Consider the following 144,179-nt stretch of genomic DNA (forward strand, 5'->3'; position numbering starts at 1 on the left):
ATTGGGTTCTTACGATCAATTTTTTTTCCCCCCACACCAGGTGTTGCTCAGGACTTGTGGCTCAGGAACCTCTCCTGGCAGGCTCTGGGGCTTTATGGAGTTTCAGGGATTGGATCCGTGTGTCGGCCACGTGCAAGGCATACGCCCTATAGCTATATTATATCTTTGGTCCCTCCATTGAATTCTTGGGAGCACCGGAGGAGATAAGAGAAAGTAACTGGGGGGGGGGGCAAAGCAGGAAGGTTGCTTGACCTGCATGCAGTACACCGGGGTTGGATCCTTGGCATCCCCCTCCCGTCCAATCAGGAGTGATTCCCGAGTGCAAAGCTAGCAGTAAGCTCGAGCACTGCTGGGTGTGACCCCATCCGGGCACAAAAGGTGTTCTGCGTTCTCCTGGCACCTCCTAGCTCTGGACACAGACTTCCTCCTCTCCCTCCTGAGCGACGCGAATACTAGATGCTCAGTGAAAGTGGCTCGACAGCTGGAGGGCGCTTGCCTCCCACAGGGACCCCGGCCCGGGTTCATTCAGTCCCTGGCATGCCTGGCCTATGACGGAGGGGTACGTCCCGTGTGGTCCCCCCAACCTGCCAGGACTAATTCCTGAGTGCAGAGCCTCGAGTAAGCCCGACCCAAAGGAATACCAAGTGGCTGGCGCAGTCGGGGTAACACGTGGTGTAGGGCAGAGGGTCTGGGGCGCCCTCGAGGCGGGGCGCCCGGGCGCCGGGCAGGCAGCCACGTCGCCGTCTACCGGGCACGGCAGCGAGCGTGCGAGCGAGCGAGCGAGCCAGCGAAACCCAGGCACCGGCCCGCGGCCGCCCCGCCCCGCCCGTCACGTGGCCCGCGCGCGCCGCCCCTCCCGCCCCCGAGCGGCGCGGTGCATTGTGGGCGGAGGGGCGGGGGTTGGAAGATGGCGGCTCCCAGCCTCCTCCACTGGAGGCGGGTTTCCTCCTTCACGGGGCCGGTGCCCCGCGCGCGGCACGGACACCGCGCCGTGGCCATCCGGGAGCTGATGATCATCTTCGGCGGGGGCAACGAGGGCATCGCGGACGAGCTGCACGTCTACAACACGGGTGAGCGCGGGGCCCGGCGGCTCCTCGGCCGCGCCTGCGGGCGCGCAGGGGGAGGGGAGCGAGCGGGCGAGGCGGCGGCGGCGGCGGCCTGACAGCTGTCACGGCCCGGCCACGGCCGAGGGCGAGGGCCGGCGGGAGCGCGACTCGGCCGCAGGCGGCTCCTTTCCCGGAGCCGGAGTCGGCGGGGCGGACCCGAGCCCGAGCCCGAGCGCGTCGCCCCGCCCCGCCGGCAAACGGTCCCGGACGCCGGCCCTTCCCTCCGCCCCAGCCCCGCGGGGAGCCTGGGCCGGGCCGTTCGCCGTTCGCCCCCGCCTGGCCCCTCCGCGCCGCGCCCCTCGGGCTCCCAGGCCCGTCCCTGTCGCACCCGGCGCCGAGCCCACGGCCAAGCGGCTCCGGTCCTTCCCGGCCAGTGCCCGCGTCCGGAACCCCAGGGCTGGAGGAGGGAAAGGAAAAGCCGAGGAGGCGGCGCGGCGCCGCACACTGGCACCCGCAGCGGGTCGGTGGCGCGGGACGGACCCTGCCCAGGACGTGAGCGTGTGCATGCTCGCGTGTGTGTGTTTCGGTGCCCCGCGCCCACAAAGAGGACTGTCCGCCTGCCCGAGCCCGAGGTCGGGAGGCGCCTCTATCATCTTTCCCACGTGCACACGAGCAGCCTGTTCCCACATTGCTGGGAACTAGTTGCTGGATTTTGAGTCCCTCTTATGGTCGCAACTTTTCTTTTGACCGGACAACACGGCCAGAGTAGTGACTAGGTAGTCTAAAACAGCTGGGTCTAAACTAGATAGGACAGCGAGCGGGTAGGCACATGTCTTCTGCACTGGTTCAATCTCCTGTTCCCCATAGGGTTCCAGAACCCTGCCAGGAGCTACCTTAGCCAAAGATAGGATTCAACTTTGAGGAACGCCAGGTAGGACCCAGAAACCAACAAATAAACACAAAATAGTGAAGAAGGGAAATTAGTTTTCTCCCCTTCTCCACCTCCTGGTACCTCCACTTTCAAGTGAAGTTTTTTTTTTTTTAAACTGTGGAGGATATGCTCAGAGGACTTGAGCTGATGTGGGAGCCTTGGGTTCCATTCTCCATGGGTCTCCCCAATTCCCAGCAGTAACCCTCAGCGTACGGGGTGATAAAGGTTGTTTGGAAAAAAAAAACTTCCTAAAATAAGTTAGCATTGGCTTGAATTTGGTACTACCTGTTGCATGGGTGCAGACTTAAAGTTCTTTTTTTGGGGGGGGCTTTTTGGGCCACACCCGGTGACGCTCAGGGGTTACTCCTGGCTATGCGCTCAGAAGTCGCTCCTGGCTTCGGGGACCATATGGGATGCCGGGGGATTGAACCGTTGTCCCTCCTAGGCTAGCGCTGGCAAGGCAGACACCTTACCTCTAGCGCCACCACACCAGCCCCCATCAGACTTAAAGTTCTTAAGCCATTCTCAGAGGCCAGCTCTTTAGTTTGTGAAAATAGATACTCAGCAAGCAAGGTTCTCATGAGAATTGAGTGATAGAGGCCAGAGAGATAGTACAGCAGGTAGGATGTTTGCCTTTCCTGGGGCTTACTTGAGTTTTGATATCCAATGCCTCATTTGGTCCCTAGAACACTATCAGCAGTAATTCCTGAGTACAGAGCCAGGAGTTATGCCTGAGCATAACTGGTGTGCCTCCAAAACAAAACAAGCAGCAACAAAAGATAATTGAATTAACTGGATCTGGATTTTACAGCAGCTGAGTTTTTACTGTGAGACGTTTGACAGTCGGTATGTCACTAGCATTCCTTTTTCTAGTGGGACAAATGAAAATTTTAGTTTACCGCTGAGTGGTCAGAGACATCACTAGTTGAGAGTTGCTGAGATACATGATACAAATAAATACACATTCATTCATAGTCTGTGATACTTGTTTAATATCTGATCTTATTTTTATTTTGGCAACCAGTCACAAATCAATGGTTCCTCCCAGCTGTTAGAGGAGACATCCCTCCTGGCTGTGCTGCCCATGGATTCGTCTGTGATGGTACCAGAATATTGGTATTTGGAGGAATGGTTGAATATGGTAGATACAGCAATGAGCTATATGAATTACAGGTAAGTAAGTACACTGCATTTTTATTCTCTATTTGAAATTCTTTTTTTTTTTTTTTTTTTGTTTTTGGGCCACACCCAGCAGTGCTCAGGGGTCACTCCTGGCTGTCTGCTCAGAAACAGCTCCTGGCAAGCACGGGGGACCATATGGGACACCGAGATTCGAACCAACCACCTTTGGTCCTGGATTGGCTGCTTGCAAGGGAAACGCAGCTGTGCTATCTCTCCGGGCCCTCTATTTGAAATTCTAATAATAGTATTTCTAACTCTGAGAGATTTCAGGTAATTCATTTTGTAGCTTCAAAGACCAGTGTTTAAGTGTGTCTACTACTGGGGACAGAGGCATACAGCAATTAGGGCACTTGTCTTGTACATGCCCAACCCCAGATTCAATCCCTGATATCACAAATAGTTCCCTAAACTCCACCAGGAATGGTCCCTAAACCCTGAGCACCACAGAGTGTGTGTGACCTGTAAAATCACCCCACACGCTGTATCTCCAACTCCAGATGGAGTCTGAATCAGGGTCACACATGAAATAATCCAAACCAGGCTGAAGGTGAAACAGTATCATCTGGCAGTCTTCTCCAACAAGCTGCCTGACAGAGCTGCCATTTTTATTGAGTACAGAGACCACCTGTAGGTGGGGCAGTAAGGACTATGTAGGACAGATGGCTCAGGCTATCCCACTGCTATTGCTCTGGCTCTCGAGCCTATCATTTTTTGTTTGTTTTTGTTTTTGGGCCACACCCGGCAGTGCTCAGGAGTTACTCCTGGCTGTCTGCTCAGAAATAGCTCCTGGCAGGCACCGGGGACCATATGGGACACCGGGATTCGAACCAACCACCTTTGCTCCTGGATCAGCTGCTTGCAAGGCAAACGCTGCTGTGCTATCTCTCTGGGCCTCAAGCCTATCATTTATTGTTTTTGGTTTTTAGGCCATACCAAAAGCAGCAGCATTCAGGTTACTTCTGACATTTCATTCAGAAATTATTCCTGGCAGGCTCAGGGGACTATATGGCATGCCCAGAATTGAACCTGGGTCAGCTTCATGAAAGGCTCTACGCGCTGTCACTCTGTCCCCAAGCCTATTAATTCTGAGTCAACACCCAATACAGGGTCACATATTTTAAAAATGTTTTAAAACAAAATTTATTATCATAAGTAAATGTTTTTTATACCTAGTTTATAGACCTATATACGTGAGATCACATACAATTTTCTCAGGTGAAAAGAATTCCTGTTTTTGAGCAGTAATTCAACTTCTGTCTACTGTGCAGTGGTTGTGAGCTAACCCTGCCTCAGGTGCCTGCCTGCTGCAGTGTTCCCTACAATGGGGGCTTGATATATGGGTTTTGGAGGGTTTGTTTTGGGCCACACTCAGCAGTGCTCAGGGTGCACTCAGGGATCACTCCTGGCAATACTTGGGGGTATCTTATGTAATTTCAGGGGTAGAACCCTGGTCATTCATCAGCAAGGCAAGTGCTCTCCCCACTGTACTGTCTCTCCAGCCCAGGGTCTGAGTATTTATGTTCCTAGCAAGTTCCTGCCTAGAATGTGCTTTGAAAATGTCCGCTTTAGTTATAGGAATTGTTACCTTCACATTAATAATCAGTTTTTCTTCTTGGAATGACATATAGAAATGAGTAGTAATGGGACTAGAGCTCATGAGTGTAGGAGGCCCATCCTGGAACTGCATGATGCCCTGAAAACTATAAGGTGTGGCTCCCAAACAAAACCTATACAAAGTTCCTTTGTATAGTTCCTTCCTTCCTTCCTTCCTTCCTTCCTTCCTTCCTTCCTTCCTTCCTTCCTTCCTTCCTTCCTTCCTTCCTTCCTTCCTTCCTTCCTTCCTTCCTTCCTTCCTTCCTTCCTTCCTCCCTTCCTTCCTTCCTTCCTCCCTTTCTCCCTCCCTCCTTCCCTCCCTTCCTTCCTTCCTTCCTTCCTTCCTTCCTTCCTTCCTTCCTTCCTTCCTTCCTTCCTTCCTTCCTTCCTTCCTTCCTTCCTTCCTTCCTTCCTTCCTCCCTTTCTCCCTCCCTTCCTCCCTCCCTCCCTTCCTTCCTTCCTTCCTTCCTTCCTTCCTTCCTTCCTTCCTTCCTTCCTTCCTTCCTTCCTTCCTTCCTTCCTTCCTCCCTTCCTTCCTTCCTTCTCTTGGGGACACACCGGCAATGCTCAGGCATTACTCCCGGCTCTGCACTCAGAAATTGCCCCTGCCAGGCTCGGGACCATGTGGGATGCCGGGGAATTGAACCCGTGTCCATGTTCCAGGTTGGCCATGTGCAAAGCAAACATCCTATCCGCTGTGCTATTGCTCCAGGGCCCTGTCTACATACTATCTAAATCTGACTCTCGGAAACCCAAACTCAGAGGCCTCTGTGGCAGCCTTTGCTGACTTTCTTCTTTTTTTTTTTTTTTTGGTTTTTGGGCCACACCCGTTTGACGCTCAGGGGTTACTCCTGGCTGTGAGCTCAGAAATCGCCCCTGGCTTGGGGAGACCATATGGGACGCCGGGGGATCGAACCGCAGTCCGTCCTACGCTAGCGCTTGTAAGGCAGACACCTTACCTCTAGCGCCACCTTCCCGGCCCCTGACTTTCTTCCTAAACTCCCATTTTCCCAAGTCTTTAATTATGTGGACATTTGTTAATTGGCATATGGGGTTTATATCTGTTTATAAGTAACTCATTCAAATATAGTTTAGAGGGGCTGGAGCTATAGCACAGTGATAGGGCATTTGCCTTGGTTTGATCCCTCAGCGTCCCATATGGTCCCCCAGGCCAGAAGCGATTTCTGAGTGCATAGCCAGGAGTAATCCCTGAGCATCACCAGTTGTGGCCCCAAAACATAAACAAACACTATATATATATATAACATATATCTATCTATCTATCTATCTATCTATATAGTTTAGATAAGGAAGTACCCATCTGAGTTTGATTTGTTGAATTATTATTAGGTTTATATTAAAGGTTAAAGTATATGCTATTAATGAGTTGATGTCAGAAAGCTAGGTAACATAAGTTAAATTTACTTTTACAGCTATATACAATACTGGGCCAGAGCAAAATCATAGCAAGTTGGGCATTTGCCTTGCATGCAGCCAACCTGCTTATGATCCCCGGCATCCCATACGGTCCTCTGAACCTGCCAAGAGTGATACCTGAGTGCAAAGCCTGAGCCTGGGTGGGTCTGATCCAAAAATCATGACAAAAAAAAAAAAAATAAAGCTATATACAGTGCTGAATTTTTCATTTGTAAAATATTTCAGTACAGTTAATGTTATTGTAAACTTAGTTTGCTATTGTGAAAATCTCTATGTATAGAAGACCTGACTGCATTTTTTTGTTGTTAGTTTGGGCCCATCTAGCCAAGCTCAGTGTTTACTCCTGGTACTCCTGAATTCTGAGTTCACTCCTGGTGAGCTAAGGGGACCATTATGCAGTGCTGGGTATTGAACCCCAGTCATGTGCAAGGCAGGCTCCCTGCCAGTTGTACTCTCTCTCTCTCTCTCTGACCCCATATTGGCCTGGTTTTACACCATTGACAGTATGGGAATTATGATTGTATGTGTTTATGCCCCTCATTTTTTAGGCAAGTCGTTGGTTATGGAAAAAAGTGAAGCCCCACCCCCCAGCTTCTGGCTTGCCTCCTTGTCCTCGGCTTGGACATAGCTTCTCTTTATATGGTAACAAATGTTTTTTGTTTGGTGGACTTGCAAATGAAAGTGAAGACTCAAACAACAATGTTCCCAGGTATGTGACTCTTTTTCAGACCAAATGCTCATTTTCTGGGTTGAGCTGAGCTCCTAAACTAATTTGGCTATGCCTCCTTTTCAGAAAAGGCAGCACCTCCTTTCCCCTTCCCATTGCCTACAAAAATGGATGTTTAAAGCAAACAAATAATAGCATATCCCCCCTCACAACTAAGTCTATTACTGTCCCTGGATCATTTGCTTCGTGGGTTGGGGGGTGAGGTTAGGGGATGATGTCATGTATCACCCACTTTGGGAAGTACTGGTTTAGATTAAGAGCATTCAATTTCTTTTTTTTTTTTTTTTATAAATTATCTTTATTTAAACACCGTGATTACAAATACAATTGTAGTTGTATGATTACAGTCATGTAAAGAACACCCCCCTTCACCAGTGCAGGATTCCCACTACTAATTTCCCAGATCTATCTACTCCCCAACCCACCCACACCTGTACTCGCGACAGGCTTTCTTTTTCCCTCATTCATTCACATTGTTATGATAGTTTTCAGTGTAGTTATTTCCTTAACTGCACTCATCACTCTATGTGGTGAGCTTCATGTCATGAGCTGCATCTACTGAGAAGATAGGGGGAAATAAGGGTTGGGACTGAGGCAGTAAAATATTAGAAATGAGATTTGTAGGGCAGTATCAAGGTCACAATACAAGATGGATGTTATGGATATATAAAATATATGCATACAATACTATCAATAAGAAAACAAGGAGAAAAAAATTCCAGTGACTATCCCAACATAAAGCAGTACTAAAACGGCCCGCCCTCCTCCCAAAGTGCATTTCCATTAGTGTAGGAAGCCTGAGGACCACTAAGAGTCCACCTGAACCCACTTCTGGCCATCTGAGCTGGCACCCAGGGAAGGCCTGGAGTCAGGGGAAAAAGACAAGGATGACTGGGGGTCTGCCAAACCTCCCAGCACACCCCAGGCCAGGGAGAAGGGCTCCGGTATGGGGCCTCCCCAAACCCCATACCTGGCAAGAACTGGTCTCCAGAATCAAAGAGGAAACCGGAGGCCAGAAGCATTCAATTTCTTAGACCTTAATTGAGCTTTTTTTTTTTTGAGGGGGGCGGTTGGGTCACAGCCAGCTGCACTCAGGAGTTACTCCTGGCTCTGCTCTCCTGCCAGGCTGGGGGACCATATAGGATGCCAGGAATCGAACCTGGGTCCATCCCAGGTTGGCTGAATGCAAAGCAAATGCCCTACTGCTATGCTATCTTTTTGGCCCCCACCTTTTTTTTTTTTTTTTTTTTTTGGTTTTTGGGCCACACCCAGTAACGCTCAGGGGTTACTCCTGGCTATGTGCTCAGAAGTTACTCCTGGCTTGGGGGACCATATGGGACGCCAGGGGATCGAACCGCGGTCCGTCCAAGGCTAGCGCAGGCAAGACAGGCACCTTACCTTTAGCGCCACCGCCCGGCCCCATTGGCCCCCACCTTTATTAGCTTTTATTTTTTTACACTTAAACCTAAAACTGTTGTGAGTAAATTCATTTTTAAAAGTTTTTTAAATTCTTAACATTTCTTGTTATTTAACTTTATCATATGTAATTACCATTGATAGTACTTCTTTTTTTGTTTGTTTTTGTTTTTTGGGGGGGGGCACACCTGTTTGATGCTCAGGGGTTACTCCTGGCTAAGAGCTCAGAAATTTCCCCTGGCTTGGGGGGACTATATGGGACGCCGGGGGGATCGAACCGCAGTCCTTCCTTGGCTAGCACTTGCAAGGCAGACACCTTCTAGCGCCACCTCACTGGCCCCGATAGTAGTACTTCTTTTAACAATTTTTTTTTTGGTTTTTGGGTCATAACCGGCAGCACTTGGGTTATTCTTTTTTTTTGGTTTTTGGTTTTTGGGCCACACCCGTCAGTGCTCAGGGGTTACTCCTGGCTGTCTGCTCAGAAATAGCTCCTGACAGGCACGGGGGACCATATGGGACACTGGGATTCGAACCAACCACCTTTGGTCCTGGATCGGCAGCTTGCAAGGCAAACGCCACTGTGCTATCTCTCCCGGCCCCCAGGGTTATTCTTTTTTTTGGGGGGGGGGGCTCGTCCGGGATATGAACCCGAGGGTTATTCTTGACTCTGCGTTCAAAAGTCATTCTTGGCAGTTTCAGGGGACCATATGAGATGCCGGTAATCAAGCCTGTGTTCATCCAGGGTTGGCTGTATACAAGGCAAATGCTCTATTGCTGTGCTATTGCTTTGTCCCTTAGCAATATATATATATAATTTTTTTTTTTTTGCCTTTTGGGCCACACCTGGTGACGCTCAGGGGTTACTTTTGGCTAGGTGCTCAAAAATCTCTCTTGGCTTTGGGGACCATGTGGGATGCCTGGGATTAAACCGAGGTCTGTCCTAGGTCCGACCCCAGCAATATTTTTTTTTTTTATATATTGAGCCATCAAGTATTTTATTTAGGTGGTAAATGATAGCAAAATGTAACACATGCGGGGCCGGGCGGTGGCGCTAAAGGTAAGGTGCCTGCCTTGCCTGCGCTAGCCTTGGACGGACCGCGGTTCGATCCCCCGGTGTCCCATATGGTCCCCCAAGCCAGGAGCAACTCCTGAGCACATAGCCAGGAGTAACCCTGAGCGTTACCGGGTGTGGCCCAAAAACCAAAAAAAAAAAAAAAAAAAAGTAACACATGGGCCCCGGAGAGATAGCACAGCGGTGTTTGCCTTGCAAGCAGCTGATCCAGGACCAAAGGTGGTTGGTTCGAATCCCTGTGTCCCATATGGTCCCCCGTGCCTGCCAGGAGCTATTTGTGAGCAGACAGCCAGGAGTAACCCCTGAGCACCGCCGGGTGTGGCCCAAAAACCAAAAAAAAAAAAAAGTAACACATGCCTGCTGTATTTATTTAATTAATTTATTTTTTGGTGGGCCACACCCGACAGTGCTCCTGGATTACTCCTAGCTTACTACTGGCTCTGTACTCAAGAATCACTCCTGGTGTGCTTGAGGGACAATAATTGGTACCAGGGATTGAACCCAGATCACTCACATGCAAAGCAAGCAACTTACCTGCTGTACTGTTGCTCCAGCCCTTCACATGATTATTTTATTTACTTCTTTTTGTTCTTGTTGTTTTGTTTTGTTTTTGGGCCACACCTGTCGGCACTCAGAGATTATTCCTAGCTCTGCACTTGGAAATCACTCCTGGCAGGGTTGGGGTACCATATGGGATGGTGGGAATAAAACCCGGATCTGTCTCAGGTCGGCTGCATGTAAGGCAAATGCCCTACTGCTGTGCTATCTCTCCAGCTTATTTACTTCTTTTTTTGGGGGGGAGGGGTCACACCCAGCAGTGCTCAGGGATTACTCCTGGCTCCACACTCAGAAATTGCTTCTGGCAGGCTCAGGGGACCATATGGGATGCCGGAATTTGAACCACTGTTCTTCTGCATGCAAGGCAAACACCCTAAAACCATGCTATCTCTCTGGCCCCTTATTTATTTCTTATTGGGGCATATACAGTAGTTTTCAGGGGCAACTCCTGGCTTACACTCAGAGTTTACTCCTTCTCTGTACTCAGAAATCACTCCTGATGGTACTCAGGGGGATGCTGGGTATTGAACTTGGGTTGGTTGTATGCAAATCCCTGTCCACTGTACTATCTCTCCAGCTTCCTCCTCCATCATATTTTTTTTAAAGCCAATCAAATTGAGCAGTGGAGGGGTTATATACCAACTTTTGTGATACTAACATTAATAAGTTCTGATAAACCACTGTCATTGGACCAGCCCCTCCATCATATTTTTAGTATTCATGTAAATGGGCTAGCCTGATGGGGTCTGTGTCACCTCCCCTTAGTTGTGGGCATAGTTTGACTAACAGGGTATGGTGAAAAAGACATTACGTAATCTGTGAGGCAGAATATAGGAAGTCAATACAGCTTCAGCTTCATTGTAGGACACTGCTGTTGAAATCATGAATGGCCATATGAATCCAGCTGCCCCAGGACCTCTATCTGGAGAAATCTTATTTTGGTGTATTAGGCTAACAATCCCAGAGAAGTCTTTCTTTTATCACTGGTGAGGCTCAGACAAGGGAATAAACATTGGAGTCTTTCATTTATGGATTCAGCCATCAATGCTCTACCCTTTTAGTTGCTTATGGATAGATGCACTAGCTAGGGGTCTCAAACACAATTTACCTGGGGGCCTCAGGAGGCAAAGTCGGTGTGATCCGTGAGTGCAAAGTCAGTAGTAAGCCTTGAACATTGGGGGGTGTGACCCAAACAACTAAAACAAAACAAAACAAAAAAAAAAGATTCCTCTAGGGCAGGGCCACTAAATGTTGTATGGAGGGCCGAGTTTGAGACCCCTACTAGCCTAATAAAGTGTTTGCTGTTTTAGGTCATTAACTTTGTTTGGCACTTGGTTCAGTGACTTTAGTTGGCAAATTGTCAGAGCCCCAGCCCCAGGCTCTTTACAGAAGTCCATCTATGCATAATAGAAGCATGCTACAGTGCTAGAGAGAGCACGGTGGTAGGCCAACCCTTGATGGACCCCGGTTATATTCCCAGTATCCTATGTGGTCCCCGGAGCCTGCCAGAAGCATTTTTTTTTTTTTGGTTTTTGGGTAACACCCAGCAGTGCTCAGGGGTTACTCCTGGCTCTATGCTCTCAGGGGACTATATGAGTTGCCGAGATTCAAACCACTGTCTTTCTGCTTGCAAGGCAAACGTTCTACCTTCATGTTATCTCTCCGGCCCCAACCAGGAGTAATTTCTGAGCTCAGAGCCAAGAGTAACCCCTGAGCGCCGCTGGGTGTGGCCCAAAAATCTGGGGGAAAAAAAAAGCATGCTACAAATTCTGTTTTGCTACCTTTTCACCTTTTTCAAAAGTCACATCATGTCTTTTTCTCCATATTCTGTTAGTCACAAGTCTATCCAAAATCAAGGGAAGAAGTAGAGTATAAAAATTGGCAGCTATCTTTTTGTCTTTTTATAATTTTTTGTTTGTTTGGTTTGGGTTTTGGGACACATCCAGCAGTGTTTAGGGGTTACTACTGACTCTGCATTCAGGAATCACTCCTCATGAACTCAGGGGAACATATGGGATGCCAGGTATTAAAACTGGGTTGGCCACATGCAAGGCAAGTTTCTTACTTGGTATACTATTGCTCTGGTTCCTGCAGCTATATTTTGAAACTACCACTTTTGTTATGAACAAAAGTGTTAGCTAAAGAATGGTAGATTTTTTTTAAAGTCTCTTATGTTCTCCTGAAAAGCATCAGTATATACTAAAATTCAATAAATATGGATGAGGACCTCTCTTAATCTTTCTGTAGTATGTGACTTTTCAAAGAAAAGGTCTTTGAGGGGTTAGCACAGCAGTAAGGTATTTACCTTGCATTTGGGCAACACAGGGCAGACCCCGATTCGAATTCCAGCATCCCATATGGGTTACTCCTGGCTTTGTGTTCAGAAATCGCTCCTGGCAGGCTCGGGGGACCATCTGGAATGCCGCAGATAGAACCTAGGTCTGTCCCAGCTCAGCAGTGTGCAAGGCAAACACCCTACTGCTGTACTATCACTTCAGCTCTATATTAACATTTTAATTTTTAATTTGGACAGTGGTAGGGTGTTTGCCTTGCACATGGCCAACCTGGGACTGACCCTGGTTCTATTCTCGTCATCCACATGGTCCCCCTTCCCCAGTCTGCCAGGAGTGATTTCTGAGTGCAGAGCCAGTAGTAACCCCTGAGACACCGAGTGTGGCCCAAAAACCAAAAAAAAAAAATTTTTTTTAATTTAAACGTTTTTTATTTATTTAACTTTTGGGGGGTCACACCCGGTGGTGCTTAAGGGTTGATTCTGGCTCTATGCTCAGAAATCACTCCTGGCAGGCTCGGGGACTATATGGGATGCTGGGATTTGAACCACTGACCTTCTGCATGCAAGGCAAACACTGTACTTTCATGCTATCTCTCTGGCCCCTAATTTAAACTTTTATTTAAAACTTTTGCTTTCCTAGATATTTAAATGATTTTTATGAGTTGGAACTACAGCATGGTTCTGGTGTTGTTGGTTGGAATATTCCAGTGATGAAAGGGATTGTGCCTTCTCCAAGAGAATCCCACACAGCTATTATATATTGCAAAAAAGATTCTGGACGCCCTAAAATGTATGTCTTTGGTGGAATGTGTGGTGCTCGCCTAGATGATCTTTGGCAGCTTGACATAGGTAAGTTGAATTTGGGTCAGGCCCAGGAATTGGCTAAGGCTGATAATGACATATGAAAACTCACCTCGAAAAATATTTCTGATTGACTATTGAGTTGTACTAGATTTATAAACAGCACCTGTAGCGAGCCCCAGTGGCAGCATAGCAGAAGGTGAATGGTTGAACCACATTGGACACATTTGATTTATGATAGTAAATCTTCCATGCTCCCTCAACATCAGTTCCCCGTATGTTCTGGTTTGCTTTACTTTATCTTGGTGTGTGCTTTCATACATACTTATTCCCTTTTGCCCTGGAAAGTGTCCTAGATGGACCTGCTTACATTTATATGGTTAGAAGACGAAGCAATCAATGTTGCTGCTGGTTAGTAAAAAAAACCCTGTAGTAGCTCTTTGAAGGGATCTTAGGAATGATTGAATGGCTTGACTATATGTTTGTTTGTTTGCTTGCTTTTGGGCCACACCCAGCAGCACTCAGGGGTTACTTCTGGCTCTGAGCTCAGGAATCACTCCTGGTAGGCTCGGGGACTATGTGGAATGCCGGGAATTGAATCCCGGTCCTTCCTGGGTCAGTTGCGTTCAAGGCAAACGTGCTGTTTGCCTTTGGGCTATCAATCCAGCTCATGGCTTGACTATTTTGCCTTTGACACAACATGCTCTTACAATGTCAAAATCATTTTCTGGCCTTCAAAGTTGATGGCAACCCTAAATACCACTCCCTTTCACAAATAGCAACGTGTAAATGTAAGCATGTATTTGTGATTGGCGATGGATATCAGCTAGGAACACTGATCTTAAAAGAAAACTGTTTTACAAGATTCTGGTGTCATTTTTATAAGCTTCTATAATTTCCAGCTTTTTCTTAGTTGAGGTGATTTGCTGTTACTAGTTCAAGCTGTTCATGTACTTACTTTTATTTTTAGAAACTATGTCCTGGTCAAAACCAGAAACCAAAGGGACAGTGCCGCTTCCACGAAGCCTTCACACAGCCAGTGTGATTGGAAATAAGTAAGGAATTTCTCTGTAGTCTTTTTCTTTTTAAGAAAAAAATAAGTATATCAACAGAAGAATGATACTAACAGTTTTTAGAAGTAGGTTATAGAACTCAGTGTTTGATTATCCTTATTGGAGCTAAAGTAATTGGCCTGGGCCAGAGAAGTAGTACAGGGTTTAAGGCACTTGCCTTGCATGTAGCTGACCTTGGTGCCATACCCACCCAGTCATCTTGGGGGACCATGTGATTGGTGCTAGGGACTGAACAGAGTCTCCCATATGCGAAGTATGTGCTCTAGTGTTTTTAGCTATTCCCTGACCTTGAAATAGCCCTGACTTCAACTTGTCAGAACATTTTGATTCCATATAACTTCATAAAATTATAAACTCTTGTCTTCTTTGTTTTTTTTTTTTTGGGGGGGGCACATTCAGCGATGCTCAGGAATTATTCCTGATTCTGCACTCAGAAATTACTAACTAGCATTGCTCTGGGGATTATATGAGATGCTAGGGATACGAGGGATGGAACCTGGTTGTCTGCAAGTGCTCTTACACACTGTACTTTCATTCTAGTCCAAAATTATTAACATTGGGGACGGAGAGATAGTACATGGGTTGGACTTGTACCAGACAACTAGGTTTGAATGAAGTGTGTTTGCTCCCCCAAAGCATTCTGGCCAAAATTGATCCCAAAGCACAGAGCCAGAACACTGCTAAAAGCATGGCCCTAAAACTAAAATATAAACATACTTTTAAAACAAGATAAAAAAAAGACAATAAAATTAGTTTATTACTAATTATTTTTTGCAATTTCAATTTTTTTATAATTATCTTTATTTAAACACCGTGATTACAAATATGATTATAGTTGTATGATTACAGTCATGTAAAGAACACCCCCCTTCACCAGTGCAACATTCCCACCACCAATTTCCCAGATCTCCCTCCTCCCCACCCCCCCATACCTGTACTCGAGACAGGCTTTCTACTTCCCTCATTCATTCACATTGTTATGATAGTTTTCAGTGTAGTCATCTCTCCAACTTCACTCATCACTCTATGTGGTGAGCTTCATGTCATGAGCTGCACCTACCAGCCCTCATCTCTCTTGTCTCTGAGATACTGTTAAAAATGTCTTTCATTTTTCTTAAAGCCCATAGATGAGTGAAACCATTCTGCGTCTTTCTCTCTCCCTCTGACTTACTTCACTCAGCATAATAGATTCCATGTACATCCATGTGTAGGAAAATTTTATGACTTCATCTCTCCTGACGGCTGCATAGTATTCCATTGTGTATATGTACCACAGTTTCTTTAGCCACTCATCTGTTGAAGGGCATCTTGGTTGTTTCCAGAGTCTGGCTATTGTAAATAGTGCTGCAATGAATATAGGTGTAAGGAAGGGATTTTTGTATTGTATTTTTGTGTTCCTCGGGTATATTCCTAGGAGTGGTATAGCTGGATCATATGGAAGCTCAGTTTCCAGTTTTTGGAGGAATCTCCATATCGCTTTCCATAAAGGTTGTACTAGACAGCATTCCCACCAGCAGTGAAAAAGAATTCCTTTCTCTCCACATCCCCGCCAGCACTGCTTGTTTTCCTTTTTTGTGATGTGTGCCAATCTCAGTGGCGTGAGGTGGTACCTCATAGTAGTTTTGATTTGCATCTCCCTGACGATTAGTGATGTTGAACATCTTTTCATGTGCCTTTTGGCCATTTGCCTTTCTTCTTTTTCAGTGTCTGTTCATTTCTTCTCCCCATTTTTTGATGGGGTTAGTTGATTTTTTCTTGAATAGTTCTATCAGTACCTTGTAAATTTTGGATATTAGTCCTTTATCTGATGAGTATTGGGTGAATAATTTCTCCCACTCAGTGGGTGGCCTTTGCATTCTGGGCACTATTTTTTTTGAGATGCAGAAGCTTCTCAGCTTAATATAGTCCCATCTGTTTATCTCTGCTTCCACTTGTTTGGAAAGTGCTGTCTCCTCCTTAAATATGCCTTTAGTCTCAATGTCCTGGAGTGTTTCACCTACATGTTGTTCTATATACCTTATAGTTTCAGATCTGATATCAAGGTCTTTAATCCATTTGGATTTTACCTGCGTACATGGTGTTAGCTGGGGGTCTGAGTTTGCTTTTTTGCAAGTGGCTAACCAGTTGTGCCAACACCATTTGCTGAAGAGGCTTTCCTTGCTCCATTTAGAATTTCTTGCTCCTTTATCAAAAAACCAGGTGGTTATATGTCTGAGGAACCTTCTCTGAGTACTCAAGCCTATTCCACTGATATGAGGGTCTGTCTTTATTCCAATACCATGCTGTTTTGATAACTATTGCTTTGTAATACAGCTTAAAATTGGGGAAAGTAGGGGCTGGTGAGGTGGCGCTAGAGGCAAGGTGTCTGCCTTGCAAGCGCTAGCTAAGGAAAGGACCACAGTTCGATCCCCCGGCATCCCATATGGTCCCCCCAAGCCAGGGGCAATTTCTGAGCGCATAGCCAGGAATAACCCCTGAGCATCAAACGGGTGTGGCCCGAAAAACCAAAAAAAAAAAAAAAAAAAATTGGGGAAAGTAATGCCTCCCATATTCCTTTTCCCAAGGAGTGCTTTAGCTATTTAAGGGTGTTTATTGTTCCAAATGAATTTCAGAAGTGTTTGATCCACTTCTTTGAAGAATGTCATGGGTATCTTTAGAGAAATCACTTTAAATCCGTACAATGCTTTTGGAAGTATTGCCATTTTAATGATGTTGATCCTGCCAATCTATGAGCAAGGTATGTGTTTCCATTTCCGTATGTCCTTTCTTATTTCTTGGAGCAGTGTTTTATAGTTTTCTTTGTATAGATCCTTCACATCTTTAGTCAGGTTGACTCCAAGATTTTTGAGTTTGTGTGGCACTGATGTGAATGGGATTGTTCTCTTAATGTCCATTTCTTCCCTATCATTATTAGTGTATAAAAAGGCCATTGAGTTTTGTGTGTTAATTTTGTAGCCTGCCACTTTGCTATATGAATCTGTTATTTCTCGAAGTGTTTTGGTAGAGTCTTTAGGGTTTTCTAAGTAGAGTATCATGTTATCTGCAAAGAGTGAATGCTTGACTTCTTCCTTTTCTATCTGGATTCCCTTGATATCTTTTTCTTGCCTAATCGCTATAGCCAGTAATTCCAGTACTATGTTGAATAGGAGTAGTGAAAGAGGACAGTCTTGTCTTGTACCAGAATTTAGAGGGAAGGATTTTAGTTTTTCTCCATTGAGGATAATATTTGCCACTGGCTTCTGGTAGATGGCTTTAACTATATTGAGAAAGGTTCCTTTTATTCCTATCTTGCTGAGAGTTTTCATCAAGAATGGGTGTGGAACCTTATTAAATGCTTTTTCTGCATCTATTGATATGACCATGTGATTTTTATTTTTCTTGTTGTTGATGTTGTGTATTATGTTGATAGATTTACGGATGTTAAACCAGCCTTGCATTCCTGGGATGAAACCTACTTGATCAAAGTGAATGATCTTGATGAGGCACTGGATCCTGTTCACCAGGATTTTGTTGAGGATCTTTGCATCTGTGTTCATCAGGGATATTGGTCTGTAATTTTCTTTTTTGGCAGCATCTCTATCTGGTTTTGGTATTAAGGTGATGTTGGCTTCATAAAAGCTATTTGGAAGTGTTCCTATTTTTTCAATTTCATAAAAGAGCCTGGCCAGGATTGGTAGTAGTTCCTCTTGAAAGGTTTGAAAGAACTCATTCGTGAATCCATCAGGGCCTGGACTTTTTGTTTTTGGGCAAATTTTTGATTACAGTTTTAATTTCCTCAATAGTGAAGGGGGTGTTTAGATATGCTACATCTTCTTTATTCAACCGTGAAAGGTTATATGAGTTCAAAGATTTATCCATTTCGTCCAGGTTCTTTTTTTTTTTTTTTGTGGTTTTTGGGTCACACCCGGCAGTGCTCAGGGGTTATTCCTGGCTCCAGGCTCAGAAATTGCTCCTGGCAGGCACGGGGGACCATATGGGGCGCCGGGATTCGAACCGATGACCTCCTGCATGAAAGGCAAACGCCTTACCTCCATGCTATCTCTCCGGCCCCATTGTCCAGGTTCTCATATTTAGTGGCATAGAGTTTCTCAAAGTAGTCTCTGAATACCCTTTGAATCTCTTCAGTATCTGTAGTGATCCTCCCCCTTTTCATTTCTAATATGCATTATCAAGTTTCTCTCTCTTGTGCTTTGTGAGTTTTGCCAATGGTCTATCAATCTTGTTTATTTTTTCAAAGAACCAACTTCTGCTTTTGTTGATCTTTCGGATTGTTTTTTGGGTTTCCATTTCATTGATTTCTGCTCTCAGCTTTGTTATTTCCTTCTGTCTCCCTATTTTTAGTTTCTTTTGTTGATCATTTTCTAATTCTATAAGCTGCGTCATAAGCTATTCATGTATGCTCCTTCTTCCTTCCTGATGTGTGCTTGCAAAGCTATAAATTTTCCTCTCAGTACCGCTTTTGCTGTATGCCATAGGTTCTGATAGTTTGTGTTTTCATTGTCGTTTGTTTCCAGGAAATTTTTGATTTCTTCTTTGATTTCATCTCGGACCCACTGGTTGTCCAGTAGTAGGCTGTTTAATTTCCAGGTGTTAAATTTTTTCTTCTGTGTCCCTTTGTAGTTCACATCTAACTTCAGAGCCTTGTCAGCAAAGATAGCCTGCAAGATTTCTATCTTTTTGATTTTTATGGAGGTAAGTTTTATGTGCCAGTACGTGGTCTATCCTGGAGAATGACCCATGTACGTTGGAAAAGAATGTGTATCCAGGTTTCTGAGGATGGAGTGTCCTATATATATCTATTAGGCCTCTTTCTTCCATTTCTCTTTTCAGGTCTAGTATATTTTTGTTGGGTTTCCATTTGGTTGACCTATCAAGTGTTGACAAGCCTGTGTTGAAGTCTCCCACAATTATTGTGTTATTATTGATATCCTTCTTCAGATTTGTCAACAATTGTATTAAATACTTTGCTGGTCCCTCATTGGGTGCATATATGTTTAGGAGAGTGATTTCATCCTGCTGTACATATCCCTTGATTAGTACATAATATCCATCTTTGTCCCTTACAACTTTTCTGAGTATAAAGTTTGTGTCGTCTGATATTAGTATGGCCACCCCTGCTTTTTTAAGGGTGTTGTTTGCTTGAATGATTTTCCTCCATCCTTTGATTTTGAGTCTATGTTTATTCTGACTATTCAGGTGTGTTTCTTATAGGCAGCAGAAGGTTGTCTTCAGTTTTTTGATCCATTTTGCCACTCTGTGCCTCTTAATGGGTGCATTTAGTCCATTGACATTGAGAGAAATAATTGTCATGGGATTTATTGCCATCTTTGTGTAGAAGTTTGGTGTTTTTTGTTCTCTTTAGAATAGATCTTTCAGTTTTTCTTTTTTTTTTTTTTTTTTGGTTTTTGGTTTTGGGGTCACACCCAGCAGCGCTCAGGGGCCACTCCTGGCTCTACGCTCAGAAATCACTCCTGGCAGGCTCTGGGGACCATATGGGATGCCAGGATTTGAACCACCGACCTTCTGCATGCAAGGCAAATGCTTTACCTCCATGCTATCTCTCCGGCCCCTCAGTTTTTCTTTTAAGGCTGGTTTTGAGTCTGTAAAGTTTTTGAGCTGTTGTTTATCTGTGAAGCCATGTATACTTCCTTCAAACTTGAAAGTGAGTTTTGCTGGGTGCAGTATTCTTGGCGAAGCATTTATTTCATTGAGTTTTGTCACTATATCCCACCACTGCCTTCTGGCCTTGAGTGTTTCTGGTGACAGGTCTGCTGTAAATTTCAAGGATGCTCCCTGGAATGTAATTTCCCTTTTCGATCTTGCTGCTTGCAGTATTCTATCTCTATCTGTGGGATTCATCATTGTGACTAGGATGTGTCTTGGGGTGTTTCTCCTGGGGTCTTTTTTAGCTGGTACTCTTCGGGCATGCAGGATTTGGTCACATGTTTTCTTTAGCTCTGGTAGTTTCTCTGTGATGGTTTTTTTTTTTTTTACATTTTGGGTCACACCCCGCGGTGCTCAGGGGTTACTCCTGGCTGTCTGCTCAGAAATAGCTCCTGGCAGGCACGGGGGACCATATGGGACACGGGGATTCGAACCAACCACCTTTGGTCCTGGATTGGCTGCTTGCAAGGCAAACGCCACTGTGCCATCTCTCTGGGCCCTGTGATGATGTTCTTGACTATTGATTCTTCCTGGAGATTTTCTTCTTGGGTTTCTGTGACTCCAATGATTCTAAAGTTGTTTCTGTTGAGCTTATCAAAGACTTCTATTTTCATCTGCTCATATTCTTTGAATAACTTTTCCATTGTCTTATCCTTTGATTTAAGGCTTTTTTCCAGTCTCTTGTGCTGTGTAAAGTTGTTATGCATCTCATCTTCCAGCACACTAATTCTATCCTCAGCAGCTTTTAACCTGTTGGAAAGCTCATCCATTATGTTCTTCAATTCGTCTACTGAGTTTTTCAGACCTGTTATTTGACCTGATATTTCAGTTTGGAGTTTTCTGATTTCTATCTTCATAGTGTGTTGATTTTTATTAGTGTTCTGATTTATACTTTCTTTGAGTTCTGTGAGCAACCTCCATATTTCTTTTTTTTTTTTTTTTTTTTGGTTTTTGGGCCACACCCTGTGACGCTCAGGGGTTACTCCTGGCTATGCGCTCAGAAGTTGCTCCTGGCTTCTTGGGGGACCATATGGGATGCCGGGGGATCGAACCGCGGTCCGTCCTAGGCTAGCGCAGGCAAGGCAGGCACCTTACCTCCAGCGCCACCGCCCGGCCCAAAATTTCAAGTCCTTTTTTTTTTTTTTTTTTTTTGGTTTTTGGGCCACACCCGGTAAGGCTCAGGGGTTACTCCTGGCTATGTGCTCAGAAGTTGCTCCTGGCTTGGGGGACCATATGGGACACCGGGGGATCGAACTGCGGTCCGTCCAAGACTAGCGCAGGCAAGGCAGGCACCTTACCTTTAGCGCCACCGCCCGGCCCCAAAAACTCATTTCTTTTTTTTTTTTTTTTTTTTTTTTTGGTTTTTGGGCCACACCCGGTGACGCTCAGGGGTTACTCCTGGCTATGTGCTCAGAAGTCGCTCCTGGCTTGGGGGACCATATGGGACGCCGGGGGATCGAACCGCGGTCCGTCCGAGGCTAGCGCAGGCAAGGCAGGCACCTTACCTTTAGCGCCACCGCCCGGCCCCAACCTCCATATTTCTTCTCTAAACTCCATTTCTGAAAGATTGCTTAGGTGGTTGGCCATTGTTGGGTAATCAGAGTTTCCATCTTCATTCTCTGTGGCTGAAGTTGGTCTGTGTAGTTTTCCCATTGTCACGCTTATGCTGTGGGTTTTTCTACATGTTGTGGTGGTATTCATTGGCTATGTGGAGTGTGCAGTCGCTAAGCGAAGTGGAGCGGCAGCGCTCCTATGCTTTTACCCCTTATAGGTGGGCTTAAGGGGGCCAGCAGAGTCAGCTTTATCCGCAACTCTCACCTCAGCCAAGGCAAGCCGTTGGGATGAATGCCAGAGATGATCAGAGTTCCCAGGTTGAAGCAAGCCCGGGGAAGCCCCAAAATGTCTGCCGAGCTTAAGGTGCCCAGCAGAGTCTGTCTTATCCACAACTCCAGCTGGAAAGACACACCTCAGCGAGGCACGCCCTCAGGGGATTAATGCCAGAGAAGTTCAAAGTTCCCAGGTTGAAGCAAGCTGGGGGAGGCCCCAAAATGTCTGCCGAGCCTAAGGGGCCCAGCAGTCAGCTTTATCCGCAACTCCAGCCCAGAAACATTCACCTCAGCGGAGGCAAGCTGTCAGGGGATGAATGCCAGAGAAGTCAAAGTTCCCAGGTTGAAGCAAGTTCGAGAAAGCCCCAAAATGTCTGCTGAGCTTAAGGGGTCCAGCAGTCTCGCAATCTCAATTTTTTATTATAATACCATGATTTATCAAGCTGTTCCTAATACAGTCATTTTAGGCATTAAAAGATCAAACACCAAAACCACCAGTAGTGTGACTTTCGCTTCTCTAATGTACCCAGTTTTCCACCCACCACCCCAGCCTGCCCAACAAACAAATTTATTTCATATTGTTTGTTGTAACACAAAGCCAAATGGAGTTATCAAAACTTAGATCAGTGAGGGTCAATTTGAAATGATTGTTATATCTCTCAGTGGTATGATTAAAGTCAGAGTCTGTGGGTTGACCCTTCTGTATTACTGTTTAGGCTTTATTATCTTATTTATTTTTTATTATTTATTATCTTATTTCCATTATCTTCCTAGTGATCAGTGAATAAATAGTCCTGAAGTTTTGAGACAGCAAATAAGCAATTCCAGGGCTGGAAAGATAGCATGGAGGTAGGGCATTTGCCTTACATGCAGAAGGACAGTGGTTCAAATCCCAGCATCCCATATATGGTCCCCCGAGCCAGGAGTAACCCCTGAGAGCTGCCAGGTGTGACCCAAAAACCAAAATAAATAAATAAATACAAAAATTTATTCTTAGCATTTAATATTTGTTTGTTTTGGTGTCGCTACTGGCAGGCTTGGGGGACCATATGGGAAGTTGAGGATTGAACCCGGGTCTGTCCCGTATTGCCACATGCAAGGCAAACACCCTACCACTGTGCTATTGCTCTAGCCCCAGCATTTCAATTTATTTTAATTAAACCTCTAGGGAAAAATATTGGCTACTTTATGTTTCAGGATGTACATTTTTGGTGGATGGGTTCCACATAAAGGGGAAAATAATGAGACTTCATCCCATGATTGTGAATGGAGATGTACCAGCTCATTTTCTTACCTAAATCTGGGTAAGTCTTTGAAGAGTTATTGATATTAAGTTAATTAATACAATTATTTCGTTATTTTGTTTAAGAAGAAAATATTAGTCATGAATATTCATATCTTTTTAGATACAGCAGAATGGACCACCCTAGTATCAGATTCTCAGGAAGATAAAAAAAATTCAAGGCCAAGACCAAGAGCTGGGCATTGTGCTGTTGCTATTGGCACTCGACTGTATTTTTGGAGTGGGAGAGATGGCTACAAAAAAGCATTAAATAGTCAAGTGTGCTGCAAGGATCTTTGGTATCTTGATACTGGTAGGTAAGAGTATTTAAAAAATATCATTTTGGGGGGCCAGAGAGATAGCACAGCTGGTAGGGCATTTGTCTTGAATGCAGCTGACATAATATGGACGGTGGTTCAAATCCCAGCATCCCATATGGTCCCCAGTGCCTGCCCGGAGTGATTTCTGAGCACAGAGCCAGGAGTAACCCCTGAGCGCCACCAGGTATGACCTGAAAAACAAAAAATCATTTTTCCTTTAGTTAGGTAAATACTTGATTCTTTGGAGGGTTATACCTGGTTGATGCTCAGGGGTTAGTACTCCTGGCTCTGCACTCTGGAAATACTGGGGTTGCTTGGGGAACTATATGGGATGCCAAGGATCTTGCCCTGGTTGACCACATGCAAAGCAAGCTCCCTCCCTCTGTCCTATCGCTCCGACCCCAATTGAATAATTTTTATCTTCGGAGACTGTAAATGCCACAGCCTTTCTTTCCCATAATTAAAGTGAATGGAACAAATAATATATGTAGATACTACTACAGTGGGGCTATTAGTTCCCCTCTCCTTGAATCTTGTTTGGCTTTAATGACTCCCTAAAAAGAGTCACTTCTCCTGAGAAAGGGAAAATAGCTTTACAATGGAATGACCCAGTCAAAACCCCCTTAATCAGTGTTAATATTGCTAGTGACATCCCTTCTCCCTCCCTCCCTCCCTCTTGGTGATACTCAGATGTTAATTCTGGCTCTGCATTTAGCAGAGTGCCCTTTAGCAAGTAGAGTGCCATTTAGCAAGTGCCCTTCCCATATTGTTGTTGTTCAGACTCCTCAATCCTTTGTCAATGAATTGAGGTTGTGCTGTACCTGCAGTGTTCAGGTTCTATTCCTGGCTTTGTTACTCGCCAAGCCATGTGGTGCTGAAGATTGAACTGCAGGGGCTTCAGTATGCAGAGTACATGCTCCATATAGCTCTTTGATCCATCTCCCAGCCTTTGATGAATATTTAAATAGGAGTTTTGTTTTTTGGATTTTGGGTGATGCTTAGGGGTTACTACTGGCTCTGTGCTGAGAAATTGTTCCTATCTTGAGGGACTATATGGGACACCGGGGGATCGAACCATGGTCAGTTCTGGGTCAGCTGCATGCAAGGCAAATTTCCTACCGCTGTGTCATTGCTCTGGCCCCCAAACAGGAATTTTTAAAATTTTGAGAATGCTGCAATGATAAAAGTGATAAAATTCTTTTATTTTGTTTTTGTTTGTTTGTGTTTGGGCCACACTTGGTGGCACTTAAGTGTTACTCCTGGCTCTCTGCTCAGAAATCATACCTGGCAGGCCCGGGGGACCATATGGTATGCCGGGATTCGAACCACTGTTGTTCTTGGGTCAGCTGCTTGCAAAGCAAATGCCCTACCACTGTGCTATCTCTCTGGCCCCAAAGTTCTTTATTATTGAAGAATTTAAAGTACAAGACATTGTGAGGGCAGGGGACATGGGATAATGGGACACTGATCAAAGCATCAAAAGTTTAGAGTCTGGGGAACAGAGTGATAGCCTAGCAGTAGGACATTTTGCCTTGCACGCAGCTGACGCAGGACAGATCTTGGTTCTATCCCCCGGCATCCCATACAGTCTCCCGAGACAGAAACAATTTCTGAGTGCATAGCCAAGAGTAATGCCTGAGTGTCACATGGTGTGGCCCAAAAAGCAAAAGAAAAAAGTTTAGGTTCTGGTAAGCCGCTTAGGACAGTAGGAAAGAGTAATGAGGTAGTAAGTTGGGTCTAAGGGAAAAGGTGATTGCTTCACAGTCAGAATTGGGGAAGAATGAGAAGACAGTGAGATATAATCCAGATTATGAGACCATTTTTGTGCAGAAATATTGCAGCAAAAGTGAATCGTTAAAATAGGGGCTCTGGGCCGGGCGGTGGCGCTAGAGGTAAGGTGCCTGCCTTGCCTGTGCTAGCCTAGGACGGACCGCGGTTCGATCCCCCGGTGTCCCATATGGTCCCCCAAGCCAGGAGTAACCCCTGAGCGTCACCGGGTGTGGCCCAAAAAACCAAAAAAATAAAAAAAAAAAATAAAATAAAATAGGGGCTCTGAGCTGGGACTATCTAGACTTGGTTTCTTCTTTCTCTCTTTCTCTTTCTTTCTCTCTTTCTCTCTCTCTCTTTCTTTCTTTCTTTCTTTCTTTCTTTCTTTCTTTCTTTCTTTCTTTCTTTCTTTCTTTCTTTCTTTCTTTCTTTCTTTCTTTCTTTCTTTCTTTATTTCTTTCTTTCTTTCTTTCTTTCTCTCTCTCTCTCTCTCTCTCTCTCTCTCTCCCTCCCTCCCTCCCTCCCTCCCTCCCTCCCTCCCTCCCTCCCTCCCTCCCTCCCTCCCTCCCTCCCTCCCTCCCTTCTTCTTCTTTCTTTCTTTCTTTCTTTCTTTCTTTCTTTCTTTCTTTCTTTCTTTCTTTCTTTCTTTCTTTCTTTCTTTCTTTCTTTCTTTCTTTCTTTCTTTCTCTCTCTCTCTCTCTCTCTCTTTCTTTCTTTTTCTATCTCTCCCTCCCTTCCTCCTTCCTTCCTTCCCTCCCTCCTTCCATTTTCTTTCCTTTTTTCTCTCTAATTTTTGGGCCATACCCAGCTGTGCTCAGGGGTTCTTTCTGGCTCTGCACTCAGGAATTATTCTTGACAGTGCTTGAGGGACCATATGGATACCAGGAATCAAACTTGGTTTGGCTGATTGTAAGGCAAGCACCCTACCTATTGTGCTATTGCTCCAACCCCCCTATCTGGCATATTTGGAAACAGATTTGAGCTTAGTGAAAGGGGAGAGAGTGTAGAAGTATCAAAACTTCAGGGAGAGTGCTTACCTTACTCCACAAAGCTTACCTTATACAGCCTACCTGGGTTCAATCCCAACACTACATATGGCCCCAAGTTCTCCAGGTATGATCGTGAGTAGAGCAAGGAGTAAGCACTGTTGGATGTGACCCAAACCCAAAGTTAATCAGGTGACCTCAGTTTGTGGATAGGAGGGAGTATATATAAGGGTTCCTCTTTGCCTTTTTTTTTTTACTTTGAGTTACATTTTGCTCACTTGCTATCATAGGCAAGAGAATATAATTCTATGTTTATGAACAATAGTTGCCTTTTACTCCCACCTTCCTGCCATTTTCTTTGCTTTATGAGTATCAGCTTTCAATGAAACTCAATTTCTTTCAGGATGTGTTTCCTTAACTCCTTATGTGGTGTATTATATCATATATCAATTCTTTGTTTTTTTTTTTGTTTGTTTTTTGTTTTTTTTTAGTTTAGGCATAAATATAGATTCCTAAACATATATATTTATGTTAGGGATTTCTTCTTCCTTCCACCATTTCTCAACTCCTAAGTACCTTTCCTGCTCTCCTTATCTCAATACAGTTACCCCATGATTACCCCATGAGTCTTTTTTATTTACATGATAACTATACCAACACTTCAGATCTGAACCAGGTAGATATTATTGAGACTACCTTACTTCCATAAATTTTTATTTGCCCTGCATCAATAGAGACATATATTTGTTTTAGATTTAAAAGTATTTACCACTGGGGCCAGTGAGGTGGTGCTAGAGGTAAGATGTCTGCCTTGCAAGCGCTAGCTAAGGAAAGATCGCGACCACGGTTCGATCCCCCAGTGTCCCATATGGTCCCCCCAAGCCAGGGGCAATTTCTGAGCGCTTAGCCAGGATTAATCCCTGAGCATCAAACGAGTGTGGCCCGAAAAAAAACAAAACAAAACAAAAAAGTATTTACCACTGATTCAATTCATGCTTTCTGTTATTGTTCTTAACTTTTCTCATAGTGGTTAGATACATCAGATACTCTTATTGTATTTCATGGTCTTGAAGAAATCTCTCACGACCTCTCTAGGATGGTTGCCCTCCATTAGTTGAGCACAGCTCTTATCTCAAGTCTACACTATCTTCTTGGTTGTGACCTTTTGTCTCTCACCTGTGCCAGAGTTCCTGTTTCCTGGATCTCATATTTTCCCATTACCTTAGTTTACATTTTCACTTTTTTTGCAGTTTATTTATTAATTGATTGGTTTTTGGGCCACACTGGTGATGCTCAGGGGTTACTGAGCCAGTTCTGTGCTCAGAAATTGCTCCTGGCATGCTCAGGGGACCATATGGGATGCCAGGAATCGGACCGGGTCTGTCCCAGGTCAGCCATATGCAAGGCAAATGCCCTAACACTTCTATCTCTCCGGCCCCCACATTCTCATTTTTGTATGGGGAATACATCCCAGGAAAAGGGGTAACAGTTTGTATAGAGATCTTGCATTATTTGAAAATATGTTCAGTCTTCTGACATCAACTGGCATTATGCATGGAATAAAATTCTATATTGGAAATCATTTGTCTTCAGAGGCTTAAAAGCATTGATCTATCATTTTCAAGTGTTTTATATTTTTGTTGAGGAAAGCAAACTACTTCTCATTTTTTTGTTCCGTTATCTTTTTTTCATTTGTCTTTGTCTTTGTTTCATTTGTCTTTTTATTATGATCCTTCTCCCTTTTTCTTTTTTTTTCTTAAGGTTTTTTTTTTTGGGGGGTCACACCTAGCAGTGTTCAGGGGTTACTCCTGGCTCTACACTCAGAAATAGCCCGTGGCAGGCTCGGGGACTATATGAGATGCTGAGATTCGAACCACTGTCCTTCTGCTTGCAAGGCAAACACCCTGGCTCCATGCTATCTCTTCGGCCCGCTTCCTCCCTTTCCTCTCCTGGGTTTTAGTTTTCTTTTGTATGTATGTCTGCATTGTTCTTAAATTTTCTGATGCTATTTCTTGTTGGTCTGTATTTAATTCATTATGCTGACAACTCAGTGTGTAACTTTTCCTTTGTAAACTCTTTAGTCTGGATATTTTCTTGATTGATTTATTTAATTGATTTTTTTTTTTGCAGTTTTCTTTTCCTATTCCTTCTGTTGCCACTGATACTTTATGGGCTAATCTCATTATTGCTTTTGTTCAGCTGTGGGTCAACATTTTTTCTTTTTTCTTTTTTGGTTTTAGGGTAACACCCAGCAGTGCTCAGGGGTTACTCCTGGCTCTGTGCTCAGAAATTGCTCCCAGGGGCCGGAGAGATAGCATGAAAGTAAGGCATTTGCCTTTCATACAGAAGGTCATTGGTTCGAATCCCGGCGTCCCATATGGTCCCCTGAGCCTGCCAGGAGCAATTTCTGAGCGTGGAGCCAGGAGTAACCGCTGAGCACTGCCGGGTGTGACCCAAAAACCTAAAAAAGAACAAACAAACAAACAAAAAAAGAAATCGCTCCTGGCAGGCTCAGGGGACCATATGGGATGCTGGATTCGAACCACCATCTGTCCTGCGTTGACTGCGTGCAAGGCTAATGCCCTACCACTGTGCTATCTCTCTGGCCCAAAAAGAAATATTTTAAAACTGGATTGTAGATGCTATCATTGAAGAATTTATACATCAGTAGTTGAAAAATAAGTTATTCTCTAAAACAATCAACATTTTTCTGGAAAGACCTAGCTAGTAGAAATTTTAGGAAATTTTAGGAACATTTTAATGAGCTGTATGATCTGTTATACCTAGTCACTTATGCTGTTTTAAGTAAAACAAATTATAGGCAGGTCTAGAGAGAGTACAGAAGGTAAAGTGCTTGCTTTGATGTGGCTGATCTCAGTTCAGTCCCTGGCACAAATATATAATCTCTCAAACAATCCTAATTTCATTATATGTGCTGATGAAGTGAGAACTAATCTCTCAAACAATGCCAAGGGGTCACTCCTGAACAGAGTGAGAAATGGCTCCTGAACATGGTCAGGTATGACCCAGATCCCAATGTAACCCTCCCCACTGCAGGCATCGACAGTGTGTGGACAAGTGAGGAGAGTGCTGTTTAAATAAAACTTTATTTACAAAAATAGACATGGACTGAATCTGACTCATGAGTCACTTTTTTGTTAATTCTTACTTTAATCTATACAAGGAGATAGTTATTAGACTTGTTTGTATGGATTAATTTATAGTTTATAGATTCCAATGTGCAAGAAGAAGTTTTTCAACTGATCAAAGAATTGGATGGCCCCTGACATAGTATACAGAGAAAAGGAGAAGATGAAGTCCTTTTTTTTCAGCTAATAGTCTCTCTGTTATTGGCTTTGGAAATGTTGCTACTATTTTATACTAAGTAACAATTTTGACAATATTTTAATTTTAAAGCACTAATGCTTTAAATACCTTGATTTTTTTACCATTTACCATTACATAGTCATTTTTACCAATATTAATATTATTTCTGACATATGTGCTCTTGGTTAAAAATTGACCCATAAAATTAAAGACTTAAAATGCAAGTAAAATGGCTAAGGGTGATGATATAGGATGTACTTTGGGTTCATTGATGGAAAGAGGTCGATACTAGTTGTAGGAATGGCCCTGACTCATGTATATCTGAATTTAACAATGAAGGACTTTTTAGATCACAATGGTTTTTAATAAAATACAATTTAAAAATAAAATAATGTAAGTATAATTTTTCATAGAGCTAAACATTTTTTTGTTGTTGTTACTGATTCTGAATCTGGTAAGTACCTTTGAAACTAGATTGTTTGTAAATTTGTTTATATAAGCAATTAAATAAGAATCCGAAAACAAGACTGAATTTTTTCTTTGGTTTTTGGGTCACACCCGGAGGCGCTCGGGTTACTCCTGGCTCTGCACCCAGAAGTCACTCCTGGCAGGTTCAGTTGACCAAATGGGATGCTGGGAATCGAATGCTAGGACAGATCCTGGGTTGGCTGCATGCAAGGCCTGCCCTACTGCTGTGCATTCGCTCCAGCCCTAGACTATGTTTTGTTTTTGTTTTGGGGTCACACCCAGAAGTGCTCAGGGGTTACTCCTGGCTCTACGCTCAGAAATCGTCCCTGGCAGTCTTGGTGAACCATATGGGATGCTGTGATTTGAACTTGAACCACTGTCCTTCTGTGTCTAAGACAAACACCCTACCGCTGTGCTATTTCTCTGACCCCACGACTGGATTTTTGTTTTGTTTTGGTTTGGTTTTTGGGTCACACCCAGCGGTGCTCAGGGGTTACTCCTGGCTCTATGCTCAGAAATCGCTCCTGGCAGGCTCAGGGGACTATATGGGATGCCAGATTCGAACCACTGACCTTCTGCATGAAAGGCAAACACCTTACCTCCATGCTATCTCTCTGGCCCCGCCATGACTGTATTTTTTTTAAAGTCAGTTATAACACCAGACTGTTTTTAATTTATTTTACTTATACCTGTGTTGTTGTTGTTTTTTTGTGAGTAAAATTTCCCCTCATTGATGCTGTTTTCAAAGCTCCAAGTTCACTCAAATTGTACATGTGGAAGAATTACTTATGCATCTCCATCTCAAATGCTTAATATTGATGTTGTTTAGAGAAACCACCAGCACCTTCACAAGTACAGCTGATCAAAGCCACGACCAACTCTTTCCATGTCAAGTGGGATGAGGTGCCTACAGTAGAGGGTTACCTCTTGCAATTGAACACGGACATGCCCTACCAAGCTGCATTGCCAGATACTTCACCAGCCCCAAATATGCAAGGTAAGACCATGTTCACACTTAGAGTAGGCCTGCTCATGTGCTTTCAGAATAGATGTGCTCAAGAAAAACCTGTGATTAGATCTAGCTTAGGCAATATTGTGAGATCAGGGGCACTTCAGTATGTACTTTACAGGTGAGAACCTCAGGTTCCATCTTCTTTTTCTTTTTTTTTTTTTTTTTTTTTGGTTTTTTGGGCCATACCTGTTTGACGCTCAGGGGTTACTCCTGGCTATGTGCTCAGAAATTGCCCCTGGCTTGGGGGGACCATATGGGATGCCGGGGGATCGAACCACTGTCCGTCCTATGCTAGCGCTTGCAAGTTGCAAGGCAGATACCTTACCTCTAGCGCCACCTTCCCGGCCCCTCTTTTTCTTCTTATTCATCTTCTTCTGTATGGTTCCCTGAGCTCTATTAGGAGTAATTCTCCCAGACATCAGCAGGTGTGGTCCAAACCTTTCTCTCCCTTCACTCCACAATTCCCCAATAGAAGACAGTTTATGAACTGATAGTTTGTGCCTGTTAAAATCAGATATGCTGGGGCTGGAGCGATAGCACAGCTTTAGGGCAACTGACCTGGGATGGATCCGGATACTATTCCTGGCATCCCATATGGTCCCCTGAGCCTTCCAGGGGCAATTTCTGAGCGCAGAGTCAGGAGAAATCCCTGAGCGTTGCCAGGTCTATAAAAAACAAAAGCAAAACAAAAAAATTAGTTATGTTGCATTTCTCTTTTTCTTTTTGATTTTTTGGGCCACACCCGCTTGATGCTCAGGGGTTACTCCTGGCTAAGAGCTCAGAAATTGCCCCTGGCTTGGGGGGAGCCATATGGACGTCGGGGATCTTGGCTAGCGCTTGCAAGGCAGACACCTTACCTCTAGTGCCCCATTTCTTTTTTTTTTTTTTTGTGGTTTTTGGGTCACACCCGGCAGTGCTCAGGGGTTACTCCTGGCTCCAGGCTCAGAAATTGCTCCTGGCAGGCACGGGGGACCATATGGAACACCGGGATTTGAACCAATGATCTCCTGCATGAAAGGCAAATGCCTTACCTCCATGCTTTCTCTCCAGCCTCCCCCCCCCCCCCTTTTTTTTTTGATATGTTGCATTTCTTCTCTGAAACTTGACTCTCTCCCTTGTGACATATAAGATTTGGACTGGTAGTTGGGACTGTTTTTCTGTGGTTAGTTTGATGTATTTTCTGAACTTACATACTATGTGACTTTAGGAGATGGCTTTATTTTTCTCTTATAAAAATTTCTTTTTTTGGGGGGGAGGGCACACCTGGTGACGCTTAGGGTCACTTCTGGCCATGTGCTCAGAAATTACTCCTGGTCTGTGGGGCCTTATGGGATGCTGGGGAATCGAGCCCTGTGGTCCGTCCTAGGCTAGCACCAGCAAGACAGATGCCTTACTTACCGTACCATTGCTCCAGTCCATATTTTTTTTCTTATAAATATTTTAGCTATTGAACTAGAGATGCAGCTTAGAGTAGAACACTTGACTTTACATTATGTGAAGCCTTGTGTTTTTCTTTTTTGTTTGTTTGTTTGTTTGTTTTGTTTTTGGGTCACACCTGGCAGCGCTCAGGGGTTACTCCTGGCTCTATGCTCAGAAATTGCCCCTGGCAGGCACAGGGAACCATACAGGATGCTGGGATTCGAACCACTGTCCTTCTGCATGAAAGGCAAACAAACGCCTTACCTCCATGCTATCTCTCTGCCCCGAAGCCTTGGGCTTAATCTCTGGCACCACCCTCAGCCTACATACACAAAGTCAAATAATTTAGCTTGAAAATTATAGTTAGGGGTCACAAAGATAGTACCGTGTATATACTCGAGTATAAGCCAAGTTTTCCACCACAAAATTTGTGCAAAAAAATCCAAACTAGGCTTATACTTGGGTCCTACAGGTTATTTGATTTGGTGCACACTGATCAAATGCACATTGTCTCCAGTCCTCTTCTGCCGTCTGCTGGAGGGGGTGGTGCTTCAGCTCAGTCCACAAGTCATGGCTGAGCTGAAGAGGTAGGCGGCTGAACTGGACTGTATGCCACTTAACTATTTAACCCACAATATTCTGCACTTTGTATGAGACCAACAGCAATTGATGATATTGCAGGTGATGATAATCTGCGAACTCAGTGATGCTGACAATGTTTATGCTGATACCCTCACCTGAGATACAGCTGAAGCTCTGTTTGGACATACAGATGATGAGGGGAGGAATTCAGTTTTGTAGGATTTTAACCTTTATGATTTAGCTTGATTACCTGTTAAGCTACTGTTTTCTGCATTTTATTTAAAGTTTTAAAGTTATTGTTGCTAGTGTTTAGTTTTTCTTTAGCAATAAATATTGAAAAGCATTTAACCTACTACTGATTCCTCAATTATTATAATTGTTTTGGGTATATATTTTTATTTTTGAAATTTCTTTAAATTTTTTTATTTTGAATTATGAGAACCAAAGATGCAAAGAAAGAGGACAAGTTAAAGTTACAGTGGAAGGACAATCAGCCATAACATAATTCTCAGAAGAAGTCCCCTTGCTGATATCTTAACTTTGAACTTTCAGCCAAAGAACGTTAAGATAAATAAAACAGAATCCATGTACAATTACTTTGTCCCTCAAGTCCCCAGATTGTAGCACATTATAATATTTCTTAACAGCACACAAGGCACTCTAAAGCCATAAAACTTATGTAACTCCTTAAACATTAGAGTCATAGTATTTTTTACATTTCCATGAACATGCATATTAGCTTAAATTAACCTCAAATTTTAAGTGAGTGCATTTTTTTTTGTGTGTGTGTGTGGTTTTTGGGTCACACCCGGCAGTGCTCAGGGGTTATTCCTGGCTCCAGGCTCAGAAATTGCTCCTGGCAGGCATGGGGGACCATATGGGGCTCCGGGATTCGAACCGATGACCTCCTGCATGAAAGGCAAATGCCTTACCTCCATGCTATCTGTCCGGCCCCTAAGTGGGTGCATTTAACCTCAATTTTTAAGTGGGGAGGAGCCACTGAACTCCGCTGGATCTCAGATGCCAGCACCCTTCTGCCTCTCTTCTCTGCTGTCTTGCATTTTCGGCCTGATTTCATCATGGGTGCGGCTCATCTGCAGCCTGCCTTCCCTTGAGCCTTCGTGGAGCCTGCCTTCCCGTGAGCCTTCCGTGGAGGTGAGTCGACACACCTGGAAAGGGAGGAGCCAGAGGAGCACGGTTGCTCCGCTCCTCTTCGCTACGGTGCACATCATTTAGCCGATGAATACAACTACAACACGTAGAAAAACCCGCAATACAAGTGCGACAATGGGGAAACAACGCGGGCCAGTGCCAGACATAGAGAATGAAGATGGCAACTCTGATGACTTGAGCCCGACCAACCACCTACTCAGTCTCTCAGATAAGGAGTTTAGAGTTGCAATATGGAAGATGTTCAAAGAACTCAAACAAAGTATAGAAGAGAACACTAATAAGAATCAAGAGAATATGAAGATAGAAATGAGAAAACTCCAAACTGAAATTTCAGATCAAATAACAGGTCTGAAAAACTCAGTAGATGAATTGAAGAAAAACATGATTAGCTTTCCCACAGGTTAACAGCAGCTGAGGATAGAATCAGTACACTGGAAGATGAGATGCATAACAATTCCATACAGCAGAAGAAATTGGAAAAAAGCCTCAAAGCAAATGATCAAACAATGGAAAAATTACTCAAAGAATGGGAACAGATGAAAATAGAAGTCTATGATAAGCTCAATAGAAACAACTTAAGAATCATTGGAGTCCCAGAGACTCAGTAATTTTTTGAGGCTACAAAAGGTCAAGTGTTTTTTTAAGTGTGCTCTTTTATTAAATGCTTATAATTTGGTACAAAAAGGTTATTAAGCCTTGTACATTTTATATGTAAAAACTCTTCAGTAGCTTTATCCTTATTTAAATAAACTGAATACAAATAAAAAAATAAAAAGAAAATCTCCAGGAAGAATCTGTTGATTCAGTCAAGAACATCATTAAAGAGAAACTGCCAGAGCTAATGAATGCATGCGATCAAATCCTGTATGCCCGAAGAGTGCCAACTAAAAGAGACCCCAGAAAAACCACCCCAAGACACATCCTAGTCACAATGACGAATCCCATAGATAGAGACAGAATTCTGAAAGCAGCAAGATCGAAAAGAGAAATTACATTCAAGGGAACATCCTTGAGATTTACTGCAGACCTGTCACCAGAAACACTCAAGGCCAGAAGGCAGTGGTGGGACATAATGACAAAACTCAATGAAATAAATGCTTCGCCTAGAATACTGCCTAGAATACTGTACCCAGCAAAACTTACTTTCAGGTTTGAAGGAACAATACATAGTTTCACAGACAAACAACAGCTGAAAAACTTCACAGACTCAAAACCATTCTTAAAAGAAAAACTGGACGGCATACTTTAAGACAAGGCTTACCAACAGACACACCAGACTTTGATATAAAGATGGCACTAACTCCCAGGACAATTCTTTCTCTCAATGTCAATGGACTAAATGCACCAGTTAAGAGACACAGAGTGGCTAAATGGATCAAAAAACTCAATCCAACCTTCTGCTGCCTACAAGAAACGCACCTGAATAATCAGGACAAACATAGACTCAAAATAAAAGGCTGGAGGAAAATCATCCAAGCAAACAATACCCATAAAAAAGCAGGAGTGGCCATACTAATATCAGATGATGCAAACTTTATACTTAGGAAAGTTGTAAGGGACAAAGATGGACATTTTGTATTAATCAAGGGATATGTACAGCAGGAAGAAATCACCCTCCTAAACATATATGCACCGAATGAGGGGCCAGCAAAATATTTAATACAACTGTTGACAAATCTGAAAAATAATATCAATAACAACACAATAATTGTGGGAGACCTCAACACGGCATTATCAACACTAGACAGGTCAACCAGACTGAAACCCAATAAGAATATACTAGACCTGAGGAGAGAAATGGAAGAAAGAGGCCTAGTAGATATATACAGGACACTCCACCCCCAGAAGCCTGGATATACATTTTTCTCTAATGTACATGGGACATTCTCCAGGATAGACTACATGTTAATACATAAAACATACCTCCATAATATCAAGAGGATAGAAATTTTGCAGGTTGCCTTTGCTGACCACAAAGCCCTGAAATTATATGTGAACTACAAAGGGACACAGAAGAAAAACTTTAACACCTGGAAGTTAAACAGCCTCATACTGAATAATCAGTGGGTCCGAGATGAAATCAAAGAGGAAATCAAAACCTTCCTGGAAACAAATGACAATGGAGACACAAACTATCAGAACCTATGGGACACAGCAAAAGCAGTACTGAGAAGAAAATTTATAGCTTTGCAAGCACACATCAGGAAAGAAGAAGGGGCATACCTGAATAGCTTAATGACACAGCTCATAGAATTAGAAAGTGCTCAACAAAAGGATCCAATAATAGGGAGGCAGAAGGAAATAACAAAGCTGAGAGCAAAAATCAATGAAGTGGGAACCCGAAAAACAATCCAAAAGATCAACGAAAGCAGAAGTTGGTTCTTTGAAAAAATAAACAAGATTGATAGACCACTGGCAAAACTAACAAAGAAAGAGAGAGAGAGAAACTTGATAACTCGTATTAGGAATGAAAAAGGAGAGATCACTACTGATATGGTAGAGATTCAAAGGGTAATCAGAAACTACTTTGAGAAACTTTATGCCACTAAAAATGAAAACCTAGAAGAAATGGATAAATTCTTGGAATCTTATAATCTTCCACGATTGTTTTTTGTTTTTTTTGGGGGGGGGTTTTGGGTCACACCCGGCAGTGCTCAGGGGTTACTCCTGGCTCCACGCTCAGAAGTCGCTCCTGGCAGGCTCAGGGGACCATATGGGACGCCGGGATTCGAACCAATGACCATCTTCATGAAAGGCAAACGCTTTACCTCCATGCTATCTCTCCGGCCCATCTTCCACGATTGAACGAAGAGGATGTAGCATATCTAAACACACCCATTACTATTGAGGAAATTAAGACAGTAATCAAATGTCTTCCCAAATACAAAAGCCCAGGCCCAGATGGATTTACTAGTGAATTCTTTCAAACCTTTCAAGAGGAACTACTACCAATCCTGGCAAGACTCTTTCATGAAATCGAAAAAAACAGGAAAACTTCCAAATAGCTTTTATGAAGCCAACATCACCTTGATACCTAAACCAGACAGAGATGCTACGAAAAAAGAAAATTACAGACCAATATCGCTGATGAATGCAGATGCAAAGATTCTCAACAAAATCCTGGCAAATAGGATTCAATGCCTCATTAAGAAGATCATCTACTATGATCAAGTAGGTTTCATCCCAGGAATGCAAGGATGGTTTAACATCCGTAAATCTATCAACATAATACACAACATCAATAACAAGAAAAATAAAAATCACATGATCATATCAATAGATGCAGAGAAAGCATTTGACAAGGTCCAACACCCATTCTTGATCAAAACTCTCAGCAAGATGGGAATGGAAGGAACCTTTCTCAATATAGTTAAGGCCATCTACCACAAGCCAGAGGCAAATATTGTCCTCAATGGAGAAAAACTGAAAGCCTTTCCTCTAAATTCTGGCACAAGACAAGGCTGTCCTCTCTCACCACTCCTATTCAGCATAACACTGGAAGTACTTGCTATAGCGATTAGGCAAGAAAAAGATATCAAGGGAATCCAGATAGGAAAGGAAGAAGTCAAGCTCTCACTGTTTGCAGATGACATGATACTCTACTTAGAAAACCCCAAAGACTCAACCAAAAAGCTTCTAGAAACAATAGACTCATATAGCAAGGTGGCAGGCTACAAAATTAACACACAAAAATCAATGGCCTTTCTATACACCAATACTAATAAGGAAGAAATGGACATTAAGAAAACAACCCCATTCACAATAGTGCCACACAAACTCAAATATCTTGGAATCAACTTGACTAAAAATGTGAAGGACCTATACAAAGAAAACTTTAAAACTCTGCTCCAAGAAATAAGAGAGGACACGTGGAAATGGAAACACATACCCTGCTCGTGGATTGGTAGGATTAACATAATCAAAATGGCAATACTCCCCAAAGCACTGTACAGATTTAATGCAATCCCCCTAAAGATACCCATGACATTCTTCAAAGAAGTGGATCAGGTACTTTTGAAATTTATTTGGAACAATAAACACCCTCGAATAGCAATCATTGGGAAAAAGAATATGGGAGGAATTACTTTCCCCAACTTTAAACTTTACTACAAAGCAATAGTTATCAAAACAGCATGGTATTGGAATAAGGACAGGCCCTCAGATCAGTGGAATAGGCTTGAATACTCAGAGAATGTTCCCCAGACATACAATCACCTAATTTTTGATAAAGAAGCAAAAAATCCTAAATGGAACAAAGAAAGCCTCTTCAAGTGGTGTTGGCACAACTGGGTAGCCACTTGCAAAAAATTGAACTTAGACCCCCAGCTAACATCATGTACGAAGGTAAAATCCAAATGGATTAAAGACCTCGATATCAGACCCAAAACCGTAAGATATATAGAACAACACGTAAGTAAAACACTCCAGGACATTGAGACTAAAGGCATCTTCAAGGAAGAAACTGCACTCTCCAAGCAAGTGAAAGCAGAGATTAACAGATGGGAATATATATATTAAGCTGAGAAGCTTCTGCACCTCAAAGGAAATAGTGCCCAAGATACAAGAGCCACCCACTGAATGGGAGAAACTATTCACCCAATACCCATCAGATAAGGGGCTAATCTCCAAAATATACAAGGCACTGACAGAACTTTACAAGAAAAAAACATCTAATCCCATCAAAAAATGGGAAGAAGAAATGAACAGACACTTTGACAAAGAAGAAATACAAATGGCCAAAAGACACATGAAAAAATGCTCCACATCACTAATCATCAGGGAGATGCAAATCAAAACAACGATGAGATACCACCTCACACCACAGAGAATGGCACACATCACAAAGAATGAGAATAAACAGTGTTGGCGGGGATGTGGAGAGAAAGGAACTCTTATCCACTGCTGGTGGGAATGCCGTCTAGTTCATCCTTTATGGAAAGCGATATGGAGATTCCTCCCAAAACTGGAAATCGAGCTCCCATACGATCCAGCTATACCACTCCTAGGAATATACCCTAGGAACACAAAAATACAATACAAAAATCCTTTCCTTACACCTATATTCATTGCAGCACTATTTACCATAGCAAGACTCTGGAAACAACCAAGATGCCCTTCAACAGACGAATGGCTAAAGAAACTGTGGTACATATACACAATGGAATATTATGCAGCTGTCAGAAGAGATGAAGTCATGAAATTTTCCTATACATGGATGTACACGGAATCTATTATGCTGAGTGAAATAAGTCAGAGAGAGAGAGAGAAAAAGACGCAGAATGGTCTCATCTATGGGTTTTAAGAAAAATGAAAGACATTCTTGCAATAATAATTTTCAGACACAAAAGAGAAAGAGCTGGAAGTTCCAGCTCACCTCAGGAAGCTCACCACAAAGAGTGATGAGTTTAGTTAGAGAAATAACTACATTTTGAACTGTCCTAATAATGAGAATGTATGAGGGAAATGGAGAGCCTGTTTAGAGTACAGGCGGGGGTCGGGTGGGGAGGAGGGAGATTTGGGACATTGGTGATGGGAATGTTGCACTGGTGATGGGTGGTGCTCTTTAAATGACTGAAACCCAAATACAATCAAGTATAATCAAGGTGTTTAAATAAAAATAAATTAAAAAAAGGATCAAAAAAATTTTAAGTGGGTGCATTTTAAGGATTAGAGTCAAAGGAACACAGTAAAAATGGTGTTAGAGTGGCAATTGTTGTTTGCATAGGCCCACCAAAATATGAGCGGCATGGAAAGGAATAACCTTGGCCTAAATACAAAGAGATCCTACCCCTGAAGTTTCCTGGCATAAGACCAACTCTAGGCTTCAGGCAAGTTATCGTCTGATCCAATACATTGTCCGTAGTGCCAACACACTTTTCACACAGTCTCTGTTGTTGTTATCATGTTTCTGTATTAAAGATTCTGGAATTTGCATATCCTAAATTGAAGTCATGATGTGGAGTGTGTTCTCGTTTCACCTCACCATGAAAGGGCAATGCAGGAAGCCCTGTCCTGTAAGCAGGTCGTTGTTAAGTCTTCTCATTGTTAAGGGAAGTCTCTTTTCAGCAGGACGATGTCTGAGCAGTGGTAGGGTCTTCCGTGGTAGAGGATTGCTTCCAGGTGATGTTATAGACAAACCTCACAATTAAGGGGCAATACAACAAGCCCTGTCCAGTAAGCAGGTCATTGTTTTTGTTAAGTCTTCTTAGTGTTAAGGGAAGTCTTTTTTGAGATCGATGTCAGACCAGCTGTAGGGTCTTCCCTGGTAGAGTAATGCCTCCAGATGATGTTATATACAACCTTGGATGTTTTGTAGATGTCTTCTCTAGATCAGGGGTGAATGGAGAATGTCCATTCTTCTGAGGCCTGTACCAGGTCTTTATGTCAATGTTCAGGGTGTAAGGTCTCACTGCACTAGAAGATTTGTGTGTTCCCATCTCTATTAGATAAGAACTTATTGGTATGTATAGTATTTTCCCATTTTAGTGTGCCTAAGCAAACAAGAAATAAAGCCACGTGGTGCTATCAGATATATGGGAGCATAAGAACATTTCCAACAATACCCATGACTTGGTTCAAACATAAGCATTAAACTGAGGGATTTGTTCACACCAAATTTCATATTGAGCAGTTCACAAAGAGAAGATAAAAACATGAGGGGTGGGGATCTTCACTGTATAAGAAAATATTCAGCAAAAGTTATAGCCGTCAAAGAAAACACCCATAAAATGTTGAAGAGACATAAGTGTCCTTTTTATGCCTTTTAAAATAGTTGGGTGGGTGTTAACTCCAGGGCACCACTTTGATCTGTGACTTAGGACTCTACAGTACTTAAGTTAGAAAGGGTAAATGAGGAGTAATGATGATAGGAGTTAAGGAAGTTAAAGAGGGGCCGGGAAGGTGGCGCTAGAGATAAGGTGTCTGCCTTGTAAGCGCTAGCCAAGGAACCGACCGCAGTTCGATCCCCGGTGTCCCATATGGTCCCCTCAAGCCAGGGGGAATTTCTGAGCACTTAGCCAGGAGTAACCCCTGAGCATCAAACGGGTGTGGCCCAAAAACCAAAAAAAAAAAAAAAAAAAAGGAAGTTAAAGAGAAATATGATCTTATGAAGGGGTATGCAAAAGGGCAGAGTACAAAATGGACATTCTGCATATATAAAAACATAATTCAATGATAGTACTATTAATGTTTCTTGTGCGCGCGGGGGCGATAGCGATTTTGAAAATATAGACTGGACAGAGATTACCAGTGACTTCAAGAAGCTGGGAAGCCAGAAGTTCACGGCCCCACCCAGACCCTCCCTAAGGAGCTGAATGGAGAATGGGGGAAAGCCTAGGGTACCTTCGAGCTCCACCAAGGGGCCCAACCCATGCTTGACCCACCATACTTGCCCAGGCATGTGGCCCAGGGAAGCCCTGGAGATCTGGAGCAAGGTGGTAGAAGGGTATTGGGGTTACCCAAATCCCGCACCCCCACTAGGCCTGGTTAGGAAGGCCTCCAGCATGGCGGTGACCTGCCAGACCCCCTCCTGCTAGACTCCAGGCTCCCAGGAAGGAGAGATCCTTCAAGAAGCTGGGAGGCCAGAAGTTCAGGGCCCCACCCAGACCCTCCCTAAGGAGCTGAATGGAGAATGGGGGAAAGCCTAGGGTACCTTCGAGCTCCACCAAGGGGCCCAACTCACCGGCTTGCCCAGGCATGTGGCCCGGGGAAGCCCTGGAGATCTGGAGCAAGGTCTATTTTTGAAATTTACTAGTGGCTGCTGTATTTTCCACCTTGGCTTATATTCAAGTCACCTTGTTTTCCCAGTTTTTAGGTTAAATTTAAGGGGGTTGGCTTATACTTTGGTCGGCTTATACTCGAGTAAATATGGTAATTGGGTAGGTTATTTTTTTCCTTGCATTTGGCCAACCCAGGCAGAATCAAAGGAGGGGCCGGAGAGATAGCATGGAGGTAAGGTGTTTGCTTTTCATGCAGAAGGTCATCGGTTCGAATCCTGGTGTGCCATATGGTCCCCCGTGCCTGCCAGGAGCAATTTCTGAGCATGGAGCCAGGAGTATCCCCTGAGCACTGCCCGGTGTGACCCAAACACACACACACACACACACACACAAAAGGCAAAACAAATAAATAAAGGAGAAAGAAAAAGAGAGAAGCAGGTAAGCACTCAGAAATTATGCTTGAGGAGCCGGAGAGCTAGCATGGAGGTAAGATATTTGCCTTGCATGCAGAAGGATGGCGGTTTGAATCCGGCATCCCATATGGTCCCCTGAGCCTGCCAGGAGTGATTTCTGAGTGTAGAGCCAGGAGTAACCCCTGAGTGCTGCCAGGTGTGGACCCCCCCCCCAAAAAAAAAAAAAAGAAATTATGCTTGATGGTGTTTGGGGGACCTTTTGTGATGCCAAGGATTGAATCCAGGTTGGCTGTATGCAAGGTGTGTGTGTGTGTGTGTGTGTGTGTGTGTGTGTGTGTGTGTGTGTGTGTGTGTGTGTCCATTATACTGTCTCTCCAGCCTCAAAGGTTCTTTCTTGCAGGGCCTAACATGGCTCTTTTTGTTTGTTTGTTTTTGGGTCACATTCAGTAGTGCTCATGGGTTACTCTGGCTGTGCTCAGGGGTTAGTTACTCCTGGGTCTGTGCTCAGGTCGCTCCTGGCAGGCAGTGGGGACCATATGGGATGCCGGGATTTGAACTTTTCAAATCTGCTGTATGCAAGGCAAACGCCCTACCACTATGCTATCTCTCTGGCCCCTAACATGGGTTCTATCCCCAGCATTCCATATGGTCCTCTGAGCACCACTGGGGGTAATTCCTGACTAGAGAGCCAGAAGTAACCCCTGGGCATCACTGGGTATGACCTCAAAACTAAATATATATTTATATATGGGTTATATAATTTTTTTTGGATTTTTTTTTGTTTGTTTGTTTTTGGGCCATACCCAGTGGCGCTCAGGAGTTATTCATGACTCTGTGCTCAAAAATCACTCCTGGCAGGCTCAGAGGACCATATCGGATGCCAGGGATTGAACCCAGACCTGTTTCAGATTGGCAGCATGCAAGACAAATGCCCTGCTTCTGCTTTCACTGCAGCCCCCTGTATATATTTTTTTTAAAAATAGTTACTTAGAAAGGAAAAGCAGATTAATTTTACATACTCTTCTAGCAACAATCTCGTTCAGCATTATCGAAACAATAAAAACATAAACTCTGATAAATTGATTACTTCTTTTTTTTTATTGTTTGTTTTTTGGGCCACACCCGGCAGTGCTCAGGGCTTACTCCTGGCTGTCTGCTCAGAAATAACTCCTGGCAGGCACGGGGGACCATATGGGACACCGGGATTTGAACCAACCACCTTTGGTCCTGGATTGGCTGCTTGCAAGGCAAACGCCGCTGTGCTATCTCTCCGGGCCCTGATTACTTCTTTAACCTTTACATTTGTAATTTAGGGGCCGGAGTGGTGGTCAGGTTGTAAAGGCGTCTGCGTTGTGTGTGCTAGCTACGGTTCGATCCCCGCGTCCCATATAGTCCCCCAAGCCAGGTGAGATTTCTGAGCGCATAGCCAGGAGTAACCCCTGAGTGTCACCAGGTGTGGCTGAAAAACCAAAAAAAAAAAAAAAAAAAAAAGTAATTTAAAAACATTTTAGCTCATTGATGCTCAGGGGTTATTCCTGGCTCTGCACAGAGGAATTACTCCTGGCAGTGCTTGTGGAACTATATGGGATGCTGAAGATCAAATCTTTATTGGTTGCATGCAAGGCAAGCACCATCTTCACTGTACTATTACTCTGATCCCATGATTTAAAATATATTTAATTGGAGCCGGAGAGATAGCACAGCAGGTAGGGTGTTTGCTTTATAGGAAGCTGATCCGGGTTTGATTGTGGCATCCCATATGGTACCAGAATAACTTCTGAGCACAGAGTCAGGAGTAACCTTGAACACTGCCAGGTGTGGCCCAGAAACAGACAAACAAAACATTTAATTCGGTCCAAGTGATAGCCAAAGGGCCAAAGCACAGGCTTTGCATATAGGAGTCCTATGTTTGAGCCCCAGCGCTGCATGGGGTCCTGAGCTTTACCTGGTGTACCCCTGAGCAACAAGCCTGTGTAGTCCTCGTGTGCTACTGAATGTGACCCTAAAACCAATAGCAATATAAAATTTAATTATTATTCTTTTATTGGAGTTAATTTGTACACTCTCAGTCTGAACTTTCTCATTCCTACAGGAGTCAGGACAGACCCTCACAGACAAGGCAGTAACAACACCCTTCTTCACAGTGTAAGTTTCTAAATGTATGATGGTATGTTGGGTATTGTAGTTCCAATTACAAAAAATAATTTTAGCAGATGAATACTTGGATAAGTATTCTCAGCACTTGAGCCTCTCCTGAGATTTTGGAGGGGGAGGGTGGAGTATACCCATTGGCTCTCAGGGGTTACTCCTGGCTCTGCACTCAGAAATCACTCCTAGAAGGTTGGGAGAACCATATAGGAAGCTAGAGATTGAACCAGGGTCAGCCACATACAAGTCTAACACTACCCTCTGCACTATAACTCCAGCCCCCTCTTTTGAGATTTTTTTTTTTGGGGGGTTTTCGGGCCACACCCGTTTGATGCTCAGGGGTTACTTCTGGCTAAGCGCTCAGAAATTGCCCCTGGCTTGGGGGGACCATATGGGATGCCGGGGATCGAACCATGGTCCTTCCTTGGCTAGTGCTTGCAAGGCAGACACCTTACCTCTAGCGCCACCTCGCCAGCCCCCTCTTTTGAGATTTTTCTTTTTTTCGAGCCACACCCGTTTGATGCTCAGGGGTTACTCCTGGCTGTGCGCTCAGAAATTGCCCCTGGCTTGGGTGGACCATATGGGACTCCGGGGGATCGAACCTCAGTCCTTCCTTGGCTAGTGCTTGCAAGGCAGACACCTTACCTCTAGCACCACCTCACTGGCTCTTTTGAGATTTTTAAACAAACTGGGTATGGGGTTGGCTCAAAGCACTGAAGCTTTCACAAGCTTTGTATGTGGGAGCCTGGGGTTCAGTTCCTAGCACTGTTGAGTGTTTCTCAGACCCCAATATACAAACAATGTACAAACAAAAATATCTACAAAATATATATACATTATATACACACACACACACAAATATATACAAAAAATATACAAACAAGTAGACATAGATTCCCAAGCCTTTAGTTGGTTCTAGTGAAACAAACTTTCAGATAATACTTAGGCAGCTGTTCAAAGAAACTTAATACTTGTATTTCTATATACACATATATATATAAATACATTTCTAAATATCACACGTTTAAGTTGTAAACATGCATTTCAAAAAGATGTAGGGAATTTATTCTTTTGTAATTTCTTTACCAAAGAACATGAGTTGCTAAATTGTACACATGCATTTTTGAGTTATTTTTTATTATATTTTATTTATTTATTTATTTATTTATTTTTTGGATTTTGGGCCACACCCGGCGATGCTCAGGGGTTACTCCTGGCTGTCTGTTCAGAAATAGCTCCTGGCAGGCACGGGGGACCATATGGGACACCGGGATTCGAACCAACCACCTTTGGTCCTGGATCGGCTGCTTGCAAGGCAAATGCCGCTGTGCTATCTCTCCGGGCCCTATTTTTTATTTTTTATTTTTTAAGAGATACGCTGGAGAGATAGCATGGAGGTAAGGCGTTTGCCTTTCATGCAGGAGGTCATCGGTTCGAATCCCGGCGCCCCATATGGTCCCCCGTGCCTGCCAGGAGCAATTTCTGAGCCTGGAGCCAGGAATAACCCCTGAGCACTGCCGGGTGTGACCCAAAAACCACAAAAAAAAAAAAAAAAAAGAGATACATAATACAGAGCCAAAAAGATAGTACAGAGGTTAAGGCACTTACCTACTTACCTTACATATGGCAGAATCTGGTTTGATCTTCTGCACTGCATGTAGTGCCAGAGCATTACCAGGAATGACCCCTGAGCCACCATTGGATCTTGCCCAATATCCTTCCCCACCTCAAACCTACAGAAAAGAAATGTGTAGTGGGTGTTTGTGGAGAATAATGAATAGTATTCCTAAGATTCACTGTTTTTATCAGACAAACTTCTGTCTATGTCAACAGTAGATTTTTTGTTTAAATTTTGTTTTTTGGCCCACATCCAGCTCAGGACTTACTCCTGATGGTGCTCAGGGGATGGTATGCCGGGGATTGAGCCCAATTGGACCACATGCACTACTGTACTACTTTTGCTCCAGACTAATAGTAGATTCTTTACAAAAGGATGATGCAGGCACAAGTTCACATACCTGAGGAGAATAATGAGCAGAAAAGTCTATAAATGTCAGGAAGGGTATGAAACAGGCTATTTTGAATATCCTTTGTATATAGAGTGTGTATATATATATATATGTATATATATATATACACACACACACATAGCTACATGCTTATTCACGTGTATATATATTGATTGCATATTGTGTATAGTTATGTACTTTGCAAATTGATTGTTACTACAGAATTTATAATGAAAGGCAGTAGTAGTTTCTACTATCTCTCCTTGGTTTTATTCTTGCTCCTTTTCACTATTTTCACTTTCATTTTTTAGGTTTTGGGCCATTCTTCTGGCTCTGTGAGCTCTGTGGACCATATGGGATACAGGGGATAAAACCTGGATTGGCTACTTGCAAAGCAAGCGCCCTGTACTATTGCTCTATCCTCTAATTTTGTGGTTTTAAATAAGATACTTACTTTACTACTTCTTGACTTTTAGTCTGGGATCAGTTGTCTTCAGTAATATCAGATAAAGATGTGACGATCTTAAAATACTGCCTCTTCCTCCTTTCTCCTTTCTCATTCTCCTTTCAACATTCTGTAATATACTATGCAATATGCCATGAATATACATAAAATAATATAACATATAGTCTATATTATATGATATATACATAAAATATATATGATATATAATATTACATAATATACTATGTAATATTCTATGATCATTCCTCCTTTTTGTGTGCGTATTGCATTGCTTCTCTCAGTTATTTCTGTTTTATTCTTGTCTGTTATTTATGTTCATTTTCCAACAAATTTATGAAACTCCTCTTTGGGCTCTGGATATAGTTCAGTAGTTGAGCTTATGCTTTGCATGGACAAGGCTGGGGATTTGATCTTTGCCTTCCCTGTCCTCCAAAACATGGATATATGATTGGAGAGGTTTAATGGGGCTCTCTTTCCCTCCTTGGCACTACATGGTCCCCTATTCACCACCAGGAATGACACCACCCCCAGTTATAAAACTCTTCAAACTAGTCAAACATATATAGTAGAGGCTGTTGTTATTTGTTTGTGGTATCAAACAAATAGGGATCAGATGCAGTCTTGTGCTCCAGCCCTAGCAACTCTCTTTTTTTTTTCCTCTTTCTGTTGGAATTTTCTCTCCCAGAGCCCCTGTTTTCTTTTATTTGGTTTTGAGTTTAGGGCTACATCCATCAGTACTCAGGTCTTACTCGTGGCTCTGCATTCAGGTCATTCCTGGTATGCTTCAAGCGATATGGGATGCAAGTCCTGTCCTATCGCATGCAAGGCAAGTGGCCCTGCTCCTGTACTAAACTATCTCTGTGCCTCCAATAGTTGTCTTCTGAAGCTAATACAAAACTTAAAGACTACTCATAAACAAATTAAAATATAATTGTGGGACCAGCAATGTGACACTGTAATAAAGTATATACCCCCAAAGCCTTGGGCTTTGAGTTTGACCTCTATAGCACCAGGAATAAAACAAATAAAAGTACTGAATACCAAGACTAGAGCGATAGCACAGTAGGTAGGGTGCTTGCCTTGCACACGGCCAATCCAGGTTCGATCTCCGGCATCTCATATGGTTCTCTGAGCCCACCTAGAGTGATTGATTCCTTAGTGCAGAGCCAGGAGTAATTCCTAAACACCACTAGGTGTGGTCCAAAGACAAATGTGTGTATATATCAGGGCTGTGGAGTAGGAGTCGAAGGAAATTTTGGGTACCTGGAGTAGGAGTCAAAAGTACAAAAAAACTGGAGTCAGAGTTGGAGCATTTATCTACCGGCTCCACAGCCCTGTTATCTACCGACTCCGCAGCCCTGGTATGTGTATATATATATAATATATATTATATATATTTATATATAAAAATTTAAAATTTTTGTTAAACTTAGTGTTCAATTTAATTAAAATGAGTTTTGTTTGTTTTTATACATATTTGTCTGAACATATTTGCTGCAAAACTTATTTTCTTTCTTACAGATCAGTGATACAATGAACAGTGCAAAAATTGAGCATATAGCTATGAAAGTACCTTCAGTGAGAAACAGACCAGATCTCAAAGCATCAACTGATTCAAGTGCCATTTTACATTCATCTTTGGCACCTAATTCTTCTAATCATAATAGTTGTGTGATGGATATGCTAAAGAAAAATGAAGGTATAAAGAATGTATTTTTAGAAAAGCAAAACTTTATATAATAATAGGGAATTTTAGACTTTGAAAACATGATTGTTACATGGTTTGATCCAGCTCCCAGATTAACCCTTTGGGGTTTCAGAACATCAAATAAATACAACCTGTATTGGCACATCATTGACATTTATATATGTGAATGAGTAACTCCTCAGTAGATTAACAGTAGGAGATTGAATTTTTTTTCTCTGCAGGTTAGTGTAGTTGATATGTTTCAAAGATTGGTTAAAACTTTTGGAAAGGGCATTGGCATCACATTAGGAAGAACTATAATAGGAGATTGATTGGGAAGAGATTAGGTAGCTTATTACTAGCGTCCTTTAGAACTATAGGAAACGTGTAGAGATGACAGCAGTGACCAGGATATTAGAGAAATATCACATTTAAGAGATCTTTAGAAAACAATGTCCTGGGGCAAGAGTGAGAGCACAGCATTTGCCTTGCAGCAGCCCACCTAGGACTGACCCAGGTTTTATCTTCAGCATCCTGTATAATCCCTGAGCCTGTCAGGAGGAAAGCCTCAGCGCTGCTGGGTGTGGCCCAAAAGCCAAAACCAAAACCAAACTAGCATTAGACTTAGTGACTGAGAAATTAAAGTAAGTTGAATGTGACTCAGTTTTTTAATTGGATAAATAGATGGAGAGGATATTCTTTTTTTTTTTTTTTTGGTTTTGATTTTTAGGTCACATCCAGTAGCGCTCAGGGGTTACTCCTGGCTCTACGCTCAGAAATCACTCCTGGCAGGCTCAGGGGACCATGTGGGATGCTGGGATTCAAACCACTGTTCTTCTGCATGCAAGAAATGCCCTACCTTTATGCTATCTCTCCGGCCCCGGATATTATTTTCTTGATTAAAATAGAAAATCAAGAGAGTCTGGGAAATCACTTCAGTGCCTGGCAGCAATCTTGAATTTTGATCCTTGTGCTGCAGACTCAGCACCTGTATGGCCCTGAACACTCTTGGTCTAGGCACTGGACTCAGACATGTTCTGCTGGGAGAGCATCACCAGGCTTGCCCCAAGCAGTCCTGCACCCTTGGGTGATTCTTATAAAATAGAGGAACAAGAACAGATTTAGGGGGAAGATGGCCTTGATTTTGAACTCACTGGTTATCAAGTACTCCATCATATTGGTAAAGAGCAGATTGTTTTTCCTCATCCTGTGTAGGCCTGCTTGGGAGCTGCAGACATGCTCAGTGGTGGTGCTTCACTTTGGTTATGGTGGTCACCTAGTGCAGGTTGCAGTGCTTGTCGGAACCCCGTATAGTGCCAAGGATCACTAGTAATAGAGATGCTAGGAAGGCTGCTAGGCATGTAGACAGGTGATCTGTGGATATGGACAGCACACCAGGAATCGAACTCATAGTCTCACACTTGGCAGGATGTTGCTTATTCACAGAACCATCTCCCAGGTAGGAGTTTCTAAAAGACAGTTAATTAAAGCACAGGGAATACGTCATTGGAAAAAGAGAAGAGGGCTTAGAACACCTTCATTTGAAGAGACATTTGAAGGACCAAAGAGAAAGTACAGGGCCCGGAGAGATAGCACAGCGGCGTTTGCCTTGCAAGCAGCCGATCCAGGACCAAAGGTGGTTGGTTCGAATCCCGGTGTCCCATATGGTCCCCCGTGCCTGTTAGGAGCTATTTCTGAGCAGACAGCCAGGAGTAACCCCTGATCGCTGCCGGGTGTGACCCAAAAATCAAAAAAAAAAAAAAAAACACAAAAAAAAACCAAAGAGAAAGTACAGCAGGCATGGCACTTGCCCTGCATACAACCAACCTGACTTCTATCCCTGGTACAACATATGTTCTTCTGAGTCCCCCTAGGAGCAATCTCTGAGCACAGAATCAGGAATAAGTCCTGAGCACTTCTGGGTGTGGCCCAAAAACACATAGAAAAAATAGACATTTGATAAAGAGACAGCAGCCAAAGGGACTGAAAAGGATTCCTGCAGAGTTAAGGAAAGAACCAAGAGTAAGGGGGTGGCTCAAAGGGCTGGAGTATATGCGGAATGCCCAGATTCAATCCTTTGCACCACGTAGTCTCCCAAGTGCTTCTGGGAGCAACCCCTAAGTGTGCCTGGCATAGCCCCTGAGCAACATCAGGTATAGTTCCAGAACAAGCCCAAAGAATGGAAAAGAAAGAATAGGAAAATTGCCAGTTATACATTCTTTTTTCTGTAACGAATATCAATGTGTATATATTTCTTTGTATATGCATGTCTTTACCATCAATATGAATTTATGAAGCATTAACTGCTACATAAAATATTTAAATCAGCACACATTGAAAATATTGTGATGCAATTAGACTGTGTATCTTTTCTGTTTGGAGCCCAAACTGGCTGAGTGTCTTTTTTAGTGAATATGTTTTCGGCCACACTAATGGTATTCAGGGCTTACTTCTGACTCTGTGCCCAGGGATCACACCTGAGGGGCTCAGGACCATATGGAGTACTGAGGATGAAGCCCAGTTTGAGTGCATGCAAGGCAGGTGCCATACCTGCTGTATATTCATTTGGGCCCCATTTGAGTGTCTTGATAACACTGAACTGAACATGGGATGAGGGTTAAAAATTACTGAAGAAGGGACCAGAGAGATAATATGGAGCTAGGGTGTTTGCCTTGCATGCAGAAGGACGGTGGTTCGAATCCCGGCATCCCATATGGTCTCCTGAGCCTGCCAGGAGTAACCCCTGAGCGCTGCTGGGTGTGACCCCCAAAAAATACCAAAAAAAAAAGTAAAATTACTGGGGCCAGAGAGATAGCATGGAGGTAAGGTGTTTGCATTTCATCTTGAATCATAAATATAAAAGATTGACTCATTATCATACTCTGCTGTAACAAAATATTCAAGTCAGCAGAAGGACAGTGGTTTGAATTCCAATCCCGGCATCCCATATGGTCCTCTGAGCCTGCCAAGAGCGATTTCTGAGCATAGAGCCAGGAGTAACCCCTGAGCGCTGCCGGGTGTGACCCAAAACCAAAAAAAATAAAAAAATAAATAAAATAAATAAATTACTGAAGAAAAAAATCTAGATTAAAGAGGTGTAATGAATAAAAGATGGCTCCAAAAATGTGGAGGAGGAACAGGAAGACCAAGAGCCCAGGAGGTTAGATAAAATTTTTGCAAGAGAAACTGGTCTGAAACTGAAGTGCAGACAGGAAATGGTCAGAGTCACTCATGTTTCTAGTCTAGAGTATGAGAATGAGGGGAACTGAAGTTAGGTGTGCGTGATAGCCACCTCTGTTTCACCCTAAAATTGGAGGCAGGCCATTTGGTCTAGGATTGATTTGAGTTTGAGAAGAGTGGTTTAGTTTTTAGAAAGTAAGATACTGAGAAATGAGATGATCCATTATAAATACCATGAAGTGGCCAAGTTTATGGTTTTAAACCAAAAGTGCTAGGAATTTTCTGCAGTCTGTTAATTTTTGTCTTTTATTTTTCCCTTTAGGTCCTCACACTTCAACAAATATAGGTGTTCTAAATAGTTGCCTGGACTTAAGAACAGTAATCCCTGAACCTTCTGTATCCAGCACTGTTTCCAGCACACAAACTATGGTAACCCAGCAGACCATTAAAACTGAGTCATCCAGTACAAATGGGGCAGTTGTTAAAGATGAAACTTCACTAACAACATTCAGTACCAAATCTGAAGGTTTGAAATGTGTTTCACATATATTTTGAACCATTTATGTATTTAAATTCATCAGACTTGTAGATGGGAATTGCATTTCCTCTTGAATCATAAATATAAAAGATTGACTCATTAACATACTCTGCTGTAATATAAAATATTTAATTCAGCACACACTGAACACACTGCAATCTAGTTAGAATATATCTTTTCTTTTTTCTTTTTTTGGGGCCATACTGGCTGTGTTCAGAATTTACTCCTGACTCTGCCCTTAGAGATCAATCCTGATAGGGTTTGAAGGACCGTATGTGGTGCCAAAGGGTTCCAGCCTAGGTCGGCTATGTGCAAGGCGAGCTCCCTACCCTCTGTGCTATCTCTGGCCTCTTTCTTTTTTTCTTTTTCTTTTTCTTTTTTTTTTTGGGGGGGGGTCACACCTGGCAGCGCTCAGAAATCACTCCTGGTAGGCTCGGGGGACCATATGGGGATGCCGGGATTTGAACCGCCATCCTTGTGCATACAAGGCAAACGCTCTGCCTCCATGCTATCTCTCCAGCTCCTAATATATCTTTCTTTTTTTTTTCGGCCAAACCCGTTTGATGCTCAGTGGTTACTCCTGGCTATGCGCTCAGAAATCACCCCTGGCTTGGGGGGACCATATGGGACGCGGGGGGAATTGAACCACGGTCCGTCCTACGCTAGCGCTTGCAAGGCAGACACCTTACCTCTAGCGCCACCTTCCCGGCCCTTAATATATCTTTCTTTCTTTTTTTTTTTTTTTTTTGGTTTTTGGGCCACACCCGGTGACGCTCAGGGGTTACTCCTGGCTATGCGCTCAGAAGTCGCTCCTGGCTTGGGGGACCATATGGGACGCCGGGGGATCGAACCGAGGTCCGTCCTAGGCTAGCGCAGGCAAGGCAAGCACCTTACCTCTAGCGCCACCGCCCGGCCCCAATATATCTTTCTTAATGTGAATATATTTAGCCGTTTTTCCCCAAGAAAATATTTGTTCTAGGCTATGATATAGCAATTCTCCTAGTTTGAGTGACTTCTGAATTTGTAAATTCTTCTCTTTGCAAGAGGAATTGTGTTCATCCTTGGTAAATGTTCTCTGAAATTATAGCTAATCATCATTCCTTTAAAAATGAACTTTGTGAATTCAGAGAGTTTTATATGTCTGCTTATTATTATTTTCTTCCGCTAAGTACTTGTGGTATATTTGTAAATTGCATTTTAGTATGTCCATTTGATTATATGTATCTTACTGGACGATTTATTTAATTTTCAGTTGATGAGACTTGTGCCCTGCCCGCAAGTAAGATCAGCCGTGTGGAAGTGTCTGCTGCAGCTGGGCCCTTCTCTGTGAGTAGCTGCCTGGAGCAGACGTGGCTTATAGATGTGTCAATGCTTGAAATGCTGAGCCCAGCCGGCTCCTGAAAACATGCTTGGGTCTCAGTTTGCAATGTCTTGGTCTAGATTGGGGAACGAAGGGTCAACCTCAAAAATGTTCAGTTTTATATCACGTGAGAAAGCTGAATAAAAGATGTCATGTGTGCTGTCGTCTTCATTGTATTAAACTGTCCACACAGTCCATGTATTCTTATTCTCACATGAGCCCTTGCTCACCCCACCACAAACACTGCTGATGAAGCTTGTGTTTGTGGGGCTACCCATGATATTTACTACTCTGTGAGACTGACTTTCCTCATTATGCTTTCACTATTCCTTTCTGTTGGAATGAGTTACTTTCATAATTAGAACTGTGTGTATATTAATGGTTTAAAAAGTGAAAGAACATTTTATTGGAGCACTGTAGACTAATGCAATTTGGACGGTATATAGATATGTAGAATGGCCATATAATTTGTGATGTTTGCTTATTTTATTGAAGGGCAGAATTGGCTGCAAGACATTGAACTTTAATGTTAGGAATAGGTCTCTTTAATATCCCAAGATTATTTTTGTTAGATCATTGTAAGAATGAGTAATACTTTTTTATTGCATTTATTACTATGAGATGAGCATTGCTCTTTATTACTAAGAAGGTTTTTTTTTTTTTATTTCTTTTGGGTTTAGGGCCACAGGAGTTGCTCCTGGCTCTGTTCTCAGAAATTACTGCTGGCAGACCATCCCATATAGGATACCTAGTATTGAACTTAGTCTGATGTGTGCATAGCAAAATCTTACCTGCTGTGCTATTACTCTGGCCCCCTTCTAAGTTTTTTTTTAAACTCTTTTGTTGTTATTTTTGTTTTGGGGCCACACACAGGAATGCCCAAGGGTTATTCCTGGCTGTGGGCTCAGGAAAGGCTCCTGATGGTGCTTGGGGAGCCATATGTGATGCCAGCGATCAAACTCGAGTTGGCCCATGGAAGACAAGTGTCCTTGCTACTGTGCTCTATAACTCTTGCCTCAGAATTTTTATTGAACTTAAAATTGTCTTTCAGGGGGCCAGAGAGGTGGCACAAGCAGTAGGGTGCTTGCCTTCCATGTGCTAACCTAGGACTGACCGCAGTTCGATTCCCCAGCATCCCATATGGTCCCCCGAGCCTGCCAGGAGCAATTTCCGAGCGCATAGCAGGAGTAACCCCTGAGTGTCACTGGGTGTGGCCCAAAAAACAAAAAAGAAATGTCTTTTAGTCTTAATAATTTTCAGTAGTTTATTTTTTAGTCATGATTTTAATGTTTTTTTTATCATATATTTACCTTTATCAGCTTTTAAATTAGCAGAATGTTAAGTTCTAGTGTTTTTAGACCTTTTTCTGGGAAGTTAATGAAATTTTTTTTGTTGTTCTTAAATCTCCTTGTATTTGGTAATATGTATTTCAGTTGGAGCCAGTTGTCTTATAAAAGTTGAAGAGAGCGTTTGCAACTTTAAAAAATGAAAACAAGTTTTAAACTATTTTATTCTTTTTTTTTTTTTTTTTTTTTTTTTTGGTTTTTGGGCCATACCCGGCGCTGCTCAGGGGTTACTCCTGGCTGTCTGCTCAGAAATAGCTCCTGGCAGGCACGGGGGACCATATGGGACACCGAGATTTGAACCAACCACCTTTGGTCCTGGATCGGCTGCTTGCAAGGCAAACGCCGCTGAGCTATCTCTCCGGGCCCAACTATTTTATTCTTAACCTTCAAAGAACCTAAGTTAGTTTACTTTGTCATGTGTAATAGCCTAAATATCAAATAATTACAAGCATGTACTTCTGCTGTTATATATTTAAGACTCAAAATAAGTAACTGAAGTACGCATTTGTTTTGAGCTTCTGGAAACAGTGTCTCATTTGTAAAGGAGATGGCTTAAAAAGGTTAGTTCTGGGCCCGGAGAGATAGCACAGCGGCGTTTGCCTTACAAGCAGCCATCCAGGACCAAAGGTGGCTGATTCGAATCCCGGTGTCCCATATGGTCCCCTGTGCCTACCAGGAGCTATTTCTGAGCAGACAGCCAGGAGTAGCCCCTGAACACTGACGGGGTGTGACCCAAAAACCAAAAAAAAAAAAAGGTTAGTTCCAGAAATAAGTATAATTTACTTATCAATAAAAGTAGTTACAATAGAGAAAGTTCATTTGTTTGAAAGAAAGGCAAAAAAAGATGTAAAACTGTTTAATCTTTTTCTCTTTAGTATATACCAAAGTATTTCACATTGCAGTTTAGTTTTGAACATTTTTTTCTCTTTTTAGGTTAGAATCACAGGTATTTCAAGTAAAGATATCACTGAATTTCTACTAGTTCTTTTTGATCCTAGAAATAAGCCAGTTTTGAATGATTTTTTTTCTTTTTTGTTTTTGGGTCACACCTGGCATCGCTCAGGGGTTATTCCTAGCTCTGTGCTCAGAAATCGCTCCTGGCAAGCACGAGGGACCATATGGCATGCTAGGATTCGAATCAACGTTGGTCCTGGGTCAGCCGCTTGCAAGGCAAATGCCCTACTGCCGTGCCATCTCTCTGGCCCATGATTTTTGTCTTACTGTTCCTTTTGGAACATGTTGTAGTGTTGCAGTGAAGGGATTACATTTTCTGAATATGTCTGAGAGAATAATAGTCTATAGCACATTTTAACTCATGGTGGACTGGAAAGCTTGGAAACTCCAGCTTGGTCCGTAGAACAGAGTTCCTGACAAGCAGAATGCCTGCTGCTCTTGCATTTGAGTCGGCATCCCTGCTTCAGGTCAGTTGACCTCTTGTAAGAGTTTATTTACTTGTTAGCTGTTAATACTGTGGTGTTTACCCAGATGTCTTCTTGTAGATCACTGTGTGGATTTTAAAATCTTGATATTTCTGTTTGTTCATTAAGAGTCTTCACACATTTTTCTGTCTCTGAAATTAGAAAGAGACTGCTTCGAATCCAGTGACCACAGCAAAGTCTGGAGAACGACAGTGGTGTGATGTAGGAATTTTTAAAAACAACACAGCTTTGGTGAGCCAGTTTTATTTGCTGCCAAAAGGGAAGCAAAGCATCTCAAAGGTAGCTATTGCTTTATTTTCTGCACAATGTCTTAGAAATATCAATAGTAATTTTTTTTTTTTACAACCCTAACTAGTCACTTGAGTGATTATAGCTAGGATCTATACAGTGAGAGTATAATTGAGTTCTATATATCTGATTATTTTTCTTTACCATCACAAGCAGGTTATTTTAGGAATTTTATGCAGCTGCTGGGTTAGATTTTGAGTTGTAAGTAACATAGTCTGACTGGTACAGATAAGGCTTATCTGTACCCCTTGCCCCAAATAAATAAGGACCTTACACATATTTATATAAAAGAGACATTAGCCCTTGAAGAAATAGGAACTAGATGCTCCAAAGCCTGTTTTTTTTTTTTTTTTTTTTTCTGGCTTAGAGAATTGAAGATAGGGATTGCTGGGGAAAGAGAGAAGTTATTGATTTAAGTCTTCCAAATATTTCTCAAATGGAAAGCAAAACATTATAGTTTAGTTTCTCTATTATTACTTCTGGTGTGCTTTTTAAAATGAATTTTTTCAATTCTTGGCAAAATTAGAAACCTTGACTATAATTTGTTTGTGTTATGGCTAAGGAAATAGTTGGTTGCAGTTTAATTCGATATATAGATATATCCATAGCTATGAGCCTGTCTAGTAGCTACCTGATTTTCCCAAAAGAACATAAAGTTTAGAGCCAGTAAACTTGGCTCTCCTTTTTTTTTTTTTTTTTTGCAGAAGTGGTTCTTAGGCCACACTATATGCTACTCAAGGGATCACTCCAGTAGTGCTAGGGGAACCATATGTAGTGCCAGGGATCAAACCTAGGTTGGCTGCATGGAAGGCAAATGCTTTCCTCACTCAGAACTCTCTCTCCAGTCCCTGTAGTGTTAGCGTTTAATAGTATGCTCTTGGATAAAGTCACTTGCTAACCTTTTTGAGGCTTGGTTTCTCATCATACACTGAGCATGACAGCTCCCTTAAACCTGGAGTGGTTGATTATGCTGGAAAGAAGGCCGGAAAGGTTGGAATGCAGGTTTGCATGGGGGAGGTCTAGAGTTCTATTTTACGACCACATGGTCTCCCAGCACTGCCAGGACCAATTGCCAGTATCTAATAAAAAAAAAATAAAGGGGGCGGGGTGTTTCTGTCTCACAGCAGAGTAATGAGAGTTGTGAGTCACAAAGTGAAAACTGTTTGAAAGTTCTCAGTATTAAGATGGATCTTGGGGCCGGTGAGGTGACGCTAGAGGTAAGGTGTCTGCCTTGCGCTAGAGGTAAGGTGTCTGCCTTGCCTAGCCAAGGAAGGACCTCAGTTCGATCCCCCGGTGTCCCATATGATCCCCCCCAAGCCAGGGGCAATTTCTGAGTGCTTAGCCAGGAGTAACCCCTGAGCATCAAACAGGTGTGGCCGAAAAAAAAAGATGGATACTAAAAGGTATGATTCATGTATTTAATACTCAGCAGCTGAATATTAATTTTTGTTTGCTTATTTTAATTGGGGCCACACTCATTAGTGTTTAGGATTTACTCCTGGCTCTGCACTCAGGAATCATTCCTGGAAGACTTCAGGTACCATATGGGATGCTAGGGATCAAAGCTACATTGTCCATATGCAAGACAAGCACCCTACTGACTGTACTATTGCTCCAGACCCAAATACTAATTTCTTGGAGTAACACCTATAAACAACTAAGTGGTTGTTTATAGCTAGGTGATGAAAGAGGCCCAGACAAGAGAGTGCTCAGGGGACCATGTACTTCCAGGAATTGAACCCAGGACTCCTGCATGCAAAGCATGCATTCCAGCTCCTGAACTTAAAAATATTAATTTTTAAAAGTCTCTACACTTGTTTTCTAGAAGCTTTCCTGCTAATCTCCAGAGGGGTTTGTTACTGGCTAGACTACTTGATGGTAAATCTTTTTATTTCTGCTTTGTTAGATTTATAGGCAAATGGGACAGTTGTTACCATGTTTGCCACAGCAGCATTTGCTAGTGGTCACACTCTTTATTATTATTTATTTTATTTTTTATTTTTATTTTTTTGATTTTGGGCCACACCCATTGACGCTCAGGGGTTATTCCTGGCTATGTACTCAGAACTCACTCCTGGCTTGGGGGACCATATGGGATGCCGGGGGATCTAACCGCGGTTTGTCCTGGGTCAGCCGCGTGCAAGGCAAATGCCCTATCGCTGTACATTCGCTCCGGTCCCATGGTGGTCACACTCTTATTGAACAGGAACCGTTGCATTTCTTTCTATAACCAGTGACCAGCAGGAAAGTGCAGTTTTCCTCTGGATAAGAGTGGCTTCAATAGGGATAACTGTGGGCTTCAATAGGGAAATAAAGTATGATCTAGAATTCTAAGACATACTTGAACCATTTTGTTAAATGGAAAAATAATTGTACCTTTCCTTTGACTTTGCTTATATTACATTTTAGGTAGGAAATGCAGATGTCCCTGACTACAGCTTACTCAAGAAACAGGACCTGGTTCCAGGCACGGGCTACAAATTCAGGGTTGCTGCCATCAATGGCTGTGGAATAGGCCCTTTCAGTAAGATCAGTGAATTTAAAACCTGCATTCCAGGGTTCCCTGGAGCTCCCTCTGCAGTCAGAATTTCAAAGGTGAGCTGTCAGGTCAAGACTTAGGGATCAGTAATGGGATCGTGCCTGTGAATAGCCACTACACTCCAGACTGGGCAACATAGCGAGACCCTGTCTCTAAAAAATAAAAAAATAAATAAATAAAAAAAGACTTAGGGATTCTAGGACCCAGCATGTATCCTAGTAGTAGAGTATTTGCCTTACATGTTGGAGGCCCTGGGTTTGAGCTTCGTAAACTGAACTTTACATATGAAGTTAAATGCTCAATTTATTTTATTTTATTTTATTTGGAGGGGGGAGGGCCACACCTGGTAAACTCAGGGGACCATACGGGATGCCAGAGATTGAGCCCGGGTCTGTCCCTGGTTGGCAGCATGCAAGGCAATTGCCCTACCACTGTGCTATTGCTCCAGCCCCTAACTGGTTGTTCGTGGATGAAATGAGATATTTCTTAAAATAGTAGATCAAAAAATAGTACAGATGTTTAAAAGAATCTGATGTAAGCATATCACAGAGGAAGCATCTCCTGTGATGGGGAGAGGATGGGATTGGCAGGTAACACTGAGACAATGGAGGCCGGAAGCAGAAACTGGTTGGTGTTAAATTCCTTTCTTTTTCTTTTTTTTTTTTTGGTTTTTGGGTCACACCAGGCAGCACTCAGGGGTTACTCCTGGCTCTATGCTCAGAAATCACTCCTGGCAGGCTCAGGGGACCATATAGGATGCTGGGATTTGAACCACTGTCCTTCTGCATGCCGTCTCTCTGGCCCAGGGTGTCAGATTCCTTTATGTATGAACCCCTGCCATTATCAAATTATAAATCATGGTGCCTAAGATTAAAAAAAATTGTTGTTATTTATCACACTATTTTTATGGACCAAATTTCAGGCATGTATTATAGCATCCAAACTACAAGAAATCTAATGTGCTTCTCCCCACCCTTTTTTTTTTTTTGTATTTTTGGACCACACCTAGGAATGTGCTCAGGAGCTATATCCCCTAACCCTTTGAGCCATCCCTCTGATACTAGCAAGCTTCTTAGAATTTTTTTTTGAGGGGGGGGGGGGGTCACACCTGGTGTCGCTCAGGTGTTACTCCTGGCTCTGCGCTCAGGGGTCACTCCTGGCTCTGTATTCAAATTATTTTTGGCAGGCACAGTGGCGCAGGCAGTATGGCATTTGCCTTGCACATGCTAATCTAGGACAGACTGCGGTTCTATCCCCCGATGTCCCATTTGGTTCTCAAGCCAGGAGCAATTTCTGAGTGCATAGCCAGGAGTAACCCTTGAGCATCATTGGGTGTGGCCCAAAACCGAAAAAAAAAAATTGAGAAATCACTGCTGGCAGGCATTGGGTGGGGGGAACATATGGGATGCCAGGATTCAAACCACTGTCTGTCCTGGATCGGCTGCATGCAAGGCAAATGCCCTACCTTTGTGCTATCTCCGTGGCCCCACTAACACGCTTCTTAAAACCTAGCTTGGGGCTGGAGCTATAGCACAGTGGGTAGGGTGGGGTGTTTGTAATGCACTTGGCCAACCCAGATTTGACCCACGGCATCCCATATGATCCCCAGAGCCTGCCAAAAATAATTTGATGGGTTTTTTTTTTGTTTTTTTTTGTTTTTTTTTGGTTTTTGGGGCCATACCCGGCGGTGCTCAGGGGTTACTCCTGGCTGTCTGCTCAGAAATAGCTCCTGGCAGGCACGGGGGACCATATGGGACACCGGGATTCGAACCAACCACCTTTGGTCCTGGATCAGCAGCTTGCAAGGCAAACACCGCTGTGCTATCTCTCCGGGCCCCCAAAAATAATTTGAATGGAGAGCCAGGAGTGACCACCTGAGTGCTACTGGATGTGACCCAAAAGCAAAAACAAAAACAACTAACCTAGCTCTTGTTAATGGAACAAAAAAAATGCATTTTGGGGAATTTTATCAGAACACTTTATCCTAAAGTCCTGCCCGGAGAGATAGCATGGAGGTGCAGGGTGTTTGCATTGCATGCAGAAGGATGGTGGTTCGAATCCCATCATTTGGGTGTGACCCAAAAACTTGCTTTGTGGAGGGTGTGGGGTGGGTTGGGATGTCACACCTGGCAGCACTCAGGGGTTACTCCTGGCTCTGTGCTCAGAAATTGCTCCTGGCAGGCAACGGTGGACCATAGGATGTCAGGATTTGAACCACCTTCTGTCCTGGATCCTCTGCTAGTAAGGCAAACACCCTGCTGCTGTGCTATCTACCTCTCAGACCCAGAAATCTCTGTTTTCTGATAAGGAAAATTCCTTTCTTGGGCTATTATAGGTAGAAATGTTTTGTTTTCTTTTGTTGTGGGCCACACCTGGTAGTGCTTAGGGATTAATCGAGCTCAGTGCCATTCCCATCAGACTTTGGGAGACCATGCAGTGCTGGGGATCAAAACTGGGGCTCCTACATGCAAAAAGCCCTTTGAGTATTCTTCCCGCCCTCTGCAGGCAATAATGTGAGCTTCTTATGTTTTTGAAAAGCTGACCGGAGTTAAACATTGTAGATCTGGAACTAGGAGTGTGGCTCCATGATCAGGTATGTGCCTTGCATGCACGAGGCCTGAATTTAATTCCTAGCACCACACACACAGAGATTGTAGATCCATTTAAAATAGTTGTGTGTGTGAGCGTGTGTTTCTTCAGCAGCACAATACTAAAATAGGTTTGTAAAGACCAGCAAGAAAAATTTGATGTAATTGCTTTAATGAAAAGCAGTATTTGTCTTCTGACAGACTCAGAGTTATGAAATTGAGACCCCTTTGTTTTTCTCCCCCCACCCCTCTTTAAGAATGTTGATGGTATCCATCTTTCCTGGGAACCTCCAACTTCACCTTCTGGAAATATCTTGGAATATTCAGCCTACTTGGCTATCCGCACAGCACAAATACAAGATAATCCAAGTCAACTTGTGTTTATGAGGATTTACTGTGGTCTTAAGACAGCATGTATAGTAACTGCCGGGCAGCTTGCTAATGCACACATTGATTATACATCCAAGCCTGCCATTGTGTTCAGGATATCGGCAAAGAATGAAAAGGGATATGGACCAGCAACGCAAGTTAGATGGCTTCAAGGTAACAATAAAAAAGCACCTTTAAATTGAGTTTTTTTTACTAAAGCTGTTGTGATCATTATTTATTAGTAACTGTTTATGAAGATTTGTCATTTTAAAAGAGTATTCTCTGTATTTCTAGCACTTATGAGTTTGTAACTTGTTCTTAAAATGTATTTGCTCAATTCTAGATCCAAATAAAAATAGAAAAGAAGCAAAGACTCTGAAAATTAGTACATGGATTCTTCCTTATAGTTATAGCTCTTTTATAAAAGAAGATAGTAAAATTAGGGGAAAAGCTAGAAGACTTTATTACCCCCAGTATCATTTTTTTTTATATAAAGTCCAGATAACTCAGTCTTCCTTAAGTTACAGAGATGAATCTAGTAACTGGCTGTCATGTGCTGTGCTGTCTCCCTGAGTAAAAGTTCTCTTCACTGTAAAAGCCCATCTTTCAGTGCTCCCTGGATTTTCTCCTACCAGCCAGGATCCTTCTGTAACTCTCCTCTTGTATATATTTGCAAGACTGATTTTAGCAGTCATTGATTCCTTTCCTGTTTTTTTATATTTAGCATAGAGCCAAGTCATTTGAAAAAGAAAAAAGAACAGGTTCAGAAATTTTGCTTTTGAATTTTTTATTATTTTCCAGGAATCATATTTGGTAAAATATAAAACCAAAAATGGTCTTTCCTGATTTCTACCAGGCTGACATAGAGGAATATATTTTTAGCCAAAGCACTTAACTTATCTATCTGGCCCTCATTGTCCTTGTTATTAGATGAGGGAGTTAAATGAATTATCTGTAAGGTTTCTTTCAGCACTAAAAATTTTCTATTTTCATCTGAAGTGAAGTAAATCTTTGAATATTTTAACACCTGTCTTAATGGCTCTAACTACTTTTGCCAAGTATTTAAAATTCAGAGTTGAAGCATTTGTCCTCTTATTGCAGAAAGAAGGATGCACATTAGGAGGACACAAATTTTGAGATAGTGTTTTAAACATTTGTAAGATTTTTGTAAATGCTCTAAATGTTTTATTTTTGCATTGTTTTTACCTTGAAATTGTATAAACTTTTTTACAACTGAAATATAGCACTAGACAGCATACTCAGGTTCATCACAACATTAAGGAGCAGATAGGCCTTCAGTCCACTCTGCTGCAGGTTGTTTAAAATCTATGAGGTTCTACTGCCCTTGTCAATCCAGAGTGAACTTCCAGAGCAATAATGCCAGAAAACTAAGAGTTGCAGTAGCTGCAGGTGGACATGTCTGTCTTTAGGCCATGTAACTGTTGCCAGTTTAGATTGAGTAGCTGTGTCTTCAAACTTCATGTATAAAACCCTTAGCAAAAATGAATTGTGCAGAATGGATATATATGTATGTTTCAGTTACTAATTTAAAGTGTATAGAATATTTTAATATATAATTTTGTAAAAAAAAAAAAAACTGGGATTTTTATACTACAGTATTTGTAATCATTGTATCTAAGTTTCTCTTGAAGTAAATATGCAAACCGTTAAGACATGGAATGAGTGGTTTCCAAACTCTAAAGGTAAAAATTGATGCACTACTACGGTGTTAGAATACCTTTTTTTTTATGGCTGTATGAAACCTTCTTGTCTAAATGTACTTTACAAACAATGTTTACAAGGAGCTTTTCTGGTTTGTTATCCCAGCACCTCCCGTGGTGAGCTTCATTCTGCATTTGTTAAACTCATATGCTCTGCTTTTTAGCATATGCTTGCTTTTTTGCACTAGTAGACTTTTAACTTACCTCATTATTATGTTTGTAATCATTTGTATAGCTTCCATAATATGTCTGACATAGGTAAACAGATACTTAACCAAAGTTAAAATAAATGGTAAGCAATTTTGCACATATTAATTGCTATACATTGTTGTGTATATGTGTGCGTTTAGTTATAAAAATAAGAATGGAAAGTTCTAGTTAATTATATGTTTCAAGACCAATTATTTTCATGATCTAATTGCTTTAATTAAACTAAGTCTGACTTTCCACTCCTGGCTTTTGGCATTCGCAATTTGCGCCTTGAAGCACCTCTCTTAAAAACCAGGCGTAAATTGACCTTCACGAGGACTGGAATACCGGACTGAGTACTTTGGTCCCTTTGTAGTTTCAGGTTTAGTTTACATAAATGCCTTTCTTCTTGCCCAGGAGGTGAACATGAACTTGTGGCTCTAACATTCTCTAGACTAGAGGGAAAGGGTAGTAGTCTTTCTGTACCAAGAGACTTGTCAAAATAGCACAAGGTTTTACTTTGAGAATTCGCCTTGCTTTTATTATTTTTTGGCATTCGTCTGCTAAGCTTTAGCTTTGTTTAATTAACTGATACGTCATTGGCAACTGAAAGATGTCATTGAAAAATATTTGACCTGTGTACTCATGAATTGGACTGAGTAGAATAAATAGCAAGGGATGTGCATTTAGCTTCTTAGGGGTTACACCTTTTTTAAGTGAAGATCTCTGTTTAGTAGTAACTTGAGAGTTTGTGATTCCTTTATACAGGGTTCAGTTCCTTTCTTGAGGCCTCCCAGTGCCGAAGCAGCTCAGGTGTGCAACCCTTGGCCATAACATCCTTACTGGGTTTTCCAACTTGACTGTATTTATGGAATAGGAAGATTTCGATGTTGCATGCTCTTAGGATTATGCTTTCTAAAATACCATGCTGACTTTTGTTTAGTAAACTGCTTTGATGATTTAAGTAGAAATAGGATGTTAGAAAACTCATTTTTACCTGCAATTTTTCAGTGAAGTGGAAACAATCAGATTGCATGTGTGAGGCCCTGCCCTATAACTAAACTACATAAATGCAATCACCTAAATGAAGGTAAAACTGTTGCGCCATTATTTCAAAGACTTGTAGGTTAGCAAAGATTTATTCTCCATAGAACAATGGCATATAGCAGTAACACTTATACCATGAGAATCATTAGTAACATTGGTCAGGAAAGATGGTTAGTCTTACAAATTGTAGTCATCTGGTCACAAATGAAGCAGGGTATCAGCAAACTTGGCTTTTTACATTCTGAAGCATTTTGAACTGTTATGTTTTTGAAGACTCATTTTAGGCAGTTTTATGTATATGTGCCAATGATGTATAAAATAAAGCACCTTTTCTACTATCAACTATTACAAGTGTTATTTATTTTGAATTTCATTAAAGAAAAATTTTGATCTCAGAGTTAATCTGTAGAAATGTTGGTATATATTGAATAGTCTAGGGCAGTGAAGGCTAACCTTTTTGAGCCCAAGTGCCCAAACTGCCGCACAAAACTAAAGAATTTCCTCAAAGTACCAGCACGTCCTCCCAGTGGCCAGTCCGGCCCTGTTGCCAGGTGAGCTGCAAAGCAGATACTGGCACACTCGCCTCCTGCTGCGCCGAATATCTTTGCTTTTTGGGTCACACCCGGTGGCGCTCAGGGGTTACTCCTGGCTCTGCACTCAGAAATCACTCCTGGCAGGCTCAGGGGACCATATGGGATGCCGGGATTTGAACCACCGTCCTTCTGCATGAAAGGCAAATGCCCTACCTCCATGCTATCTCTCCAGCCCCGGGTTATCAGTCTTGTGTTGCCTATTCTGACACTCGATTTGATGTAATTTTCTTTCTTTTTTTTTTTTTTTTGTGATTTTTGGGTCACACCCGGCTGTGCTCAGGGGTTTTTCCTGGCTCTGTGCTCAGAAACTGCTCCTGGCAGGCACGGGGGACCATATGGGACGCCGGGATTCGAACCGATGACCTTCTGCATGAAAGGTAAATGCCTTACCTCCATGCCATCTCTCCGGCCCCGATTTGATGTAATTTTCACCCCTTCTTTCTGCACCCTGCCCCTGTACTAATTCTTCTGTCACAGCATCTTAAACATTGTGTCCTTTTTTTTTTTTTTTTTTTTTTTGCCACACCCAGTGACATTCGGGTTACTCCTTGCTATGTGCTCAGAAATCGCTCCTGGCAGGGGGTGGGGGGGACCACATGGATCGCTGGAGGATGGAACCACGGTCTGTCATAGGCTAGTGCATGCAAGGCAGATGCTTTATGGCCTGCACCACCACTCCAGCCCAATTGTGCCCTTCTTAATTGGCACTTTTCTTTCTCTGCTGTAATGGAATTTGAAGGCAGAGTCTGTATCTCTTCCTTATTTACAGTATAGTAGGCACTTGGCTCTTTGTCTCTCTCTTCTTCCTGGGCCTGATGGAAGGGAAACTTTGAAAATGAAGGAAATTTGAGCAGATTGAATAAGCCTTTGGAAGAAATACAAATTCAACTTTGTCTGTTGTGTCTCAAGTTCCTCAGAGAAGTTCTGTGCTAAATAAGGATTATATCCCATATTGTATAGATTTAATATAGCTGCAACAAACCTTAAGAGGAACTCTGCTCCAAAAATATCATAGTGATATGGGGCTAGAGCCATATCACAGCAGGGAAGACGTTTGCCTTGCATGCGGTTGACCCAGGTTTGATCACCATTATCCCATATGGTCCCTTGAGCCTGCCAGGAGTAACCCAAGTGATGCCCGGTGTAACCAAAATAAAAAGGTCTTAAGAGATAGGCCTGGGGCCGGGTAGGTGGCGCTGGAGGTAAGGTGTCTGCCTTGCAAGCGCTAGCCAAGGAAGGACCGAGGTTCGATCCCCCGGCGTCCCATATGGTCCCCCCAAGCCAGGGGCGATTTCTGAGCACATAGCCAGGAGTAACCCCTGAGCGTCAAGCGGGTGTGGCCCAAAAACCAAAAAAAAAAAAAAAAGAGATAGGCCTGAGAGCTAGAGGTAGGGCAAGGTAGTTGCCTTGTATACTGCCAACCTGGGTTAAATCCATGGTATCTCATATGGTCCCTTGAGTACTTCCAGGATTTATTCCTAAGATAGAACCAGAAATAACTCCTGAGCATTGTCGGGTGTTCACCACTACCACCAAAAAAAGTATATCTTAGTAGGCTTTGTTGTAGGCCTTGTTGGCTTCTGCCTTTTAACAGCTAGTAGTCAGGAGCACCACCTAGAGCTAGGTCCAAAGTTGATTTTGACTGCTCAGGGAAGATGTGGGAGCTAACAAGAGAAAAGAAACATTTCTATTTAAGCCCAGGGAACTGCTGAAGACACAGACACCAGCCTTGGAACTGTAGTGTGGCCGGTCCCATTTAGGTCACTGTTGTCACCTCAGAGGTACAGCACACCTTGTTTGCAGGTTCCCAGAATTGTGTTATCCAAAGTGTGACACATAAGAACTTCAGAATGACTTGAATTTGATCATTTCTGGAAATCATGAACTCTAGTATTCTGGTAAGAAACCAATTCTGAATTCTAGAAACTGAAATGAAGGGAGGTATGGGGGACTGTAAAATTGAAATCTCCTTGTTCCAAGAGGAGTTTTATGCCTTCTTACTCTTGGTTGGCTTCTGGGTCCTATGCAGGACTACAATCAGGAAAGTGACCCTGTGTGAGCTGTTCCTCCCAGAGGGGTCCTCAGGAATGAAATGTGAGGTTCTTTTGTTTATTTGGTCTGATGAAGCAAGTTAGCAAGGATCTGGGACCTCAAAGTCATCCAGTTCTCACCCTGTCACTCTGCCATACCTCTAATTCAAAAGGCTTTCTTTATTAAGTACTTGGATCCCGCTCCTTCGTCCTGGGAAGGAGAGAATACAAGTCCCAAATATGAGATTATACAACCCATTGAGCTCCTCTTCCTGATTTGATCTTGTGTCTTCAAAAGGTCTGCCACACTCAGAGATGTGAAGGTGTTTCCAAAGAACCCCTGAAGGTAAAAATGACAGGAGGGATCAGTGGCACATAAAATAAAAGCTGGGTCAAGAGAAGGAAATGGCTCCTCATCTGTGCATTCCCACTTATTGGTTTTCTAATACCCAGACAGAAGCAGTTAAAGGAATAAATACTTCATTCCTCAGCCTGGGAGTTGAGACAGACTCAGGCAGGTTTCTTTGTGTCTGTATATCAAAATCTCTTTTCAAAAGAAAAGATTGCTGCTGGTATTGGTTTTGAGTAGTCTCTCTGGCCTCTCGTAACGCATAGGCCAACAACTGTCTGGTTCTGACCAAGCTGGTCAGCCATTCCCACAATAGGGGTCAATAGTGTAGAAATTTTCTTAAGAATTTGAGAAAGATGCCTTCTAATCTTGAGTCTTACTGGAGAGAGGGGGGGATGGTGAGAAGACCAACTAATCTCTATCAGACCATCAGCTGCCCGTTGTAGTCTAGCACCACCTTGTGGCAGGCACTGTTCATTCCTATCTAATCTGGGTAAGATTCAAAATTTGTCATTTGGGATTTCTTTTCCTTTTTTTTTTTCCTTTGGGCCACACCCGGCGGTGCTCAGGGGTTACTCCTGGCTATCTGCTCAGAAATAGCTCCTGGCAGGCACAGGGGACCATATGGGACACTGGGATTCGAACCAACCACCTTAGGTCCTGGGACGGCAGCTTGCAAGGCAAACACTGCTGTGCTAGCTCTCTGGCCCCTTCTTTTTTTCTTTTTTTTGGTTGTTGGGCCACACCTAGTGGTGCTCAGGGGTTGCTCCTTGCTCTGCACTCAGGAATTTACTCCTGGTAGGCTCAGGGGACGATATAGGATGCCAGAAATTGAACCCAGGGAGGCTGTGTGAGTAGATGCCCTACTCTTTTTTTCTATCACTCCAGCCCCGAAATTTCTTTTTTTAACAGCTGCAGCAAAATATACAACTTTTTGGTAGTTTTCTCCTCAGTCTTATGTGAAAATAAGGAGATTGGACCTAGGAATATTCCTTCTGCTTCCCCATTTCTTGGGAATTTGTTGCTGGCCATTTTCTGTCAGCTCTAAAGCACTCCTTCTCATTAACTCCCTAACCCAAGATAATAGCTTTTTTCTTTTCTTTCTTTTTTTTTTTAATATTAAGAAATGAGATTTAGGGGCCGGTGCAGTGGCGCTAGAGGTAAGGTGTCTGCCTTGGCAGCGCTAGCTAGGATGGACCGCAGTTCGATCCCCTGGTGTCCCATATGGCCCCCCAAGCCAGGAGCGACTTCTGAGCACGTAGCCAGGAGTAACCCCTGAGTGTCACTGGGTGTGCCCCCCCCCCAAAAAAAAAGAAATGAGATTTATTGACTGAAAGTGGGAAGGGATGTGATTGTGATAGAAAAGACATTCTGGGGCCGGGAAGGTGGCGCTAGAGGTAAGGTGTCTGCCTTACAAGCGCTAGCCAAGGAACGGACCTCGGTTCGATCCCCCGGCGTCCCATATGGTCCCCCCAAGCCAGGGGCGATTTCTGAGCACATAGCCAGGAGTAACCCCTGAGCGTCAAACGGGTGTGGCCCAAAAACAAAAAAAACAAACAAAAAAAAAAAAAAAGAAAAAAAAGACATTCTGGGGTTCCTGTGGAGACAAACTTAGGGAAAATGGAGCCTCCGGCGTAGGAACCTGTACACACTTATACATGCAGAGTCCTAGGGCCATCTGCTCAGAAATGAGAGGCTGGACAGATGTGAGAAACATGCACATCACCTGCTTAGATGGCATTGGACTTGGGTCGGGATGAATCAGCCTGAGCAAGGCTTTCTGGTGTAGACAATAAAGACCAATCCAAGAATGATGCCCACCACACCCAGGGTGAAGGCCATACCACCCAGCACATTCTCCAGAAGATCTGAGGGCAGCGCATCATGAGGCACCCAATAGGCAATTCCTGTGTAGTCATCAATCTCGTGAGTCACAACGCAAGAGAAAATGTCAGTGGATACTGGTGTGATGTTTAAATATGAAAAGGCTTAAATTGACAAAAATGTACATAGAAAATATCAATGACTAAATCTACTAAATAATGTACCAGAAAGTCTATATTTCATATATGTTTATTCACCTTTCTGAGAATAGTAAAAATTCAATAGTAATATGATAAAAATAATTTATTACCTGAATAATACCATTAATAAGCTATTAATTGATACAATGTAGTAACTAATTGTATTTAATTTATAGACTAGAAACCATAAATAAATAAATAAATAAATAAATAAATAAATAAATAAATAAATAAATATGAAAAGGCCTGGAAGCTGAGTCCATCAACAGCTGATACAATAGTGGGACCAGCTCCTTCTGGGACCGAATCATGCATCCACTTCAACGTCAACACAGGTGGGAAAAGATTGCTGACGTGCTTGCCAAACTCTAGGGTGTCATTGTGAACACATTAACAATTGGAATACCTCTAGAAACTGGTATATTTCCTTCTGCTCGTGGGCCTATTTGCTCTATCAGAAACATGCATATGGATTGTTCAAGTAAAATGCTGGAAGTATCTTCAGACTTCAGTCAGCAAATTCAGGCAAACAAGGCACTCGTGTTCTGAGCAAAGTCAAGGGAGAAAAGCTGCTCCCCATCATTGGTCTCTGAGAATCCTTTGTTGGGACTCCAATTCTGGCAGTACACTGTATGCTGCAGAGTGTGGTTCTGCAGCTCCTTCCACACTGCAGTGTGCTTGCTCTTTCCCGGATGAATATTTAAGAACAGGGTATAAAGGAGGGCAGGCATGGAGCCATCACCAGATAATAACTGGGACATGGAAGTTCATTCATTTAACAAGAACCCTGCTATACCAGGAGCATCCAGAACTAAGACAAAATTAAGAAAGAGAGGCCAGAGCGATATCACAGTGGTAGGGCCATTTGTCTCGCACACGGCCACACAGGATGGACCCCGGTTCGAATCCTAGCATCACATATGGTTCCCTGGGTCTGCCAGGAGCAATTTCAAAGCAGAGCCAGGAGTGACCCCTGAGCACTGCTGGTGTGACCCAAAAATCAAAAAGAAGATGACGGAGGAGGAAGAGGAAGGAGATAATAACTTTTTTATGCCTTATTTGGGTCTAGATCTTATTTTTCCTTCAGATCTTTAAGTTGTATAGAAATGCTTAATTCTCAGGGTTGGAATAATTAAACCTTAACCATGTCTTGTTTGGCCAGCAAAATGGCACTACCCACTAATGACCTTGGCAAAGGCATAATTGCAAACAAGTCTTTTGTTTTCCTTTTTTCCTTTTTTTAGGGTTAGGGTTAGGTTAGGGTTCTAAAATAGTCTTGACATTTGTATGACCAGCCTGGCACCTTCTCAAGTAGCAGTCAGTATACATCTTTATGCCTTTTCTGTGTTTTATATGCCTTTATATGCCTATATGCTTTTTCTGTTTTTAGATTACTGATCACATCAATTTATTCTTAGGCGAGTTTGCAAAAGGGAATTTGTACTTTCGAGCTTTCAAAAGTCAACAGAATTTAGTAAAAAAAAAAAAAAAAAAAGATGGGAGTATTGTTCAAATTTTACTGGGATTTATTTTGCCCATCATTTCACTTTTTATAAATAACTACTGAACGCAATAGCCAGTCAACCAGGGGTGCCAATGACTTGATTCAACTTGGCAGAATAGTGTAGGATCTTACTGGATCCTAATTTTCTTTGGGGACCTTGTTAGCTTAATAAGGAATAGTCCAAATTTTTCCAGAGCCACCCCTCCCACCCCATCTTTTCATTTACTTCTCCACCAGCTAAAATGGTTGATTTGCAGTGTACAATAGTGACTGAAATACCAGGACACATTTCCTTTCTGTTGATGGAATGAAGCATTACATAATCATTTCACAAACTTTTCCTATTAAGGGCAGCAGTGTTGTTTCATGTTATAGTGCCAGGGATAAAACCAGAGGCTCACACCATGCAAAACTAGTGCTGTATTGCTGAGCTGTGTTCTGGCCTAAGTGTGTCCTGGCTTTCCTATTGTTTTGTTGATCTGGTAGAATAAGTAAAACGGTCAGGCATGAACTTGTCCTTAATCATAAGAAGGTAGTGCATTCTCAGATGCCTGGAATCACTCCCCTTGACCTTCTTTCAAAATACTTCTTACCTGAGGTGAAAATTGACTTCTGATTTTCGTTAATTCCTGTTTTTTCTATTTGTTGTTTGTCCTAACAAAAAGTGTTTAAACTAACCTGGCTTTGAACTTAGATGTAAATGGAGTCAGATTATATTTACCCTTACATGACTTTTCCTGATGTTGTTGAAATTACCACCCATCCATGTTTATGTATGTAATTATTTTCACATTTCCATTTCCTGCTTGTTTTCACGACTATGTAATATTACACACGTCTCATCTCTGTTCATGGCAATTTGAGTAATTTGGGGCTGTTATAAAGAGTGTAGCTCCTAAAATTCTGCCAGTTACAGTATAAGCTTCATGTGGGCAGGAATTTCAACCCCAGGAACAATGTCTGACATGAGATGAAGATGCAAAGTAAATATTTGAGGAGTCAATAGATCCTTGTGCCCGTTTCTGGTATACATGTACAAGTTTCCCCAGTTTTTTTATTTAAGTTTGTCCATGACCCCTTTCAGGGCATCTCTGAAGAAACGGTCATTTTCATAAAAATACTAAGACATTGTTTGCCATTTGTGCTCGTCTTTTTCACAGGATTAAATATTGTCCAGATCAATAATGATATCATTTATGATATTATGATATTACTGTTATACTTATGTACATATTTTGGCTTTGAAGATTTTTATTCATTTCAAGTATAATAAATACTGATCATGAACAGCTTTTCTTTGAGGTATTCTCCCTAACTTTGTAGGTTATTAAAGGGGTTCTAAGACCAAAAATCAGAGAATCACAGCTCTTAAAAAGTAGATTTTACTTGGTTTTGCCAAACTGTTTTCTGAATATTTGTACCAACTTATTCCTCCCACTGCTATTTGATGTTATTGTTTTCTTTTCTTTTTCTTTTTGGTTTTTGGGTCACACCCAGCAGCACTCAGGGGTTACTCCTGGCTCTATGCTCATAAATCGCTCCTGGCAGGCTCAGGGGACCGTATGGGATGCTGGGATTCGAACCATCAACCTTCTGCATGCAAGGTAAACGCCTCCATGCTATCTCTCCAGCCCGCTATCTCTCTGGCCCCTTCTTTTTTTCTTTCTTTCTTTTTTTTTTTTTTTTTTTGTTTGTTTGTTTTTTGTCACACCCAGCAGCGTTCAGGGGTTACTCCTGGCTCTGTGCTCAGAATTCGCTCCTGGCAGGCTCGGGGGACCATATGGGATGCTGGGATTCAAACCACCGTCCATCCTGGGTTGGCTTCATGCAAGGCAAATGCCCTACTGCTGTACTATCTCTCCTGCCCCATGGCTTTTATATATTTTTTGGCTTTTATATTTTCTTTTTTTTTTTTGGTTTTTGGGCCACACTCGTTTGATGCTCAGGGGTTACTCCTGGCTATGCGCTCAGAAATCGCCCCTGGCTTGGGGGGACCATATGGGACGCAGGGGGATCGAACCATGATCCGTCCTACGCTAGCGCTTGCAAGGCAGACACCTTACCTCTAGAGCCACCTTCCCGGCCCGGCTTTTATATTTTCAAATTGAATGATTTGTATATGGTATCTTATTGTGAATTTAATCTGCATTTTCTTGTTTGCTAATGAAATTGTTTGTTCATATATATAAACTAGCATTTTCACTTCTATGAAATATCTTCATGTCTTTTGCCCATTTTTTTTCTGGTAGGGGTGTATGTTGATTCATATGGTTGCTTTATATATTATGGATCCCAATCCTTCGTGAGTTAGACATGTTGCATATATCCTCTCTCAGTTTGTTATGTTTTGTCATTGTATTGTATGTGCTGGTCAACGTGGAAGAAATTGGTATCTCTCAATAATGAGTCTAACTTTTCAAATACAATGTGTATTGTGTCCACTTATTTGGCCTTCCTTTAATATCTCAATACATTTTAAAAATAATTTCCCTCTGTAAAGGCCTTATGTTAGATTTCTTCCTGAGTTTTATAATACTATGCTAAGTATTTTAAATTTCACTTTATTTTAATTGGCAGTTTCTAGTTATAGATATATTATTAGTGTGCTTTGATCTTTTTCCTTTTTGGGCCATAGTTGGTGGTGCTCAGGAGTTACTCCTAGCTCTGCACCCCAGAAATCACTCCTGGCAGGCTTGGGGGACTATATGGGATGCTGGGGATTGAACTGGTTTGCCATGTGCAAGGCAAACACCCTACCTACTGTACTATCACTCCAGCCCATGGGTTGATTTTTGATCCAGCAACTTTTCCTAGTTCTCATAATGTCTTCGTTTCTCTCTCTCTCTCTCTCTCTCTCTCTCTCTCTCTCTCTCTCTCTCTCTCTCTCTCTCTCTCTCTCTCTCTCTCCAGCAACTTTTCCTAGTTCTCATAATGTCTTCGTTTCTCTCTCTCTCTCTCTCTCTCTCTCTCTCTCAACAGTGGTAATTTTCTCCTATTCTTATCCTTATAACTAACTGCACTAGCTACTAAGACCTGTGAGTACTAAGATGAGAAAAAAATATCCTTCTCTTTCCCCAACTTAAAGAGAATATTTTCTAAAATGAGATCAGTACTTTTATTTTTTTTCATATATGAGCTTTATTGAGTTAAGGAAACTCTAGCTCTTTAATATTTTCTATACTTCTGTTCCTTCACAAATGGTTAATTTTTCCCTTGGCCAATACGAAGCATTTGTAACATTCTCTGGTCATTAGAATTATGTTGCTTTCATTCATGAACATTTCCTTTGAGGTTGAGGTGCTGAAGCAAAAGCACTGTGAGATAGGGCGTTTGCATTGCAATCGGCCAACTCGGGTTCCATCACCGGCATCCCATACAGTCCCTTGAGCTTGCCAGGAGCAATTTCTGAGCTCAGAACAAGGAGTAACCTGAGCCAGGGGTCTGGCCAGCCCCCAAACAAAACAAAACCAAAAGAAAAAAAAAGAAAAAAATTTTTATTTGAATTTTGTTTTTGTTTTTGAATCACACCTGGCTGCACTAAGGGGTTCCTCCTGGCTCTACGTAGGCTCAGAAATCGCCCCTGGCAGACACGGGGAACCATATGGGATGCAGGAATTCGAACCACCATCCTTCTGCATGAAAGGCAAACACATTACCTCCATGCTATCTCTCTGGCCCCCTTTCAATTTGAATTTTACATTCATTTTGGCTAAAGAAAAGTAGCAGTTATTTTTGCCATAGACCGAATCTGCTTTGCCAGGCACCTTTGGGCCTGAGACCAGGTTTGCTGCAGAGTTGTCTGACTTTCTGCCACACCTGGAAGGTGGTCTGTGCATATGATTTCAAGGGAGATGGTGATTTTGTCCCCTCCGCTGAGCACCAAAATCAAGATGCAAGTTTGGCTGCTTCTGTATCTCTTGTCAGAGTGTAGGGTCCATCCTGCTTGTCGGGAACCAAGTTTATAGGTTTCCAGAGGGCAGTAGAACTTGCAGGCCAGAAGAGCAGGCTGGCTGGCCTCACAGGGTTCAACTGGGGCATCTCAACAATCACTTTCATGTCAACTTGACAATTCAAAAGATACTGTATAGAGCTGGAGCCATAGTTACAAACCTGTCCCAGGTTCTATTCCAGGCATCCCATATGGTCCCCAAAACCTGCCAGGAGTAAGGCCCTGAGCTTCGTTCCCTGAGCTCAGAGTATTCTGAGCACTGCTGTGCCCCCCCCCATATTAAAGTTGGGAGGGGCCTGGAGCAATAACACAGTGTGTAGGGCATTTGCCTTGCACTCAGCCAACCTGGGACCAACCCTGGTTCGATCCCTGACATCCCATATGGTCCCCCGAGCCTACCAGGAGTGTTTTTTGAGCACAGAGCCAGGAGTAACGCTTGAGTGCCAATGGGTGTGGCCAAAATTTTTTAAAATATTTTATCGGGTCTGAAGAGAGACTACAAGGGATAAGGTACTTGTCTTGCAAGTGGCAGACCCAGGTTTGACCTCCAGCACTACATGGTCTCCTTGAGTCCTGCCAGGGTAGCCCTGGTAATTCTGGCACTACATGATGTGAGCAGCACTGGCATACTTGGGTCTGAGCATTGAACTGCAGCCCCTTCAGCTGAGAAGGGCCTTCCTGGCCTCTTGAGCATCTTTTGGAAATACCCCACTCCCTAAAATTGTGCTATTATTTCTTGGATATTATTTTCTTACATGTATGGGTTATTGGGGATTCCCAGGTCACTGTTTCTCAACCAGGCCCCCAAGATAGGCTATGGCATTGGTGAAATGTTGCATATGGGATGGAGGTGGTGCAGCACAGGGCTAAGAGGGGTCACAGGAAGAAAACGACTTTAAAAAAAAAAAAAAGGCCACAGTGGCCTAGACAACCTTCCTCAGAGGGGAAATATTTTATTCTGCCTTGGATGTGAGGAGGAACATGGCTGACTGGAGGAGGCGCAACGGCCCCACAAACTGACAGAGCCCTTAAGGGTGAGAATCTTTCTCTAGAGCAGGAATGACTTTCCCTTTCTCTGAAATAAGTGTTAGCCCTAAGAACAGAGGGGGGGGGGGAGAAAAATGAATTGATAAAGTGTTAGAAAAAAAAAGTGTTAGCCCAAATATTGCTCTGGTACTTTGACTAGTGATTGCTTTGCTCTAACGCTGGAATTTAGATCAACTTTTAAACCCTAGCAGGGGCCTTAGGAATAGATTCCTATCCAGCTGAAGGATGTTGTTAGGGCTTATTTCTGCCCTGCAACTTGTTTTCAGGTGCAGAATCACTTTTGCTGGGCAGAACTCTGACCTCTGGCACCAGGCACAAAGTCTGGCCTAGACAGCACCGCATGTTTATTCATAGAGGCACTCAGGGCGAAAACCTAAATCAGACCGTCAAGAGGCCAAAGACCAGGCCATAGTTTTTCATTGTTAGGACAGGAATGTACCCAGCAGCTTGTAATTCCTATCTCTGGGAGAATACGTAGGCCACAAGATTTCCTCAATGCCAGCACAATACTCGACTTAACATGGCACACCTTCTGGCACCCACCCGGGCAGAAGAATTCTCATAGCACACTGCTTCATGCATTCAGTTTCAGACAGTGCAAAAATCATTTGTGGATAAAGGTCAAGGAAGCTGTCTCTATTACCATGCAATCTGACATTCTGAGAGGCAAGAGAGCCAACAACGGGGGAACGCGACTCTCCTAGTGCCATCTGAGGCCCATAATTTTTGAAGGGATTTTGCCCTGTGGTCCTTTGAGGCTTAATTTTATTTTTGGCATGCCAATTTATAATACTGTTAATGGCTGGGTTTCCTAAAACATTCCAGCACCCTACCCTCCAATAGTGTCCAATTCCCTCCACCATAATCCCTATTCCCCTCCTTATCCCAACTCTCACCTTAAGGTTTGAAAATAGTCAAAATCAGGTATAAAGGGCTAAAGCACAAAGGTAGGGCATTTATCTTGCACACAGACAAGGACGAATCCAGGTTGGATTCCCAGCATCCATATGGTCCCAAACCTGCCAGGAGCAATTTCTGAGCGCAGAACCCTGGAGTAACCCAAGTGCCACTGGACATGGCCCAAAAAACAAAACCAAAAAATTTCAGGCATAAAAACATGATCTGGAAATTAAAGGACCTAGAAAGACTATTAGAAGCTAAGCCTTGGTTTGCAATAATCTGGATGCCAGTTTTCTGTATTTGATTAAAATCATTTTACAATTATTTAGAAGACCTTTCCTGAATGCAGCTTAAACTGTCACCTTAGCCTGGCAGAGGAAAGTAAAGTATATGTGGTTGAGTAATGAGTCTGGGGGAAGGAGGTGAAGAGCTTCGCAGGGGTCAGAAATCATGAAGGCTGGCTGGGAGCATAAAAAATCAAAAACTAAGTGAATGTCCAGCTCAAAGCAAACAAATGAAATCTTTCATTTCTCAGATATTGTAGTATGGCTCCTTGAAAATTTGTTTGTTTTTGTTTTTGGGCCACACCCGGCCGTGCTCAGGGGTTACTCCTGGCTGTCTGCTCAGAAATAGCTCCTGGCAGGCACAGGGGACCATATGGGACACCAGGATTCGAACCAACCACCTTTGGTCCTGGACTGGCTGCTTGCAAGGCCAAACACCACTGTGCTATCTCTCTGGGCCCGAAAATTTATTTATTTATTGGGGTTTTGGGGCCAACACCAAGCAATGCTCAGGGGATCAAACTCAGGTCAGCGGCATGCAAGGTCAAGTTCCCTGCCCACCTACCCACCACACAGCATTTCATTAATCTCATTCGTTCATACCTGATGACACTAAAATATTCTATTTCTCACAAGATAGTCGTAAGAGCAATATGTACCATTATTTAAAACATTTAAAAAGAATAAAAGGGGGGGGCCAGAGAGATAGCATGGAGGTAAGGCGTTTGCCTTTCATGCAGGTCATTGGTTCGAATCCCCACATCCCATATGGTCCCGTGTCTGCCAGGAGCGATTTCTGAGCGTAAGACCAGGACCCTGAGCGCATGCTGGGTGTGGTCCCCCCAAAAAACAAAACAAAAACAACAACAACAAAAACATTTTTAGTTCTATGCAGAAACTTAAGATACTAAGAAAGTTAAGGGCTAGGGCAGAAGGTACATTCAATCAAATGCAACACAGGCCAACCTACCACTCTCTTGAGTAAAAGGAGAGATGTTTTTGGCATGTATAGAACGTTTGTTCAGAGTCCAGAGGTCATAAAATCCAGTTAACCTAATTTATTCTTAAGTTTTAGTACTACATCAAAGACTAAATTTAGAACTCATGACAGTGTATACTGATATAAATATTCTAAATATGTTTAAGATTTGGAGTGTAACTCAGTGATAGAGCACTTGTACATGTGAGGCGCTGGGTTCAACTACAAAAATAAAGCTAAATCCATTTTTCAATCTTTCATTCTTGAGCTTTGGGGCGACTCTCAGTGATGCTCAAAGGACCACATGGGGTCAGGGTTCGAACCTGAGCCTCCTGTATGCAAAGTGAGTTGAACTATGTACAGATTTTCCTTGTATTATGCCTCAAATAAAATCAAGGAATCCTTGATTTTTGAATGCAAATAAAATTAAAATCTTTAATTTTAGAGAAAGATACTGATAACTAAAAGCAAAGTGCTTTCTACCAGTTACCTAATGATATACTATCTGAATCAAATGGAAGATTATTGTGTGTGTGTGTGTGTGTGTGTGTGTGTGTGTGTGTGTGTGTGTGTGTGTGTGTGTGTTTTTTGGTTTCTCGGGCCACACCCGTTTGATGATCAGGGGTTACTCCTGGCTAAGCGCTCAGAAATTGCCCCTGGCTTGAGGGAGACCATATGGGACGCCAGGGGATCGAACCGTGGTCCTTCCTTGGCTAGTGCTTGCAAGGCAGACACCTTACCTCTAGCGCCACCTCGCCAGCCCCTTTGTTGTTTTTTTTTGAAAGATTATTTCAAAAACACACATATATCAAACCTTTCACCAGCTGGTTGATCTAATTAACCAGCAATTCTAAGAATTTATTTCTTAAGAAAACAGTTTTGGAGGTACATAGATTCAGCAAAGTGTTATTTATATTTTAAATGATGTAAATAGTCAAAATGTCCAAGAGAAATTAAATAATATGGTAACAGATCAAGGAAATGTTCACAATATATTAAGTGAAAAATTTATAAAACAGTATGCAAGTATGAGCCCATTTTTATAAAAATACAGGTATTTAGCAGTAAAAGGACAGGTGGTATTTACACTGATTATTTCGACAAAGTAGGATAATGTTTTTCTGCTTAACCACTTTCATTGAATTTTCTGTAACAAAGATTCTTTTTTAAATGGGAGGCTACAGGCTGAGTTCCTACCTTCATATTAATTCTAATCTCCCCAGGCCGTTCCCCCAAAGCACCTGTGTAAGGTCTAGATTCTGTTCTGCCTGTCCTGGGAAATGGCTTCTACTTTGCACACCTCAGTGTTCTAAGATGGTGCTCACCCAATCTCCCTTCCAGACAAACTGTACAGAAGCAATGGGTGGTTTTAAAACCCTCTCAAATTGTCATAAAAGAGAAAATACAAATTCTCACTTTAAAAAAGAACGCAAGCACAAAGTACTGAATTATACAAAGTTACATTATCTAAGTGGAGTTTATTGCCAACATCAAGACTGCACACTGCGAATTGGAGCTTCTGCCCCCTCGTTACTCCAGCCATCAGTCACTCTGCAGTGCTCTGCACTTACTCACCAGCAGAGAGAGCAGGACACACACATGTTCTTGTTTCCCAGGGTATAACTGAGACTTGACACCTCAATTAAAAAGGTAAAATGAGAGTATTTTCTATCAGACTATAAAACTCTGCTTGGGGAAGATAAAATGATAGACAGCATTTGAAGACATATCTTGAAAAAAATCATATATAAAATTAAAGGGGTGCCAGTTCAAGAGCACTACAGGTACACTAACCATAAAGGAATTCCCACAATATAATAATGTAACTCAAAAACATAGTCTTCTTGACAGAAGAGCCTACAAAGCCAAGCTCTCTTAACAGGCACAAGGAACAGTGCAAACACTGCTAAAGGGCACCAGGTTTGACAGGGAGATGATTAGCTTCTGCATTCACACATTCAGTTACGCTTCTCAAAAAACAGTGTGTCTGAGGCTATGGATGTTTTGCAAAAAAACTTATTTAATAAATATGGCGATGCTAGAAATCTAGCTAGGTTATCATGCAAGATAGTAATAACCAAGACAAACTCAAACTTATAAGAAAGGCAACTTGCATTCAAAATTAACTCTACCCTTATATTTTATTAAAAGGGCAAACATCATGAATTAACCCAGCTGCTTACTTGAATTACAAAAGTAACATGATTCAATATGAAAATAAGAAACTGTCTACAAATCTCTGACAGTAATAAATTGCAATATACAATGCATACAGGAGTCATACAGAGCAACAAACTCTCGTACAAAACAAAAATATTTTAATACCTTTAAAATCCAAATTTTTCTTTTAAAATCATTCATGAAAAAGATTCTCAAGTCAAATAACACCCCAATTAGTCAAGCATCAGGAAGCTACATTACAGCTATTAATATACAGGGAGACACCTTCCATCCTCCTCCTGGCATTTCTTGCGGATGTCTCAGTGTCAGAACTGGACAGAGTCTCACTTTCTACACTCCTCATCCTGTCATTTCTTCAGATCATGAAAACTGAATTTGCTGAACACCAGAAATCTAAAATCAGAAAATTTAAATTGAGATTTAAAATTCATGTGAATATTCTAAGTATTCAAAGAATAAAATAGACAACTAAAATAATGATCTCTACTCCCCAATTTGTCCTACCCCAGGGAAGCCAAAAGAGCTACTTTAAAAACATCTGCTTGGGACCAGAGAGATAACATGAAGGTAGGGCGTTTGCCTTGCATGCAGAAGGATGGTGGTTCAAATCCCGGCATCCCATATGGTCCCCCCGAGCCTGCCAGGAACGAATTCTGAACGTAGAAGAGAGCAGGGGAATAACCCTGAGCGCTGCCAGGTATGACCCAAAAAACAAACAAACAAACAAAAACAAAAATAAAAACATCTTTTTATCTCATTAGGAATAACTACAGAAATATGAACATGTGTGTGTATATATGTATGTATGTATGCATGTATGTATGTATGTATGTATGTATGTATTAAATTGGGGGGAGGGCCACACCTGGCCAGAATTATCCTGGCTCTGTGCTCAGAAATTGTTCCTGGCAGGCTCAGGGGACCATATGGGATGCTGGGAACGGAACCCAGGTCCATCTGGGTCAGTCTCAAGCAAGGCAAATAACCTACCACTGTGCTGTCACTCTGAAATTACCATAGTCTTTAATGGAGAAACATTCTTTGGGGGGCACACTTGATGGTACTCAGGGATTACTCTTGGCTCTGCGCTCAGTAATTGCTCCTGGTAGGCTCAGGGGACCATATGGGATGCCAGGGATCAAACTCAGGCTGGTTGTGGGTCAGCCACATGCAAGGCAAATGCCTTACTGCTGTGCTATCACTCCAGTCCCTGTATGTATGTATGTATGTATGTATGTATTTTTTATTCCTTAATTTTGGGGGGGGGGGTTGGGTCACACCCGGCAACGCTCAGGGGTTACTCCTGGCTCTATGCTCAGAATCGCTCCTGGAAGGCTCGGGGGACCATATGGGACACCCGGATTCAAACCACCGACCTTCTGCATGCAAGGCAAATGCTTTACCTCCATGCTATCTCTCCGGCCCCTGTATGTATATTTTTAATAATAATACTACTACATACAATCATATATATGATTTATATAATATATATCATATATATCATATATATGAGATATATATATTTTTTGGTTTTTGGGTCACACCTGGTGGCGCTCAGAAATTGTTCCTGGCAGGCTCAGGGGACCATATGGGATGCTGGGATTCAAAACACTGTCCATCCCGGATCAGCTGCCTGCAAGGCAAACGCCTTACCGCTATGCTATCCCTCCAGCCCCCACAATTATATTATGAGAAAAAAAAATGTCTTTGGTTTTGTTTTGGGCAGTGTCCAGGGATTACTCCTGGCTCTGTACTCAGGAATCACACCTGGGTGCAATGCTCAGGATGCTGGGAATCAAACCCAGGGTTGGCAGCATGCAACGCAATGCAAAATGCCCTGTTATACTATTGCTCTAGACTCTACAATCCAGTTTAAAAGTAATTTAAAATAACACAGAAGGTACTGTACCTGTTGGTAAGATGTTGTGTAAACCATAACATTTTGTTGTTGACCATCTGCAGTTATTAAACCAGCTGGTAACTGATTAGCTAAAAGACAAAAAAATGTTAAAAAGTTAAAGAAGGTAAATTGTTTTGGGGCCCCGAGAGATAGCACAGCGGTGTTTGCCTTGCAAGCAGCCAATCCAGGACCAAAGGTGGTTGGTTCGAATCCCGGAGTCCCACATGGTCCCCCGTGCCTGCCAGGAGCTATTTCTGAGCAGATAGCCAGGAGTAACCCCTGAGCACCGCTGGTGTGGCCCAAAAACCAAAACAAACAAACAAACAAAAAAAAGAATCACTTTAGGGCCGGGCGGTGGCGCTAAAGGTAAGGTGCCTGCCTTGCCTGCGCTAGCCTTGGACAGACCGCGGTTCGATCCCCCGGTGTCCCATATGGTCCCCCAAGCCAGGAGCAACTTCTGAGCACATAGCCAGGAGTAACCCCTGAGCGTTACTGGGTGTGGCCCAAAAACCAAAAAAAAAAAAAAAAAAAAAATTTTTTTTTTGTTTTGGAGCTATACCTGACAGCACTCAGGTTCTCCTGGCTTTGCACTCAAAAATTACTCCTGGCAGGCATGGGGGTACCATATAGGATGCTGGGAATCCTATCCGGGTTGGCTACATGCAAAGCAAATGCACTCACTACCCACTGTGTTATTTTTCCAGCTTCAAACAGGAAAACCTGTATCAACTTTCTTGAACCTGAACCTTAAGTTTTATTCATTAATATTTCATTGTAATTCTGTCCTCAATGTAATCTTAGGCAAATCATCATCCCCTCTCATTTAAAATAAAAATATACCTAAAAAGGCATAGTTTCCATTTTCTGAACAATCTTAAGTGTATTCCACTAATCATTTGTGCAAAGACTCCACAGGGCTCTGAATCTGTAAATAGACCTACGCCATGCTGCCTGGCTGAGCACTTACATCACCAAGCATTTCTCTTACATAGTTACTTATATAGGAGAAATATAAAATATATTTTATATAAATAAATAAATATAAGAAATATAAAAAAATAGGGCCCGGAGAGATAGCACAGCGGTGTTTGCCTTGCAAGCAGCCGATCCAGGACCAAAGGTGGTTGGTTCGAATCCCATGGTCCCCTGTGCCTGCCAGGAGCTATTCTGAGCAGACTGGCCAGGAGTAACCCCTGAGCAGTCGCCGGGTGTGGCCCCCCCCCCAATAAAAAAAAAATAAAGTATAAAAATATATGTGAGTAAAGTTTATGTGAAATATAATCACCACAGACCTTTTATTTTTTTTTTACCAATGACTATTTAAATTTTATAAATTTTAAAGAAATCTATACTCAAATTTATTTAAACTCATTGACCTTGTATTATAAACTAAAATTCTCAATATTCCTTTCCCAAGTGAATTTTTTTCCTTTTCTTGGCTTTTGGGCCATGCCCAGTGCCACTCAGGGGTTACTCTTGATTCTGTGCTCAGCAGTTACTGCAGACAGGCTTGGCCTGAGGATCATATGGGATGCCCGAGGTTGAACCTGGGTAGGCCACATGCAAGGCAAACACCCTACCCAGCCCTCACATGAAATTCTTTTTTCCTCCCAATCCCTCTCACATGAATTTTGTTTTGTTTTGGGTTTGGGCCACACCCGTTTGACACTCAGGGGTTACTCCTGGCTATGCGCTCAGAAATCGCTCCTGGCTTGGGGGGACCATATGGGACACTGGGAATCGAACCGTCTGTCCTACGCTAGCGCTTGCAAGGCAGACACCTTACCTCTAGCGCCACCTTCCCAACCTCTCACACATGAATTTTAAACTCAAAACTAGGGGTTATGGAAACCATAACCACTGATTAAAGATCACACTGTTCTCAGAATTAAACTGTCAGCATTTCTCTCTGACTTATTCCAAACAGACATGATGTGCTATGCAAAGCACAAAGTGCTGACATTCCTATGGAACCACCAACAAAGAGGCAGTTAATATCAATCACTATTAAAAACTTCCATGTAGTAGGTTATGACATTTGCTTTACACATGGCTGATGAGGATTAGGGCTTCAGCACTATATATATTCTCTTAATCACTGCCAGACGTGATCCAGGAGTGCAGAGCCATAAGTAAGTCATGAGCGTAGCTGGATGTGATCCAAAACCCAAAAATAGAAATTTCCATAACTTATCAGCATAAATTTAGTTACACAAATGGAAACAAAGCTTACTAAATGCCTCCTCTGTTAGTTCTTCACTTAGTCCATCTGTAGCTGTGACTGCTCCGCCAATTCCCTTCTCCCCCTTCATAGCCTATGGAAGGAAAAACAAGAGAATCACTAGTACTCAAAAGAAATTATTGGGCCAAAGATAGTACGGGGGAAAGGCACTTGACTTGCAAGGGCCAATCCAAGTTTGATCTCCCCCATCCCATATGGCTCCCCGAGCACCACCAGTAGTGTTTCTTGAGTGTAGAGCCATGAGTAACCTCTGAGCCCCCTGCCAGATGTTTGGCCCCTCCCCTAAAAGTTTCTAAATTAAAGTAAACCTACTTATTTGCTAAAACTAAATATTTTAACTACTATTAAATTACATGAGGAAGCATGTAAGAATGCGAACTTTTTTACACGTAAAATCACAAGACAGTAATCATAATGACAGAGAAAATCTAAAATATTTATGAATAAAAACAAAGTTATGGGGCTGGGCGGTGGCGCTGGAGGTAAGGTGCCTGCCTTGCCTGCGCTAGCCTAGGACGGACCACGGTTCGATCCCCCGGCGTCCCATATGGTCCCCCAAGAAGCCAGGAGTAACCCCTGAGCGTCACAGGGTGTGGCCCAAAAACCAAAAAAAAAAAAAAAAAAAAAAAAAACACAAAGTTATTTTATTTAGCTCAAGAATAACAATAACAACAACATCAAAAAGATAACAAGAAGAGATGATCAAATACTTCCCTGAAAAGTATAGCTGAATGGCCCATGACTCATTATTAGAGAAATGCAAGTGGAAAGGACAGTGAGATGCCACCTCTCACCAGTGAGAATACTTTACAACAAAAGACCGAGCCAAGTATTGGCGGGGCCATGTTGAAACAAGGAGCCCTCACCCACTGTTGAATGAACTTCGCATTTACTCAGAAAATTTACAACAGCCAAATAAAGCTCACTAGTCCATGTGCATGCTTCTAGGTTCCATCCCCAGCATAGCAAGGTCCACAAGTATCATAAGAGGCACCCTAGAGCACAGGACTGGGAATATTCCTGAGCACTGCCAGATGTAACCCCAAACCAAAAAGTTTAAAAACAGAATTTTCTCATCACCTAATGATTCCAATCCTTGGCATCCATCCCAAGAACAGAAACACATTCATTCTGGGACCAGAGCAGTAGCACAGTGGGTAGGGCATTTGCCTCACACATGGCCGACCGGGTTCGATCTCTAGCATCCCATATGGTCCCTGAGCCTGCTAGAAGTAATCTCTGAGCTCAGAGTCAGAAGTAACCTCTCAGTACTAGTGTTTAGTGATCCCAAAACAAAACAAACAAAATTCATTTCAAAAGATCTATGGATGCCTATATTCACTGCAGCACTTTCACAACAGCTAACCTCTGGAAGCAATCTTCTACAATAATGCTATACAACAAACTAGTGGAACAACAAACTAAAGGAAGTGTGGAAAACATACACAACAGAGCACTACTCAGCGGCAAGACGTACCTGGATGGAACTGAGGGTCATCCAGTCAAGACAAGTTCAAGGGAGGACAAAGGTGCTCGCACTCATCCGAACGTGGTGGACAAAGAAACAGCGAGAGTAGACAGTGGCCGATGAACTCCTCAGACTCTGAATACAGAACTGAGGTTCCCCAGGAGGTGGAGGGAGGGGGAGGAAGAGAAGGAAGAAGGAGGAGGAGGAGGAAGGAAGGAAGAGGCAGCCTGGACATGACACCAGGAAAGCAGTGCAGAATCTTGGTCTTGGGTGGTGATGGTGGGGCAGTAATCTTATACATATACCACAAGCTTGTATGTAAACATCACTGTAACCATGCTATTCTAACTACAATTAAAGTAGAGAAACTGTTCTAATTCCATACTGTAACTACAGATGAAGAATGCTAATTTGTGTGTGTGTGTGTGTATATATATATATATATATTAAACACTTAGCACAATAATCTCCTATAAATGACCCAAGTTATCACATATTGCTTAGCCAACAGAACTGAGCTGTAGCAGTAAGCTCAGATTTAAAGTTTCTCCACTGGGCTAGGGGAAAGCTCCGAGAACACATCTCAGATCTCTGGCACTAAGAGTATGAAACTACTAAATCAAATTTCCAGTTGGACCAAGAGCTCTAAAGTTTCTTTCCATTCTCAGGTGCTTTGATGCTGTGGATATTGGAAAAAAATGAACAATTTACATAATCTTTTTCTACTTGAATCATTCCAGACCACCAATTTCATGTGACACTAAAGAAACATTGGGAAAGCAGGGTGAGCCTCACATCCATGTTGGGAATATTGGGAGAAAAAAAATGTGTACACACGAGGCCGGGCGGTGGCGCTAAAGGTAAGGTGCCTGCCTTGCCTGCGCTAGCCTCGGATCCCCCGGCGTCCCATATGGTCCCCCAAGCCAGGAGCGACTTCTGAGCGCATAGCCAGTAGTAACCCATGAGCGTCACCGGGTGTGGCCCAAAAACCAAAAAAAAAAAAAAAAAATGTGTACACACACACACACACACACAAACACTCTTATACAGATCTTCAATTTGCTTTCACAAAACTCAGACCACAGGTATGTAAACACACACACACACAGACACACACACAAACTTACACAGATCTTTAATTTCCTTTTACAAAATTCAGACCACAGGTATGTAAACCAAAGAGAAAGGCTGTAGAGATAATACAATGGGTAAGGTGATAAGTAGCCTTGCAAACAGCTGACCCAGGTTTAATATCCAGCACAATGTAAGATCTCCCAAGCAGTATCATTGAACAGTCAGGAGTAAACCCTAAGCACAACTGATGTGGGCTCCCTCACTCAAAAGCAAAAAAAAGAGTAAGCAAATTAAAAAAAAAAAAAAAAGAATGCAATCAATAGGGACCAAAGCACAGCAGTAGGGCATTTGTCTTGCACCCAGCCGACCCTAGACAGACCTGGGTATCAATCCCCGGCATCCCATATGGTCCCAGAGCTAGGGTAATTTCTGAGCACAGAGCAAAGAGTAACCCAGGTGTGGCCAAGAAAAACCAAAAACACAAAATATCAAAAATCACGACTTTTTTCCAAGGCCATTACTGTACTGTACTATAAACACCAGCTTTGAGATGCTACATCCTTTAAATTCACAAGAAAGTACCAGTGCGCATGAACACTAAGAAACTAACAACCTGGCTAAGTGCTCTATATTAAATGGTTTATTTAGACATATGCCAGTTCTTGTTTCTCTTCAGCTGGTATGTTGGGGGCTCTGGGCAGGACAGCTAGCCATAGGCCCCCTGGGCTGACCACTTACTTAGTCCAGGGGACTGAGATCCCCCACGCCAGAGTGGTCTTCAGGGCCACGCCTGGTAAATCAGGCCCTGGGGGGGAAGATGGGGGAGAGAAATTCCTCCACTATGCATCCACAAACTAGAGGCAGGCTGCACCCAGAAGATTCCACATGCCAGCTAACCATAGGCCTCCTGGGCTGACCACTTAGTCCAGGGGACTGAGATCCCCCATGCCAAAGTGATCTTCAGGGCCATGCCTGGTAAATCGGGGGAGGGTGGAGAGAAATTCCTCCCTATGCATACTGGACCCCATTCAGGACTTCTTTTCTTCCTAGTATTCATTTTCAAAAGCGAGCGCAAATGTGCTCATGCAACATAAATACTTTTTAACAACTCCCCAAAATATTCTTAATTCTCGACTGTTTCTCGGAATAAAAATGGAATTCCCTAGATTTGGAGGATAATATTTAAATTGGTCTCTAAAATCAGTGTATATGTAAACGTGACTTCTTATACAGTGGTCCTCTCTGACTGCCAATCCTAATCCATAAACAATTCATCTATACATGGTATATAGACCCTTTGATATATTTCCCCTCCTCCACTCCAGAGCCCCTTCTACTCCCTCATCTCCCAATCCGGATTCGTTATCTTCCCCTTAATTAACCCTCTTTACCTCAGTTCTTTAATTTGGTAGGCACCAAGACCGACCTTTTGCCCCAACAGATTCTGCCCTTTCGCACACCCCTACAAAGCTCATTATTACTCCTTAATTCTCTCACCCCCAACCATCAGTACCCCACATTTACCCTTTTTACTACATAGTTCTAATCACAGACCAAAGTCGTGCATTTGATTTAACAACCCCAACTGTTTCAAAAGACATAAAATGGACACATATGTCTTTTGAATATTTTATGTGTATTTTCTTTAACAGCTATTTTTCTTTAACTCTGTTATTTTCTGTATTTTCTTTAACTCTTTCTAAATATTCTTTTACCGTGACAATTCTACCCACTTTTTATCTTGTCTTCTCTTTGTGAGGTGTTCAATAAGGAATTTTGGTGGAAGAGTCCCTCAGTTTAATGCTTATGATTGAATCATGTCATGGGGATTGTTGGACTTGTTCTTATGGCCCCCATATGCGCCGATAGCGCCACGTGGCACTGTTCCTTGTTTGCATAGGCACATTAAAATGGGAAAATACTATACATACAAATAAGTTCTTATCTAATAGAGATTGGAACACACAAATCTCGTAGTGCAATGGGGCCTTACACCCTGAACATTGATATAATGACCTGGCACAAGCCTCAGAAGAATGGGCATCCTCCATTCAACCCGAACCAAGGAAGCTATCTACGAAACATCCAAGGTTTTTTATAACAACACCTGGAAGCAATCCTCAACCAGGGAAGACCCTACCACGGCTCTGACATCGACCTGCTCAAGAGACTTCCCTCAGCACTAAGAAGACTTGACGACAACAATCTGCTTAGAGGACAGGGTTCTCTGCATTGCCCTTTAATTGTGAAGTGAAATGAGAGGACCTCTGCACCATTCTGATTGCAATATAGGATATACAGATTCCAGGATCTTTAATACAGAAACATGATACCAACAACAGAGACTGCGTGAAAAATAAAAGTGTATTGGCACTACAGACAATGACCTGGATTGGACAAACTAGTTTGCCTGGAGCCTAGAGTTGGTCTTATGCCAGGAAACTTCAGGGGTAGGGTCTCCTTGTATTTAGGCCAAGGATTTTCCTTTCCATGTCCCTCATATTTTGGTGGGCCTATGCAAACTATAATCGCCACTCTAACACCATTTTACTGTGCTCCTTTGACTCTAATCCTTAAGAAAAACAACCCACTTAAACTTTTGAGGTTAACTTAAACTAATATGCATGTGCATGGAAATGTAAAAAAGTACTTTGCCTTTCATTAAAACGGAAAAGTATTATACATACAAATAAGTTCTTATCTACTAGAGATGGGAACACACAAATCTTGTAGTGCAATGGGATCTTACACCCTGAACATTGACATAAAGACCTGGCACAGGCCTCAGAAGAATGGGCATTCTCCATTCACCCCTGATCTAGGGAAGACATCTACAAAACATCCAAGGTTGTCTATAACATCACCTGGAGGCAATCCTCTACCAGGGAAGACCCTACCGCTGCTCTGACATCGACCTACTCAAAAGAGACTTCCCTTAACACTGAGAAGACTTAACAACAAGAATGACCTGCTTACTGGACAGGGCTTTCTGTATTGCCCCTTAATTGTGAGGTGAAACTAGAGGATATTCCACACCAGCCTGACTTCAATGTAGGATGTGCAGATTCCAGGATCTTTAATACAGAAACCTGATGTCTACAATAGAGACTGCGTGAAAAATAAAACTGTATTGGCACTACAGACAATGACTTGGATTGAATAAACTAGTTTGCCTGGAGCCTAGAGTTGGTCTTGTGCCAGGAAACTTCAGGGGTAGGGTCTCCATGTATTTAGACCACGGCTTTTCCTTTCCATGTCCCCCATATTTTGGTGGGCCTATGCAAATAATATTTGCCACTCTAACACTGTTTTTACTGTGCTCTTTTGACTCTAACCCTTAAAAAAAAACCTCAAACTTTTGATGTTAACTTAAACTAATATGCATGTGCATGAAAATATAAAAAAATACTATGCCTTCAATGTTTAAGGAGTCACATAAATCTCATGACTTTAGATTGCTTTGTGTACTGCTAACAAATGTTATAATGTACTACAATCTGGGGACTTGTGGACAAAGTAATTGTACATGGGTTCTGCCTTATTTTTCTTAATGTTCTTTTACTGTAAGTTCAATATTTAGGCGTCAGCAAGGGAATTTCTTCTGAGAACTCTGTTTATGGGCGATTGTCCTTCCACTGTAACTTTACCTTGTCCTCTTTGCATCATTGTTCCCATAATTAAAAATAAAAAATTAATAAAAAAAAAAGTACTTTGCCTTCAATGTTTAAGGAATTACATAAATTTTATGTCTTTAGATTGCTTTGTGTGCTAATAAGAAATATTATGTACTACAATCTGGGACTTGAGGGACAAAGTAATTGTACATGGGTTCTGTTTTATTTTTCTTAATGTTCTTTGGCTGAAAGTTCAAAGTTAAGGTATCAGCAATGGGACTACTGAGAATTCTGTTTGAGTGATTGTCCTTCCACTGTAACTTTACCTTGTCCTCTTTCTTTGCATCTTTGTTCTCATAATTAAAAATAAAAAATAAAAAAAAATAAAAAAAAAAAGGTTTATTTAGTCCTTTTATTAATAAATGTGATGTAGGTACTGGATATTTTTTTGGGGGTGGGGGTGGGGGGTTTGGGTCACACCCGCAGCGCTCAGGGGTTACTCCTGGCTCTATGCTCAGAAATCGCCCCTGGCAGGCCCAGGGGACCATATGGGATGCCGGGATTCAAACCACTGTCCTTCTGCATGAAAGGCAAACACCTTACCTCCGTGCTATCTCTCCGGCCCCGGTACTGGATTATTAACTGACCAGAAAACCAAGGCAAGCCAAATAATTTGCATGGGCTCACAAAGTTCATTAAGAGTGGAATATAATTCAGTTTCCAGGTACTCTGAATCATTATCTGGCTATGTTATCACTGGCAATAAAGGACAAAGGGATAACTATTTTTGTAATGTAAGCAATTATACAGTGCCAAAAAATGTTAGTTGTACTTTAAAACAGAAATATGTTTAAAAAGTTAAAAAATGAAGGCTGGAGCAGTGACACAAGCGGTAAAGTACGCACTAGCCTAGGATGGACTTCAGTTCTATCCCCTGGAGTCCCAAATGGTCCCCCAAGCCAGGAGTAACCCGAGTGTCACCAGATATGGCCGAAACCCCCCCCCCCCCAAAATTAAAATTGACCAATTTTCTTATTATCAGAATGGAAGACATTTTACTTACTTCTCTGAATTTCTGAAGGTATAATTTTAGAGGTTCTACATAACTGTCGAAGCCCAAGGTAGACATGGCAAAAAGAATATCTTCCCCATTGATTGTCTTCCGTTTCTCTTGATGGCATCTCTCACTGGCTTCTGAGGTGATAAAGCTGATAAACTCACTCACACATTCTTGAACACATTCTTTGGCATCTTTTGCAATCTATACAGAAAAAAATCATAAATACCTAATTTGATCTGAGAATAATTACCACTTCCAACAACCTCCAAAACTAAAGGGCTATTCAGAATACCAATTTCAGTTTATGACTGCTAACTTGACTCTCTAAAATATGGTAACAATACTGATACGTGTGCTATCCAGTTGTGACCCTCAGAGAATAAAACTTGACAATTTGTAGTCACAGAAAGCATATATAATTTAGGAATAAAAGCAACCACTGAACTATCCCTGTACAAGTTATAGAAACTCACAAAAAGAAAAATCCTGCCGGGCGGTGGTGCTAAAGGTAAGGTGCCTGCCTTGCCTGTGCTAGCCTTGGACGAAACCGCAGTTCAATCCCCCGGTGTCCCATATGGTCCCCCAAGCCAGGAGCAACTTCTGAGCACATAGCCAGGAGTAACCCCTGAGCGTTACTGGGTGTGGCCCAAAAACCAAAAAAAAAAAGAAAGAAAAAAGAAAAATCCTGCCTCAGACACAGCACACTACATCACAGGCTCAGGGACCACTGTTCTATCCCACCACAACCCCACTGAATTCATCAGTGGTTTACAAGTGGGAAGAATGAAGCATGGGTGGTATTTTCACTTCTGAAGATACATGCTCCAGATACTGGCCTGAAATTACTGAGTCTAAATAGGCACACAAACCTCTGACCTCACGATAAAAACAATTCTCATAAGGGTCTAGGGTTTTTTTGTTTTCTGGTTTTTTGGTTTTTGGGCCATATCCGGTGACGCTCAGGGGTTACTCCTGGCTATGTGCTCAGAAGTCGCTCCTGGATTGGGGGAACATATGGAACGCCGGGGGATCGAACCGCAATCCGTCCGAGGCTAGCACTGGCAAAGCAGACACCTTACCTCAAGTGCCACCATGCTGGCCCCAGGGTCTAGGGTTTGGAAATTTATAATTATTTTTTCTTGGGGGGGGGGGGGGCACACCCATTTGATGCTCAGGGGTTACTCCTGGCTAAGCACTCAGATATTGCCCCTGGCTTCGGGGACCATATGGGATGCCGGGGGATCGAACCAAACCACGGTCCTTCCTTGGCTAGCGCTTGCAAGGCAGACACTTTACCTCTAGCGCCACCTCACCAGCCCCGAAAATTTAAAACTTTTTTTTTTTTTGTTTTTTGTTTTTGGGCCACACTCGGTGGTGCTCAGGGGTTACTCCTGGCTGTCTATTCAGAAATAGCTCCTGGCAGGCACGGGGGACCATATGGGACACCGGGATTCGAACCAACCACCTTTGGTCCTGGATCAGCTGCTTGCAAGGCAAACGCCCTGTGTTATCTCCCCGGGGCCCAAGGAAATTTAAAACTCTTAATTCATCAGTTTCCATCTGTATGCATACCAGTAATAATACTCAATTGGTTGGTTGAAAACTTGTTCTAATTAATACATTAAACAATTCCAAAGCCATTTCTTTTTGGGGGCCACACCCAGTGATACTCAAGTGTGACTGCAGGCTCTATTTTCAGGAATTACTCCTAGCATGCTTGAGTTGCTGACAGTGTGCAGGGCAAGCACCCTACAGCCTCAACTATTGCTCTACTCCTCCAAAGTCACTGCTGACAGGAATCAGACTCTAAATACTTGTTGAAATACACTGTCACCACCTCCATGAATATTTCACAATCTAGAGGAAAGCAGTAAGAACTGAATAAATGCATCTAATAAGATAATATAACAGAAACTAGGGTGTGGCTTTTTTTCTGGTAATCAGGTTAAAAACCTTAAAATATTTTAAATTAAAATATTTAATCCAGGGGTCCCCTGTTTGTGACATAAGGCTGGGAAAATTCACGAAACTACGCATGCCCAGTGGGGCCCGACTGTGAAAAACTGTGAGTGCTGCCTGTGTGTGTCTGTCTACTGTCCTCTTGCGTGAACCTCTTGGGAGTGGGCCGAAAAGAGGTTCTAGAAAACTCACTCTCCCAGAGGCTAATTCCAGGGTAGGACTCCATAACATGAAAACCGGCTAGGCTTTGCAGAAGCCGGGTACCCCGTTTGTGACATCAGGCTGGGAAAATCCACGAAACTACGCCTGCCCAGTGGGGCCCGACTGTGAAAAACTGTGAGTGCTGCCTGTGTGTGTCTGTCTACTGTCCTCTTGCGTGAACCTCTTGGGAGTGGGCCAAAAAGAGGTTCCAGAAAACTCACTCTCCCAGAGGCTAATTCCAGGGTGGGACTCCATAACATGAAAACCGGCTAGGCTTTGCAGAAGCCAGGTACCCCGTTTGTGACATCAGGCTGGGAAAATCCACGAAACTACGCCTGCCCAGTGGGGCCCGACTGTGAAAAACTGTGAGTGCTGCCTGTGTGTGTCTGTCTACTGTCCTCTTGCGTGAACCTCTTGGGAGTGGGCCAAAAAGAGGTTCCAGAAAACTCGCTCTCCCAGAGGCCAATTCCAGGGTGGGACTCCATAACATGAAAACCGGCTAGGCTTTGCAGAAGCCGGGTCCCCTGTTTGTGACATCAGGCTGGGAAAATCCACGAAACTACGCCTGCCCAGTGGGGCCTGACTGTGAAAAACTGTGAGTGCTACCTGTGTATGTCTGTCTACTGTCCTGTTGCGTGAACCTCTTGGGAGTGGGCCAAAAAGAGGCTCCAGCAGAGCACTTTGGCTCCGCTTCGCTACGCAACCGTGCACTCTTTCTAAGAAAAGAACACCATCGCAACAAGAAGAAAAAATCACACTAAGAACTGTGCTGGATCACAGAAGCAAGCATTTCTCTCTGGACTGTTTTCTCTGTTGCATGCTCGGGCCTAAGATTTGATCCTGTGTGAGGCTTCATCCACTGAGACTCCCCTCCCTTAGAGGCAAGTCAGCCCATCCAGAAAGGGAAGAGCCAGAGGAGTGTGCTGCCTGCATCATATAGCCAATGAATACCACCACAACACGTAGAAAAACCCACAATACAAGTGTGACAATGGGGAAACAACGCAGGCCAGCATCAGACATAGAGAATGAAGATGACAATTCTGATGACCAGATAATGACCAACCAACTAATCAACCTCTCAGATAAGGACTTTAGACTAGCAATATGGAAGATCCTCAACGAACTCAAAGAAACCATGGATCAAGTTGAACAGAACACTAATAAGAACCAAGAAAATATGAAGACAGAAATCACAAAACTCAAAACTGAAATAACATGTCAACTAACAGACCTGAAAAAGTCAGTAAATAAAGTGAATGAAAAAATGGATAAGCTCTGGGACAGGGTATCAGAAGCTGAGAATAGACTTGGTGCTGTGGAAGATGAGATACATAACAATTCCATACAGCAGGAGAGATTGGAAAAAAAACTTAAAGCAAATGAACAGACAATGGAAAAATTAGTCAAAGAATGGGAACAGATGAAAATAGAAGTCTATGATAAGATCAACAGAAACAACTTAAGAAACATTGGAGTCCCAGAGACTCAGGAAGAACATTTCCAGGAAGAATCAACGGTAAAGAACATCATTAAAGAGAAACTTCCAGAGCTAAAGAATATATGTGATAAAATCCTGCATGCTCGAAGAGTACCAACCAAGAGACCCCAGAAAAACCACCCCAAGACACATCCTAGTCACAATGACAAATCCCACAGATAGAGTCAGAATTTTGAAAACAGCAAGATCAAAAGAGGAAATTAAGTTCCAGCAAGCATCCTTGAGATTTACAGCAGACCTGTCACCAGAAACACTCAATGCCAGAAAGCAGTGGTGGGATCTTGTGACAAGACTGAATGAAATGAATGCTTCACCTAGAATACTGTACCCAGCAAAACTCACTTTCCGGTTTGACGGAAGAATACATGGTTTCACAGACAAAAAACAGCTCAGAAACTTTAGACTCAAAACCAGTCTTAAGAGAAAAACTGAAAGACCTAATTTAAGACAAGACTAACCAAAAGACACACCAAATTTCGATATAAAGATGGCATTAAATCCCAGGACAATTCTTTCTCTCAACGTCAATGGACTAAATGCACCAGTTAAGAGACACAGAGTGGCTAAATGGATCAAAAAACTCAATCCAACCTTCTGCTGCCTACAAGAAACGCACCTGAATAGTCAGAACAAACATAGACTCAAAATAAAAGACTGGAGAAAAATTATCCAAGCAAACAACACCCATAAAAAAGCTGGAGTGGCCATACTAATATCAGATAATGCAAACTTTATACTCAGGAAGGTTGTAAGGGACAAAGATGGACATTTTATATTAATCAAGGGGTATGTAGAGCAGGAAGAAATAACTCTACTAAACATATATGCACTGAATGAGGGGCCAGCAAAATATTTAATACAACTGTTGACAAATCTGAAAAATAATATCAATAACAACACAATAATTGTGGGGGACCTTAACACTGGATAGGTCAACCAGACTGAAACCCAACAAGAATATACTAGACCTGAGGAGAGAAATGGAAGAAAGAGGCCTAGTGGATATATATAGGACACTCCATCCCCAGAAACCTGGATACACATTCTTCTCCAATGTACATGGGACATTCTCCAGGATAGACTACATGCTGGCACATAAAACATACCTCCATAAGATCAAGAGGATAGAAATTTTGCAGACTACCTTCGCTGACCACAAGGCTCTGAAATTATTTGTGAACTCCAAAGGGACTCAGAAGAAACACTTTAACACCTGGAAGTTAAACAGCCTCATGCTCAATAACCAGTGGGTCCGAGATGAAATCAAGGAGGAAATCAAAAGGTTCCTGGAAACAAATGACAATAAAGACGCAAACTATCAGAACTTATGGAACACAGCAAAAGCAGTACTGAGAGGAAAATTTATAGCTTTGCAAGCACACATCAGGAAGGAAGAAGGAGCTTACCTGAGTAGCTTAATGACACAGCTAATAGAACTAGAAAGTGCTCAACAAAAGGACCCAAAAATAGGGAGACAGAAGGAAATAACAAAGCTGAGAGCAGAAATCAACGAAGTGGAAACCCAAAAATCTTTCGGATCGAAAGATCAACAAAAGCAGAAGTTGGTTCTTGGAAAAAATAAACAAGATTGATAGACCACTGGCAAACCTAACAAAGAAAGAGAGAGAGAGAAACTTGATAACTCGTATTAGGAATGAAAAAGGAGAGATCACTACTGATATGATATGATATGACAGAGATTCAAAGGGTAATCAGAAACTACTTTGAGAAACTCAACGCCACTAAAAATGAGAACCTGGAAGAAATGGATAAATTCTTGAACTCTTAATCTTCCACGGCTGATGGAAGAGGATGTAGCATATCTAAACACCCTTATCACCATTGATGAAATTAAAACGGTAATCAAATGTCTGGCGAAAAACAAAAGCCCAGGCCCAGATGGATTCACTAATGAATTCTTTCAAATTTTCCAAGAGGAACTACTACCAATCCTGGCAAGACTCTTTCATGAAATTGAACAAACGGAAACACTTCCAAATAGCTTTTATGAAGCCAACATCACCTTGATACCTAAACCAGACAGAGATGCTATGAAAAAAGAAAATTACAGACCAATATCGCTGATGAATGCAGATGCAAAGATCCTCAACAAAATTCTGGCAAATAGGATTCAATGCCTCATTAAGAAGATCATCCACTATGATCAAGTAGGTTTCATCCCAGGAATGCAAGGATGGTTTAACATCCGTAAATCTATCAACATAATACACAACATCAATAACAAGAAAAATAAAAACCACATGATCATATCAATAGATGCAGAGAAAGCATTGATAAGGTCCAACACCCATTCTTGATCAAAATTCTCATCAAGATGGGAATGGAAGGAACCTTTCTCAATATAGTTAAGGCCATCTACCACAAGCCAGTGGCAAATATTATCCTCAATGGAGAAAAACTAAAGGCCTTCCCTCTAAATTCTGGAACAAGACAAGGCTGTCCTCTCTCATCACTCCTATTCAACATAGCACTGGAAGTACTTGCTATAGCGATTAGGCAAGTAAAGATATCAAGGGAATCCAGATAGGAAAGGAAGAAGTCAAGCTCTCACTGTTTGCAGATGACATGATACTCTACTTAGAAAACCTTAAAGACTCTACCAAAAAGCTTCTAGAAACAATAGACTCATATAGCAAGGTGGCAGGCTACAAAATTAACACACAAAAATCAATGGCCTTTCTATACACCAATAGTAATAAGGATGAAATGGACATTAAGAAAACAACCCCGTTCACAATAGTGCCACACAAACTCAAATATCTTGGAATCAACTTGACTAAAAATTTGAAGGATCTATACAAAGATCTATAAAACTCTGCCCCAAGAAATAAGAGAGAACACGCGGAAATGGAAACGCATACCCTGCTCATGGACTGGCAGGATTAACATCATCAAAATGGCAATACTCCCCAAGGCATTATACAGATTTAATGCTATCCCTCTAAAGATACCCATGACTTTCTTCAAAGAAGTGGATCAGGCACTTTTGAAATTCATTTGGAACAATAAACACCCTAGAATAGCTAAGGCAATCATTGGGAAAAAGAATATGGGAGGAATTACTTTCCCCAACTTTAAACTTTACTACAAAGCAAAGTTATCAAAACAGCATGGTATTGGAGTAAGGACAGGCTCTCAGATCAGTGGAATAGGCTTGAATACTCAGAAAATGTTCCCCAGACATACAATCACCTAATTTTTGATAAAGGAGCAGGAAATCATAAATGGAGCAGGGAAAGCCTCTTCAACAAGTGGTGTTGGCAAAACTGGATAGCCACTTGCAAAAAATTGAACTTAGACCCCCAGCTAACATCATGTACGAAGGTAAAATCCAAATGGATTAAAGATCTCAATATCAGACCCCAAACCATAAGATATATAGAACAGCACATAGGCAAAACACTCCAGGACATTACAGGCATCTTCAAGGAGGAAACTGCACTCTCCAAGCAAGTGAAAGCAGAGATTAACAGATGGGAATATATTAAGCTGAGAAGCTTCTGCACTTCAAAGGAAATAGTGCCCAGGATACAAGAGCCACCCACTGAATGGGAGAAACTATTCACCCAATACCCATCAGATAAGGGGCTAATCTCCAAAATATACAAGGCACTGACAGAACTTTACAAGAAAAAAACATATAATCCCATCAAAAAATGGGGAGAAGAAATGAACAGACACTTTGACAAAGAAATACAAATGGCCAAAAGACACATGAAAAAATGCTCCACATCACTAATCATCAGGGAGATGCAAATCAAAACAACGATGAGATACCACCTCACACCACAGAGAATGGCACACATCACAAAGAATGAGAACAAACAGTGTTGGCGGGGATGTGGAGAGAAAGGAACTCTTTTCCACTGCTGGGAATGCTGTCTAGTTCAACCTTTATGGAAAGCGATATGGAGATTCCTCCCAAAACTGGAAATCGAGCTCCCATCCAATCCAGCTATACCACTCCTAGGAATATACCCTAGGAACACAAAAATACAATACAAAAACCCCTTCCTTACACCTATATTCATTGCAGCACTATTTACCATAGCAAGACTCTGGAAACAACCAGATGCCCTTCAACAGACGAATGGCTAAAGAAACTGGTACATATACACAATGGAATATTATGCAGCTGTCAGGAGAGATGAAGTCATGAAATTTTCCTATACATGGATGTAAACGGAATCTATTATGCTGAGTGAAATAAGTCAGAGAGAGAGAGAAAGATAGAAAAACGCAGGGGCCGGGAAGGTTGCGCTAGACGTAAGGTGTCTGCCTTGTAAGCGCTAGCCAAGGATCAGGACCGCGGTTCGATCCCCCGGCGTCCCATATGGTCCCCCCCAAGCCAGGGGCAATTTCTGAGCGCATAACCAGGAGTAACCCCTGAGCATCACACGGGTGTGGCCCAAAAACCAAAAAAAAAAAAAAAAAAAAAAAAAAGAAAAGAAAAACGCAGAATGGTCTCACTCATCTATGGGTTTTAAGAAAAATGAAAGACATTCTTGCAATAGTAATTTTCAGACACAAAAGAGAAAAGAGCTGGAAGTTCCAGCTCACCTCAGGAAGCTCACCACAAAGAGTGATGAGTTTAGTTAGAGAAATAACTACATTTTGAACTGTCCTAATAATGAGAATGTATGAGGGAAATGGAGAGCCTATTTAGAGTTCAGGCGGTGGTTGGGTGGGGAGGAGGGAGACTTGGGACACTGGTGATGGGAATGTTGCACTGGTGATAGGTGGTATTCTTTATATGACTAAAACCCAAACACAATCATGTATGTAATCAAGGTGTTTAAATAAAATTAAAAAAAATTTAATCCAAAATATTATCATTGAAATGTAAGACCTATTAAAATTTAAAATGTTGTTAAATGAAATCCTTCGAAAACAGTGGGTTTTTTTTTTGTTTGTTTGTTTATTTGTTTTTGAGCCACACATAGCAGTGTTCAGGGCTCACTCCTAGCTCAGTCCTGGTGAGCTCAGGGGACTCGAGGGTTAACAGGACTGTATCTAGCTCAGCTGTGTGCAAATGCCCTACTTGCTGTACTAACTCTATGGCCCCAAATCAGCATTTATGTTTTACATTTACAGCACATCTCATTTTAGACACATTGATAACCTTCTGTGGCTGACCTCCATATTGTTTTTTGTTTGGGGGCCATTCCTGGGCATGCTCAGAGAATCATGCAGTGCTGGAGGGAGCCTGAGCCTAGATTTCCTGCATGCAAAGCCTGTGCTCTAGCCTATGCCAAATCCACAGGTCTCTCCAATTCCATGGTACAAAATTTAGTTCCACAATAAAAAAAAAATAAAAATGTTTAAAGTGTGAACTTTAGTTCATATCAAATAATTAGTGACCATGAGTTTAAGTCACTCTAAAAACTACTTCAAGTAAACCATATCAAGAGAATTTAAATGTTTGTTAATACTATAGTTACTTTTAAAATGTTTCCAAATAAAATGATTTAAAATAACCTTATTAGCCCAACATGACTCAAATTATTTCATATGCCCAAACCCAATAGTTCTCCAAAACTAGGGATCAAGCCCAGCGCCCTACACAGGCTAGACATGCCCCAGTCTTTTCAACATCTACCTGGCTGCTTAGGTATCTAACTGTGGAGTGGGAGTTGGGTTTGGGGCCTACAACCAACACTGCTCAGGGTACCATATGCAATGACAGGGAATCAAACCAGGGTCAGCAGCATGCAAAATAAACATCTTACCTCCTTTCAGATCTTTCTGACCCCACTGTGCCTATTTTAAAGGAGATTCTTGATTCTATTTTATCTACTTCCAGTCCATGGGGAGGGAAGCAACTGGGAATCTGACAGAACAGAATCAAAGATGAAGCATTGCTGAGTCCTGAGTGTGAGGACCAACATAGGCATTTGATTTGCTGAAAGTTGAGTGACTGGGTCAATGCTAACTTCGTCCATAAACTATACTTGCCCCAGTAGTTTCACATCCCTCCTCCCCTGGAAGCATTGGCCAATACCTTTCCTGTTTGAGGGATTGCATTTTTCATTATCCTTGCCACATTTGCAATTGGAAGGTAGATATCTTGTTCTCTGAAACTTTCTTTTGAGCCATTTGTGTCTTCATGATCATTCATGCTATCTTCAGTATCTAAAGGAATAAAAATTAATTCAGGTTTAAAACATTCTTTTTTGTTTGCTTTTGGTTTTTGGGACCAGACCCAGGGCTTACACCTCAGTGCTCAGAGATCACTCCTGGGGCCTTAGGAACCATAGGTGCCAGGACTGAACTCGTGTCAGCAGCATATTCTGTACCACCTCTCCAGGCCCCAAACATATTTTACTTCAAGAGTGAAAGACTGACCATTTTCTATGACCTCAGGTAAAGTATCATTCATCCCTGTTCATTTCCTACCTGCCAGAGGAACAGGGAAGATGTGTTATGAGAGAACAACATTAAAAGGATGTGCGCTCTTCTATTTTATCAGGTTTAAATTAAACCCTGTTCACTTAGGTCCAGTGCACTTCCTAGGAGATTTGAACCTTCATCCCAGCGACTAAAATCCTTTCAATTTTAGGCTATTTTAAAAGCCCCAAAGCATCAGTGCACCTTGAGAAGTGATCTCTTCTTTCATGAGATAGCACTATCACTCTGTCTTTTCTTGGGCACTGTGGGGTGGGGCTGTGGTGTACACTAGCTGCATAGCAGGCTAACACTTTTGCACCTTATCTGTAGTGGAGCTCACAGACTCACACAGGCTGTGCGCAGGGTATCACCACTGACTGTGAAGGTGCTGGGGATCCCAGACAGCAGCACCTTTTGGACTGAAACTGGTACATGTGGATGGCAGCAGAGATAAAATTCAGACTCAGGCTTGCATCACAGGTACTTCCTTCAACCAGGCTCTGTAATTCTTCTATTTCACATTCCCCCTACTGGATTTTTTGCAACTAGTGGTCAGTGATGACTTTTGGGCATAGCACCTTCCAGAGAAAGAGCTCATAAATACCTGCTGTATGATGCAGCTAAAAAAACTGATAAGACTATGAACTATGGCTCCTTGCAAGTTTCCAGATAAAAGGTTTCATTTCTCTAAAGCTAAGTTTGTAGAAAGTGGAAAACCTAAATATTACTAATCTACTAGTAATGGTTTCTAGACAAAATTTAAAAATAATCCAATCCACTTACATAAAGTGAACTTTCAAATTACCATACTTTTCTTACTATAAGACATACACCCTCAATCCATGTGTGTCCTACAGAGGCTCCGAATGCTACCTGAAGCTGAAGCAGAGTGCAGGGGAGGACAGCATCTAAAAATTCTGCGCATCTTATAGAGCGAAAAATACAGTATATAGCTTTATATGTAAAGGAAGTTTTCACAGTATCAAAACTATTCACTTCTGACTAAATATGGAGCCTGGAGAGACAGCATGGAGGTATCCTTGCATGCAGGTTGGTGGTTAGAATCCCGGCATCCCATATGTTCCCCCATGCCTGCCAGGAGTGATTTCTGAGCATAAGCCAGGAGTACCGTATTTTCCGAATAAGACGTATAAGACGACCGAGTGTGTAAGACGACCCCCTAATTTTTTTTTTTTTTTTTTTGGTTTTTGGGCCACACCCGGCAGTGCTCAGGGGTTACTCCTGGCTGTCTGCTCAGAAATAGCTCCTGGCGGCCGGGCGGTGGCGCTGGAGGTAAGGTGCCTGCCTTACCTGCGCTAGCCTAGGAGACGGACCGCGGTTCGATCCCCCGGCGTCCCATATGGTCCCCCAAGCCAGGAGCGACTTCTGAGCGCATAGCCAGGAGTAACCCCTGAGCGTTACCGGGTGTGGCCCAAAAACCAAAAAAAAAAAAAAAAAAAAAAAGAAATAGCTCCTGGCAGGCACGGGGGACCATATGGGACACCGGGATTCGAACCAACCACCTTTGGTCCTGGATTGGCTGCTTGCAAGGCAAACGCCGCTGTGCTATCTCTCCGGGCCCGACCCCCTAATTTTACAGTTAAAACATAGGTTTAGGCCTATATTTGCTGTATCAGACAACGTTCCTGTGCTGCAACTATATGTACCACAGTGAGCCAATCACAACAAGCAAAGGTTCAAAGGTTATACTGTAATAAACTTCCTCTCTGGCCAATCTGAGCAGGCTTTTTACAGTGTAGATTCCAGTCCAGAACACTGTGTAATTTGCATGCATAAAAAGCCTGCTTGGATTGGCTGAGATAGAGAGGTGGTCCAAGCAGCCTTGCAGTGATTGGTGCAGGACTGAGTTGGAAAATTCGTTTCGTGGCAATATCCAGACGATTTTTGTTTAGCGGCATATCGAAACGTTTTTTGGGATATACTCGTCGTATAAGACGACCCCTGATTTTCAGTTGACTTTTTTTCGTTTCAAAAGTCGTTTTATATGCCGGAAAATAGGGTGTAACCCCCCCCAAAAGAAACAAAAAAACTTCTGACTAAATGCTGTTGCTTGTAAAGTTTTCATTCTTTATCTGCCATGAGCCTTACCCACTGTACTCTCTCTCTAGCCCATTTATATTTTTAAGTGATATTATCAAGTTTTAATTATTTTCTTTTAATATCATTTAGCTCTTTATTCCAAGTAGTATATTCTGGGGATTTGTTTTATTTTGGGGCCACACCTGGCAATGCTCAAGACTTACTCCTGGCACTCAGGGATCTCTCTAGGTAGGGCTAGGAGACCATATGGAATGCAGAAGATTGAAACCAGGTTACTACATGAAAAGTAAGCACTCTACCTGCTGTAAACCCCAATTGATTAAGTATTTTTATTAATATGCAAGTGTTTTTAATATGCGAATTTTATAGAAGGCCTCCCTCAAATTCCTCCTGCAAGAAATCACCTTCATGTTTTCTAAGTTTTGTAATACAGAATAAAACAAAAACCCTTTTTTTTTTTTTTTTTTGGATTTTTGGGCCACACACAGTGACGATCAGGGGTTACTCCTGGCTTGTGCTCAAAAGTGCTCCTGGATTGGGGGACCATATGGGACGCGAAGGGATCGAACCACAGTCCATCCTAGGTCAGACACTTGCAAGGCAAACACCTTACTGCTGCGCCACTGCTCCAGCCCCAAAAGCCAATTTTTTTTTTTGGTTTTGGGTCACACCTGGCAGCGCTCACGGGTTACTCCTGGCTCTACACTCAGATATCACTCCTGGCAAGCTCGGGAGACCATATGGGATGCCAGGATTCAAACCACCGTCCTCCTGCATGCAAGGAAAATGCCTTACCTCCATGCTATCTCTCCGGCCCCTACCCAATTATTTTTAATAGGCTAACATAACCATAATGTTGCCATTCAAATTCCTTACATAATTCAAGCATTAAAGGAAAATAAAAACAAAAGTACTAAAAATTAAGAGTTAGCAAATTACTCTCTAAAGATTACTTACTGTACCAACTGAGTATAAAATTGTTATATGGGGCCAGAGCGATAGCAAAGCGAATAGGGCATTTGCCTTGCACATGGCTGACCAGGGTTCGATCCCCAGCATCCCGTATGGTCCTCAGAGCCTACCAGAGGTGATTTCTGAGTGCAGAGCCAGGAGTAACCTGAGCACCTCTGGGTGTGACATAAACCAAGCTCCACCCCCAAATTGTTGTATTTAACAGGAATTCAGTATCAGATTTATAAAGAAATTCTAGTTTCAAAAGGTGTGCTTTAACAGACTTTTCTATAAATTCATTGCTCTTTTGAAAACTATTTCTTAAAATAGTATTTTACACCTCTTTAAACTTTGACAATATTGTGACCCAGGGCCACATAGATAGCACAGAAGTGGGACACTTGCCTTGTCCACAGCCAACGCAGGAAGAATGGTGGTTCAAATTCTGGCATCCCATATGGTCCCCCGTGCCTGCCAGGAGCAATTTCTGAGCACAGAGCCAGGAGTAGCCCAAGTGCCACCAGGTATGACCCAAAAACCACACACACAAAAAAATATTGTGACCCAAAAAATGTTAAACAACTTTGTTTAGATCAGGCACAAGTTAAGGTTGCCTACACTTACTGCTTCAATTTAACATAGTATTGGAAGCACTTGCCATTGCAACTAGGCAAGAGAAAGATATTTTTTTTAAAACTTGATTGATTGGTTTTTGGGCCATACCCAGCAGGGCTCAGTGATTACTCCTGGCTCTGCACTCAGAAATTGCCCATGGCAGATTGGGGGACCGCTCAGTGATTATTCCTGGCTCTGCACTCAGAAATGCCCATGGCAGATTGGGGGATCATATGGGATGCCAGAATTCAAACCACCATCCATCCTGGATCAGCTACGTGCAAGGCAAATGCTCTACCGCTGTGCTATCCCTTCAGCCCCAAGAAAAAGCTATTAAGATAGCAAAGAAAGAAACCATGCTTTTACTACTTACAAATAACATGACACTAGCAGTGGTCCTCAAACTATGGCCCGCAGGCCACATATTGTATTTGTATCTGTTTTGTTTCTTCATTGCAAAATAAGATATATGCAGTGTGCATAAGAATTCGTTCATAAGTTTTGTTTTTACTATAGTCAGACCCTCCAATGGTCTGAGGGACAGTGAACTGGCCCCCTGTTTAAAAAGTTTGAGGACCCCTGAACTAGAGAATCCTAAAGACCCTACGAAAATAGCTCCTAGAAACAAGATCTGTAAAGTGGCACATTAGGGCTGAAGTGATAGCACAAGGTGCTATCAGGGTGTGTGGCTTGCAAGTGGCAGGCCCTAGTTCAATTCCCAGTGTTAGTGGGGCATCTGTTAGTGGAGCCTATGGCTCCAAAAGGAGGGTTTGGTGAGATGCCGGTCTGAAAGCAAATGTTGACACAGGAAATAATCCACACAGTGAAGAGGTACAAGAATGGGTTCAGGAATTCCAGCAATCAAGCAAGGAATTCACCACCCAAGCTTTCTGCTCCTAAGATAGAATGCATCTCAGTGGAAGAAGACTGAAGAATGAGCCTCTGCCTTCCTCAGACCCCTGCTTTTATTGACAACAATCAGGCCACACACCCTAGGATGGGAGAGGAATACCAAGTAGGGAAGAATCCAATATACCTTCAGCAGATCACACCCTAAGGTGGAGTACAAATATTGATTAGGATAGGATCAGTAACCCAATATCCAGCACTCAATATGGTCCCCTGAGCACCACCAGAATAAGTAATTTTTTTTTTTGGGGGGGGGGGGGGTCACACCCAGTGGTGCTCAGGGGTTTCTTCTGGCTCTGCACTCAGAAAACACTCCTGGCAGGCTCTGGGGACCATAGGGTATGTGAGTTATCAAACCCAGGTCCATCCTAAGTCGGCCGCATGCAAGGCAGACACCCTAGCCATTTGTGCTATCGCTCTGGCCCAAAGTAAGTAATTTCTCAGGGTGTGACCCCAAAAAACCACATTAGTTCATTAAAGTGGCACATTAAACATGCAAAAGTACATGATTTCCCTATATGCAAATGATGAAATAGAAGAAATATTAAAAAAGCAACAACAAGAGAAACCTGATTCAAAATTGTGCCTCAGGGCTGGAGAGCACCAGCAGTAGGGCTGTTGTCTTGAAGGTAGCTGATCCAGAATTTCGGCATCCCGTATGGTCCCCCGTGCCTGCCAGGAGTGATTTCTGAGCACAGAGCCAGAAGTAACCCCTGAGCGCCGCTGCGTGTGGCCCAAAAACCAAAAAAAAAAAAAAATATATATATATATTGTGCCTCAGAAAGTCAGGTACCTAGATATCAGCTAAAGAGTTATAAATATATGGGCCCGGAGAGATAGCACAGCAGTGTTTGCCTTGCAAGGAGCCGATCCAGGACCAAAGGTGGTTGGTTCGAATCCCGGTGTCCCATATGGTCCCCGGTGCCTGACAGGAGCTATTTCTGAGCAGAAAGCCAGGAGTAACCCCTGAGCACCACCAGGTGTGACCCAAAAACCAAAAAAAAAAAACCAAAACCAAAAAAAAAAAAGAGTCATAAATATATATATATATAATACAATTGTATATATTATATATTACATATTATATGTGTGTATATATGCACAATGAAAACTACAAAACAACATAAGAGGACATAGCTATAGCACAGTGGTAGGGCATTTGCTTTGCACACAGCTGATCCAAGTCGAATGGTGGTTTGAATTCTGGCATCCCATATGGTCCTCCAAGCCGACCAGGAGTGATTTCTGAGAGAAGAGCCAGGAGTAATGCCTGCGCACTGCCAGGTATGGCCCAAAAACTAAAAAAAAAAAAAAAAAAAAAAAAAAAAAAAAAAAAAGAGGACACAAGGAAATGGAAACATATCCCCTGCTCATGCATGGACTGGAAAGATCAATACTACCAAAATGGCAATTCTTCCCCAAAGCATTCTATAGATTCAGAAGTCCCTATAATGATACCCATGACATTTTTCAAAGAACCAGATCAAACACTTTCAAAATCCATATAGAATACTTCCCAATAACCAAAGCAATCCTTGGGAAAAAGATGGAATGCAGTACTTTCCCCAACTTCAAACTGCACTATAAAGTGGCAGTAATTAAAACAGCATGGTACTAAAATAGAGATACTCAGATCAGTGGAATAGAACTGAGAATTCAGAAACAGACCCTCAGGTATATGGTCAATAAATCTTCTAGGGGCCGGAGAGATAGCATGGAGGTAGGGCATTTGCATTGCATGCAGAAGGACGGTGGTTCGAATCCCGGCATCCCATATGGTCCCCCGAGCCTGCCAGGAGCGATTTCTGAGCATAGAATCAGTAGTAACCCCTGAGCACTGCCGGGTGTGACCCAAAAACAAAAAAAATATTCTATACAGATGCAAAAGATATGAAATGGAGCAAGGAAAGTCTCTTCAACAGATGGTACTAGGAAAACGGGTCAGCATGCAAAACAAATCATAAAAGCATGCAAAATAAATAAATATAATGAACTTAAACTTTCCAATGTCATGCACTAAAGTCAATAAAAATGGATTAAAGATCTCAATATCGACCTGAATCTATAAGGTAAAGGAAAATATAGACAGAACTCTGCATGGCACTGAAGCTAAAGGCATTCCTTGGGATGCAAAGGGGCCCACACCTGGCAGTGCTCTGGCACACAGGATCACTGCTAGTGGCCTTGGTGGATCATATGGAATGCCAGGCAAGGCAAGTGCCCACTCATTATACTATCTGCTAGGCCCCACTAGCATTATTTTTAAAGACAAAATGCCACTTACCAAGCAGTGAAAGCAAAGATAAACAAATGGGACCATATTAAATTATGAAGCTCTGCACCTCAAAAGCTTTGATGACCAGAATTCAAAGACAGAATTTCACTCATTGCGTGAAATTATTTGCCCACCACTGATCTGATAAAGGATTAATACCTAAGATATATAAAGCATTAGTGGAACTCTAAAATAAAAAACATCCAACTCAGGGAGCGATAGCACAGCAGGTAGGGCATGTAAATTGTAGGCACCCAACCCAGGTTCAACCTCCAGCACTTCATATGGTCCTCTGAGCCTGACAGGAGCAATTTCTAAGCAAAGAGTCAGAAGTAAGCCCTTCGCACTGCTGGGTGTGCATCTCCCCCACCCAAATATTCAACCCAATCAAAAAATGGGAAAGAGATGAACAGAACTTCCTCAAAAAAAGACAAATGACCAAAAGGCCCATGAAAAAAATGCTATATATCACTAATCATCAGAAAGATGCAACTCAAAACAAAAATGTTACCACCTCACACCAAAGAGCCTGGCACTCATTAAAATGGAAAAGAATGACCAGTGTTGGCATGGATGTGGAAGAAAGACAGGAATGTTTACTGGTCTGTCCTTTTTAGAAGATTGTAAGATTATAATTCCTCCAAGATCAGGAATTCACCCCAGCAATCCAACTCCTGGGACTATACACACCAAATGCCCAGAAACATAATGCAGAAAAGATATTTGTATTTGTACCCCTGTGTTCATTGCTGCACAATCAACAATAAACAAAATCTGGAAACAACCCAAATGTCCAAGAACAGACTGGATAAAGAAATCAATAGCACTGAACATAGGGTATTTGCCTTACACACAGCTTACCTGCGTTCGATCCCTAGCATTCCATATGGTCCCCAATGCACTGCCAGGGATGACCCCAGAGTGCAGAGCCAGAAGAATACCCATGAACACTATTGGGTGTGGCCCATAAACAAAAACATTAATAAGAAACTATGGTAAATATATGCAATGAATACTAAATTCATCATAAGTAAGATGAAGTCATGCAATGTGCTGCTATGTGGATGTATCATGCTGAGTGAAATCAGAGAGAGAAAACTCAGAATGATAGGGTCCAGAGAGACAGCACAGCGGCATTTGCCTTGCAAGCAGCTGATCCAGGACCAAAGGTGGTTAGTTCGAATCCCGGTGTCCCATAAGGTCCCCTGTGCCTGCCAGGAGCTATTTCTGAGCAGACAGCCAGGAGTAACCCCTGAGCACCACCGGGTGTGAGCCCCCCCACCCCCAAAAAAAAAAACCAAACAACTCAGAATGATCTTTCTCATATATGGACTCTATAGAAACTTCGTTTGGGAATTACCAATTTCCCAAGTCAATAAGAAATGAAGAGCAGAATTGATCTTGGGTAGGGTTAGAGGTAGGGAGATAAGTTAGGAAGGGAATACTAAGATAATGGGGATGGGGAAGTGCCTGACAGGCAGGAGGGGGGAAAGAAGGAAAACTAGAGGCACTGGTGGAAGGCAGTAGACACTGGTGAAGGGACTGATGTTGGAACGTTGTACACCTGCACCTCAATCATAAATATCTTTGTAACTTTGTAATTCACTCTAGTTACATTTTTAAAAAATAATAAAAAAAATTGGAGGGGGGCAGGGGATGTCATGAGAAAATTGTGGGGCCCCTACCCAATGTCATTATAGGGCTACTGATGCCTAAGTGGTCAGGGGTGGTCTCTGGTGGCATTTGGGGAAACCATGTAGTGCCAGGAATTGAACTTGGGGATGAGAAGCATGTATACCAGCCCTTTAAGCCATCTCCCCAGCCAACTAAATTTCTGGAGCAAAAACTCAAGTAACCTAGAATAGCATGCTACTAAAATATCCTTTTTCTAGCTTTTTGCTACTTGGGAGCTGGTATCTCACTGGGGCATTCTCACCATCATGAGGCTGTATGACATAATGGCTTCCTCCAATGTAATCTGCCGAAATTCCCAGTTGAGAAGCATCTGTTGTAGAACTGTCACCATCCATCTAGAAGAAAAGAAGAAATTCTTAATTCCTTGCAATGAGACCCATCTACCGTAAGATTCAGAGCTTAGCAAATGCTGAGGATGATGGGGCCATTACATTTTTTCATGACTATATGCATACAAGAGGAATATATCTGTGGCATTTGCCAATTATTCATGACTGACCCATCCACCTCCAAAAAAGTGGTTATTGAGACCAAATAGGAAGCAAAAATAAAAAGAATGAATCTAAACACACTTCAATTGTATGATCTCTGAATAAAGTACATGCAATCCGATTTACAATATCATTTTTCCCTAAACTGACAAAAATGACCCAATCACCTCAGTAGCCAGCCCCTGAACTTGACCTACAGTCTTAACTTTGGGCTTTGCTGCTAACACCTGAGACTCCAGGGCAAATCTTTGTGGGTCTAAAGTGCAGTTCCTCTGCCATCTCTCACCGAAGTTCCCCAGTTTTTGATCCAAACTGCCATTTGTACAATTCTGGACATATGCAAACCAAAAGTATACCCATACTCTAAACAAGCCCGTCACCTCTGACTATATAGTTAGGGTTCATGTTCTTTTCTTCTCTCAACTTTTTAATTATTTTTTGTTTTTGTTTTGGGACACACCTGGCAGTGCTCAGGGGTTACTCCTGGTGCTGCACTCAGAAATTACTGTTGGCAGTGCTCAGGGAACCATGTGGGATGCTGGGATCAAACCTGGGTAAGCTGCATGCAGGCAAACATCCTACCTACCTGCTGTGCTATTGCTCCGACCCATCAAGCTTTTAATTCTTTAAGAAAAAGGAGGGGCTAGGGAGAATAGAGCTGTGCACTTAAAAACAGAAAAATTATAACCACAAACTGAATGTTAAAATGACCAATTTGAAAAGAAGGCTGCTTAATTAATTTTACCCAGAACTAAAAAGAAAACTCTTGGGGAAAAAATGTTACCATCCTCTGAATGGGCTTCATTCCATTTCAACAAAGCATATCCTGTAAACGTCTTTCTGCTTTGCAAAGGAAACTATTCAAAACAATAAAGAGGTATCAATTTATAGCTGGGAAAATATTTTTTTGAGTTCGGACTACTACCAGCTTGGTGTTCAGGGATTGTTGCTGGCAGTTTTGAGGGAATTATGTGATGCTGGGAACTGAACCCAGGGCCACAAACATACCATGCAAGTGTTCTACTACTGAGTCACATCCTGGTCCTATGGATAGAAACTTTTTTTTTTTTTTTTTGGGTTTTTCGGCCACACCTGGTCCTGGCTATGTACTCAGAAATCACTCCTGGCTTGGGATGCCAGGGGATCAAACCGTGGTCCATCTTAGGCTAGCAGGCTCAAGGCTAGACGTCTTACTGCTTGTGCTACTGCTCCGGCCTCGGATAGAAAAAAAAATTTTTTTTTTTTGGTTTTTAGGCCACACCCGGCAGTGCTCAGGGGTTACTCCTGGCTGTCTGCTCAGAAATAGCTCCTGGCAGGCACGGGGGACCATATGGGACACCGGGATTCGAACCAACCACCTTTGGTCCTGGATCGGCTGCTTGCAAGGCAAATACCGCTGTGCTATCTCTCCGGGCCCTCGGATAGAAATATTTAATTCATTATCTGAAGAAAGAGTGTGGGGCCAGAGTGGTGGCACAAGAGGTAAGGCATTTGCTTTGCACATGCTAATTTAGGACGGGTGGTGGTTCAATTCCCTGGCATCCCATATGGTCCCCCAAGCCAGGGGCAATTTCTGAGTGCACAGCCAGGGGTAACCCAAAAAGCAAAAAAAAAAGGAAAAGAAAAGAAAAAGTGTGACAAAAATCAAATGTGATTTATAAATTTTCACACCAAACCAAGAAGAGACACTTGCTCTCAATGCCCACCAGAACTCAACTCAAATATAAATGTCATAAAATTTAAGAGTTGAATCCTCGGGCAACATGTCTTCTCTGCCATCACTGTGGGATTTTCATCTAATACTAAAAATACCAGGCTGGTTTTCAAGTCTCTAATCACATGTTATTTCTGTGATACATCTCTGACTGTGGAATTTAATTTAATATAGATACACTTTCAAAATGTATGTAGTTGCTTTGAGAGAATAGAGAATAGACCTCATCTAACTTCAATGATTTGTGAGAGTTAAAGGGTACCTAGTTATTTACATTTTTTAGGTAGAAAACAAAGTCAGTGAACTCTGATGACTGCCTGGAAACTAAATCATTCAAAAGTCCATTTCATTTCATTCATTCATTCATTCATTCATTCATTCATTTATTTATGGTTTGGGGGCCATACCCAGTGGCGTTCAGGGGTTACTACTGGCTCTTCGTTCATTCATTCATTCATTCATTCATTCATTCATTCATTCATTTATTTATGGTTTGGGGGCCATACCCAGTGGCGTTCAGGGGTTACTACTGGCTCTGCACTCAGAAATCGCTCGACAGGCACGAAGGGACCAGGAATGCCAGAATTCGAACCACTGTCTGTTCTGGATCTGCTGCATGCAAGGCAAACACCCTACTTCTAAAAGTCCATATAGCTGTCAGAATTAAAAATAGAAACCTCTGCTAAGGACAGTGCCTGACATTTTGGGCCTCTGAAGATAAATGTCACACATCTTTTTAGCTGTGTCTTTAATTGCACAAATTCCAATTTTCATCCTCTCATTCCTCCTGTAGCCTGTCTCTCCTCTTTCTACCATTAGAAACTTGCCCCATACTTTAATTTCAGAGTTCCTCTTCCTCCTAAAATATCTATTCTATAATATACGCCAAAACTTAAGTGTTCCTTCCTTTGATCCCCAAGTTACTTATACTTAGTGCCTTCCATTAGTCACTATTCTATCTAATCTCTACCTATGGAATGAAGGAGGAAACTTGTTAGATACATTCAGACATTCCGATCGATTCTTTTTCCCCCCAAGTCAGAAACTTCCTATAAAAATGTACAAAACAGGATGGGGAAAAAACGCTTAAAGGGCTGAGCACATACTCTGATTGTGAAAGGAAGGCTCAGTTCTGTCACTAACACCAAACGGACACTTTCAAAGCTAACCACCAATTTTACAAAATAGACTGTCAATTGCAAGTAATCCTAAATTAGCTTCGTATTTCAGTTCTATGTCTCTGCTGGTGATAGATCCCTCACAGCACAGATATAGTCCTGTCCTCATTGTGCAGAGAAGACAGATGCCACAAAAGCTGGAGGCAGGGGAAAGGTGGGAATCAGCCTGGGAGTACTACTAAGGCACAGGTTTTAGAATCTGACTTCTGGTTTGAATTCCCTGCCACAAAACCTTGAGTACATGGCATGAGAAAAGGATATTACATATGAAGATTTAATGTAATACACTAGGGATATTCGGAAAATGCTATACAGCTATTTAATAATCACAAATAACTGCTAGTGCTAAGGGAAACAAATATGTCTTGTTATATAGTCAGAGAGCTAATTCCAAAAGAAGCAGAACCAACAGAGCTTGTGGGTGCCTAAGAGCAAGACAAAGGCCCAAGGATAATGCTGAGGTACAAGTAGTTGGGAAGACAGACTGCTGTCCCAGAATAAAATTAGTATAAGGAATAAGAGAGCTGGATAGTTAGGAGCACTGCTAAAGGTACAGAGGAATTCACAGGCCTGGTAAAAGAGAGAATTCCACATGCGGATTTCATTAAAACAGATGGTAAACAAAGACAATCTCATGGGTAAAATGCTCAAGCATTAGATCCAAGAGATTTGGTAAGCATTGCCTATTCTACTTATTTTATAGAGGGGCCAGAGTGATAGCACAGCGGTAAGGTGTTTGCCTTGCATGCAGCCAACCTAGGATGGACCCGAGTTCAATCCCCAGCATCCCTTATGCCCCCCCTCCCCCCCCCGAGCCTGCCAGGAGCGATTTCTGAGGGCAAAGCCAGGAGTAACCCGAGCACCACTGGGTATGGCCCAAAACCAAAAAATACTTATTTTATTGAACTCATGAAAACTTTCAAATCTAATTTGACCTCCAGTCCTCCCAGTACTATCAGCAGTCACTCTGAGCAAGGAGTAGCCCATGAGCAAAATCAAAACCAAAAGGTTCTACTATACAACATGTGAAATAAATACTAAGTGGGTTAAACTAATACATTTCTATTTTATAATACAGCTATGTTCAAACTACACTAAGAATTTGCAGTCAGAGGGGCTGGAGAGGTGGTACAGCGGTAGGGCATTTGCCTTGCATAACGCTGACCTACGACGAATCGAGGTTCAATCCCCAGTGTCCCATATGGCCCCCAAAGCTATGAGCAATTTCTGAGCACATAACCTCTGAGTGGGGGCCAGAGAGATAGCATGGAGGTAGGGCATTCGCCTTGCATGCAGAAGAACAGTGGTTCGAATCCCGGCATCCCATATGGTCCCCCGAGCCTGCCAGGAACAATTTCTGAGCAGAGTCAGGAGAAGTAACCCAAGTACTGCTGGGTGTGACCCCAAAACAAAACAAAACAAAAACATAACCCCTGAGCGTCACTGGGTGTGGCCCAAAAGCAAAAAAATTTGCAGTCAGGCCCAGAGAGATAGTAAGCAAGATACTCGCTTTGCACCTACTGAACCTGGATTCAATCACTGGCATCCCAAATGATCCCCTGAGTACAGAGCCAGGAGTAATCCTGAGTTTGCTAGATATAGTCCCAACCCCCTACCCCTTCACTCACTCACTCACTCACTCACTCACTCACTCACTCACTCACTCACACATACACACACACACTTGCTAGATATAGTCCCAACCCCCTACCCCCTCACTCACTCTCTCTCTCTCTCTCTCTCTCTCTCTCACACACACACACACACACACACACACACACACACACACACACACACACACACACACACACACACACACACATCTTTGGTCCCTTTCCTCCTTCGCACTTTCCTTTATACATATTTAACCCAGATCACAGAAAAGCACGTCAGATCTTAACCCTGCACCCCTGTCCAATCTAGCAAAGATTCTGACAGTTCTTACATCATTCCTATTAAATTCCAAGATGATAGTAAGACTATTCCTTTGTTTTTAGGCCATACCTGACTGTGATCAGGGTTTTCTCCTGGCACTGTGCTCAAGGATCATATGTAGTGCTTGGGATTGAACAGAGATCAATTACATGCAAGTAAAGTGCCTTAAGTCCATGCTCTCTGGTCTGAGCCCGTTCTTAGTTGCCAAAATACTGCTTTTACTTTCTTGAAGGTTACTGTGGTGGAGGCCACTGTAGATCCTAAATTACTACACTTGGAATTCTCTTCTCCCTTGATTTTCAAGGCAATTTTGTTTTCGCTTGTTTTTGAGTCACACCCGACGGTACTCAGGGGTTACTCTCCAGGCAGGCACGGGGGACTATATGGGATGCTGGGATTCAAACCACCGTCCGTCCTGAATCAGCTGCATGCAAGGCAAATGCCCTACCATTGTACTATCTTCTCTCTGGCCCCTCAAGGTAATATTCTTTCCGTCATTAATTATCATTTTTGATGGTTATAACATCTGCCTGCTAACTTCCTTAAACAGGAGCTGCCTACAGAATGCTGGATATCACATTCCTGTGAAAGGAAGATACTGCAAACTGAAACTCACCTCCCAACCCCTAAAAAAGGGCAATGGATGAGTCTTTATTTCTATTTTTCAAGTTGTAATTTTTTCTTTTTGTACCAAGCATTGAACCCAGAGTCTCCCATACAGTTGCACAAGAGTTCAATTGACTCCAACTCTAATATGAATGATACCCTTCCTTTTTTTTATTTTTGGGTCACACCTGGCAGCGCTCAGGGGTTACTCCTGGCTCTACGCTCAGAAATCGCTCCTGGCAGGCTCAGGGGACCATACAGGATGCCAGGATTCAAACCACCGTCCTTCTGCATGCAAGGCAAGTGCCCTACCTCCATACTATCTCTCTGGCCCCAGAATAATACCATTCTTACTGGCAAAATGTGCCAGAGTCATTTCAGGTTCTTGTGATTTCAAATTCTATCTAATCTGTTTCTTCTTTATACTGTCATTTGGTATGTCTTTCCTTTTCTATTCCCACTGGAATATTCCTTTTCTACTCCCCCAGCCTGGTAAGGTACATGCTATTTATAACTAATTTCACTACAACTACAGTGAGATTATAACTAATCTCACTCTATAGTTCTGGAACCAATAATGGTTCTAAAAGTCTTCAGCATCCAGAAGTGGACCATCCCACACTTAACCTACCTAAATGGCTTTGGACCTTTGAAAAACCTGAGAGTTATGTGTGTTTGACTCAGGGCCCCTGGACACAGCACTCTTCTTTCCACCAATCAAGGACTTGAGTTGTGACATGCCTGAGGTCACAGAAATAGTAGGAGATGCACCAGATATCATCGTATGTGGCATTTTGTCACTAGATTATCCTGTGGCAGTTCCACTGACCACCAGATCCAAACCCCCTCCCCCGACCAATCTCAGGACCCTTTGCATGCAAGGCATGTAGCCCTGACCATTGAGCTCTGCCCCCAACACTAAGTATTTGCATTCCTATGTTTAAATCCTACCTGTTTAAATCCACTCATTTGGCAAGTATCCATCCACTGAGGTCCTTCAGGGACATTCCTAAACAACAGGGTTCTGTGCACAGAAATCACTCCTGTTGGGCTTCACTGAAAACCAGCATTTTCTAAGGGACCAGGGTGATACTCAGGGGCACAGCATTCACCTGATTATGTTTAAGCCCTTGGGTTTGATCCCTGGCACTGCAAAAACCAAACCAAACCCAAACCAAACAGTTTTTTCTATTCTCTAAATATTCTGATCCTCTAAATATTCAACTTAATGAAAGATCTACCAGCTAACCAACTTCTAAGAGGTGGGAGAAGCTTTTCACTCTGTCACCTTGACTACACTTGTGGACCTCTGGAAACCAACCCCTGTACGTCACCCCTGTAAGTAAGCAGGAAGCATCTGGAGTGGACCCAGGGACTGTCTAGGATTGGAAAGCATTTACTCCATCAAGAATCACCAATAGGGCCCGGAGAGATAGCCCGGAGAGATAGCACAGCGGTGTTTGCCTTGCAAGCAGCCGATCCAGGACCAAAGGTGGTTGGTTCCAATCCAGGTGTCCCATATGGTCCCCCGTGCCTGCCAGGAGCTATTTCTGAGCAGACAGCCAGGAGTAACCCCTGATCACCGCCGGGTGTGACCCAAAAAAATAAAAAAATAAAAAAAAATAAAAAAAAGAATCACCAATATCTGTCAGCTACGATTCTGTCTCCAGGTGATTACTGTTCAAACCACATTAACAAGTAAAATGGGAAGCGCACTTACGGTCATGAAATGTAGTCAGATGCGGTTGTTGTCGGTGGATTCAAGAACACCCGTGGAAAGAAGAGTGCCCTCTTCTTCAACCTAGAAGAAAAACATTGATTAAAAAGATATTGTCTACAGGTTTCGTGCCTAGTAAAATTAAACGTACATAATTTCACCTCCCTCCTCCCTACTCAATGGAGAACACAGTATAGAAAACAATGCAAAAAGTAAGCACCCAATAAAATATTAAGTTCGAAAATTCTGGAGAACTTTGAATATAATATAAGCTCAATATATAAATGCTCAATATAAGATAATGCTCAATGTAAATTTTCATTGTAACACTCAAATCATATAATAAATGAAACCAATATTTACACATCTAAGCTACTTAAAATAGTACTACCCCAGTCATCAATTTAATTTGGGAAGAGGGGCTCTTATGTTTTAGAGTAAATCTTCAGGGTCCAAGAGCTCATGAAGAAAAAATGTTTCTCAGAACATAGTGCTTTAAAAATAAATAGCTCAGATTATTCTGGAAATAAGAATCACTGCCCAGAGAACACACATTGAAAAGTACACTCAATTAAGACCTTTATTTCTTTTAAAAACAACGCCACCATTTGGAATAAAATTGCATCTCAACCGCATTTCAGTCCCACTTGCATGTAATGCATAAGCAGCTGAGTAAATTGACATCAATGACAACATTGCGACCTCCATTTCTCATTTGCTCTTATCCTTTTTCAAGTAAAACAATTAAATGTGGGGAGGCGATGTCAAAACAAAAACATATCCTTTGTGTGAATTTTAAAGGAAGAAAGCACTAGTTCCCATTCAAGCATGAAATGTAGCAAAGAAGCAGGAATTCAAAAACCAGTGCAGCCAGTGAATCGGATGCTTTAAATGCCGTTACAAGGGTCCAGGCAGCAAAGACGTTTCCAGAGCTGACATTGTAATACGGTAGTTTCTTTCCAATTATGCATTCCTTCTTTCCACAATTCCTTCCATGTAGCTGGGGTTTTATGTTTAGGGGTGTTTTAGGCTGTTTCGGGGAGGGGGGAATATCCTCAGAGTGCTTAGGCTATCGGGGCTGTGCCTATGTATTTTGCTGCCCCCCCCCAAGCCAATTCACCCCAGTAACTATCTTTAGAGCAAAGACAGCACCGCACCTCATCTGGTATCTATTTTCTTCAGGGCAGGATATGATAAATGTGCACGCTCCGGGGAACGTAGACATCTGTTTGAGGTTCGCGAACGTGCAAATGTGCATCCAAGGCGAGCGGAGACGCTCCCTCCCCTCACCCTCCATTCTCGGCGTCAGCCCCAGATCCGCACCGACCCCTTCCTTCCTCGAGCTCGGCGGCACCGTGCGGGGGCTTGGGGGCCATCTGCCTCTTCGGGGTCCGGCCTCAACTTCCTCCGCGCCCCGGTCCCCCCGGCGCGCTCCTCCGAACGTGCAGCCGGGAGCTTCCGCGCCGAGGCTCCGGGGCGCCGGGTTGGCGAGTGCCGGCGGGTGGCGACGTCCCGGGCCGAGCGGGCTGGCCGGGGCTCTTTGTTCTCGGAGCCTCGGGGGCCTCGCGCCCCAGAGACCCCGCGCGGGGCCGGCCGCCAGAGGGCCGCATTCCGCCGCCGGCGGGCAGGCGAGGCGCGGGACTCCGCGCGAACCGGCCCCGAAAGCGGCGCCGCGGGGCCCGGTCAGCCCGCCCGGCCCGGCCCGCGCCCAACGCCCGCCCGGGCGCCGGCGGACAAAGCGGCCCCAGCCCGGCCGGGACCCCGGGGGCGGAAGGGGGCGCTCCCCGGGGAGCCCGCGCGGCCGCGCTCCCGCCCCCCGCCGGGCCCTCCGCGGGCGCCGCGCAAGATGGAGCCGCCCGGCCGGGGCGCCGCCACGGAGCCCGCCGGCAGCCCGGGGCGGTTCGGGCGTGGGGCCCGGAGCTCGGAGCCCGGAGGCGGCCCGGCCCCGCGCACAAAGAGCCGCGCCGCGCCGCGCCGCGCCGCACCCGGCCCCGCTCCCGGCCCCCGTCCGCCCGGCCCCGGCCTCAGCCCCGGCCTCAGCCCCGGCCCGGCCCCAGCTCGGCGGCGGCGGCGCGGGCGCGGGCGCGGGCGGGCGGGCGGGCGGGCGGCGGGGCCGGGCCGGCGCCGGGAGGAGACGGACATTTCATTCGAGCGAGAGCCGAGTCGCGGTAGCAGCGATCATTGGCCGAAGCGAGACACAAACCTCCGCTGCGGCCCTGGTTGGCTCCCGTCGCCAATCGGCTGTTTGGTTGGACAGAAAATGGCTGCGAGGGAGCCAGTCCCAGCGCGGAGCTCCGCTTCCCGGACGCGGCCTCCCCTCCCTCCGCCGCGCGCCGCTTCCCTGGGCGCGTCACCCTCCCGCCGCGCCGCCCGCCCGCCGGCCCCGCCCCGACACGCCCACAGCCCGCAGGCCACGCCCTCCGCGCCGGCCCGCCCCGCCGCGCTCCCGCCCGACGAGGCCGCGGCTCGTCGGTCAGCCTGCCACGAGCGAGCGACTGGCCGCCCGCCCGCCCGCCCGCCCGCCCGCCCGCGCCGGCCTCTTTCCAGTCCCCGCGCGCCCCCGCGTGCGGAGCCTCCGCCGCCTGCCCGAGTTGGACTCCCGCGCCCCGGTCTCCAGTCCGAGGGCGACACCCGCGCTCCCCAGCGGCTCCGACGGCGCTGCCGCCTTCCCGGATGCCCGCGGCAGCTCCGCCAACGTCGCCGAGCGCGCGGCGCTCCCTTCGCCGCCTGACGAGCCACTGCCCGGCCGAGGGCGTCGGGCGTGCGCGGCCCCTTCTCGGTCTCGCCTCGCTGCGCCTCTGCCGAGCCCCACTGGCCGCCCGGCGCGACGTTCCAGCTGCGATCGTTTCAAAGCGTGTCGGCATGCTGATTTCTAGAACGCCTGCTGCTGCTCCGCACTTGGGGGGCCACGCCGGGCGGCGCTCAGAGATCCACTCCTGGCGGCATCCGGAGACCCTAGCGGGGACCGAGGATCGAACCCGGGCCCGTCCTGGGTCGGCCGCGTACGAGGCAAACGCCCTACCGCTGTGCTCTCTCTCTCTGGCCCCTTCTCCGCAGATTTTAGCTTTTCCAAAACCCAGAAGGAAGCAGAGATAAGGGAAGTTCCCAAATGATAGCAAAAGGAGTGAGTTGCAAACGGCCTCACTTGCGGACTGACGATTGACGATTGACTTTGTATTCTAGAGCCCTTTACTTTTGGGCCCCTGGCCAGAAGTTCAGTAATAGTTCATCAGTTTTATCCTAAGAATAGTAATAAATACTTCCTTGAGTTGCTTGGAATTAATATTAAGGCACTTTATTCTCCCCCTCCCTTTTTTTAAAGACACCTTATCTCAAGGTCTTTAAATGCCATAAATTTCAATCTTCATACAATATTTTAATCTTGAGTCTTTTGTTTTGGAGCCACACCCGGCATTGCACTGGGTTTATTCCTGGTTCTGTGCTCACGAGATCACACATGACGCTGAGGATTGAACCTAGGATGGCAACCAGCAAGGCTAGCATCCTACCCACTATCCCTCCAGCTCATACAACATCTTAAAACTATTTTCTAAATAAAAATAAAAAAAGACCAGGGGAGGGGTAAAAATAAATAAATAAATAAAATTACTTGCCTCTAATGCTTCCCTTTCTCAAAGATTATCTGTAAAGTGGAGTTTTAGCAGTGAAACGCTGTGCTCATAGGCAAGAAATAGAAAAGGAAATAATAGGAGAAAGTATGACTAATGCAATCGCCTAGATGACAATCACAGACTCAAAAGTGCAAAGAAGACTGACTCCTGGAACTGATGTGTTATTTCACTGCCATCAACCTAATCAATATGGCTGACTCAGGCTTCACAGATACGGAAGCTCAGGAGCTGGAAAGATAGTACAATGGGCAGGGGCCTCTTAGTGCATTATGGTCGTCCCAGGTTCAGTCCCAGGGTTGATCCTCCCCAGCCCCACTGCTTACCACCACCACCATCCCCAGCTCAGAGCTGATTCTTCGAGAAAGGGCCCCCATCCACACCTACTTTGGAATTATTTAAATCTCAGCCATTCTGCCTGCATCCCTTGTGCTCTCCATGTCTTTTATAGCTGTATTCACTTAGGAAGCCCAATCAACAGCACCATTTCTCATGGCCACAGATAATAGCAACCATTTCTCATGGCAAAACGCTAATTACTGAACACAGTTTTACCTTGGGAAAGATTTACAGTTAACCTTAACTTTGCATTAAAGATAAGGAGAAGGACCAGGGAGAGTACAGTGGAAGGGCACTTGGCTTGAACATGGTTAAACAGGTTCAATCCCTGATATCCTATGTGTTTCCTCAGGCACCCACTTGGAGTGATCTGAGCACCACTGAGTGTGGCCCCCAAGTCAAATAATAATCATCTAAAATAAAGGTCAGAGAAACCCAGTCCGGGCCCGGAGAGATAGCACAGCGGTGTTTGCCTTGCAAACAGCCAACCCAGGACCAAAGGTGGCTGGTTCAAATCCCAGTGTCCCATATGGTCCCCCGTGCCTGCCAGGAGCTATTTCTGAGCAGACAGCCAGGAGTCACCCCTGAGCAACGCAGGGTGTGACCCAAAAAACAAAAACAAAAAAAAAAAAAAAGAGAGAACCCCAGTCCATAGAGCATTGCTACATTATTTGACAAACAATAAAAATAACCCCTGGCATTTGAAGACTTGGAATTCCTGTGATAATAGCATCTGGTACAGGATTTCCGCCCACATTTTCACCACCCGGCAGTATATTACCCCTGTTCAAGTTCAAGTAGCTTATCTGGTTATGGAGGTCATTTACCCTATGTGACCATTAACACCATTCCCCCTGTGGATTAGAGATACCTGGGGCCAGAACAAAAGGGCAGTAAATTTTAATAAATACTCCAGGGATTACTAGTCAGACCAGGGAGGAAAGATGAGACCAACTGAAGGAGGAAGGGAGGAAATGGAAATCCACAAATTCTTTCCCATTTCTTCATTTTTGTTTTATGTTTGTTTTGGCACCACATGCAGCAGCACTTAGGGGTTACTCCTGGCTCTGCACTCAGAAATTGCTCCTGGAAAGCTTGGGGGACCATATGGGATGCCAGGAATCAAACCCGAGTCTGTCCCAGGTTGGCCACGTGCCAGGCAAACACCCTCCTGCTCTCTGGCCCCTCTTTCCCACTTCTGCCACCTGGGCAGCCCCTAAGCACTTTTAGTCACTCTGGGCACCAGGATTAGGGTGTATATCTCCCAAAAACAAAATTAAAAGGATGCTACAGTAAAGAATGTATGGGTGACCAGGGATGTGACTCCGTGGTAGAGTATGTGCCTTTTTTTTTATTCCTTGGGCCTCCCACATGGTGCTCAGGGAACCCAAGGTCATTCCTCTGTGATTCTCTACCAACCAGGCCTGAGATTGAAATGCTTGAAATGCAAGGGCCTTAGAATGCAGGATCTCCAGCACTGCCCCTCTGCAATCCTGGGATATAGGGATTGGACCTGGTTTGGCCACATAATACTCCTGCACAATCTTTCTGGCACCAAACACATCTTGATAGGAGAACCTGGCACTGCCCTTCAAAAAAACAGAAAAAAAAATACATGTCTAGAAGTTTCATCAAGTTCTGTCTTTTTTCAGGCTAGACTTTTTGTTTAGGGGGGTGGTTTTAGGGTCACACCCAGCAGCACTCAGGCTCTGAGCTCAGAAATCGCTCCTGGAAAGCACAGGGGACCATATAGGATGCCAGGATTCGAATCACAGTTCATCCTGGATTGGCTACATGCAAGGCAAATGCCCTACCACTGTGCTATCTCTCCGGCCCCAGGCTAGACCTTGTAATAGATTTTTTCATTCAACATCAGATTCTTCTCCACCAAATATTTCACTCATTTTCCAATATTCTTCCTTTATTGGCACATTTTTGGTGTGCACAATGCACATTTCACCTGGGGAGTCTGACTACTGGCCCCCTCCCCCTCTTGCCATTTGCCTCGAGGACACTTTTACATAATTTGGAATTTAGTTTAAATAGCAGCACCTGGGCCGCTGCAGCAGTAGGACTTTGCACGAGGCTGACCCAGGATGGGCCTGGGTTTGATCCCTGGCATCCCATATGGTCCCCCAAGCCAGGAACGATTTCTGAGTGCATAGCCAGGAGTAACCCCTGAGCGTCACCGGTGTGGCCCCAAAAACACAAAAATCTAACAATAAATAAATAGCAGCACCTATAAGAACCCTCCCAAGATCCTCCAAGTCCAATTCTTAGAATTATTACAAACTCATTTTAATAGTTTATTTAATAAATTTAATCTAATAATTCAAGAAAAATTTTTTCATAATTATTTAATAATTACCAATCCCAGCAACCCATATGGTCCCCAGAGCCTGCCAGGAGCAATTTCTGAGTGTAGAGCCAGGAGTGAATCTGAGCACTTCCAGGTGTGACCCAGAAACCAAAAAAAGAAAGGTTATCAAACCTTTCACTAGTGCATGCCTTGCTCTGGAATGTGGTCTGTAAGCACTAGGCTATGTTTGACTTGTTTGTACCACCTGAGTCTAGAAGAAAGCATAACTCAAAGTCAAGTGAAACTTTATGGATTGCACCCATCATGGAGAGACTGAATCCTGCCCCCCACCTCAGTTCCAACAAATCCTTAAACACAGGAATTTGGTCAGCTGGGTGGAAATCATTTCTTCTTGACTCCAGGAATCATGTTCACCCTTCCATGTGGCATGTCTTTGACTTGAAACAGATTGGGGGTTTCAGAAAGAACTATCCAAGAGTAGGATAGAAAATTTCGGGGGGCGGGGGGGCTGGAGCTATTGCAAAGCAGTAAGTAGGGAGTTCAGTAGCAAGTATATTTATGAAAATTATTGTATCTTCAATAAAGTCATTAATGCACTAGCAGAAGGTTTAGTAAGCTCCTTTTATTAAAGATAAGAGGTGCGGGGCCGAAGAGATAGCACGGCGATAGGGCATTTGCCTTGCATGCAGCTGAACCAGACACATAGTGGTTTGAAGCCTGGCATCCCATATGCCCCCCAACCGAGCCAGCCAGGACTGATTTCTGAGCACAGAGCCAGGAATAACCCCTGAGCACTACTAGGTGTGACCCAAAAACAAAACAAAATAAACAAACAAAAAAGAGATAAAAATACAATAAAAATGTGTGTGTGTGTAGCAGTTGTTGTTTGCATAGGCACAAAAAATATGGGGGAAATAGAAAAGAAAAACCTTTGGCTTAATAAACAGGGAGACCTTACCCATAAAGTATCCTGGCATAAGACCAACTCCAGGCTCTAGGCATACTAAGTTGTCTAACCCTAAAGTCTTTCTCTGTGGTCCCAGTAAACTACAATCAAGGTAGTTGCTGTCAGGTTTCTGTAGTTAAAAGATGTTGGTTTTTGTACAGATCCTATGTCCAAGTCTGGGTGACAAGGGTTGTCTTCTGGTTTAATCTCACCATTAGGTGGCAATGCAGAGAACCCTGCCCTGAAAGCAGGTTGCTGCTATTAACAAGTCATCAGGGTGGGCCGGGCGATGGCGCTAAAGGTAAGGTGCCTGCCTTGCCTGCGCTAGCCTTGGACGGACCGCGGTTCGATCCCCCGGTGTCCCATATGGTCCCCCAAGCCAGGAGCAACTTCTGAGCACATAGCCAGGAGTAACCCCTGAGCGTTACCGGGTGTGGCCCAAAAAAAAAAAAAAAAAAAAAAAGAACTGAGGGTAAAAAGGGATAAATGGGGGAAATAACAGATGAGGGGTGATAGAGTAAAGAGCTAGAAAAAAATTTGTAAGGTGGTAAGCGAAGGGGGGGGAATAGGGGTTATATATAATGGGGAAGGAAAGTATACAACATAGACATTATGTATATTACAGATAGATATTAGACATACATTGAGGTGGCCAACACACACTCATGCACACACATAGACAGACACTGAGGATCGATCGGTGGGTTACAGTTGAAAAGCTGACCTAGGTGAAATGGGACCGAACGCTTAAAAAATATACTACCTGCAAGTAAGATGTAAAGGTTTTTCATTTTCTAGGCCAATCATGATCAGTGAGGGTAAACTTTACTGAAGAAAGGCTTTGTGGGTTAGATTGTGTATATTCTTTTTTTTTTTTTTTTTTTGGTTTTTGGGCCACACCCGGTGATGCTCAGGGGTTACTCCTGGCTGTCTGCTCAGAAATAGCTCCTGGCAGGCACGGGGGACCATATGGGACACCAGGATTCGAACCAACCACCTTTGGTCCTGGATCGGCTGCTTGCAAGGCAAACGCCGCTGTGCTATCTCTCCGGGCCCAGATTGTGTATATTCTTAAAAACAATCATAATTTTCAAATCTAGAAAACTAAGTGATATGGTGATGAGCATTGTAAGAGGAGTCTACACAATGAAATATTGTCTAGCAGGTCTTGAACATCCAGTTTCCTTTTCTTAAAGTAATATAAAATCATGAGCATTTGGGTATAATGGTAAACTACCTGCAACTGAAAACAGATTATTGCAGGTGTCCTGTAAGCCCCCCGAAGGGGCCCGACCAGCGGAGAGTGGACGAGAGGCTCATGAACAGCCGCACCTTAATTTTGCGAGGCTCAGATCACAACCGCACCTTGAAAAAATCTGAGAGAGGTTAATAACAAATGACCTAAGACAGTAAAAACCGTTCAAAGGCACTTTAATGTGATCCTGCATCCTCTTATATAGACAAGGTAGAGAGGGGTAGGCAAAAGGTAATGTCAATCATACTTCTGGCGCGCAGGCCACTTTATTATTCCAAATAAGGTATAAACACAGTACAGGTTGGGTGGAACAAAGAAAGTAAATCATTCCCCAAATATGGAAAGTGGGCAGTGGGACAGGGGGCAGGACAACTTGCAAGTCATGCTAAATTAGCAGTTTCTATGGAAACACCCTGTGACCTTGGGTAGGGTCTGCTGACCACATTCCCGAGCTCTTACCAGATTTATGGTGGGGCAAGTTCTTAAGAATTAACTTTGTAAAAACAATGTTGCACAGAACAATAATGAATACCTTGTTAACCCAAGAATGTGGGCCAGGGGAGTATAGCTCCATTCCTGGGAGTGGTACCAGGCTGTGTTCCTCTCCCCTGGGCTAAGAAGTTATTTATTACTTTTGTGGCCGCATTTTTTCCTGCTGGCTCAGGGGCTTTGTAGCAAAACAGCACGTAGGCAGTTTGCAGGTGCAAAACTGGAAAATGGCAGAGAGGCTATAGCAAAATGGTCACTGTCAAGTCACGGTAACCAACAGATTATAATAACATATTCAATGAATGAGCTCTGTAACAGGAGTTCATGGTATGCAGTTGCATATTCCATTGCTATCTGTGGACATAAACATTAGATTATATTACCAGGCATGATCAAGTAGAAAATGAACATATTAGAATTTTTGTCTTGTCATTATCATAATGAGCCCTGTCTTCTGAATCTAATATAGTATAGCATTGCAATGTAAAACTGGGGTGACCAACCTATATCTCCAAGTACCACTGTGGACAAAAAGATCAAGGAGTAATTATAAACATGGTAAAATTAAAACATTAAAACTACTTATAACAAGCACTGTAGTGGGAATCCATGGCTTCCAAACACATTCTGCACCCGTTTCTGTGGATAAAGCATTAGAACATTAGTATAGACATCTATAAAGAGCAATTTATTGGACACCTGGTCAATCTAAACAGCTGTCTCTGTTCTTGACTGGAGAGTTTAATCTATTGATATTTAAGGAAACTATATATATTATGTAGGGTTGTTGTTACAATTGGGGATTTTGTTTGTGTAATTGCTATTTGAGTAGTTCATTTAGGGTTGGTTTGGAGAGCACAAATATTGTGAGTTCTTTTTTTTTTGTCTGAGAATGTTTTTAACCCTCCCTCCCATGTAAATGAGAGTTTTGCTGGGTAGTGTACTCTAGGTTGAAAGTTTCTTTCATTTAGTAGTTTTGAATATGTCATTTCACTCTTTTCTTGCCTAGATGGTTTTAAATGGAAGATATGGTTTGATTCTTATATTGCTTCCTTTATACTTGAGGGTTCCCTCCCTCCTTTACTGCTTTAAAGAGTCAATCTCTCTCTCTCTCTTTTATTTTTGCCATTTGGATTACTAAATGTCTTGGTGTTATTCTGTTATGGTCTATTTGTTTGGTGCTCTTTTTGCCTCTTGGCAAAGAGAAACCTCTTTCTCAAGGGTGGGGAAGTTCTCTATTATTATCTCCCTCACTACATGTTCTTCCCCCTTCCTGTTTTCTTCCCCCTTCTGGAATTCATATAATTTGGCGATTATTTTTCTTGTCTTTGTTCATTAAGTACCTTACATTTTCTTCCAGGGTTTTGTTTCTCCTTTCTTTTTTGACTTCCTTATCACTGTTAGCTTGTAATTTGTCTTCGAGTTTGTCTATGCAATTCTCCATCTGTGTAATTCTACTATTATGCCTTGCTAACATACTTTTTAGTTCCTTCAGTTTAATTTGTATGGATTCTGTCATCTTCTGAAAAGGTTCTCCTTTGAGGGCCCGAAGCGGTGGCACAAATGGTAAGGCATCTGCCTTGCCTGCACTAGCCTAAGATGGACCATGGTTCAACCCCCGGTGTCCCATACAGTCCCCCAAGCCAGGAGCAATTCTGAGCGCATAGCAAGGAGTAACCCCTGAGTGTCACCGGGTGTGGCCAAGAAGCCAAAATAAAAAGAGTTCTCCTTTGAGTTGTTTAAATTGTTCATCTATTGATTTCTTAATTTCGCAGGTTAGTGACTCCCTGATTTCCATTGCTAAACCTATTAAGTGTTGATTTTAGTTCCTCATCTATAGTATTTACGTGTTTGGGTGGACTTGGAGATTTGCCAGGATTTCTCTCTGAATCCCCACAGTAGATGTCTTCTTTAGCTTCCCCATTGATCTTTGCAGTTAGTGGTTTGGAGTGCAGGAGTATCAGGGTGTTTAAGAAAATGATCTATTGGGATCCCCTGTTTGTGACATCAGGCTGGGAAAATCCACAAAACCACGCCTGCCCAGTGGGGCCTGACTGTGAAAAACTGGGAGTGCTACCTGTGTATGTCTGTCTACTGTCCTCTTGCATGAACCTCTCGGGAGTGGGCCAAAAAGAGGCTCCAGAAAACTCGCTCTCCCAGAGGCCATTTCCAGGGCAGGACTCCATAACATGAAAACCGGCTAGGCTTTGCAGAAGCCGGGTACCCTGTTTGTGACATCAGGCTGGGAAAATCCACGAAACTACACCTGCCCAGTGGGGCCCGACTGTGAAAAACTGTGAGTGCTGTCTGTGTGTGTCTGTCTACTGTCCTTTTGCGTGAACCTCTTGGGAGTGGGCCAAAAAGAGGTTCCAGAAAACTCGCTCTCCCCGAGGCCAATTCCAGGGTGGGACTCCATAACATGAAAACCGGCTAGGCTTTGCAGAAGCCGGGTCCCCTGTTTGTGACATCAGGCTGGGAAAATCCACGAAACTACGCCTGCCCAGTGGGGCCTGACTGTGAAAAACTGTGAGTGCTACCTGTGTATGTCTGTCTACTGTCCTGTTGCGTGAACCTCTTGGGAGTGGGCCAAAAAGAGGCTCCAGCAGAGCACTTTGGCTCCGCTTCGCTACGCGGCCGTGCACTCTTTCTAAGAAAAGAACACCATCGCAACAAGAAGAAAAAATCACACTAAGAACTGTGCTGGATCACAGAAGCAAACATTTCTCTCTGGACTGTCTTCTCTGTTGCATGCTCGGGCCTAAGATTTGATCCTGTGTGAGGCTTCATCCACTGAGACTCCCCTCCCTTAGAGGCAAGTCAGCCCATCCAGAAAGGGAAGAGCCAGAGGAGTGTGCTGCCTGCATCATATAGCCAATGAATACCACCACAACACGTAGGAAAACCCACAATACAAGTGTGACAATGGGGAAACAACGCAGGCCAGCATCAGACATAGAGAATGAAGATGACAATTCTGATGACCAGATAATGACCAACCAACTAATCAACCTCTCAGATAAGGACTTTAGACTAGCAATATGGAAGATCCTCAACGAACTCAAAGAAACCATGGATCAAGTTGAACAGAACACTAATAAGAACCAAGAAAATATGAAGACAGAAATCACAAAACTCGGGGCCGGGCGGTGGCGCTGGAGGTAAGGTGCCTGCCTTGCCTGCGCTAGCCTAGGACAGACCGCGGTTCGATCCCCCGGCGTCCCATATGGTCCCCCAAGAAGCCAGGAGCAACTTCTGAGCGCATAGCCAGGAGTAACCCCTGAGTGTCACAGGGTGTGGCCCAAAAACCAAAAAAAAAAAAAAAAAAGAAATCACAAAAATCAAAACTGAAATAACATGTCAACTAACAGACCTGAAAAAGTCAGTAAATAAAGTGAATGAAAAAATGGATAAGCTCTGGGACAGGGTATCAGAAGCTGAGAATAGACTTGGTGCTGTGGAAGATGAGATACATAACAATTCCATACAGCAGGAGAGATTGGAAAAAAAAACTTAAAGCAAATGAACAGACAATGGAAAAATTAGTCAAAGAATGGGAACAGATGAAAATAGAAGTCTATGATAACAGAAACAACTTAAGAATCATTAGAGTCCCAGAGACCCAGGAAGAAAATTTCCAGGAAGAATCAACAGTCAAGAACATCATTAAAGAGAAACTTCCAGAGCTAAAGAATATATGTGATAAAATCCTGCATGCTCAAAAAGTACCAACCAAGAGACCCCAGAAAAACCACCCCAAGACACATCCTAGTCACAATGACAAATCCCACAGATAGAGAGAATTCTGAAAACAGCAAGATCAAAAGGGGAAATTACGTTCAAGCAAGCATCCTTGAGATTTACAGCAGACCTGTCACCAGAAACACTCAATGCCAGAAAGCAGTGGTGGGATCTTGTGACAAGACTGAATGAAATGAATGCTTCACCTAGAATACTATACCCAGCAAAACTCACTTTCCGGTTTGACGGAAAAATACATGGTTTCACAGACAAAAATCAGCTCAGAAACTTTACAGACTCAAAACCAGTCTTAAGAGAAAAACGGAAAGACCTAATTTAAGACAAGACTAACCAAAAGACATACCAAATTTTGATATAAAGATGGCATTAAATCCCAGGACAATTCTTTCTCTCAAGGTCAATGGACTAAATGCACCAGTCAAGATACACAGAATAGCTAAATGGATCAAAAAACTCAATCCAACCTTCTGCTGCCTACAAGGAACGTACCTGAATAGTCAGAACAAACATAGACTCAAAATAAAAGGCTGGAGAAAAATTATCTAAGCAAACAACACCCATAAAAAAGCTAATATCAGATAATGCAAACTTTATACTCAGGAAGGTTGTAAGGGACAAAGATGGACATTTTATATTAATCAAGGGGTATGTAGAGCAGGAAGAAATAACTCTCCTAAACATATATGCACCGAATGAGGGGCCAGCAAAATATTTAATACAACTGTTGACAAATCTGAAAAATAATATCAATAACAACACAATAATTGTGGGGGACCTTAACACTGGATAGGTCAACCAGACTGAAACCCAACAAGAATATACTAGACCTGAGGAGAGAAATGGAAGAAAGAGGCCTAGTGGATATATATAGGACACTCCATCCCCAGAAACCTGGATACACGTTCTTCTCCAATGTACATGGGACATTCTCCAGGATAGACTACATGCTGGCACATAAAACATACCTCCATAAGATCAAGAGGATAGAAATTTTGCAGACTACCTTCGCTGACCACAAAGCTCTGAAATTATTTGTGAACTCCAAAGGGACTCAGAAGAAACACTTTAACACCTGGAAGTTAAACAGCCTCATGCTCAATAACCAGTGGGTCCGAGATGAAATCAAGGAGGAAATCAAAAGGTTCCTGGAAACAAATGACAATAAAGACGCAAACTATCAGAACTTATGGAACACAGCAAAAGCAGTACTGAGAGGAAAATTTATAGCTTTGCAAGCACACATCAGGAAGGAAGAAGGAGCTTACCTGAGTAGCTTAATGACACAGCTAATAGAACTAGAAAGTGCTCAACAAAAGGACCCAAAAATAGGGAGACAGAAGGAAATAACAAAGCTGAGAGCAGAAATCAACGAAGTGGAAACCCAAAAATCTTTCGGATCGAAAGATCAACGAAAGCAGAAGTTGGTTCTTTGAAAAAATAAACAAGATTGATAGACCACTGGCAAACCTAACAAAGAAAGAGAGAGAGAGAAACTTGATAACTCATACTAGGAATGAAAAAGGAGAGATCACTACTGATATGACAGAGTTTCAAAGGGTAATCAGAAACTACTTTGAGAAACTCTACGCCACTAAAAATGAGAACCTGGAGGAAATGGATAAATTCTTGGACTCTTATAATCTTCCACGGTTGAAGGAAGAGGATGTAGCATATCTAAACACCCCCATCACCATTGATGAAATTAAAACGGTAATCAAATGTCTGGCGAAAAAACAAAAGCCCAGGCCCAGATGGATTCACTAATGAATTCTTTCAAACTTTCCAAGAGGAACTACTACCAATCCTGGCAAGACTCATTCATGAAATTGAACAAACAGAAACACTTCCAAATAGCTTTTATGAAGCCAACATCACCTTGATACCTAAACCAGACAGAGATGCTACAAAAAAAAAGAAAATTACAGACCAATATTGCTGATGAATGCAGATGCAAAGATCCTCAACAAAATTCTGGCAAATAGGTTTCGATGCCTCATTAAGAAGATCATCCACTACGATCAAGTAGGTTTCATCCCAGGAATGCAAGGATGGTTTAACATCCATAAATCTATCAACATAATACACAACATCAATAACAAGAAAAATAAAAACCACATGATCATATCAATAGATGCAGAGAAAGCATTGATAAGGTCCAACACCCATTCTTGATCAAAATTCTCATCAAGATGGGAATGGAAGGAACCTTTCTCAATATAGTTAAGGCCATCTACCACAAGCCAGTGGCAAATATTATCCTCACTGGAGAAAAACTAAAAGCCTTCCCTCTAAATTCTGGCACAAGACAAGGGTGTCCTCTCTCACCACTCCTATTCAACATAGCACTGGAAGTACTTGCTATAGCAAACAAGCAAGAAAAAGTTATCAAGGGAATCCAGATAGGAAAGGAAGAAGTCAAGCTCTCACTGTTTGCAGATGACATGATACTCTACTTAGAAACCTTAAAGACTCTACCAAAAAGCTTCTAGAAACAATAGACTCATATAGCAAGGTGGCAGGCTACAAAATTAACACACAAAAATCAATGGCCTTTCTATACACCAATAGTAATAAGGATGAAATGGACATTAAGAAAACAACCCCATTCACAATAGTGCCACACAAACTCAAATATCTTGGAATCAACTTGACTAAAAATGTGAAGGACCTATACAAAGAAAACTATAAAACTCTGCTCCAAGAAATAAGAGAGGGCACATAGAAATGGAAATGCATACCCTGCTCATAGATTGGCACGATTAACATCATCAAAATGGCAATACTCCCCAAGGCATTATACAGATTTAATGCTATCCCTCTAAAGATACCCATGACATTCTTCAAAGAAGTGGATCAGGCACTTTTGAAATTTGTTTGGAACAATAAACACCCTAGAATAGCTAAAGCAATCATTGGGAAAAAGAATATGGGAGGAATTACTTTCCTCAACTTTAAACTGTACTACAAAGCAATAGATATCAAAACAGCATGGTATTGGAATAAGGACAGGCCCTCAGATCAGTGGAATAGGCTTGAATACTCAGAAAATGTTCCCCAGACATACAATCACCTAATTTTTGATAAAGGAGCAGGAAATCATAAATGGAGCAGGGAAAGCCTCTTCAACAAGTGGTGTTGGCACAACTGGATAGCCACTTGCAAAAAATTGAACTTAGACCCCCAGCTAACATCATGTACGAAGGTAAAATCCAAATGGATTAAAGATCTCGATATCAGACCCCAAACCATAAGATATATAGAACAGCACATAGGCAAAACACTCCAGGACATTACAGGCATCTTCAAGGAGGAAACTGCACTCTCCAAGCAAGTGAAAGCAGAGATTAACAGATGGGAATATATTAAGCTGAGAAGCTTCTGCACCTCAAAGGAAATAGTGCCCAGGATACAAGAGCCACCCACTGAATGGGAGAAACTATTCACCCAATACCCATCAGATAAGGGCTAATCTCCAAAATATACAAGGCACTGACAGAACTTTACAAGAAAAAAACATATAATCCCATCAAAAAATGGGGAGAAGAAATGAACAGACACTTTGACAAAGAAGAAATACAAATGGCCAAAGGACACATGAAAAAATGCTCCACATCACTAATCATCAGGGAGATGCAAATCAAAACAACAATGAGATACCACCTCACACCACAGAGAATGGCACACATCACAAAGAATGAGAATAAACAGTGTTGGCGGGGATGTGGAGAGAAAGAAACTCTTTTCCACTGCTGGGAATGCTGTCTAGTTCAACCTTTATGGAAAACGATATGGAGATTCTTCCAAATACTGGAAATCGAGCTCCCATACGATCCAGCTATACCACTCCTAGGAATATACCCTAGGAACACAAAAATACAATACAAAAACCCCTTCCTTACACCTATATTCATTGCAGCACTATTTACCATAGCAAGACTCTGGAAACAACCAAATGCCCTTCAACAGACGAATGGCTAAAGAAACTGTGGTACATATACACAATGGAATATTTTGCAGCTGTCAGGAGAGATGAAGTCATGAAATTTTTCTATACATGGATGTACACAGAATCTATTATGCTGAGTGAAATAAGTCAGAGAGAGAGAGAGAGATAGAAAAATGCAAAATGGTCTCACTCATCTATGGGTTTTAAGAAAAATGAAAGACATTCTTGCAATAATAATTTTCAGACACAAAAGAGAAAAGAGCTGGAAGTTCCAGCTCACCTCAGGAAGCTCACCACAAAGAGTGATGAGTTTAGTTAGAGAAATAACTACATTTTGAACTGTCCTAATAATGAGAATGTATGGGGCCCGGAGAGATAGCTCAGCGGCGTTTGCCTTGCAAGCAGCCGATCCAGGACCAAAGGTGGTTGGTTCGAATCCCGGTGTCCCATATGGTCCCCCGTGCCTGCCAGGAGCTATTTCTGAGTAGACAGCCAGGAGTAACCCCTGAGCACCGCCGGGTGTGGCCCAAAAACCAAAAAAAAAAAAAAAAAAAATAATGAGAATGTATGAGGAAATGGAGAGTCTGTTTAGAGTAAAGGCGGGGTTCGGGTGGGGAGGAGGGAGACTTGGGACATTGGTGATGGGAATGTTGCACTGGTGATGGGTGGTGTTCTTTACATGACTGAAACCCAAACACAATCATGTATGTAATCAAGGTGTTTAAATAAAAAGAAAAAAAGGAAAAAAAAAAAAAGAAAGTGATCTATTGATAGCACAGCGGTGTTTGCCTTGCAAGCAGCCCATCCAGGACCTAAGGTGGTTGGTTTGAATTCCCGTGTCCCATATGGTTCCCCGTGCCTGCCAGGAGCTATTTCTGAGCAGACAGCCAGGAGTGACACCTGAGCACTGCCGGGTGTGGCCCCCCCAAAAAAAACAAAAAAAAAAAAAAAAAAAAAAAGAAAAACAAAGAAAGTGATCTATTGAATTGTTTGTATGAAATGTGACTCAAGGTATACCTTCTTAGAGGTTATTTTTCTTTCTTTTTTTTCTTTTTCTTTTCTTTTCTTTCTTTTTTTTTTTTTTTTTTTTTTTTTTGGTTTTTGGGCCACACCCGGCAGTGCTCAGGGGTGACTCCTGGCTGTCTGCTCAGAAATAGCTCCTGGCAGGCACCGGGGACCATATGGAACACCGGGAATCGAACCAACCACCTTTGGTCCTGGATCGGCTGCTTGCAAGGCAAACGCCCTCTGCTATCTCTCTGGGCCCAATTTTTCTTTCTTTTTTTTATTTAATTTTTGTTTTTGTTTTTTTTGGGGGGGTCACATCCAGCAGCGCTCAGGGGTTACTCCTGGCTCTACACTCAGAAATCACTCCTGGCAGGCTGGGAAACCATATGGGATGCTGGGATTTGAATCACCATCCTTCTGCATGCAAGGCAAACACCTTACCTCTATGCTATCTCTCCGGCCCAGAAGTTATTTTTCTAATCTAGCAATAACAACGCGTGGCCTCTGAAGATCACAGTGTGATCTCAGAGAGTACTACATCCAGAATTTGCTGGCCTCAACTAAAAGTGCCCTGAAAGCTCATTTGAGCACTGCAGATGAGTCTGTGAGCACCCCAATTGGATGTATGATCCTAGCAGAGCTCCACAGCCAGGCATGATTGCAGCCTCTTTGTCCTGACCACCACAGCAACAGGGAAGGAAAAGGAAGGAAAAGTTTAAAAACACAAAATTTTTTTGTTTTACTCTTATGGACCCCATCAAGTGATGCTCAAGAAAAAGCCCAAGTTGGTACTCAAGGGCTACTTCCAATCAGTAGTTGGGAAACTGCTGAAATTGAAGTTGGGTCTCAGATCAAAATATGTATTGCAGGAGCCGGAGAGATAGCATGGAGGTAAGGCATTTGCCTTGCATGCAGAAGGTTGGCGGTTCGAATCCCGGCATCCCATATGGTCCCCTGAACCTGCCAGGAGCGATTTCTGAGCGTAGAGCCAGGAAAAAACCCTGAGCGCTGGCGGGTGTGACCCAAAAATAATAAAAAAAAATGTACTGCAGAGTCAGGCTTGGGTTTGGGCTGGAACAGGAAGGTTAACATCCTAATCTCCTCCACCAAATTCCAATGGGGTCCCATTTTCCAGCCTTTCCTCAGCCTTCTTCTGGGTTCCAGTTCTATCACTGTTTATCTGCCCTTTGGGGCCAGCCAGGTGTGTCAGGGAGAAAATAGGAAACTTTAATCCCTTCCACCAAACACAAATGGGGTGTCCTTTTGGGTCTTTTCCAGCCTCCTTCCGAGTCACTGAAACCCACTTCCTTCCCATCAGTCGTCCTTCCCAAACCACGCAGATGTTAGTGTGTCTTTGCAAAGTCATTTCAATTTATATCATAGACTTTCTGGAAAATTGGATTTAGCAGTTTTTTCTCTTAGAAAATATACTGCTCAGGGGCTGGCGAGATGGCACTAGAGGTAAGGTGTCTGCCTTGCAAGCGCTAGCCAAGGAAGGACCGTGGTTCGATCCCCCGGCATCCCATATGGTCCCCCCAAGCCAGGGGCAATTTTTGAGCGCTTAGCCAGGAGTAACCCCTGAGCATCAAACGGGTGTGACCCGAAAAACAAAAAAACAAAACAAAACAAAACAAAAAGGGCCCGGAGAGATAGCACAGCGGCGTTTGCCTTGCAAACAGCTGATCCAGGACCAAAGGTGGTTGGTTCGAATCCCGATGTCCCATATGGTCCCCCGTGCCTGCCTGGAGCTATTTCTGAGCAGACAGCCAGGAGTAACCCCTGAGCACCACCGGGTTTGACCTCCCCCCCCAAAAAAAAAGAAAAAAAAAAGAAAATATACAGCTAAAAGACCAGCTGAACAAATCAATAAACTAGTATGCAATATTTTTTTTACCATACTCAGACAACCTTGCTATGTTAGAAAAATAAAACGGGTTTTATAATAATAATAATAATAAGAAGAAGAAGAAGGAGGAGGAGGAGGAGGAGAAAAGAAGAAAAAGAAGAGAAGAAGAAGAAGAAAAGAAGAAGGAGGAGGAGAAGGAGAAGGGGAGAAGGAAGAGGATGAAGAAGAGGAGATGGAGGAGGAGGAGGAGGAGAGGAGGAGAAGGAGAAGGGGAGAAGGAAGAGGATGAAGAAGAGGAGATGGAGGAGGAGGAGGAGGAGAGGAGGAGAAGGAGGAGGAGAAGAAGAGGAAGAAGGAGGAGGAGGAGAAGGAGGAGGAAAAAGAGAAAAAGAAAAGAGAAGAAGAAGAGGAAAAGAAGAAGAGAAGGAGGAAGAGAAGGAAGAAGAAAAGAAGAAGAGAAGAAAAGAAGAGAAGAAGAAGAAAGAAGAAGAAGAAAGAAGAAGAAGAAGAAGAAGAAGAAGAAGAAGAAGAAGAAGAAGAAGAAGAAGAAGAAGAAAAGAAGAAGAAGAGAAGGGCCTGGAGAGATAGCACAGTGGTGTTTGCCTTGCAAGCAGCCGATCCAGGACCTAAGGTGGTTGGTTCGAATCCCGGTGTCCCATATGGTCCCCCGTGCCTGCCAGGAGCTATTTCTGAGCAGACAGTCAGGAGTAACCCCTGAGCACCACCGGGTGTGACCCCCCCCCAAAAAAAAAAGAAAAGAAAAGAGAAGAAAATATACAGCTCAAAGACCAGTTGAACAAATCAATAAACTAGTATGCAGTATTTTTTTTTACCATACTCAGACAACCTTGCTATGTTAGAAAAATAAAACGGGTTTTATAATAATAATAATAATAATAATAATAATAAGAAGAAGAAGAAGAAGAAGAAGAAGAAGAAGGAGGAGGAGGAGGAGGAGGAGAAAAGAAGAAAAAGAAGAAGAGAAGAAGGAGGAGGAGGAGGAGGAGAAGGAGAAGGGGAGAAGGAAGAGGATGAAGAAGAGGAGATGGAGGAGGAGGAGGAGGAGAGGAGGAGAAGGAGGAGGAGAAGAAGAGGAAGGAGGAAGGAGGAGAAGGAGGAGGAGGAAAAAGAGAAAAAGAAAAGAGAAGAAGAGGAAAAGAAGAAGAGAAGGAAGAAGAAAAGAAGAAGAGAAGAAAAGAAGAGAAGAAGAAGAAGAAGAAGAAGAAGAAGAAGAAGAAGAAAAGAAGAAGAAGAAGAAGAAGAAGAAGAAGAAGAAGAAGAAGAAGAAGAAGAAGAAGAAGAAGAAGAAGAAGAAGAAGAAGAAGAAGAAGAAGAAAGTAATGTGCTCAAGATAGCATGGAGGTAGGGTGTTTGCCTTTCATGCAGAAGGATGGTGATTCGAATCCCGGCATCCCATATCATCCCCCATATCTATCTATCTATCTATCTATCTATCTATCTATCTATCTATCTATCTATCTATCTATCTATCTATCTATCATCTATCTATCTATCTATCTATCTATCTATCTATCTATCTATCTATCTATCTATCTAATCAAATGCCTAAGTTGAAGTGAGGCCTTTAAAAAGACATGGCGCCGGGGCCGGGCGGTGGCGCTGGAGGTAAGGTGCCTGCCTTACCTGCGCTAGCCTAGGAGACGGACCGCGGTTCGATCCCCCGGCGTCCCATATGGTCCCCCAAGCCAGGAGGGACTTCCGAGCGCATAGCCAGGAGTAACCCCTGAGCGTTACCGGGTGTGGCCCAAAAACAAAAAAAAACCAAAACAAAAAAAAAAAAAAAAAAAAAAAAAAAAAAGACATGGCGCCTTTTCCCCTGCCTGCAGGTCTGAAAACGCAGGATAGAAATTCACAGGCAGTCAGTTAAAGATTCAGGAGTCAGCCAACTTTATTTCACGGCCCTCACGGCCACGTGCATTTCCTCACATGGCTTCTACTACGCTAAACTTTTCAAGCAGCTTCTCTGCTGCTCTCCATTTATTCCTTGCTCCTTTTTCTTTGCCCCCCTTTCCTCCTAGGCAGCAAACCTCAGACCCCTCCCAGGTGTGGGTGGGTCTGACTAGCCAGGTGATATTAACATAGGGCATTGGGGGAGGGGTAACCTCCACTCGGGGATCACTCCGGGCAGTGCTTAGAAAACCACATGTGATGCCAAGTTCAAACCAGGATCAGCCACATGCTGCAGCAAACCAAGCGTCTCAACTCTCTGGCCTTCCCCGCTGTGCTACTTGCTCATCCCTTTTCAGTTCAAGTGCTCTTCAGGAGTTGCGCCCCTTCTTAGGGTGCTCACACACCTGGTTGAATTTGCTCAATTTGCCAGATATTGCAGACAGCAGAACTGCCAGACCTGGGCTCACTGCATGTGGGGCTCTGAGGATGAGAACTCATGACCATCTTCTCTAAGCCCCTGAGTTATTCCTCTGGGTCCTTCAAAGGATACACAATTATAACACAGACTTGGATTACATGACTACATTTCTGAGAATGACAATTATTTATATATTGGCTAATTGGTTTGGAGGATAACTCTGGCAGCACTCAGGGCTGGCTCCTAGAGTCTGCTCAGGGGTCACTCATGGCTGTGCTCTGGAAAGCATTCGTGGTGCTGGGATCAAACCAGGGCCAGCAAGATGCAAGTGCCTTAACTCTCTAGATATGCCACCCCAAATTTTTAAAATAATTTTGTTGGGGCCTGGAGCAATAGTACAGTGGGTAGGGTGTTTGTCTTCCATGCAGCCAACCTACCAGCATCCCATATGGGCCCCCAAGCACCACCAGGAGTGATTTCTGAGCACAGCGCTGGGAGTAACCCCTGAGTGCCCCCTGGTATGGCCCAAAAACAACAACAACAACAACAACAACAAATATTTGCTTTTTGGCTTTTTTTGGTCACACCCAGTTCTGTGCACAGAAATCTCAGGGTGCTGGGGATATTGAACCTGGGTCAGCCATGTGCAGAGCAAGCACTCTACCTGCCATACTATCTCACCAGCCCCCAAAATGTTTTAAAGAATTTATGAACTTGGTTTTATTACTTCAGGAGAACTGATAGCCAGGAGCCCCTTGTCTACCAGCTCATGTGAAGCCCCTCCCTGAGGCATCTCTGCTTTCTGAACTAAAAAACTATCTCTACTCCTCAGCCCCCTTGTGTTTGCTATTTTGTTAAATTTTTTTTTTTTTACTGTTACTGCTTGAACTCAGCAGCACTAGAACAAGGAGAGTGAATCCTGAAGAGATTTTCTGACTGTTTTCTAAGTCAAAGTGGGTTTCTCTTTCCTCTGGGCAAAGTGCCCCCACCCCCACACACACACATACACACTAGTTCTGACAGGATCGAGCCAGCCTCCATCTTGCACCTATCCTGCATGGGCCACGGTGATTGGGCTAGGTTAGAGCTAACCTTCTCTTTGGTCATAGTCATTATTCTAGGCTTGGCTCAAACTACAATATCACCTTTACCCAGGATTGTAAACTTGACACCACAGAGTAAGCTTACTTAACCAACAGCCGGGTGGAGAAGCCAACAAAAACAGCAAAGCAAGAGCATTTCCACAGAATTCTCATTTCTGATTCTCTGTGTGATTCTAAGCTGCTACTTGCTGTTAGGGTCCATCCCTGGACATTAAGTCCAGTGGACACTGCCCTTTATTTTGCATCTAGTACAGTCCCAGACATCTGACCACACAGCAGATCATAAGTTCTGTTCATGGTGACTACAGTTGACCGACCTCATTTCACTGGAGTTTGGCCAAATAGGCAACCCCCAAAAATTCATTATGGAGCTTTCAACCAGGGATGCAAGGGAAAGCCAAGGAAGAGAAGGAGTCTATAGAGGGTGAGAATCAGAAAAATTAAGGTTCCTGAATGAGACCTCATGTTTATCTGTTCATTTTTACATTGTATGGGACTAGATTTGACAACTCTAGCAGGAGCATTTGGAAAACTATTAGGTAGACCCTTAGATCCTGCTAAATTAAATCCAGTTGGCTTATTCTTGGCCCTCTCTTTCATCCACTGTGCCCACGGTCCGCAACAGAAGGTCAAGAGGCAGGCTTGTCCTGCCATGGCAGGTAGACACAAAGAAACGGTCTCTGTCTGCCGAGGTGGCAGGCAAACATCTTTGATACCTAGTGTTCATCTGACTGCCCATGCCCCTTCCATCCATTTCGAGGTATGGCTGTTCCCTTTCTTTGAGACCACTTCCTCTTCCTCTAATTACATGAGCCAAGGGAATGTGGCCAGTCATTCTGAGGGCATTTGTCACTGATAAGCAGCTTTTGTGACAACCCAGTTGGAGGGGGAGCACATCAGAACAGTCTGGAGCCATTTTTGCGTGTGCTTTTTTTTTTTTTTTTTTTTTTGGTTTTTGGGCCACACCCTGCAGCGCTCAGGGGTTACTGTTGGCTCTACGTTCAGAAATCACCCCTGGCAGGCACGGGGGACCATATGGGATGCCGGGATTTGAACCACCGTCCTGCCTGGCTTACCTCCAGGCTATCTCTTCGGCCCCTTTGCTTTTTAAATTATTTATTTATTTATTTATTTATTCCACCATTAATTACACACTTGTGTGGCTTTTGTTTGTTTTTATTTGGAGGCCACACCCAGTGGTGCTCAGGGTTATTCCTGGCTCTGTGCTCAAATCACTCCTGGCAGGCTCAGAAACCATAAGGAATGCCAGGAATCAAACCCGGGCCAGCTGCATACAAGGCAAGGCAAATGCCCTATACGCTGTGCTATCACTCTGGTCCCTGAATTACAAAGTTATTTATGATTGGGGTTCTAGAATACAATACAGCTTCAATACAATCCTTCATCAGTGTCCAATTTCCTTTCCTTCCACCTCCAGCTCCATGGCCTTCCCATCCACCTCCATGAAACTTATTTTTTATAACTTTTGACACTGTGATTTACACAGTACTTTTGCCAATGCAAGTCACGTTACTACCTTTCAGCCCCCTCTCTTTCTCTCAGTCGGGCACATCCCTCCTCCATTGTTTTCGTCCACTTCCTACACCCCCCTAAGTGGTATGCTTCCTACTGAAGACCACTTCTCATATTCCTCACTTCTGTTGCCTTTGGGTGTGTATTATTCTACTTTTACATTTTATTGCATCTCACATATTGCAGAGATTAATTTGTGTGTTCTCTCTCCTTCTGACTAGCTTCAGTCAGCCCAATACTCTCATTTCTATCCACATAGTAGCATTTCATTTTTTTTCTTATGACATTGTGTATATGTACCAGTTTCTTAATGTTTTTGTTTTATTTTGTTTTGGTTTGGTTTTGGTTCTAGGTTACACCAGGAGGTGCTCAGGGGTTACTCCTGGCTCTGTACCCATAAATTACTCCTGGTGGTACTCAGGAGACTATATGGGATACAGAGGATCAAAGTTGAGTCAGCATTGTGCAAGGCAATTGTCCTATCTGCTAGACTATCACCCTGGCCCCCAGTACCATACTTTCTTTCTCCAGTCACCTTGGACACCTTGGACACTTGGGTTGTTTTCAGATTTTGGTTATTGTGAATTATGCTGGGAAAAAAAGCATGAGTGCACATACGCATAAAATAATAACACATAAAAACATCTTTTCTCCATTGTGTTTGTGGGATTTTGGGGTAGATACCAAGAAGCGGAATTTCTTGCTCAAATAGAAACTCAATTTCTAGCTTTCTGAAAAATCTCCATATTGTTTTTCAATATGAAAAACTGGACCAATCAATATTCCCACCAGTAGTAAAAGAAGGTCTTTTTCCCCACACCCTCACCAACAAATTCTTGTTCTTTTGGATGTGTGCCAGTCTCACTGGTGTGAGGTGATATTTCATTGTTGTTTTGATTCACAGTTTCATGATATTTGTGATGCAGAGCACTCTTGTGTGTGTGTGTGTGTGTGTGTGTGTGTGTGTGTGTGTGTGTGTGTGTGTGTGGTTTTTGGGTCACACCCGGCAGTGCTCAGGGGTTTTTCCTGGCTCCGTGCTCAGAAATTGCTCCTGGCATGCACAGGGGACCATATGGGACGCCGGGATTCGAACCGATGGCCTTCTGCATGAAAGGTAAATGCCTTACCTCCATGCTATCTCTCCGGCCCCTGCAGAGCACTTTTTATGTGTCTTTGATCATTTGTATGTCTTCTGTTGAGGAACTTTTTAATCATTCCCCCATTTTTTGATGGTGTTGGATTGTGTGTGTCTGTATATTTCTG

The 144,179-nt window shown here is 43.0% G+C and overlaps 2 protein-coding genes and 1 pseudogene across 2 annotated transcripts; 1 reads left to right on the forward strand and 2 right to left on the reverse strand.

The window, feature by feature from the left end:
• Positions 1–901: 901 nt before the first annotated feature.
• HCFC2 (host cell factor C2) lies at positions 902–65,338 on the forward strand. The gene is made up of 15 exons (XM_049783152.1): positions 902–1,070; positions 3,002–3,150; positions 6,738–6,898; positions 12,896–13,104; positions 14,027–14,111; positions 22,817–22,923; positions 23,026–23,214; positions 30,599–30,766; positions 44,179–44,231; positions 48,231–48,408; positions 51,899–52,102; positions 53,367–53,440; positions 56,401–56,538; positions 58,957–59,142; positions 61,932–65,338. The coding sequence occupies exons 1-15, from the start codon at positions 908–910 to the stop codon at positions 62,244–62,246; spliced, it is 2,379 nt and encodes a 792-aa protein (XP_049639109.1). The 5' UTR covers positions 902–907; the 3' UTR covers positions 62,247–65,338.
• Positions 65,339–69,283: 3,945 nt separating this feature from the next.
• Positions 69,284–70,727, reverse strand: LOC126022094 (HLA class II histocompatibility antigen, DM alpha chain-like; annotated as a pseudogene).
• A 9,934-nt stretch (positions 70,728–80,661) lies between these two features.
• Positions 80,662–111,108, reverse strand: NFYB (nuclear transcription factor Y subunit beta). Its single transcript, XM_049783193.1, has 7 exons — positions 111,015–111,108; positions 109,590–109,592; positions 101,882–102,012; positions 92,202–92,399; positions 84,974–85,055; positions 82,750–82,829; positions 80,662–81,233 (listed from the first exon to the last, which is right to left on the reverse strand). Exons 1-7 carry the CDS (start codon positions 111,106–111,108, stop codon positions 81,201–81,203), a joined length of 621 nt encoding a protein of 206 aa, XP_049639150.1. The 3' UTR covers positions 80,662–81,200.
• Positions 111,109–144,179: the final 33,071 nt, after the last annotated feature.

Source organism: Suncus etruscus, chromosome 11 (genome assembly GCF_024139225.1).
Source record: "Suncus etruscus isolate mSunEtr1 chromosome 11, mSunEtr1.pri.cur, whole genome shotgun sequence".
Classification (NCBI taxonomy): domain Eukaryota; kingdom Metazoa; phylum Chordata; class Mammalia; order Eulipotyphla; family Soricidae; genus Suncus; species Suncus etruscus.

Excerpts from the sequence above, each read along its gene's own strand:
- HCFC2 (XM_049783152.1), top strand. The coding sequence starts at position 908 with ATGGCGGCTCCCAGCCTCCTCCACTGGAGGCGGGTTTCCTCCTTCACG. Across the intron at positions 22,924-23,025 it reads ATTTTCTTACCTAAATCTGG|ATACAGCAGAATGGACCACC; the intron begins GTAAGTCTTTGA and ends ATATCTTTTTAG. Across the intron at positions 52,103-53,366 it reads ATTCAGTACCAAATCTGAAG|TTGATGAGACTTGTGCCCTG; the intron begins GTTTGAAATGTG and ends TTTAATTTTCAG.
- NFYB (XM_049783193.1), bottom strand. The coding sequence starts at position 111,108 with ATGGATGGTGACAGTTCTACAACAGATGCTTCTCAACTGGGAATTTCG. Across the intron at positions 92,400-101,881 it reads CAATCCCTCAAACAGGAAAG|ATTGCAAAAGATGCCAAAGA; the intron begins GTATTGGCCAAT and ends TTTTCTGTATAG. Across the intron at positions 81,234-82,749 it reads ACACAACATCTTACCAACAG|ATTTCTGGTGTTCAGCAAAT; the intron begins GTACAGTACCTT and ends TTCTGATTTTAG.